General features: G+C 41.8%; 1 protein-coding gene across 1 annotated transcript; it reads left to right on the top strand.

The window, feature by feature from the left end:
• The first annotated feature begins 39,905 nt into the window (after nucleotides 1-39,905).
• On the top strand, nucleotides 39,906-117,385 carry LOC126252852 (uncharacterized). The gene is made up of 5 exons (XM_049953803.1): nucleotides 39,906-40,212; nucleotides 65,905-66,024; nucleotides 73,827-73,884; nucleotides 103,115-103,407; nucleotides 116,264-117,385. The coding sequence occupies exons 1-5, from the start codon at nucleotides 40,054-40,056 to the stop codon at nucleotides 117,062-117,064; spliced, it is 1,431 nt and encodes a 476-aa protein (XP_049809760.1). The 5' UTR covers nucleotides 39,906-40,053; the 3' UTR covers nucleotides 117,065-117,385.
• Nucleotides 117,386-144,179: the final 26,794 nt, after the last annotated feature.

Here is a 144,179-nt window from a genome sequence, read left to right as displayed (position 1 = left end):
GAATGGCGCTAGCTGCGCAGCATTTGTGCACCGCCGCCGTCAGTGTCAGCCAGTTTGCCGTGGCATACGGAGCTCCATCGCAGTTTTTAACACTGGTAGCATGCCGCGACAGCGTGGACGTGAACCGTATGTGCAGTTGACGGACTTTGAGCGAGGGCGTATAGTGGGCATGCGGGAGGCCGGGTGGACGTACCGCCGAATTGCTCAACACGTGGGGCGTGAGGTCTCCACAGTACATCGATGTTGTCGCCAGTGGTCGGCGGAAGGTGCACGTGCCCGTCGACCTGGGACCGGACCGCAGCGACGCACGGATGCACGCCAAGACCGTAGGATCCTACGCAGTGCCGTAGGGGACCGCACCGCCACTTCCCAGCAAATTAGGGACACTGTTGCTCCTGGGGTATCGGCGAGGACCATTCGCAACCGTCTCCATGAAGCTGGGCTACGGTCCCGCACACCGTTAGGCCGTCTTCCGCTCACGCCCCAACATCGTGCAGCCCGCCTCCAGTGGTGTCGCGACAGGCGTGAATGGAGGGACGAATGGAGATGTGTCGTCTTCAGCGATGAGAGTCGCTTCTGCCTTGGTGCCAATGATGGTCGTATGCGTGTTTGGCGCCGTGCAGGTGAGCGCCACAATCAGGATTGCATACGACCAAGGCACACAGGGCCAACACCCGGCATCATGGTATGGGGAGCGATCTCCTACACTTGCCGTACACCACTGGTGATCGTCGAGGGGACACTGAATAGTGCACGGTACATCCAAACCGTCATCGAACCCATCGTTCTACCATTCCTAGACCGGCAAGGGAACTTGCTGTTCCAACAGGACAATGCACGTCCGCATGTATCCCGTGCCACCCAAAGTGCTCTAGAAGGTGTAAGTCAACTACCCTGGCCAGCAAGATCTCCGGATCTGTCCCCCATTGAGCATGTTTGGGACTGGATGAAGCGTCGTCTCACGCGGTCTGCACGTCCAGCACGAACGCTGGTCCAACTGAGGCGCCAGGTGGAAATGGCATGGCAAGCCGTTCCACAGGACTACATCCAGCATCTCTACGATCGTCTCCATGGGAGAATAGCAGCCTGCATTGCTGCGAAAGGTGGATATACACTGTACTAGTGCCGACATTGTGCATGCTCTGTTGCCTGTGTCTATGTGCCTGTGGTTCTGTCAGTGTGATCATGTGATGTATCTGACCCCAGGAATGTGTCAATAAAGTTTCCCCTTCCTGGGACAATGAATTCACGGTGTTCTTATTTCAATTTCCAGGAGTGTATTTAGCTAGCGCAATTAGTTCGACTAGACCAGTGTTTTTCAACCTTTTTGAATACACGACACCTTTCCAAGTAAACCTGTTCTGGCGACCCCCAGAACCATAATAAAAGTTGAAAGGTCTCTGTTGGATTCCTTTCATGTTAATTCCTTAAATATGTTGTCATTTACGGCATAAATTCCTCTTCTAAATTTACTGTGGTGTTTCTATCTGGGAGGAGACTGAGCAGTGGAACACGTTACTTTTACACGTAAACAAGAACGATCTGTCACACTACTTCACTTTAAAACACAGTTTATATGTAGTTCATGTCACACAGTCTCATATGGAACCTACATCCGCTTTCTTTTATATACTGTATATGATAAGATACTGTCATCCTCCTTCCCTTCTGTGTGAGAGGATGAATGAGCAAATGTATTTCTAGTTGCATGCTTGATGGTAGCAGACAAGCCTGCCTGCTAAAGAACAGTAGGACCAACGTCGGAACAGGTAACTACGCTTTCTAAAAGCAAAGAGGTTTCTATTCTTAGTATGGTCCTGTCCGTCCCTTGTAATGTCGGTATAGGAAGCTGCCTCTCTGGTCACTTCCGTTTGTATTTGTGAGGCACCCCTCAGGAGGGACCCACGGCAGTCTGTCCGTGGCGAGCGTCTGAAGTGGTAAGATATCCAACTAAGCACGTGTCTGCTAAGTCCGTAGGACAATGGATTTCTTAAGTTCACCCCAACTGAAAATTTAATCATCTTTATTTCAGGTTTAGCTCTAAAATATCTAATGTTATCTTAAATGGCAACGCAGTGTAATTGGAGTGTGAAGTTCAGAATATCATCCGGTAGTTGCTTTGTCACTACTTTGTGAGTAAAGTGGAACCACGTGTTGATCAGTAACTCTAACTATGATCATCAATCTTAAATCCGAATGTGCGTGAGATTATAATGTCTCGTCTTGACAATATTTTTCAATATAGCAACTTTTCTTTATGTTCAACCCACGTGAGGTGTACTTTGTGAGACCAGTACCACGTGATTGTACAATTGTTTGACCCATCAGGTTAATAGTAAGACGATAGTAACCAGTTCGAGGTTTTTCTTTTGTAAATTGCGTTTCGATGTAATTTATTTTAATTATCAAAATTATTGTGGAGTTACACTCTTTGTGTAAACCAAGTTGACCACGTGAAGCATGTGGTGTAAGCATCAAAGTAGCCCTCAGCTATTCTTTTCGGGAACAGTTCACGGAGAGTTAGTATGCATTTAGTATACCAGTGTGTGGTAATTTCATGACGGACAGGATTATGCTACGAACTTCTTTGTGTGAAAATTTAATCGGTTGGTTGCGGTTAATTTCCTCTTGGATATGTTTCAATGTTCTTCATGTGTTATTTTATGAATGCAGTGTTGTATGTAGTTTCCCAATCTTGGCTCTCTATTTGATGTGTTCCGTAAGATTACAAACTCACATTTTCATAATCCTAAATAAGGCACCAGGTTTGTTATGAATCAAGTTTGATATGCTGAAATGTTAACGGAACAATGATCAATGTTAAAATAAATGTCCAAATATAAACTGATTTATTTATTTTTATTTAAATTGTCTTTTTATATATATATCACCGGTTATCGTAAGATGAGGACTAAAAGTTTATAATTAATGTTAGTCTGGTTGGGAATTTGGTAAGCTAGACTGGATACTTGGTGAAACAGTTGTGCAGTAATGCAAGGTTAACTTCCTCAGATAGCTCACAGCTTTTAACCCACTTTTATGGTCTTGCATATCAGCACCGCTTTCAGAACAAATTAATGCAACAACATTACAAAGTATGTCAGCGATTTCAAAGCCAACCTATTTAATTTTCTTTCTATTGATACTATACTTACAGAGAAATCATGCAACGCGAAATTGAAATCAATAATGCCAGATTTTTCGTGGACACACTGCTTTCTTCATTGACAAGCTGTGGCAGCCACGATTTTAACTTCTGATTTAAATGATGTGTTTAAAGAGGTGATCAAAGTTGTAAACTCTGTTAAAGGTAAAGCCTTGCAAACTCGACTACTTATCATTTGTGAAGACATGGGTTCGCTCCATCAAAGTCTCCTGTATCACACAGAGGTCAGGTGGCTTTCCAAAGGAAAGGTATTGATACGAACTAAAAGGTGAATTGAATTACAAGATTCTAAATTGAATTAAAAGATTCTATATCTGGATATGCGAAATATTTTTGTGGCCCTGTTTGGCTATTAAAATTAGCATTTCTCGCAGATCTTTTTAACCACCTAAATATTTTAAACAAGAGCCTCCAAGGGAAAGAAGAAAACATTACAACAGCTAAGGATAAAATCAAAGCATTCCTCGCAAAACTTAGTTGGTGGTAAGCGTTTTTACATGAGTCTTTCTATTGTATTCAGACGATTGTCGAAAAAATTCCAGTGAAGCAGTCGGTGGTACTAAGTTCTCACATTCCTTGCACGATACAGAGCTTGAATAATTTGGAATAGAAACTGTTAAGTTACTTTCCAGAGCTGAACTCTGACGTTGACAATGGTAGATGGATACTAAATCCTTTTTTAGATATTTCAGTACAACTGGCTGATCTGACCACAATGACGAAAGAAACACTTATAGATTTAGCAGCTGACGGGATGCTTAAAATGGAATTTAATCGCAAAAGATTGACGTCTTTTGGATGAAGAGGAAAGAAGGGTATCCACAGCTGGCAAAGAAAGCTTTGAAATTATTCTATTCGCCACTGTGAATTAGCGTTCTCTTCAATGGTGAACATAAAGACTAATACGAGAAATAGACTTCAATGAGAAAATGATTTGGTGCTTTGTGTCTCAAAAATAGAACCACAATTTGACAAATTATTAATAAACAAAAAGGCACAGCCTTCTCATTGAAACTGTTGTATTTTTATTGCAGTCTAGGACCTATAACCTTTGCTTAGTTTCATCTGGCTAAGTGGCACCCGTGGCAGATATTGCTGGTGTCGCCCTATGAATAAAAACTGTTCAAAACAATAAAATCTTAATAAATGTCAAGTATGCTTTTCAATAATACAAATGAGAGGCATTGTCATCAGGCATCAAATTGCAGTCGTACATTTGCGTATAATCGCTGCATCGTACCATTATTGTTATTGACTTTACTCTTGGCAGTGTGGCTTATACTCCGCGGGAAAGAAATGACAGTGAAATAACAGAAAACGCGGAGGAAAAAAGGGCGTAATGTTTTACATCAGTGTTATTATTACGATAAACAGAGTACATTAGACGCTCCGACAAAGGCAACGCCGCTGACAATGCAGTATTCAGCTGTACTGTTAGCGACACTCCTCGCGTCGCAATGATTATAATCGATACCTCCGCTCAGACAAACGTGTGGTTCCTTAGGGCCGGTATTACACTATCAAATTTCTTTGTCCAATATCTTTGTCCAATATCTTTGTCAAAGATATTTGATAGTGTAATAGGGATCTTTGACAAATGTCGTCCAATATTTGATCAAATCTAGGCCGAGGCCGTATATTTGATCAAAGAAATCGCTTGTCTTTTGTTCACTGCAATGCGATATGTTACCACGCGGAGCGCTAGCATCGCTGCAGCGTTCTGTCGTCTGTAGTGTTTTTATAACCATTGCCGGTAAATACAATTGGTGTGTGCCGACAACTACAGAATTAATAGAGATGTCTGAAGCTGATGAGGCGCTTTACAGCGTGAGGCACCCTGAATACAAAAATAGATTAAGAAGATTGGAGACCTAACCTAACCTAACATAACCCTCTCGTGTAGCAAGGAATCGGAGTGTTATAGTGAGCCTGTCTTCTGAAGATGTAGCAGTTCTTAAGTGAAAACTGTGCTTTGTGATATGAGGATACACTTCATTGAGCACATACAGAAATATATGCTCATCCATTCTTAAGTAATTGATGTACGACTTGACGTCTTCCACTGTAAGCTCACGTAACAAGTTTTGTTGAATGCTTTTATCGTGTCGTCGTAAAACCCACGGCTTCACCCAGATTAGATTAGTTTTTCGTTCCATAGATCCGTGCTGAGGAGATCCTCGTGGATGTGGAACATGTCGATTTTTTTTAAGCTGAAATAAAAATACTAATAGTATGAATAAATACAATACATCATTTGTTTCTATTAAAAATTTCGCCAATGGAGTAGAAGGAGTTGGCCAGTAGTAAGTCTTTCAGGCTCCTTTTAAACTGATCTCTATTTCTAACTAAATTTTTTATGTTTCCTGGCAAATTATTGAAGATGAGTGTTCCTGAGTAGTGGACCCCTTTTTGAACTAAAGTGCTTTTAAGTCTTTGTGCAGATCATTTTTGTTCCTGGTATTGTATGTATGAACTGAGTTGTTTGTTGGAAAAAGAGATATATTATTTACGACAAATTTTATTAAGAAGTAAATATACTTAGAGGCAGTAGTTAGTATACCCAGTTCTTTGAAGAGGTTTCTGCAGGGGGTCTGTGAATTTACTCCACAAATAATACGTATTACACGCTTTTGGACCTTGAAAACTTTTATTTGACTTCAAGATTTACCCCAAAATATTATCCCATATGACATTATGGAATGAAAGTATGCAAGCTTTTTAATTTTTATGTTGCCTATGTCTGCTAACCCTCGAATTGCAAATACAGATTTGTTAAGGCGTTTCTGCAGTTCTGTGGTGTGCTCCTCCCAACTGAATTTATTACGTTGTAATCCCAGGACTTTTTAAGACTGTCAACCTCGTATGTATGGTTCCATTTCCCCCCCCCCCCCCCCCCCACTTCTTTTCCGCATGTGCACACAATGCAATTGGAGTATGTAAAACTGCTGCGGTTAATAACAAGTTGTTGTCAGCCATCTTGAACTTTGACGAAAAATTTGATGACAGTGTAATACCCCTTGTAGCGCTACGTCAAAGATCTTTGTCAAATATATTGGACGGAATATTGGATCACATCTTTGATCAAATCTTTGACAAAGAAATTTGATAGTGTAATACGGGCCTAAGAGGGGCAGCAGCCTTTTCAGTAGTTGCAGGGGCGACAGTCTGGATGATTGACTGATCTGGCCCTGTAACACTAACCAAAACGGCCTTGCTGTTTTGGTACTGCAAACGGCTGAAAGTAAGGGGAAACTACAGCCGTAATTTTTCCCGAGGGCATGCAGTTTTACTGTATGATTAAATTATGATGGCGTCCTCTTGAGGACTACTGAAGAGGACGTCGTTATCATGAGAAAGAAAACTGGCGTTCTACGGATTGGAGCGTGGAATGTCAAATCCCTTAATCGGGAAGGTAGGTTAGAAAATATAAAAAGGGAATGGGACAGGTTAAAGTTAGATATAGTGGGAATTAGTGAAGTTCGGTGGCAGGAGGAACAACACTTTTGGTCAGGGGAATACAGGGTTATAAATACAAAATCAAATAGGGGTAATGCAGGAGTAGGTTTAATAATGAATTTAAAAAAATATAGGAGTGCAGATAACCTACTACAAACAGCATAGTGAACGCATTATTGTGGCCAAGATAGACACGAAGCCCACGCCTACTACAGTAGTACAGGTTTATATGCCAACTAGCTCTGCAGATGATGAAGAAATTGATGAAATGTATGATGAGATAAAAGAAATTATTCGGGTAGTGAAGGGAGACGAAAATTTAATAGTCATGGGTGACTGGAATTCGACAGTAGGAAAAGGAAGAGAAGGAAACGTAGTAGGTGAATATGGATTGGGGCGAAGAAATAATAGAGGAAGCCGCCTGGTAGAATTTTGCACAGAGCATAACTTAATCATAGCTAACATTTGGTTCAAGAATCATGAAAGAAGGTTGTATACATGGAAGAACCCTGGAGATACTAGAAGGTATCAGATAGATTATATAACGGTAAGACAGAGATTTAGGAACCAGATTTTAAATTGTAAGACATTTCCAGGGGCAGATGTGGACTCTGACCACAATCTATTGGTTATGAACTGTAGATTAAAACTGAAGAAACTGCAAAAAGGTGGGAATTGATGGGACCTGGATAAACTGAAAGAACCAGAGGTTGTAGAGAGTTTCAGGGAGAGCATAAGGGAACAATTGACAGGAATGGGGGAAAGAAATACAGTAGAAGAAGAATGGGTAGCTTTGAGGAATGAAATAGTGAAGGCAGCAGAGGATCTAGTAGGTAAAAAGACGAGGGCTAGTAGAAATCCTTGGGTAACAGAAGAGACACTGAATTTAATTGATGAAAGGAGAAAATACAAAAATGTAATAAGTGAAGCAGGCAAAAAGGAATACAAACGTCTCAAAAATGAGATCGACAGGAAGTGCATAATGGCTAAGCAGGGATGGCTAGAGGACAAATGTAAGGATGTAGAGGCTTATCTCACTGGGCATCATCATTTGTAGCAGGTCGTGGTTGACGTTTCACATGTGGCTGAACACTTTCTGTTTCCTTAAATAACGTAAGTATCCGGCGAACAGTCCGGACACTTGGATGATGTCGTCCTGGATACCGAGCAGCATACATAGCACGCTCCCGTTGGACATTTTGATCACAATAGACATACATCAACACGATATCGACATTTTCCGCAATTAGTAAACGGTCCATTTTAACACGGGTAATGTATCACGAAGCAAATACCGTCAGCACTGGCGGAATGTTACGTGACACCACGGACTTATACGTTTGTGACTATTACAGCGCCATCTATCTCAAAGCGAAAAAAGCGGTCCAACTAAAACATTCATATTTCTTTACGTACTACACGAATATGTAATAAAAAACGGGGGTTCCTATTTTTAAAAAACGCAGTTGATATCCGTTTGACCTGTGGCAGCGCCATCTAGAGGGCCAACATAGCGCCACCTGGTTTCCCCCTTCAAGCTAGACCAGTTTCGTTCTTTGTAGTTTTTTCGTATGACGCTTATTTCGTGAGATATTTGGCCCGGTCACAATCAGTGGACCACCCTGTATATAAATGACCTTGCGGATAACATCGGAAGTTCACTGAGGCTTTTTGCGGATGATGCTGTAGTATATCGAGAGGTTCTAACAATGGAAAATTGTACTGAAGTGCAGGAGGATCTGCAACGAATTGACGCATGGTGCAGGGAGTGGCAATTGAATCTCAATGTAGACAAGTATAATGTGCTGCGAATACTTAGAAAGAAAGATCCTTTATCATTTAGCTGCAATATACCAGGTCAGCAACTGGAAGCAGTTAATTCCATAAATTATCTGGGAGTAGGCAGTAGGAGTGATTTAAAATGGAATGACCATATAAGATTAATCGTCGGTAAAGCAGATGCCAGACTGAGATTCATTGGAAGAATCCAAAGGAAATGCAGTCCGAAAAGAAAGGAAGTAGGTTACAGTACACTTATTCGCCCACTGCTTGAATACTGCTCACCGGTGTGGGATCCGTACCTGATAGGGCTGATAGAAGAGACAGAGAAGATCTAACGGAGAGCAGCGCGCTTCGTTACAGGATCACTTAGTAATCGCGAAAGCGTTACGGAGATGATAAACTCCAGTGGAAGACTCTGCAAGAGAGACGCTCACTAGCTCGGTACGGGCTTTTGTTGAAGTTTCGAGTACATACCTACACTGAGGAGACAAGCAGTATATTGCTGCCTCCTACGTATATCTCGCGAAGAGACCATGAGGATAAAACCAGAGAGATTAGAGCCCACACAGAGGCATACCGACAATCTTTCTTTCCACGAACAATACGGGACTGAAATTGAACGGAGAACCGATAAAGGTACTCAAGGTACCCTCCACCACACACCGTCAGGTGGCTTGCGGAGTATGGATGTAGATGTAGATGCGTCTAGCTCCAAGTACCATTCGGCGTTCAAATTCTGTTAATTCGCGTCGTGCGGCCATAATCACATCGGAAGAATTTTCACATGAGTCACCTAAGCACAAATGACAGCTTGCCAGTGCACTGCCTTTTTATACTAGTGTACGCGATACTACCAGCATCTGTATATGTGCATGTCGCTGTCCCATGACTTTTGTCACCTCATTGAGAAGCGGCAACTGGAGAGCTTACAGAGAAGTCGAGTAGGCGGCCTGCTGACAGCACGTTACCAGAGCCCGCCAGACCAGCTGAGTGCACAAAGCACGCCTTGTGTGTTCACTGACGCGGCTGTCTCAGCTTATTCTACTTGATATGCCTTGGGCAGCATGCAGGTCTGTAGGAAGGCCCCTCCTCTCGTTGCTAAGACCCAGGGTGCGATTTGTGCTTTTACCAGTGGGGGGGATGTCTTAGGGGGTTAGTAGAATTATATATGTTACTAGCTTGGAACGTGGCGTTACGCATGGTTAAACAGCTACTTATAAATAGATGTTAATGCCGAAACTCACTATTGACTCGTATGCAGTATCAGAAAAGCCATCCCTTGTTATATCTTTTAAAAGTACATTATAGGTAAAACTTATTTACAAAATCATCTACATATGGGTACAGATATACGAGGGGAATTCAAAAAGTAGAGGCACATTTGTGAAAAGTTGTACTTATTCTGATGATGGTGGTGGTTGTTAGTGTTTAACGAAATGGTTCAAATGGCTCTGAGCACTATGGGACTCAACTGCTGTGGTCATCAGTCCCCTAGAACTTAGAACTACTTAAACCTAACTAACCTAAGGACATCACACACAGCCATGCCCGAGGCAGGATTCGAACCTGCGACCGTAGCAGTCGTACGGATCCGGACTGCGCGCCTAGAACCACGAGACCACCGCGGCCGGCAGTGTTTAACGTCCCGTCGACAACGAGTTCGGAGCGCAAGCTTGGGTTAGGGAAGGACGGGGAAGGAAATCGGCCATGCCCTTTCAAAGGAACCATCCCGGCATTTGCCTGAAACGATGTAGGGAAATCACGGAAAACCTAGATCAGAATGGCCGGAGACGGGATTGAACCGTCGTCCTCCCGAATGCGAGTCCAGTGTGCTAACCACTGCGCCACCTCGCTCGGTTTATTCTGATGATAGAAAACTGAAACATATTAATAGTGAGACTTATTAAAAATTTTCAGTGTTCGGCTACACAAATTTAAATTATTTATAAAGTTTTACTCCAGTGCGTGGGAAATAAACATCCCAGGTTGGGATGCATAAACTAAAACCAGAGGAGGGGATGGTCTGATGCAGAGGGGGGGAAATCCCCCCATCCACCCCTGCAAATCGCACACTGCTAAGACCCATATTACACTGTCAAAGATCTTTGACAAGGATCTTTGTCAAACATTTTGTCGAACTTGTGTGACAAAGCTACTTGAACAACTCTACTGTCGTAAAATTTTCCGTCATGGTTGCTCGGGATTGGAAGTCGATCAGTTAATCGTCTGTGCAGTAGCATTTAATATAATGTTGGTGGCGAATGCGTTGTTTGAAATGAAAGAGAACGGAAACGACTGTGGGTGAAAGCGTGTATAGCGAGAAGTTCGAAGTGTTCACCAGAATTTGCTCCGTGAGCTGCAATGCGAGGACACAAAGAGCTACGAAAATTATTTGAGAACAGATAAACGTTTTAATTCGTCCTGATGACAGTAGGTGTTCACATCTGCAAGCAAGGTACTCATTTAAGGCATACCATTTCTGTTAAAGATCTCATGGCTACGTTAAGATTTTTAGAAATAGGCGAAAGCTATTCTAGTCTGCAATATAGTACTCGCATCCCGCAGTGTTGTATTTCACGCGTTGTTCTACGATCTTGTGAAACAATACATAAACTACTTAAGGAGGATGGAACCGCGCGACCACTACGGTCTCAGGTTCGAATCCTGCCTCGGGCATGGGTGTGTGTGATGTCCTTAGGTTAGCTAGGTTTAAGTAGGTCTAAGTTCTAGGGGACTGATGACCTCAGAAGTTAAGTCCCATAGTGCTCAGAACCATTTTTGAACTTAAGGAGGAATTATGAAGCACAACATACCGGGTGATCAAAAAGTCAGTATAAATTTGAAAACTTAATAAACCACGGAATAATGTAGATAGAGAGGTAAAAATTGACACACATGCTTGGAATGACACGGGGTTTTATTAGAACCAGACGCTCCACCCCATATTGCTAGACGCGTGAAAGATCTCTTGCGCGCGTCGTTTGGTGACGATCGTGTGCTCAGCCACCACTTTCGTCATGCTTGGCCTCCCAGGTCCTCAGACCTCAGTCCGTGCGTTTATTGGCTTTGGGGTTACCTGAAGTCGCAAGTGAATCGTGATCGAGCGACATCTCTAGGGGTGCTGAAAGACAACATCCGACGCCAATGCCTCACCATAACTCCGGACATGCTTTACAGTGCTGTTCACAACATTATTTCTCGACTATAGCTATTGTTGAGGAATGATGGTGGACGAACTGAGCATTTCCTGTAAAGAACATCATCTTTGCTTTGTCTTACTTTGTTCAAAATGGTTCAAATGGCTCTGAGCACTATGGGACTCAACTGCTGTGGTCATTAGTCCCCTAGAACTTAGAACTAGTTAAACCTAACTAACCTAAGGACATCACAAACATCCATGCCCGAGGCAGGATTCGAACCTGCGACCGTAGCGGTCTCGCGGCCTTACTTTGTTATGCTAATTATTGCTATTCTGATCAGATGAAACGCCATCTGTCGGACATTTTTTGAACTTTTGTATTCTTTTGGTTCTAATAAAACCCCATGTCATTCCAAGCATGTGTGTCAATTTGTACCTCTCTATCTACATTATTCCGTGATTTATTCAGTTTTCAGCCGGCCAGTGTGGCCACGCGGTTAAAGGCGCTTCAGTCTGGAACCGCGCGACCGCTACGGTCGCAGGTTCTAATCCTGCCTCGGGCATGGATGTGTGTCATGTCCTTAGGTTAGTTAGGTTTAAGTAGTTCTAAGTTCTAGGGGACTGATGACCTTAGATGTTAAGTCCCATAGTGCTCAGAGCCGTTTGAACCATTTTATTCAGTTTTCAAATTTATGCTGACTTTTTGATCACCCGGTACTTCGAATAACAAATAAATGTATTCATTTCACTTACTTTCAGTCTATTAACAACATATGGAGTTACACATCATCTAAAAGAGTTAATAGTTTTCTTTTTCTTCCGCTTTGGCGAGTGTGAAACACGTGACGGTGTTCTTGAAGAACCTGATGGCGTATTTAATGAACTGTTATTATTCTGTGCTGTCTCATTCTATGAGCAGTAAAATGCACAACGTCAGGTTTATCACGCCTCTCACCGGCGTTTGCTGTTCTCACAAGGAAACTCGTTAATAGGTAACAGAAGATAATGAGTTTTAAAAATATCTTTTGCACTCGCATAGTTCTTGACACATGAATGTGTGTGAGCAATGTATTTTCACTTCGTAAAATAAATGTATTAATAATTAATGACAGTTGTGTGAACTGACTTTCAACATTTCCACCAACTGCTCACGACTTAGACCATTTAATTTCTTCCTTGCATATCCACAATGCCTCCACTTCGGATGCAACTGATCGCTGCAGCTATTTCCTTGTAAGATTCTAACCGCTTATTGTGGCTTTTGTGGTCAGCGTGCTTTTTGTTACGAAGAATTTCGTATTCTTCACGCTGTGCTACGATCGCTGTGGTGATAGCCACACATCCTATACACCTCGACGTCATTCTGTAAGGTAAGGAAGGGACAGAAAAAAAAAACAAAAAAAAAACAACAACAAAAAAATGATTCAAATGGCTCTGAGCAAAATGGCTCTGAGCACTATGGGACTCAACATCTTAGGTCATAAGTCCCCTAGAACTTAGAACTACTTAAACCTAACTAACCTAAGGACATCACACACACCCATGCCCGAGGCAGGATTCGAACCTGCGACCGTAGCGGTCGCTCGGTTCCAGACTGTAGCGCCTAGAACCGCACGGCCACTCCGGCCGGCAAAAGAAACAAACAAAGGGCCAAGTATACAATGACGAACTTTTACAAAAACTAGGATCTTGCTCTAACTTTCATCAACGAACTTTGATGAAAGAAATCTTGTATATAATTATACCCAGTAGACTACCAAAAGTGCATTTATAACAGATCTTTTACAATATAATTCAGGTCTAAAGGGGTATGCAAAGGGTCAGAGTGCGCGGGAGGGTGAGTGGGAGAGGCGGGGGGGGGGGGGGTAGGAAGAGGGAGTACCTGTATCCAGCTGCTGGAGTCTGGGGCACGGAGTTTTAATTTTTTACAGATTTCTCACAGATTTGAAGAATCAATTGTCTTTGGTCTGCTAATTAGCATTTTAGCATTATGGAGCGCTACAAATAATACTGGTGGCATTAGCAGTCACTATATAACTTAGGTCTGCTTTTATGGAGAGGAATTGTGCCTCGGCTGCAATTTCAGTTCAAAGTTCAAATGGCTCTGAGCACTATGGGACTCAACTGCTGTGGTCATTAGTCCCCTAGAACTTAGAACTACTTAAACCTAACTAACCTAAGGACATCACACACATCCATGCCCGAGGCAGGATTCGAACCTGCGACCGTAGCAGTCGCACGGTTCCTGACTGCGCGCCTAGAACCGCGAGACCACCGCGGCCGGCTTGCAATTTCAGTGCTTTGCTGCAGTCATGAATGGTGTTAACCTTATGAACCTCCAGGAAACGACCAGGTCAACACTCTAGCGTGCAGAGTTCTTTATAAAGATACTCAAATCCTCCCTCACCAGCGCAACATAAACAGGACTGTAACGTAATTCTGACAGGCATCTGTCTCCATTTGACCATTCCCACAGGGATACACACCTGCGTAACTTAATCGCAACAGCAATTAAACTTTTCTCCACACACGTACAAGATACATCAGGCTAGCTGAGATCACATTCTGTTTAGCGCTGCTAGTAGACCCTGAAGAATGCCGACACTTAGAACTGTGTAAATGTTCGCTCATGTGTGCTTTCTATGTGGGTGCAAATGCAACAGTCAGAACGAGGAAAAGTCACTGTCTGCGATTCAAAACAGAGAAAAAAAAAAACCTGTGAAATTTCGAAGTAGATGTCCGCTCCTGAAGTTTGGCATCTGCTCGAATCTATGGAGCGTAAAACAGCGAAACTTGCAGCTATATAGTTGTGACTTGTGCAGCTCATTTGGCATGGCTGCAGAATAACGGAACTTAGCTAACTTGGGAGGCAAGGGTCATCTTGAATCAGTCATCGGCAGTTAAGTCAGTTCTATTGGCCAATTTGAGTGTGTTTTTGGGAGGTTTCCCTCATCTATTTAGCTGACTGCTGGTCTTTGGTTATTCTTTACACAAACAACCCAAAAATGAAGTTTTCATTACATATTTTGTTCAGCTTTAGTTATTCCAGTGAACAATAAAAAAGTAGAGAGTTTGAAAATAATATAAGGTACGATCGAAAAGTTCGTATCTGAGGGCGTTGCGGTAGTGTATATGCAACGTAGCGCGACTCTGATGCGAGTATACAGGACGTTCATTTTAACTTAAGACATTGAAATATGCCTAAAACTACACACCGGATCAAAAAAAGTTATGAATCCAATTTGTTTGTCTCAGAGGGGTATATCCAATGATACCATATTCGATCCGCCACCCCACCCCGTGCGTGGGTGGCGGGGGGTCAACTTTGAAATCTTCGATGGGAACCCCCGTTTTTTATTGCAGATTACGCTTCTACGGCAAAATCTACATACGTTTTGTCTGAAGCATTTTCTTCGTTTCGCCACAGATGGCGTTGTAATCCGAGGACTAGAAATCGGTAGCAAGTCGTAATTTATGACGTGTACACAATGGCACTTGAATACTCAGTGGCACTTGGGACCCCACCTCCACTCTGCGAGGGCAGGTCAGCCCAGTATTTCATAACTTCTAATTGGCAACCCCATTCGCAACTTTGTATTCCTCCGACATATCGAACAGGGAACTGCACACGTGGCTCGAGGCGAACTATACTCTACTTTTCCAATTAGAGTAAGTGTTCAAAGGTAGTACCGCCAACTTCAGTACTCTTAGTGGTCCGGTTTTTAAATGACTGCACACAGGACAGAAGCTTATCTGTGAGAACGTCAACCCAGACGTTTCTAATGCCGTTAACCATGTCCTGACGGCCTATTGGCACTTGTTGGTACACTTTATCTTTTTATTTATCCCCACAGAATGAGATCCTGCGTCGTCAAATACGGCGACCTAGCTGGCCAATTAATAGGGACAACTCTGCCGATCCACCGACCAATGTGAACACGGTCTAATACCTTCCGTGCTTCTGTTGTGTAATGCTGAAGCCACATACGTTATCGAACGTCCAAGGCAACATACTGCAGTAGTACCGGTAGTTCCTGTTCCAAAAACGTTCGATATTTGCGTCCATTCAACGTGCTGGCCATAAAATATGGAGCAATGAATTTGTACCCCATGATGCCACACCATATGATATCGACTAAGGACGTTGATGGTCAACTTGCCGTAACCTGTGGGTATTGTCTACATTCCAATAATGCTTGTTTGCCGGTTAACGCTACCATGGGTTGTCAATGCGGACTCATCGGCAAGTAGTACCTCGGCAAAGAACTGGGGGGGGGGGGGGGGGTCGTTTGTGTTTGTTGACTTCCCCATTCACAAAACAATGCCAAATTATGGAAGTCGGTGCCATAAAGTTCTTGATGCAGTGACACGTGGTATGGATGATAATTATGATAATGCAACATTGTGGTAATACTACCTCCGGACGTACCGGAATCGCATTGTTATTGCTGGGCGCTTATCCGTGGGTTGGAAATGCACTGCCGCTAGTACAGCTATTTCATTAGGTCTAGCCGGCCGCGGTGGTCTAGCGGTTCTGGCGCTGCAGTCCGGAACCGCGGGACTGCTACGGTCGCAGGTTCGAATCCTGCCTCGGGCATGGGTGTGTGTGATGTCCTTAGGTTAGTTAGGTTTAAGTAGTTCTAAGTTCTAGGGGACTTATGACCTAAGATGTTGAGTCCCATAGTGCTCAGAGCCATTTGAACCATTTTTTCCTTAGGTCTCCTGTAACACGTTTGTTTCGTTTCCTTTTGCTGTTCTGTACGCTGCTGTCAGACATAAAGGCGTTCACAACATTGTAAAATAACGCTCAGTATACAAGGCAACAGCAGACTCAACGTTTCTACTACATTCTCCGTAAATCAGGATCATTTCAATTTTTTCTTCTGTGGTTGCAACATTCATCGACCTCTTACACGTGTGTTCTCCAACTGACAGGTACGTCATAAACACTAAGTAAGTAGGGGGCACAAACTTCCTATGAGTGCATTTTGCTAGTGTGGGTTGTCTACATCAGCGGCAGGTATGCACCCAGGGGCAAACCTATTGTTCTCCTTTGATTGATATGTCATTAACCTAATGTTCTCCTTTGATTGATAGGTCCTTAACCTATTGCTCCCCCAACCTCTTCCCGTCCCCCACCCCCACCTCACAGGAAACCTCCCCCCTCACTGCTACAGGTACACTTTCAGGTCTGCGTTATTGGAATAGCCCCTCTCACTCTTATCAATTTGATTGACTACTTAATTAAATTGATCAAATAATTAACCTCCCCCCTCTGGAAAACCCTCTCCCCTCTCACCCTCCCTCCTGCAAATTGGCGAGAAGAAGACTCAGTTGATCGGTCATTTCGAGGAAATTCGATTGTAGTGTATGGAACATTGTTTAAACAATTTAGACAATGTATGGAATATTGTTTAATTATTTATGACAGTGTATGGAATATAAACTCCTGGAAATGGAAAAAAGAACACATTGACACCGGTGTGTCAGACCCACCATACTTGCTCCGGACACTGCGAGAGGGCTGTACAAGCAATGATCACACGCACGGCACAGCGGACACACGAGGAACCGCGGTGTTGGCCGTCGAATGGCGCTAGCTGCGCAGCATTTGTGCACCGCCGCCGTCAGTGTCAGCCAGTTGCCGTGGCATACGGAGCTCCATCGCAGTCTTTAACACTGGTAGCATGCCGCGACAGCGTGGACGTGAACCGTATGTGCAGTTGACGGACTTGAGCGAGGGCGTATAGTGGGCATGCGGGAGGCCGGGTGGACGTACCGCCGAATTGCTCAACACGTGGGGCGTGAGGTCTCCACAGTACATCGATGTTGTCGCCAGTGGTCGGCGGAAGGTGCACGTGCCCGTCGACCTGGGACCGGACCGCAGCGACGCACGGATGCACGCCAAGACCGTAGGATCCTACGCAGTGCCGTAGGGGACCGCACCGCCACTTCCCAGCAAGTTAGGGACACTGTTGCTCCTGGGCTATCGGCGAGGACCATTCGCAACCGTCTCCATGAAGCTGGGCTACGGTCCCGCACACCGTTAGGCCGTCTTCCGCTCACGCCCCAACATCGTGCAGCCCGCCTCCAGTGGTGTCGCGACAGGCGTGAATGGAGGGACGAATGGAGACGTGTCGTCTTCAGCGATGAGAGTCGCTTCTGCCTTGGTGCCAATGATGGTCGTATGCGTGTTTGGCGCCGTGCAGGTGAGCGCCACAATCAGGACTGCATACGACCGAGGCACACAGGGCCAACACCCGGCATCATGGTGTGGGGAGCGATCTCCTACACTGGCCGTACACCACTGGTGATCGTCGAGGGGACACTGAATAGTGCACGGTACATCCAAACCGTCATCGAACCCATCGTTCTACCATTCCTAGACCGGCAAGGGAACTTGCTGTTCCAACAGGACAATGCACGTCCGCATGTATCCCGTGCCACCCAACGTGCTCTAGAAGGTGTAAGTCAACTACCCTGGCCAGCAAGATCTCCGGATCTGTCCCCCATTGAGCATGTTTGGGACTGGATGAAGCGTCGTCTCACGCGGTCTGCACGTCCAGCACGAACGCTGGTCCAACTGAGGCGCCAGGTGGAAATGGCATGGCAAGCCGTTCCACAGGACTACATCCAGCATCTCTACGATCGTCTCCATGGGAGAATAGCAGCCTGCATTGCTGCGAAAGGTGGATATACACTGTACTAGTGCCGACATTGTGCATGCTCTGTTGCCTGTGTCTATGTGCCTGTGGTTCTGTCAGTGTGATCATGTGATGTATCTGACCCCAGGAATGTGTCAATAAAGTTTCCCCTTCCTGGGACAATGAATTCACGGTGCTCTTATTTCAATTTCCATGAGTGTAGTTTAATTATTTAGTTAAAGAATTTGTCCAGAACTCGATTGCCATGTATGGAATACTGTTTAACCAATTTAGACAATGTGTGGAATATTGTTTATTTAAACAATTTAGGGGATTCAAGGCAGTGTATCGAATATAGTTTGTCTATTTATTTAAAGAATTTTTCAGGAAATCGATCAACACCCCCGCCACCCGCTTCCCGCCCCCGTCGCCCCCTCCCCATCCCCTCCTCTACCAGCAAATTGGCGGCTCTGTGGTGGAGAGAAAGGATCTCACATCGGGAAATTCAAGGGTATATTGTTTTTTATAAAAAGAAAATTAGTTTGCTGGGATAAGATTTCTCTTGCTCATCATTCTCTGCTGTTTGGATAGATGCAGGTGTTATGAGAAGTAATTACATTGATCACATTTCTTTTTTTATTCCGATTGCACAAGGAATACCATCATGCAACCCACATCACACGAAATTACACACAGTTAAAAATTTTTCGATCACGAAGCACGCACCACCCGCTGCCCCTGTCCACTTGACCATACACGCTCCCAGGAGTTGGGATGCACCGGCGGCTCCCGCTGCCATCAGCTGCCAAGCCATGCACAGGTGTCAGTTCGGGTCCCAGAAGCATGAGGTGGTGGCATCCCTTTCATACTTGACACCTGAGAAATTCATGTCGAAATACGTGTTCACCTAGGCACCATTGCTGGCATTACGACGCATATCCTTTGTACCTGCTGTTCAGAGAGGTGTTTGCATAGTGGATCAGCAAACTGTTCCAGTGCACGCACACACCGACACCGTGAACCACCGCCGGACAGAAGAATACAGGAGTGCGAGCAATTGCTCCCAGGCCACTGCCAATGGCAGCCAGCAGGTGAAAGTCGCATCTATTTTCGGGTTTACAGTTAGAGTTCTTCGAGTGTTATACTGACATCAAGCCCGCATCTCGTGGTCGTGCGGTAGCGTTCTCGCTTCCCACGCCCGGGTTCCCGGGTTCGATTCCCGGCGGGGTCAGTGCTTTTCTCTGCCTCGTGATGGCTGGGTGTTGTGTGCTGTCCTTAGGTTAGTTAGGTTTAAGTAGTTCTAAGTTCTAGGGGACTTATGACCACAGCAGTTGAGTCCCATAGTGCTCAGAGCCATTTGAACCATTTTTGAACTGACATCAAATGTCTATGTAAGTAAGACCCATGTCCCCCTCTGGGGCGCACGAACATTTTTACCGTTGCTGGCGCGATACCTCTCTACCTGTGGATACTGACGTCACAGGTCGCACTATAGAAGTCTCTTCCAATGCTTTCCAGAATAGCACAGAGTGCATTGTTCCTAGAGATCCTAACAGGACATGCGAGCTGCGTCTAGATGTGCATGTGTGTTTACCCACTCAGTGTGGCTGATGCATCGCCAAGAAATGTTTGGGTATCGACTCACCATCTAAAAGGTTCTCAAAGTTATATGGACGTCACATGGCTATGTAAATAAGCGCCAAATCGACCTCTCGGAAATTGTAATGTGTCACAGAAATAATTAATGATCGCATTTGTAGGAACTTTCGTGATGTCTCAGCTTGCATGCATGGAAATTCTTGTACTAACAGGACCTGTTTACGAAAATAGCCCGAATAACACCGAATGCATCTGCCTGATGATTCTAACGGACAGATCGCCATATTGCACTGACAATTAAACCCTGCAAAAAGTGGTCTACAGATGGTCAAATACATCTGACGTACTCACCGTGCCGCAGTGAGCGCCAACGGAGGAAACTGCCGCCACAAACACGGCCCATGACCGCAGCCACACAACCGAGCGAGGTGGCGCAGTGGTTAGCACACTGGACTCGCATTCGGGAGGATGACGGTTCAATCCCGTCTCCGGCCATCCTGATTTAGGTTTCCCGTGATTTCCCTAAATCGTATCAGGCAAATGCCGGGATAGTTCCTTTGAAAGGGCATGGCCAATTTCCTTCCTAATCCTTCCCTAACCCGAGCTTGCGCTCCGTCTCTAATGACCTCGTTGTCGACGGGTCGTTAAACACTAACCACCACCACCGCAGCCACAGAAGTGCATGTCAGCCAGAGAGAGGCCAGCCAGCCAGGGACTAGCGCCCACCCAGGAGGACCTAAGTGGTGGGAGTTCGAACGCTATCAATACTCGCAGTGCAAACAATCGTCAAATTGAATCTTCCAAATTTCTGCAGAGTAGACACGTTACACACGCGGTCCCGAAGGCAACCCAATGCAAACTGGATATTAGTTCACCATTTACCCACCCAGCAGGAGCTGTGAGCCAAATGGTCATAAGCTGGAAGCTTTCTCGGATTCTCTGAACTGGTGTACAAAGGATGGACAACCCCTTCTCGGAACAGAGGCGTCTGCTGAGATGCTGTCTCCGGCCCCAACCTGGTTGCTTGCTGCTTCGCTTTCTACGGCCGTCTTCAGACTCACAAGAATATTGGGAACCAGACACTTATTTACCAGTGTAACTACAATTAAATAGGATTGCTGCTACAGTACGACATCGAGCAATGTACTGGAAATGTCTCCTCTTGACAGCAGAGGTTCTGGAACGAATCCTAATATCTATAGCGCACATAATTTTCCACGTAAAAAAAAAAAAAAATTTTTTTTTCCCTGTTACAGCTATCGATGCGCTGAATCTATACCTCCCTCACCATAGGACACACAGTAATTTTCTCTGGACATCCTGGAACATAAGCCACAGTAACTTTATGCACTGCAACTTATACGCATTTCAGATAAACAGTGCAGCTATCGTTTATATGTGTACAGCACCCGAAAAAAATATATCATGCCCACATTCACACCAGCTACATGTTTCACTTCTCTTCAGTTCTAGGAAATTATTTGAAAGTCGGGGTCTATGTCAGTGCCTTCGATACATAGGTTCCACCACCCAGATCGCACAAGTATCCCCTGGCTAAGAAATTATTGTGAGTGCAAAATATACTAGAGTACGTTCATTCGGAGTTAATTTTCACGGGCAGTTGGGTGGAGAAACCACAAACCTGTTGTGTTCTAAGCGCATTTTGAAGTTCATGTTGCGAAGCACCGTACCTGTTTAACACTTTGGAGCAGGAGGAGGATCACCGTGAGATGGATCTGTTGTTTCATCTGGCGAAATTGAGTTTTTTATGAATAAACAAAAGAGCCTGTTAGAGCGTCATACAAAGATTTTGTTTGTTAATTGTGCGAGAAACGGTGACTTAGTGATACAGCCCTGTATAGATCGAGTAACGTGTGCGTGGGAGCTGAATTTTCAAAAAGGAATATCATGTTATGTATAAACCTCCTATAGGCCTGGATGCAAAGAATGCTTTATTACAAGCGTCCAATAGACTTTTGTTTATCTCTTTCAGCGCACTAGCTTTATGTAACTGAATAATCACTATGAATCCATCGTCATTCAGTTACACACCTTCAAGTGTCTGTGAATAAGATAATGCCATTGTTCTGAGGAGTGGTAGTGAGTGTATTGTGCAAAGTATGATCATGCTTTAGTTATTGCTATTAAAGGGGGATAGTGACTGCGCGACTCTGCTTGTTCAACAACAGAGCTGTAGCCACACATTAGGAAAAATTTTCGATAGGTCTTACTTCGACTACAGTTTTTGTTTGTTAAACAATGTCACCAAAACGAAGTCGTTCACCAAGGGACAATCCGTTGTGCTGTGGAGTGCCATTAAATAGTCAGGCTTTGGAATTGCTGTGGAGGATGCATGAGTTTTATGAGCAAGAAAAAGAATTTGTTTCTGTTCATGGGCATGCGTCGATTCCTGCCAATAAAGTTTTAGAGTGTTCCTCGAAAACTCTAGGACTCAGGGACAATTAACCTTGAGATCTACAGATTCAAGGAAAAAGAGAATATTACTGCTTACAGCGTGTTTGAGCTGGTGAAATCAAGAAATGCATGTAATGTGCTCATGGATATTTATATGAAACTGGTAAAGAGTTGTCGCCACGTGAACTCTTTTGATTATTACGTGTCCCCCACACAACGTGTACCATTACTCTTTGTTATATATTTTATATGCCTCCTGACGTATTTCCAATGTATGAGCCTCGCTTTAAGCACTATGACAGTAGTGGAACAAAGCAGGCACCACCCCACTCTCCATTGTTGCCAGATGTATCCTTATACCTGGACCGGTGAAACATGTGACTTGACAGCTCGCATGTGATTGGCTACACTGCAATTGCGAGGTTGTAGTAGCTGCCATGCACAGGACCACAACTCCGAAGTACGTTTTGTAAATGTAAGCTACAATCAACATTTATACGTAAGTGCAACAAAGTACGTTTTTGTAACAATGGAGAGAACGACGATGGAGACTAAGTGTTTGATACTATATGAAACTTGGAAATAAAAACACCCAAAGTTAATGACAATATCTATGAAAAGTCGTTCCAAATTGTTACAGTAATAGCTGCATGCAAAATGTCGTATAATAATGTAAATCTACGCATACCAAATAACATGCTATCCACACTCATAGAAAGAAATAAAGCAAAACATGCATAGCTTAGCCATTTGCAGAGAGAAAAAGAATTAATACTGTGTACATTTTCACTCACCAATTTATGATGTCAATGGCGCAGTTCCTTCCAGTTCTCCTTCACTATCATCGGAATCGGCGCCAAAACTGTTGTCTTCGTCATAATCATCATCATTTTCAAGAGAAATCATTAATAGTTCGTTTTCATTTATAACGCCATCTATAGTCTGTGCTTCTCTTATCAGTTTAGCAACATGGTCTACTTATTTTTCTCCATGAGGTAGCGTCTACAGTAGCAAGACCTTCATGTAGCAGTCTTTCCAACTGACCTATTACACAGTACTTCCACCAGAGGGCACTGTCATCTGTTCCATGACATAGTCCAAGATGGTGGTCTGGCGTGGGGCCTAGTACACAGTACCGCCACCAGAGGGTGCTGTCATCCCTTTCATGATATAATCCAAGTTGGTGGTCTGGTGGTGGAGAGAAGGGGTCTCATAACAGGAAATTCAAGGATATATTGTTTATTTGTAGAAACACCAGTTTATGGGGGTTGGATTTCTCTTGCTCATCATTCTCTGCTGTTTGGAAACGTGCAGGTCTTGTAAGAAGTAATTATATGGAGCAAACATGTTGCATAACCTAATGTTTGGCACTGTACTCTGGGTGCCTTATCCTAATGTGTGGCCCTTTGTTGGCACTTAACCTATTGTTCTGTTAAGTGGTTTTCCATGTCACCCCCATTTCCTTAAACTATTGTACCGAATTTGATACCAAATTAAGTAATTAGTTATGTCCTCCCACCATTTTATGGTACACTTGTCGAATTTCACACGATTTCAACGCCATTTTTGGTGCATTCTTCTTTGTAACCCACCCCCTTAAATTATTGTACTGTGTTTAAAAATTATGGAAATTAACCTTCACCTGCTGTTCTGCTCCATGTCACCCATTGACACACACCATCCCATTAACTATTGTACTATTCAAATTGAGCAACACGCTGTCACATCATTGGTTGGTGTTGAAATTACTGTGAAACTGGTAAAATTGTTCACACAATCAACTGTAATGCTTATTATTTCAGTACATCAGGGGTGTCTTTTCCATTCCATCAGTCCACAGGTGCACTGTTGGTTACCACATAATGACTGACTGACATTGCTTGTTTGAGATGGAGGGATTAGAGAATTTTGGTGGAGGAACAACACCTTCTGGGGACGAATAGCACCAAAATAGTGATTGCGAACATAACTACAATATGAGGAATCAGTCTAAACGGAATGCAGAGCCAGCAGCTATTCTGTCACTGTGACAGAGGAGTTTAAATGTAGAGGTCATCAATCACCTTTGGACAGCAGTCTGGAAACTCTCTACAACGCTGCCAAACTCTTCCAGTTCCCTTATGCTGTAACTGTCTTTTATTTAAAATCATCCAGTGTGTGTGTGGCATGTTATGGTAGGTGCAGTAACAACATGATTTACACCGTGTGATGTCTAGTTTTCTGAGAGAGGCAATGGATCAGAACGTGTTAATGTCAGTTTAGATCCTGATGCAGACCTTGAAGTCGTGACTATAAAACAAAATGTATGGCAGTGTACAAAGCGTGTTAATGCAGAAAAAAACAATGTTTTAAACAACGACACAAGGTCACAGGGAGCGTCTCTTGCGACTTACAGTATAGTGTGTGGGATACGGTCATCCTCCTACAGTATAGGTGATGAAACTTTAAACTGGTCTGTGCAATGGATCAAAACCTGTACATTTAATAGGATCGTCACATGTGCTCTAAGCCAGTAGGCATGCAGTATTTGTTTTCGATATATGGGAAGAGAGAGATGCGGTAAAAATCTTATCGAGTTCTCTATCTGATGAAGTTAGTGGAGCTCTTATAGTTAGTAATTTTTATCTGGTGGATGGAACAGAATAACGATGATAGAATGTTGGGGTGATAGACGTGAATGGACCCTGAGGGATGTGGATCTGTAGTACCTGCTTGTAATTTGGAGAAGCACCACAATGCAGTAGCAAAATCCACGTCCTTCCCCCTGTTCTCGTACTGTCTTCTATACTGCCTTGTGTTGCAGGAGCAGGCTTCGTTTCTGTCGATTGGTCAAAACATAGTTCTGTTGCAGTAACTCAGCTTTGCCTGTTTTTACACGGGTTGCAGAAGGTGGTAGATATAGCTTTCTCCGACTTCTGCTCAGTTCTGACTTACATTGGAACAATCACATGCGCAAAGCTGCAGGGACGGTAGTGCAGAGTCTGAGGGGTAGTTGCAAGATGCATAGGGGCTACCTAAAACCATGTTGGAATTTTACTGTAGCAGATAGGTTCGAGAAAGGGGGCTCATTTTGATATTTGAGAGTGCCAGAAATATGATACTTTAGTGGCTGTAATAATTAAAGGACTTCTCCATAGGCTCCAGCGCAGGTATGTGGTTGAATGGAAAGACTTGATTCCAAATCATAGACATCATTTCTACTGAAAGCGTAGCATTAGAGACCTGAAAAGCTAGTGTACATTTCTTACGACCTCAGTCATCACACCATCTACTACTATTTGTGATCCTTCTCAATCAATCATCGCCTGTAACTCAGTGGAATATCGCAGAACCTCTGACATGGCATCGAGACAAAGTGCGTTACAAATACTAGAGAAATATTTAGTGTCGGCGGCGTGAGGGAGTTGCAAATACCGGTTTCATACCACGCTCCTTACAAGGGAACCTCCCCATCGCACCCCCCTCAGATTTAGTTATAAGTTGGCACACTGGATAGCCTTGGTAAACTGAACACAGATCAATCGAGAAAACAGGAAGAACAAAGAAGCAATATATACAAACTGAGTAGTCCATGCGAAAGATATGCAACATCAAGGATAGTTAGACCTCAGGAGCGCCGTGGTCCCGTTGTTCGCGTGAGTAGCTGCGAAACGAGAGGTCCATGGTTCAGGTCTTCCCTCGACTGAAAATTTTACTTTCTTTATTTTCGCAAAGTTATGATCTGTCCGTTCGTTCATTGACGTCTCTGTTCACTGTAATAAGTTTAGTGTCTGTGCTTTGCGACCGCACCGCAAAACCGTGCAATTAGTAGACGAAAGGACGTGCCTCTCCAATGGGAACCGAAAACATTTGATCGCTAGGTCGTAGGTCAACCGATTCCTCCACAGGAAAACACATCTGCTATATTCTATACGACAGTGGTGACGGCATGTGCGTCACATGACAGGAATATGTTGACCCACCTAACTTGTACATTTAGCGAATGGGTAAAAAGATTCTTCTACCTTGCCCGATTTAGGTTTTCTTCTGGACGTGATAATCACTCCCAAAAAAGTAATGAAAACATAAGAGTTTGTCACATAAACTGAAAATAAAAAATTAAATTTTTCACTCGAGGGAAGACTTGAACTTAGGACCTCTCGTTCGGTGGCTGCTCTCGCTAACCACGGGACCACTTCGCTTCTTGACTCCCACTCTCCTTGATGTTGCCTATCTTCGCATGAACTACTCAGTTTGTATATTTTACTAATTTTTTTCATAGTTCCACACAACTTCTTCCTGTTTTCTCGATTGATCTGTGTTCAGTATTTCAAGGCCTATCCACTGTGCCAACATAACTAAATCTGAGGGGGGTGCGATGGGGAGGTTCCCTTGTTAGAGGAATCACCTTCAAAATACGGTAATTTTATCTCGAGGGTGCACTGTCGGCGACGCGTAACCGCACTGCTGATGTGATAATACACAGTCTGGCGTTCACCGTCTACACTCCTGGAAATTGAAATAAGAACACCGTGAATTCATTGTCCCAGGAAGGGGAAACTTTATTGACACATTCCTGGGGTCAGATACATCACATGATCACACTGACAGAACCACAGGCACATAGACACAGGCAACAGAGCATGCACAATGTCGGCACTAGTACAGTGTATATCCACCTTTCGCAGCAATGCAGGCTGCTATTCTCCCATGGAGACGATCGTAGAGATGCTGGATGTAGTCCTGTGGAACGGCTTGACATGCCATTTCCACCTGGCGCCTCAGTTGGACCAGCGTTCGTGCTGGACGTGCAGACCGCGTGAGACGACGCTTCATCCAGTCCCAAACATGCTCAATGGGGGACAGATCCGGAGATCTTGCTGGCCAGGGTAGTTGACTTACACCTTCTAGAGCACATTGGGTGGCACGGGATACTTGCGGACGTGCATTGTCCTGTTGGAACAGCAAGTTCCCTTGCCGGTCTAGGAATGGTAGAACGATGAGTTCGATGACGGTTTGGATGTACCGTGCACTATTCAGTGTCCCCTCGACGATCACCAGTGGTGTACGGCCAGTGTAGGAGATCGCTCCCCACACCATGATGCCGGGTGTTGGCCCTGTGTGCCTCGGTCGTATGCAGTCCTGATTGTGGCGCTCACCTGCACGGCGCCAAACACGCATACGACCATCATTGGCACCAAGGCAGAAGCGACTCTCATCGCTGAAGACGACACGTCTCCATTCGTCCCTCCATTCACGCCTGTCGCGACACCACTGGAGGCGGGCTGCACGATGTTGGGGCGTGAGCGGAAGACGGCCTAACGGTGTGCGGGACCGTAGCCCAGCTTCATGGAGACGGTTGCGAATGGTCCTCGCCGATACCCCAGGAGCAACAGTGTCCCTAATTTGCTGGGAAGTGGCGGTGCGGTCCCCTACGGCACTGCGTAGGATCCTACGGTCTTGGCGTGCATCCGTGCGTCGCTGCGGTCCGGTCCCAGGTCGACGGGCACGTGCACCTTCCGCCGACCACTGGCGACAACATCGATGTACTGTGGAGACCTCACGCCCCACGTGTTGAGCAATTCGGCGGTACGTCCACCCGGCCTCCCGCATGCCCACTATACGCCCTCGCTCAAAGTCCGTCAACTGCACATACGGTTCACGTCCACGCTGTCGCGGCATGCTACCAGTGTTAAAGACTGCGATGGAGCCTCGTATGCCACGGCAAACTAGCTGACACTGACGGCGGCGGTGCACAAATGCTGCGCAGCTAGCGCCATTCGACGGCCAACACCGCGGTTCCTCGTGTGTCCGCTGTGCCGTGCGTGTGATCATTGCTTGTACAGCCCTCTCGCAGTGTCCGGAGCAAGTATGGTGGGTCTGACACACCGGTGTCAATGTGTTCTTTTTTCCATTTCCAGGAGTGTATATTCAGTGTCACGGTATTTGTCTGGAAAAACTACTTCATTCATAGGTAATGCCATATGTGGATTTATAAAGCCAGTATAGCTTTTAACATGGATACTTATGTGCACCTGTAGAACCAAGACCACTTGTGATGGTAATATGGTTGTGTTTTTTAACATATAGCAGTTTGTAAGACGATTACGCCTCTCTTTCTAAGACACGGTCGAGGCACTCGCAAGAAAAACTTATGAGACATGTCCACCCATGGTTGATTTTAGGTCAGTATTATTTCGTATCGCCAGCAATCGGTTATTGACGAAGTATTATACTTAGTAGTAGGGGGTGCGTGATAGGTTCGCCTTGAGCATCAGGCTTATAAAGTATGTGTTTGTGTTCCGACATGTGCAAAGGAAATGACTATGTCCATTTGTAAGGAAGGTATGGATTTGACGTGGAGTACTGTGATAGCAAAGGGAATAGTACGTCATGTCATAAGAATGGTACTAATATTTCTATTTCCAGAGACACAACCATCAGCAGCGTGTATTTCCGATACTTCACTCATTGTCAAATGTCGTTCGACTGAGACTGCAATCCTAAAATTTAGCTGTAAGTACAGGGATAAAATATATAGGAGACTGGTTTTTTTCCTAGAACGATTGTGTCTATGCGTGCTTGGCGTGCAGCGCCGGTGGCCTGTGGCGGAAATGATTCACGTTTCCCATTAACTGTAGGAGCTGTCCAAATGCAGAGGCCTGTTGGAGAGTAGGAATGTAGCTGACTTAACCGTGTTGTCCTCTAGACAGTCGAATACCGAACTAATACTTAGTACGTGTTGGATAGCTTTCGTGGTTGCGCGGAAATTTTGAAAAGATTCAATAAGGACGTGTGTTCGCGCTGGACCGTTATTCCCTTCCGTGTAAATTGTCCGGTTGACTGCTTCTACGCATTTCGCGCCTTTATTTAGTTGAGGGAACATCGGTTGTGGTGTGTGCATCTAGCAGGTGAAAGATGTGTGGAAGACACGTTTTCTGGTTCTCTCTAGACATGAGAAACACCTTAGTTGACTTTGTAAATTATAGGGATGATTTGGAATCTGTTACATCACCGACATCGTTATTCGCTAGTGGAAATATCAGTTTCATCTATTTTTTTCGAGTTCTCATATAAAGGTCTTCGCAGACGGGATAAGTTTCTAGTTACTCAGTGATTTACAGCACACTCCACCTCGCTAATGTTTAGGGTCTGTACAGAAATAATTTCGGGTCTATATCTTCGGAATTATGTTGCGCGGGCGATTGGTAGGATACTGCCTGATATCGAGAAGTACAGCGAAAATGGTATAATATTATGGCAACCATGCGAAAATTAATGTGTTCTTGCAATCCCAGAGTCTGGAGATGGGTGTAGAAAAGCAAGCAAGCAAGCGGGACCAGACCAGAAACGGTAATGCGTGACGATCCTATTAAATATATAGTTATTGATCAACTGCACAGACCAATTTAAAGACTCATCACTTATACTGTAGGAGGATGACGGTATCCCACAAACTATACTGTAAGTCGCAAGAGACGCTCCCTGTGACCCAGTGTCGTTGTTTGAAACATCTGGCAACAATGGATGGAGAGTGGGGTGGCCCTGCTTTGTTCCACTACTTATGTCTCGAATGCGTGATGCCACACTGATGAGCCACTATCAGTTAAGATATATTGTATTGGGTGCACAGCTGAATACATCAATAATAATAATGTCTGTTCTGTAGCCAAGTAAAATGCTATTACTTTTTTAATGACCTATTTCTTTACTTCGTGGTTTCTATAATGATGAGCGCTGACAGATAACATTTAAAGATATGGTGTACAAAGAAGATGCAGAAATGCTAGAAACATTCTAAGCAAACATTGCATCACTGAAGTCTTTGAAGTATGTGAAGTGTGCTAAGACACAGAAGAGTGCAAAGTGGTTACCACATTTCTATCATGGAATTCACTGGGATGATCCCAGCATATGCTATAAAGATATGGTGACGTCGCTTCAATTATTCGACTACACGGATGACAGCATCTATGTGAAGGGGAAGGAGAAGATCTCATGGATGCATCGAATCTTTAAATTAGCTGCCATTCAAGACCTGAAATTCTACGGGTGTCCTTCTCTCCATCGACTCAAGAAGAAGAAGATATGTGAAAATAGTGCTTCTGTGTCTGCTTATGAAATCGTAAAACTACTTTTTTAGTTGGCTGAGAAATAAATTAATTTTTGCCTCACAACCTCCGAGTTATTTTTTTCCCACCCTATTCCCACTTTGACAGTGTACAGTTTTAGCCACATGCTATATCTGTGGTGTTCTTCAAGCACCGGAGATATAATTTTAGACATGTCTGATTACGTGCCTCCTGCTCCCATAAACGAATTTGTGCTGCACGGTATGCGTAATTTCATGTAACCATTCCATATATTTTGTTATCTTCCATCTTAAAATTCACCTCCTGAATAGCACTCATCTTCAGAAAAACTAATGTCATTTGTCAGCTGGACAGCCTTTCTATACATATACATATACATACAAAATGCAATAAGGGAAGGGGCTTTTTGTAAATAACAACAACAAAGACGTATGGTGAAGAATTTTTTTATTGGTTTATTCAGTTCACACAAATACAATACAATTCTTGAGGTACAATATAATTATTGAGGTACAATGCAGTTTTTTAGGTACAATATAGTATTCTTGAGGTTTGAATTGACTCTGCTATTCCAATGCAGAAATACTTTTAACTTACACGCTTCAACAGTAAACAATGGCCAGAAATTTTTTTTATAAATCTACACTAAAAGCTAATGAGGACATACTTTCTTTAATAAAACTTAATTCCACAGAACCATTAGCATAGTTTTTACAATAATTCTGATGGACTGTGTGTTGTGACTTGGGAAGACAGCCAAGCCACTAGGAGATAGCCGAAAGGCACGCGTTTAAGCTCACGCAGGCTGGCGTGAGGTCTGGAACAGTTAAAGGAATTGAGTCTAGTAAAAAAAGTACGGAGCTTCTGGAATACTTAACTTTAATCCATAATTGGTGAACATCGGTCTGACGGTACAGGCATCACAAGATAAACAGCAAATGATAATTGCGCCTTGCTAGGTCGTAGCAAATGACGTAGCTGAAGGCTATGCTAACTATCGTCTCGGCAAATGAGAGCGTAATTTTTCAGTGAACCATCGCTAACAAAGTCGGCTGTATTACTGGGACGAGTGCTAGGAAGTGTCTCTAGACCTGCCGTGTGGCGGCGCTCGGTCTGCAATCACTGATAGTGGCGACACGCGGGTCCGACGTATACTAACGGACCGCGGCCGATTTAAAGGCTACCACCTAGCAAGTGTGGTGTCTGGCGGTGACACCACACTGTGCATGCTTAGAAACTGATTTCAACAGTCCCCAATAGCAAAGGTTTCTTACAATAACAATTCTGATGGACTGTGAGCTATATACACTCCTGGAAATGGAAAAAAGAACACATTGACACCGGTGTGTCAGACCCACCATACTTGCTCCGGACACTGCGAGAGGGCTGTACAAGCAATGATCACACGCACGGCACAGCGGACACACCAGGAACCGCGGTGTTGGCCGTCGAATGGCGCTAGCTGCGCAGCATTTGTGCACCGCCGCCGTCAGTGTCAGCCAGTTTGCCGTGGCATACGGAGCTCCATCGCAGTCTTTAACACTGGTAGCATGCCGCGACAGCGTGGACGTGAACCGTATGTGCAGTTGACGGACTTTGAGCGAGGGCGTATAGTGGGCATGCGGGAGGCCGGGTGGACGTACCGCCGAATTGCTCAACACGTGGGGCGTGAGGTCTCCACAGTACATCGATGTTGTCGCCAGTGGTCGGCGGAAGGTGCACGTGCCCGTCGACCTGGGACCGGACCGCAGCGACGCACGGATGCACGCCAAGACCGTAGGATCCTACGCAGTGCCGTAGGGGACCGCACCGCCACTTCCCAGCAAATTAGGGACACTGTTGCTCCTGGGGTATCGGCGAGGACCATTCGCAACCGTCTCCATGAAGCTGGGCTACGGTCCCGCACACCGTTAGGCCGTCTTCCGCTCACGCCCCAACATCGTGCAGCCCGCCTCCAGTGGTGTCGCGACAGGCGTGAATGGAGGGACGAATGGAGACGTGTCGTCTTCAGCGATGAGAGTCGCTTCTGCCTTGGTGCCAATGATGGTCGTATGCGTGTTTGGCGCCGTGCAGGTGAGCGCCACAATCAGGACTGCATACGACCGAGGCACACAGGGCCAACACCCGGCATCATGGTGTGGGGAGCGATCTCCTACACTGGCCGTACACCACTGGTTATCGTCGAGGGGACACTGAATAGTGCACGGTACATCCAAACCGTCATCGAACCCATCGTTCTACCATTCCTAGACCGGCAAGGGAACTTGCTGTTCCAACAGGACAATGCACGTCCGCATGTATCCCGTGCCACCCAACGTGCTCTAGAAGGTGTAAGTCAACTACCCTGGCCAGCAAGATCTCCGGATCTGTCCCCCATTGAGCATGTTTGGGACTGGATGAAGCGTCGTCTCACGCGGTCTGCACGTCCAGCACGAACGCTGGTCCAACTGAGGCGCCAGGTGGAAATGGCATGGCAAGCCGTTCCACAGGACTACATCCAGCATCTCTACGATCGTCTCCATGGGAGAATAGCAGCCTGCATTGCTGCGAAAGGTGGATATACACTGTACTAGTGCCGACATTGTGCATGCTCTGTTGCCTGTGTCTATGTGCCTGTGGTTCTGTCAGTGTGATCATGTGATGTATCTGACCCCAGGAATGTGTCAATAAAGTTTCCCCTTCCTGGGACAATGAATTCACGGTGTTCTTATTTCAATTTCCAGGAGTGTATATATATATATATATATAAAGGTCTTTTTATCTACAATATATATATATATATATATATATATATATATATATATATATATATATTGTAGATAAAAAGACCTTTATATTACAAAGTTTACATTTCCTAAGTAAAATTACCAATCAACTGCCCAACTCTGACCCTTATTATGACTGTGCAATCTAATATCAATAACGTGAAATGACTGACATCATCTACGTATGTAGAAGAACTATGTAAAGGGACTGTGGCTTATGTTCCGACATGTCACCAGACGTTTATGGGACGTAATCAACCTACTATTCACGCAAAAAAGAAAATTACATATGTCTAACCGTAAGGGAAGGATACACTTAATGTGGTGAATTGTAATTTGAACGCATTGAGGAATATATCAGAATGTAAGGCATGAGAGATTCATTTCGTAAACGGCTGCACAATATAGCAGTGCAAGGGCTCAACTGTACCTGCTGTAGTTTGCAAACATGACGGGCAATACAGTTGAAAAAAAAACGTCCTATCGTTGGCACACATGAAGCCTATCCTCGCGTTTTCCTTGTCGTATAATCGACAATGATGTTGATTACAGTACACCAACCTGTATCAGAGATATCTTTCCAACCCTTTTGACCAAGGGGTGTTGTTGATTATCACATAGTGCAGGACGTCTGTGTTTTATAACACTTGTTTGAGAGTGTCTTGACAGGATGCAGTACCTTCCGGAAGAGCTGACTGGAAAACGTAACGTCAAATAATTTACTAGAACTGAAGAGAAGGGAAACATGTAGCTGGTGTGAATGTGGGCATGATATATTTTTTTCGGGTGCTGTACACATATAAACATTAACTGCACTATTCGTGTGAAATGTGTATAAGTTGCAGTGTAAAGTTACTGTGGCTTATGTTCCAATATGTACAGAGAAAATTACTGTGTGTCCTATCGTGAGGGAGGTATAGATTCAGCACTTCGATAGCTGTAAGGGGAATGAAGGATTTCTTTTTACATGGCAAATTATGTGCCCTATAGATATTGAGATTCGTTCCAGAACCATGGCCGTCGAGAAGAGACATTTCCAATACATTGCTCGATGTCAGACTGTGGCAGCAATCCTATTTAATTGTAGTTACACTGATAAATATTGCCTGGTTCCCAATATACTTGTGAGTCTGGGGAAGGCCGTAGAAAGTGTAGCAGCAGTCAAGCACGTCAGGGCAGGAAACAGCATCTCAGCAGACGCCTCTGTTCCGAGATTGGGCTTGCCGATCTGTGTACACCAGTTCAGAGAGTCCGAAAAAGCTTCCAGCTTATGGCCATTTGGCTTGCGGCTCCCACTGGATGGGTGAATACTGAACTAATAGACAGTTTGCATAGGGTTGCCTTCGGGACCCCTTGTGTCGCGTGTCTACTCTGCGGAAATTTGAAAGAATCAATATGATGAATGTTTTTGCGCTGGGAGTATTGATAGCGTTCGAACTCCTACCACTTAGGTCCTCCTGGGGTGGGCGTTAGTCCACGGCTGGCTGGCCTCTCTCTGGCTGACATGCACTTCTGTGGCTGCGGTCATGGGTCGTGTTTATGGTGGCAGCTTCCTCCGTTGGCGCTGCACTGCGGCACAGTGAGTATGTGGGATGTATTTGATCATCTGCAGACCACTTTTTGCAGGGTTTAATTGTCAGTGCAATATGGCGATCTGTACAAAATAATTTTTTGCCACTGAAAGTGTCATCTGCAGGAGAAAAAGGCGGACAGTGGTCCCACACTGGCAGCAGCAGAAGTTTGACAGGTAAATCCAGTAAGAGATGGGCTGTGCCATTAGGATCATCAGGAAGATGCATTCGGTGTTATTTGGGCTATTTTCGTAAACAGGTCCCGTTAGAACAAGAATTTCCACGCAGGCAAACTGAGACATCACGAAAGATCCTACAAAAGCGATCGTTAACTATTTCTGCGACATTTTCCTAGAGGTCGACTTGGCTGTTACTTACATAGCCATGTGACGTCTGTATAACATTGAGAACCTTTCAGATGGTGAGCTACTACCCGAACATTTCACGGCGATGTGTCAGCCACACTGGGCAGGTAAACACGCGTGCACGGCTAGATGCAGCTCACATGTCGTGTTAGGATCGCAAGGAACAATGCACCCTGCGCTATTCTGGGAAACATTGGAAGAGATTTCTATAGTGCGTCAGTATCCACAGTTAGAGAGGTGTCGCGCCAGCAACGCTAAACACGCAAGCGAGGCCCAGAGGGTGACTTGGGTTTTATTTAAATAGACATTTGATGTCAGTGTAACACTCGAAGAACTCTAAGTGTATACCTGCAAACAGACGCGACTTTCACCTGCTGGCTGCCGTCGGCAGCGGCCTGGGAGCCTCGCGCCCCTGTAATCATCTGTCTGTCAGTGGGTCATGGCGTCGGAGCAGGGGCGCTTTCGAAGAGTTCGCTGAGGGTGGTCCGCTATGCGAGCATCTCGCCGGTCCACAGGTACAAAGGACATGTGTCATCGCGCTGGCAACAGTGCCTAGCTGAACACGTATTTCGACAGGAATTTCTCAGGTGTCAAGTAAGAAAGGGATGCTGCCGCCTCATGCCTTCGGGACGCGAACTGACACCTGTGCGTGGCTCGGCAGCTGACGGCCGCGTCGTCACTTCGCAGGGGCCGCCAGTGCATCCCGACTCCTGGGAGCATGTGCAGTATCGTCCTGTGTGGTACAGTGGACATGGGACGGCGGGCGGTGCATACTTCGCGATCGATAGATTTTTAACTTTAGATTAGATTAGATTAGATTAGATTAATACTAGTTCCATGGATCATGAATACGATATTTCGTAATGATGTGGAACGAGTCGAATTTTCCAATACATGACATAATTAGGTTAATTTAACAACATACTTAAGTTAATATAACAACTTTATTTTATTGTGTTTTTTGTTTTTCTTTATTTTTTATTTTTATTTTTTTAATTTGTTTTCTTAATTTATGTCTAAAAATTCCTCTATGGAGTAGAAGGAGTTGTCATTCAGAAATTCTTTTAATTTCTTCTTAAATACTTGTTGGTTATCTGTCAGATTTTTGATACTATTTGGCAAGTGACCAAAGACTTTAGTGCCAGTATAATTCACCCCTTTCTGTGCCAAAGTTAGATTTAATCTTGAATAGTGAAGATCATCCTTTCTCCTAGTATTGTAGTTATGCACACTGCTATTACTTTTTAATTGGGTTTGGTTGTTAATAACAAATTTCATAAGAGAGTATATATACTGAGAAGCTACTGTGAATATCCCTAGATCCTTAAATAAATGTCTGCAGGATGATCTTGGGTGGACTCCAGCTATTATTCTGATTACACGCTTTTGTGCAACAAATACTTTATTCCTCAGTGATGAATTACCCCAAAATATGATGCCATATGAAAGCAATGAGTGAAAATAGGCGTAGTAAGCTAATTTACTAAGATGTTTATCACCAAAATTTGCAATGACCCTTATTGCATAAGTAGCTGAACTCAAACGTTTCAGCAGATCATCAATGTGTTTCTTCCAATTTAATCTCTCATCAATGGACACACCTAAAAATTTGCAATATTCTACCTTAGCTATATGCTTCTGATTAAGGTCTATATTTATTAATGGCGTCATACCATTCACTGTACGGAACTGTATGTACTGTGTCTTATCAAAATTCAGTGAGAGTCCGTTTACAAGGAACCACTTAGTAATTTTCTGAAAGACAGTATTGACAATTTCATCAGTTAATTCTTGTTTGTCAGGTGTGATTACTATACTTGTATCATCAGCAAAGAGAACTAACTTTGCCTCTTCATGAATATAGAATGGCAAGTCATTAATATATAATAAGAACAACAAAGGACCCAAGACTGACCCTTGTGGAACCCCAGTCTTGATAGTTCCCCAGTTTGAGGAATGTGCTGATCTTTGCATGTTACGAGAACTACTTATTTCTACTTTCTGCACTCTTCCAGTTAGGTACGAATTAAACCATTTGTGCACTGTCCCACTCATGCCACAATACTTGAGCTTGTCTAGCGGAATTTCATGATTTACACAATCAAAAGCCTTTGAGAGATCACAAAAAATCCCAATGGGTGGTGTTCGGTTATTCAGATCATTCAAAATTTGACTGGTGAAAGCAAATATGGCATTTTCTGTTGAAAAACCTTTCTGGAAACCAAACTGACATTTTGTTAGTACTTCATTTTTACAGATATGTGAAGCTACTCTTGAATACATTACTTTCTCAAAAAGTTTGGATAAAGCTGTTAGAAGGGAGATTGGACGGTAATTGTTGTCATCAGATCTATCCCCCTTTTTATGCGAAGGTATAACAATAGCATATTTCAGTCTATCAGGGAAAATGCCCTGTTCCAGAGAGCTATTACACAGGTGGCTGAGAATCTTACTTATCTGTTGAGAACAAGCTTTTAGTATTTTGCTGGAAATGCCATCAATTCCATGTGAGTTTTTGCTTTTAAGCAAGTTTATTATTTTCCTAATTTCAGAGGGAGAAGTGGGTGAGATTTCAATTGTATCAAATTGCATAGGTATGGCCTCTCCCATTAACAGCCTAGCATCTTCTAATGAACACCTGGATCCTACTATATCCACAACATTTATAAAATAATTATTAAAAATATTTTCAACTTCTGACTTTTTGTTCGTAAAGTTTTCATTCAATTTGATGGTAATACTGTCTTCCTCTGCTCTTGGTTGACCTGTTTCTCTTTTAATAATATTCCAAATTGTTTTAATTTTATTATCAGAGTTGCTGATTTCAGACATGATACACATACTCCTGGATTTTTTAATAACTTTTCTTAATATAACACAGTAGTTTTTATAATTTTTGATAGTTTCTGGGTCACTACTCTTTCTTGCTGTCAGATACATTTCCCTTTTCCGGTTACAAGATATTTTTATACCCTTAGTAAGCCATGGTTTGTTACAAGGTTTCTTACGAGTATATTTAACTATTTTCTTGGGGAAGCAGTTTTCAAATGCATTTACAAAAATGTCATGAAATAAATTATATTTTAAATTGGCATCAGGTTCACGGTACACCTCATCCCAGTCTAACTGCTGTAGGCTTTCCTTGAAATTTGCAATTGTTAAATCGTTGACTGAACGTACTACTTTGGAGGACTGTTTAGTATTGCTGAATGGAGCTATGTCATATATTGTAACTAGCTGTGCACCATGATCAGAAAGACCATTCTCAACAAGCTGAGCATTTGTCTGGTTAAACTTATTTTGGTCTATAAAGAAGTTATCTATCAGTGAGCTGCTATCCTTTACCACCCGAGTAGGAAAATCAATAACGGGTGTCAAATTGAAAGAACCGAGTAATACTTCAAGGTCATTTTTCCTATTACCCTCTTTCAGAGAATCTACATTGAAGTCCCCACAAATAATAATTTGCTTCCCCCTGTCTGACAGATAGCACAACAAGGAGTCCAAGTTTTTCAGAAATAGATGAAAATTTCCTGGCACACAGTTTTGATCTGCCAGGAAGTTTCATATCAGCACACACCACTGCAGAAAGAAAATTTCATTCTAGAAACATCCCCCAGGCTGTGGCAAAGCCATGTCTCTGTAATATCCTTTCTTCCAGGTGTGCTAGTTCTGCAATTTTCGCAGGAGAGCTTCTGTGAAGTTTGGAAGGTAGGAGACGAGGTACTGACGGAAATAAAGCTGTGTGGACGGGGCGTGAGTCGTGCTTGGGTGGCTCAGATGGTAGAGTACTGGCTTGCAAAAGGCAAAGGTCCCGAGTTCGAGTCTCAGTCCGGTACAAAGTTTTAATCTGCCAGGAAGTTTCAGCTTGATAAATTGCTGCAGAAGGTGTCATTTTATGAGGTAGTGGGGTCACCTTCACAGCCCACCTCAGGATGGAGAAGGCACTCAAAGTCCTTGCGCCGAAAATTCTTGAGCTTTAAGACCTTATTCATCTTATGAACATCTCTACGTGTACTGGGTACTGCATAGAGGAACCCAGCAGATGCTGTGTTAATAGCTTACTCGAAGTAAATAGGTTTTGGCATCTGGAGCAAAGATGCCATGGCCTGTTATGATTTTTTTTTCAAGATTCGTCTGTTAATGTTGACTCTAGGAATATAATACAATCCCATACTTATTGCTTCCGTCGGGATCGTGAGGACAAGGTTAGATTAATTACCTAACGCACAGATGCGTTTAAACAATCATTCTTCCTGCAGTCCATAAGTGAGTGGAACGGTAAACAGCTCAAATAATTGATGCAGTGGGCATTTCAGAGTGTTCCATAGAGTTTAGATGCAGATGTAAACGTGGACGTGACAGCCAGAGTGAATTGGCCTTTAGCTTCTCAATCCCGACACTATACTGCGACTTTTTATGTCACGCATGGTATGCCATGACCTCATTTTCACCGTTCGGTAATGGGCGTAATTCAATTCGCACCGTGGACAACGTCACGTCGACTGAAAGTTGAGTCACGTGACGTCAAAATATTCTCCTATGCTGTGAAATGGCGAATTATGATGTGATGTGAAATGACGACATGAAATCACAGTCTAACATTTTATGCTAGACTGTGGTGAAATGACGTCGATTATGAGCACACTCTGATGTCCTGATTTCCGTTCCGTTGACGTCCACTGTGAAACTTGCTTTATACATCGTCTGTAAAAACCACCTTAACATGCTTTGATAATGCCTCATTTTCTTGTGGAATTTGATTATTGTATTGTTCAATGGTGCAGCAGCTCCTAAAGCCCAAATACAATTTAGAAAAAAAAATCATGGAATAATCGATTTACATTCGGCTGTCCTGTCTATCAAAAGTATCGATAGTTCGACGATGGTGGAGCAGCTGGATTCAAGCTAGAACATGCGCAGACCGCAGACGGTTTTGTTGCATGACATCGTCTGCTTGTGTGTTTTGCGCAACTGTGTGCTATATTTGTGACGACATAAATGTTGTGTTTTTCATGCAGTTGCATGCGAATACTGTCAACAAGATAGTACAACGTTTCGAAGTTTTTGTGTGAGGAAATGTCTACCTGGACAAACGAATTTGACGTCTTCAGGGACCTCGATACACTGTCAGGACTTGGAAGAAGTAATGTAACGTATCCTTCTTTGAACGCCTTTGGTAGAGGAAAGCTGATAATCAAGGAAGATCGAAATGGAAGAAAAACGAGGGTTGCTCAGGTATTATATCGCGCGTGCAGCAAAATTACGAACTGTATTGCGCTAGGTTGACATTCTGTGTGTAACATTCAATGTGTACTTGAACGATAATATATGCTAACTATGAACTATCTAAAGACAACTGAAACGTTTGTGGGTGCGTTTCGAATAACTCCTCCTTCCAGTTGTAAACAATGTTATGTGTGATGGCAACCTAGTGTTTTCTTCGATACAGTGGAAGAGAAACTTTATGCATGCCATGAATTTAGGTGATGATACACTTTTCTGATACTTCAATCTTTTCAAATCTCTCTACACATTCCCACTTGTGTGTGTGTGTGTGTGTGTGTGTGTGTGTGTGTGTGTGTGTGTGTAAAAGAAATTCGTTTCTCATTTTGATTGTGACTACCTACACTAACCTTCCAAAGGGAAAGTTATCTTCAATGGAGTAAGAATTGCCAAATGAATTTTTTTTTTTTATATAACTGTTTTAGGCTCAAGACGTTAAGTGTGATTTGGTGATAAGTTGGGCACCTATGTATTCATCAGATTCCTATCCGTACTAACATTAAACCCATCATAGACATTGTATTTGGACCTAGTATGAAAACCGTAAATTTTCGAGAAAAAGTATTGATAACAAAAAAGATTGGTTAATATTTATATCGTGGGGGAATTATCACAATACCTAGTTTTCCAAGTGGTAGCTGTGGCATGTTCTGCAAAGGACACTGGATATAATTCTTATAACAGGATTGATGTTATTATTTTTAAAATGACTCTTAGCTGTAATCTTGTTCATGCAAATCTAGCTAAGCTATTGTGCCTTTTAATTCAGAGGCGTGACTTTTCCCAGTCTGGTTGTGAACTACCTTTGGTCTCAAAAAACTTACCATACTTGTTTTTGTGAACATATCCGATGTTGTGACAATTTGTGATAAGTGCCAATGCTGACTTTTATTCTTCCTTTTCGTGGCTTCTAAAGCAATTGAAGCTTATTTGCTTACTTCACATTTTGCCTCAAAATTCTTCTATCTTGCGCTACATCCTGCCAAGTATTTATGCCCAACCTGTCACATACTGTTTTAATTTCATTTTCCCATGTATTCCTGGGTCTCTGCTTTGGTCTCTTACAAAATGATTTCTCCATGAATATTCTTGAAACTGCTTGATCCTATTTCTTTCTGATCAGATGCCCTGTCCACTGGAGTCTTCTAGAATTTATTATTCTCATTGTTGTTGCTTATTGTGATGATGTGTGCGTCGTCTTTTTGAGCTTTGCAGTCCATCATCATAACAAGGACCAAAGATTTTCTTGTACTTTTTGTTTTCAAATACTGGTGTAATTGGTGTTCTCTTTTCGTTAAACTCTGTTTCTGCTCCATAGGTTAGGATTGGTCTGATGATTGTGTTATATAGCTTTGTTTTAGTTTTACTTGTCAGTAGTCTAGACATTAGAAGTTTTTAAGTAGAACAGTAGGCCTGTTAGCATTTTGTAGTATCATTTTCACTGCTAATTGTTTCTGATGTTGTTCGTGTATCATTGCTTGTGGAAATTTGAACTGTACAACATGTTTGAGTTTATGCTTTCTAATTATTTGTGTGATTGGTGGTCTTGTTCATCTCTACATCTTTTAACTGTCATATATTTTGTTTTCTGTTTGTTTGTCTTTAGGGCAAACTTGGAAGCTTCTTCTAAAAGCTCCACAAATAACTGTCTAATCTCCATTTCTCTTTTTCTGTATCATCTGCATATGCCAAAACCTTCGTTTTATTTCTGTGGGGGGATCCTAGTAGGTAATAGTTTTTAAAAATTCTCCAATGAACATTACAGATAGAAGGGGACAGAGCACAGTTTTATTATTAAAGTGGTCAGATTTTATTCAATTTAGCAAAACCATGCCTATATTATCATCAATGCATATTTTGCAGAGGTTTACAAGTTGAATTGGAAATCCCAAGTCCATCACTACATTCCACAGGCTTTGCCTGTGAATTGAGTTGTACAAATGTGTTGACTGTGTAAAGCCATTTTGATAATCCCTGTCTATATTTCCTGCATATGTTTTCATGCAGTTTACCAATAAGCAGGATAAAATTTTAAATGCTACGTTAGGTAATGATTTTCCCTTAGGGTTTCTGAAGTCTTCCCCTATCTCCTTTCGTATGTTTTAGGAATATTAATGGTTCTTTCCTTTGTGTTTTTAAATTCTCTTTTTTCCGGATTAGCTGTACTGGGTGAAACAAACATCTATGCTTCACTTCTTCATATTTTAGTATTTCAGCTTGAATTTCGTCACTCTCGGGTACCTTTCCATTTTTTATGTTTCTGATACTTCCGAGCACTACTTCATATGTTAATGCTGGAATCTGGTCTTCGTTAGGGCTGCTGGTGGAATTTGTAATTGGTGATTTGGGTCAGAATAATTCAGTAGATTGTCAAAATATTTATTGCCTGTTGATAAAATTCTGCATTTTTCAAAAACCATATTGCCATCCTTATCCTTAATCACCTGAGATTTGTAATCAAAACACCCTTTAATTTTGTGAACTGTGCCATACATTTTCTGAATGCTATTATATTGATTTTTAATAGATTAAGTCTGATTTGGATACTGTTTCTTTTTTGTATAGCTTGTTATAGGAACTTGCTTTTGCGTGTGCTGATAAGTAAATTATGTTTGAGGATTCCTGTTTGCTTGTAGCAATTTCCTGTGTAATCTCATAACCTTCTCTTCAGCTTCCTCACATTGTTCATCAAAGAGAAATATACATCATTCATTCACACAAGCAAGCTCATCTCATGCACACATGATCATTAGCTCCAGCAGCTGGGTCCAGAATGGAATGCAAGCTGCAATTTGTAGCAGAAGCGAAGGGGAAGGGATAGCAGTGTTTTGGTGGGGAAAGAGAGAAGTGCTGTCTGGGAGAGCGTGCAGGAACTAGAATGCCAACAGGCACAGCGTCGCCCCTAGGGGCTCCACAACTCTTTTGGGATATGTGCGTGGCGAGCACGGGACCCCGAGCTAGTGCGGCCCTCTTTCCTTTCCGGGCTGCATACCTTCCTTTTCCACTTCCTTCCCCATCCCCTATCCTCCCCCACACCCTCACCTCCGCCTTGTCCCTTCCCCTTCTCGCCCTCTGGAAGTATGTTTTGTGCCTACGTCCAGAGACGGACGCTTGTAACTGTAAGACAGTCTCTCTTCTTTACTTTCTATGCTGGAAAGTCTCTGTAGTTGCTTTGTGCTCTTCTCTTTACCCTCTTCTCCGCTGCGGCATTTGAGACCTCTCTTCTTTCCTTTTCTTTGTTCCTCCCTTTCTCGTTTTTCCTCTCTGTGCATGTCTGAAGGCCGACCCACGCATTCCTGCGCGTAGCTGGTGACGGGGTAACGTGTAATTCCCCGCCCCAGGTAGACAGGTAGCACACATACATACCCCCTGGTAACGGCTAGTCCCAGGGAGAGGTGATTACCTGAGCTGGTACCTTCCGAAAGTGCCGATTGGTCCCTTCGTCCGTTTCTCGGGAGGTGTGAACAATCACCTAAGGCTGGAGTGCCCTCAGAGAGGGCCCCTACAAGGAAGGAGCACGCCATCGGAGACGCCGGTAATCATGGGGGATACTTCCGCAATGGTTTCCTCATCATCTACTATGTCTGCTCACAAGTGAAAGTTAAATGAGTCTCAGCCAAGGACAATTCTTCCATCAGTGCCACAGTTCCTTGTTGTTTCTCGGTCGGACGAAGGTCAAAACTTCTCCACAGTCAACCCTTTCATTATTCAGAAAGGTGTTGACACAGTTGCAGGTCCTGTAAAGTCTTGTTCCCGATTACGAAATGGCACCTTGTTGTTAGAAGCAGTCAGTGCCCTCCAGGCACAAAAATTGCTGCGAACTTCACTGCTACACACCTTCCCTGTCCGGCTGGAAGCGCACCACACTTTAGTTTCATCAGGTGGGGTGGTTTATACAAGCTCCCTCGACGGATTGTCCGATGAGGAAATTCAAAACTACCTGTCTGACCAGGGCGTAACGGCTGTTCATCACGTCATGAAAAGTGTTGACAAGGACTTGGTTCCAACTTGTACTATCTTCTTGACATTTGACAGAGTTCAACTTCCATTGAACATAAAAACGGGCTATGAGATAATTTCAGTTCGCCCTTACATCCCCAACCCTACACGTTGCTATCGCTGTCGGCGGTTCAATCATACCAGCCAGTCGTGTTCCAATCCAGTCAAATGTGTTACTTGTGGCAAGGATGCCCATGAAGGTGCTTGACCACCTCCATCCCTTCGTTGCATGAACTATGACCACGCTGCTTTCTCTAGAGATTTTCAAAGATGAATGGCTTATTCAGGAAATCAGAGTGAAGGAAAAGGTGTCAACATTTGCTGCTTGTAAGTTATTCGCCAGTCAAAAGCCGACTGTGCCTCCCACAGGAAAATATAGCACTGTCCTTGCATCTCCTCCGCCTACTAAGGAGGCAGCCACGCAGACTTGTGATATCACCTTTAGTGCCAGGGTCGTCAAATCGGCCAGCGCAAAGATCGCCCGTTCAGCCTCCCCACTATCACCTGCTCACTCTGCGGCTCACCCTTCATCGGCTTCTGCTAAATCGCAATTGCCCCAAAATCAGACACCCGGACTTCCAAAAAAGACCCTACTCGCAAAGATTTTTTACATACCCCGACTTCACAACAATCAGTTTCTCCATCTCAGTGTCCTGTTTCCAAGAAGGCTCATAAGAAACCCAGTTCCTCTCCTTCTCCGCCACAGCGTGTCTCATCTACAGCGCCACCTGGCAGTAACCGCCCTCAGCCATCTTCCGTGTCACCAAGGCGCACTGTTGGTGGCCGATCAACCAGCCGATTGCTGATGGCAGGAACTGCTCCCGAACAACCTATGGATCAGAATCTCCGGCTGAATACCATTCCACGCTGTCGGCCACCGGCTCTCAGCAGTCGTTGAGTTGAGAGCAACAGTGTTAAGATTCTTCCCTTTTCTGTCCACCCTATGTCCATTATCCATTGGAATATCTGCAGCATTAGAGCCAATCGGGATGAATTCTCGATCCTCTTATGATCCTACTCGCCAGTCGTCTTCTGTCTTCAGGAAACAAACCTGTGTCACCACAATCGCTTTGTATTCCCTCATTTTCATTCAGTCTGGTTTGATCTCCCCTCTGTTGATGGCTCTCCAGCACATGGAGGACTCATGATTCTTCTCCATGATACTGTCCATTATCACCCAATCCCCTTAAACAGTTCCTTCCAAGCTGTTGCTGTCCGTCATTCCCTTTCTGGATACACCTTCTCTCTTTGTACTGTATACATTCAATCGTCCACAATGATGGCAAGCGCTGATCTCCTTCATCTCTTGGTCAGCTTCCGCCCCCCTATTTGCTGGTTGGGGACTTCAATGCCCACCACCCGCTTTGGGGATCTCCACATCCTTGTACGCGAGGCTCCCTATTGACTGATGTCTTCCAACAAGCGGATCTTGTTTGCCTCAACACTGGGGACCCTACATTTTTGTCTGCCTCCATGACAAATTTCTCTCATTTGGACCTTTCGGTTGGTACTGTTCAGCTAGCTTGCTGCTTTGAGTGGTTCGCTCATGCTGACACACACTCAAGTGAGCATTTCCCCGAGATGCTGGAAGTTTGCCTAAGCCAATTGGACACTTTTCTTGTCTCTAGCGACATTCGATGACCGTCACTTTCCTAGCATTGACGATCAGGTCACTCATATTACAGAAGTTATTCTTACAGCCGTGGAACATTCAATACCTCGCACCTCTGATTTCCCCCGGCGCCCCCCAGATCCTTGATGGAACAAAGAGTGCCCTTATGCAGTACGCGAGCGGTGACGCACTCTTCGCGTTTTCTGCCACCATCCTACTTTGGCCAACTGTATCCGCTATAAGCAGTTACGTGCGCGATGCAGTCACATCATCTGCAATAGCAAGAAGACAAGCTGGGACTTCTTTACTTGCTCTTTTAACACCTTCACTCCCTCCTCCGAAGTTCGGAGTCGAATTCGACGGTTATCTGGTGCGCCTGGTTTCTCCCCGATCTCTGGGCTCTTTGATACCTTAGTGGACACCGTTGCAATTTTGAACTCATTGGGTCAACACTTTGCTGAGATGTCGAGCTCTTCAAATTACCTGCCAGCCTTTCTCCCAAAGAAACATGCAGCGGTAGTGCAACCTCTTGCTTTCTCCTCTCCACATAGCGAAAGCTATAATACTGTTGTCTCCATGCGGGAACTCCAACACGCACTCTCTTCTTCTCGCTCTTCCAGATGGTATCCACATCCAAATGTTGCTGCATTTATCATACCATAGTCTGCGCTACCTCCTTCGCCTTTATAATCGAATTTGGATGGACAGTACTTTTCCCAGAAGATGGCGGGAAGCTATCGTCGTTCCTGTTCTGAAACCTGGAAAGGACAAACATCTCCCATCTAGCTATCACCCCATTTCTCTCTCAAGTAGTGTATGTAAGGTTTTGGAGCGTATGGTGAATTGCTGTTTAACCTGGTGGCTGGAGTCCCGAAGCCTTTTAACACCTGCCCGTTGCAGTTTCTGAAAGCATCGTTCTACAGTTGACCATCTTGTTTCTCTCTCTACTTATATCATCAACAATTTTCTAAGGAAACGCCAAACAGTAGCAATATTTTTTGATCTGGAGAGAGCTTACAATATCTGTTGGAGGACAGGCATCCTCCACACACTGTTCTCTTGGGGTTGTCGAGGTTGGCTGCCCCTTTTTTTCATTAATTTATGGCAGAGCGCACGTTTAAAGTGCGGGTGAACACTACTCTCTCCCATACTTTCTCCCAAGAAAACGGGGTACACCAGGGCTCTGTGCTAAGTGTTGTACTGTTTGCCATTGCCATAAATCCGATTATGAATTGTCTTCTTTGCGATGTCTCAGGCTCCCTCTTTGTGGATGATTTTGCAATCTACTACAGATCTCAACAGACCAGCTTTCTTGAACGTTGCCTTCAAGGATGTTTCGATCGCCTCCACTCTTGGAGCATCAAAACCGGCTTCCACTTTTCTCCCAGTAAGACCGTTTGTGTCAATTTTTGGCATAGTATGGAGTTTCTTCCGTCTTCCCTACATCTAGACCCTGTCAACCTTCCATTCACGGACGTCGCAAAATTCTTGGGTGTTATGTTTGACAGAAAACTGTGCTGGTCCTCCCACGTTTCCTATCGTTTGGTTCGCTGTCTGGGATCCCTCAACACCCTCTGTGTCCTGAATGGTACCTCTTGGGGAGCAGACCGAGTGGTCTTTCTCTGCCTCTATCGCATCTTAGTGCGCTCGAAATTGGACTATGGATGCATAGTTTACTCCTCTCCTCTTTGGCGTCTTGACTCTGTCCACCACTGTGGATTGTGTTTAGCATCTGTAACTTTTTACACCAGTCCTGTGGAAAGCCTTTATGCTGAGACTGCTGAATCTCTGCTGTCCAATCGGCGAGCTGTCCTTCTGAGTGGTTATGCTAGCCATCTGTCTTCCATGCCTGCTAATCCGGCCCATGACCTTTTTTTCGACGCCTTCCTGGATTTAGGGTATGCAGGCCACGCTTCCTCTCTGCTACCACTGGGAGTCCACTTCCATCAACTGCTACGTTCTCTTTCCTTCCACTTTCCTAAAACTTTCTGCCTGCTCCATGATCTTTGTCAGTTTCCCAAGGATGGTACCCCTTCTCTCGTTTATCGTCAGGCATTTGCTGCCCTATGCGCACAAATGAAGGATGCCACATTTATTGACATTGACGGCTCAAAAACATTTGGTGTTGGGAGTGCCTATATTGTTGGCGACACCCCTAATTGATTTTGGCTTCCCGACCAGTGTTCGGTTTTTACTGCGGAGCTTTATGCTGTTCTCCAGGCTGTCCAATACATCCGTCGCCATCAGTGGATACGGTATATTATATGCTCAGATTCACTCAGCTCTCTCCTCAGTCTCCAAGTGCTCTACCCTGTCCACCCTATGGTCCACAGGATTCAGGACTGCCCCCACTTGCTTCATTTGGGGGGCATCTCTGTGGCATTCCTCTGAATCCCTGGACACAGTATCCGTGGAAATGAGGCGGCCAATATAATGCCCAAGGCTGTAGTCTCTCTTCTTCAGCCTGCTGTTCGCATGGTTCCCTTCGCCAATCTACTGAGTGTTTTATGTCGTTGTGTTGCTCTTTTATGGCACGCACATTGGTCTACACTTCCCAATAATAAATTGCGGGACATGAAAGCTCTTCCTTGTGCTTGGACCTCTTCCTCCCACACTCATTGTCTGGAGGAGGTAATTTTAACTAGACTCCGGATAGGGCACTGCCTTTTTAGCCATCGACATCTTTTAATTGGTGATCCTCCCCCGCTTTGTCCAGACTGGTCTTAACTGTGGACGGTGAGACACCTTTTACTTGAGTGCCCCTATTTTACTCCGTTATGCGCCCATCTACAGCTGTTGCCTGATGTATCTTCCATTTTAGCAGATGACATGCGCTCAGCCGATTGCGTTCTCGAGTTTATTAGTGTCAGTGAGAGGACGTCAGTCATTTGAAGCTCTTTTTGGGGACAGACAACCCCCCCTTCTACAGTGGTTTTCTAAGCTTTGCTTCTGTTTTTTAGTTTCCCCACTTTTTGAGTTTCGCTCCCATTGCTGCTGATTTCCAATATGGTTTTTGTACCTTTCCCTCAGCCACACACCGGGCGCTAATTACCGTAGCAGTTTTGCACCCTAAAAAAAAAAAAAAAAAAAGGCACAGTGTCAGGGTTGTGTTGCAGGGAAGTGGGGAAAATAGGAAGCAAAAGGAGGGGGGTAGGGAAAGATGGGCAGGTGCAGTGGCAAAGGGCAGCAGCCAAAGAGGGTGGAGATGAGATTGGAGAGGAGGTGGTAGGACGTAGTGGGGCGGAACCTGTTGGTTGGTGAGTGTAGGGGCATTATGTTACCATAAGTTGAGATCATGATAATTATGGGAGTGGAGATGTGTTGTAAGGGTAACACCCATCTGTGCAGTTCAGAAAAGCTGGTGGTGGAGGAGAGGATCCAGATGGCTTGAGTAGAGAAGCAGCCATTGAAATCAGGCATATTATGTTCAGCTGCATGTTATGCCACAGGGTGGTCTACTTTGCTCTTTCCTGCAGTTTGGCAATGGCTGTTTATCCTGGTAGAGTTGAGGACCTGATAAGGTGTCTTGGCCCTGAATCCATATCATGATTATATAATCAGTGAATCTGAACCACACAAGGGATTTGGTGTTCTGGGAGGCTCGTAAGGCCTCCTCTAAATGGCCCATAAACAAGTTGGCGTAGGAGGGTGTCGTGTGGGTGCCATTGGCTGTGTGGTGGACTTGTTTCCATGTATTCCTTTCAAAGGACAAGTAGTCGTGGGTTAGGATAAAGTTACCGAGGTGAATGACAAGTGAGGTAGTGCGTTTGGAGTCTGAAGGACACTATTGAAAACTACCTTTCGGTAGACCATGAGCATGAGGGATGTTTGTGTATAGGGAACGGGCTTAAACAATGACGATAGGGATCCAGGAGGTAAAGGGGCAGGGATGGTACAGAGTCAGTGAAGGAAGTGGTTGCTATCTTTATTGTGGGAGGGTTGATTATGGACAATTGATTGGAGGTGTTAGTCATTGAGGGCCAAAATTCTTTCAGTGGGGACGTAATAACCAGCTACAAGGGGACGTTCAAGATTGTTGAATTTGAGGATTTTGTGGAGTGTAGAGAAGGTGGGTGTATGGGATGCCATGGGGATGAGGAGGGAAATGGATTCAGGGGAGATGTTGTGGGGAGGGTCTAAGGCTTTAAGTGAAGATTAGAGGTTGCGTCGGACTTCTGGGAAGGGATCACTCTGGTTCAGGTTCATAGACGATGCCATTGGGTTCAGACCCTAGACACCCTTATCTTCGTTCTTTCACAATCTTAACACTCTCTCTCCCATCCGCTTCACCAGGTCCTTCTCAACTGAGCGTGTCACATCCCTAGACATAGACCACCTCCTCTCTGATAACTCCATCTGCACCTCCAAGTGTCCCCTTCCTCACCCAATACCACCCCAGACTGGAACAGCTGAACCACATCCTTTGCCAGGGCTTTGGTTGTGTATCATCATGCCCTGAAACGAAGGACATCTTACCTGAGCTCCTTCTCAACCTCTCCTGAAGTGGTGTTCCATCAGCCACTCGACCTCCTCCATAACATCCTAGTCCATTCCTATGCCACTCCCAACCCCTTGCCACAAGATCATATCTTGTGGAAGACCCAGATGCAAGACCTGTACAATCCAGCCACCCAGCTCTTCCTATTCCAGTCTTGTCACTGATTTATCCTACCTCATCAGGGGCTGGGTCACCTGTGAAAGCAGCCTAGTTATTTACCAGCTCTGCTTCAGTCATTGCACAGATTTTTATATTGATATGATTACCAACCAGCTGTTCACCAGGATGAACAGCCACCACCAAGAGCAAAGTAGACCACCCTGTGGCACAACATGCAGCTGAACACAACATGCTTGATTTCAATGGGTGCTCTACTACCCAAGCCATCTGGAACCACCTCCTCACCACCGCCGCCACCACCACCACCACCACCACCACCACCACCAGCTTTTTCAAACTGTGGATGGGATTTATGTTTATGGTATATCTCTGTTCCTGTAATTATCCTGGCCTCAAACTAGGGTAACATACCATTCCCACACCCACCACCTAACAATTTCCATCCCCTCAGTACTTTCACTCATCAGCCTCGTCTCCAATCATCTTTGTTTGCTGCCTTCTGCCATTGCACACACCTGGCCTTACCTACTCCTCTCCTTTTTCTCCCAGTTTTCCCCACCTCCCTGCCCTATTATAGCCTCCTGATGCTGCACCAGTTGGCATTTTCCATGTGATAGTTAACATTCTGGTCTTGAGTTGCCAGAGTTGGCAGTCATGTGTGCATGACGTGTACTTGCTTGTGTGAATGAATGATCTGTGTTGTGTGTCTTTCTTTTTCGGTCAAAGGCTGTGGCTGAAGCCTTATGTGTAAAAGTCTTTTAATTGTGCTTGCCTGCAACTTAACATGTCATCTTTACAGTAAGTAGCAGTCTGTCTTTTCCTACAATATTGTTTAGAAACTCTACACTATGTATGGAGCTTTGTTGTAATCTGAATTATCTGCTAGACTTGGTGACAGAAAAATGTTGTTTTTAGGATTCACAATTTTTGGACTAACTGAAATAAGCTCCCTATTCACCTTTTAAATTAGTTTCCTCTTTTGCTTCATTTGCTATTCTTGTCTCTCTTTTTTTTTCTATGTTTCAAATAGTTCTAGGCAATCTTGTGGCTAAGTGAACACACTTTTTTCCTGGAAGTGTGTACACTTCAATGTTTTGATTATGTTAATTAGTATATAACAAATTGTAGTGTGATTTATCCCAACAATCAGTAGTTTCCCTTGATGTTAAGAATACTCTTATCTTAATTTTCCATGACATTCTGATCTTATTTGTAACTTAAGGATTATGAGCAGTTATTTTGCATTGGCATCTTAGACACTAAATCAAGGCTGAGGTGACACTAATTTGTAACTAGCCTCAGGTCTAGGTCAGGTCAGAACATGAGTCTTAGATTATTAGTGTCTGAAGCAAATGTCATCACAGCAACATGTTTTTCAGAAGTTAATGTTGTCAATCTCATCACTACCATATCCGGAGATCTAGGTGTGGTTTGAAGGTTGTGGTATGTTTGCGAGTTGGCAAAACCAACAAATGTATCAGAGCAACTTCTGATATATAAATCTTACATTCTGCAATTGTACTTACTCTCAGTGAATTTCCTATGGGCTGTTATTTTTGAGTTAGTAATGTGTTTGAGGGTGTAAATAATATCTTAACCAAAATCCCAGTATTACTGCTTGGGATGCTTTTGATAGATGAAATATGTATGTTTGTATGATGTTATAATTGCTACACTTATTGATAGAGCCATTCTTAAAGGCTAGCAGATTGTATCTTACTATTCAGTCGTTCATCTACTGACATACCAATTTTTGAAGGCAGCTGTTTCTGAAGTAACCTATGGTGATGTATATCTGTAGTGATGTAATGCATCTGTATACTGTGGTTAGTCTTATCTAGAGCTTGTAGGATACTCCTAGACTGGTCACTCAATAATGTTTCTTAGAACTCTGTAAGTTGGTCTTTGTGGGATAATTAATCTGTCTTAGAATCTGACATTTAAAGTTCATCAGCATACTGTCCTTTGAGTCAAACAAATCTGAGACCATTTGTGCTACCCTTCTTCTTCCCTTGTACCCCCTGTTCTATTTGCTCCTGTTCCCCAGTTCTATTTGCTACGGATCCCACAGACTTGAGCTATATTCTACAATGGGTCGAGTGAGTGTTGTATAAGCAGTTTTCTTTGTCGACTGACTGTATTTTTCCAGGCCAGGGTTACCACAAGTTCTGGAAATCATGGAATTTCAAGAGTGTCAGGCAAATTAGGGAAATTGGGAAAAAACACTGGAAAAATCTCATTTTTCTCTCAATAGATGAAATGGTTTGTTTACTGAGATGTCGTGCATTGTCGCTGGCTGGGTGCAGCTGAGTACATGAGCTGCTTCCAAACTCATTCTTATTGCTTCTCCCCTTTCTGCCACTCCCCTCAGCTTTCAGCCAGTGCTGTCACCACTTCTTGCTGCTAGCCTAGCAGCTGCCGACGAGAGGCAGGGAGGTGTGATGAGAGGTTTGTTTGGATCTGATTCTCAGAGGCTATTGATGCTGTGGCCAGAGACAGCTGTTGTGTGTGCACGACTTGTGTCGGAATGATTGTGTGAATGTGTATGTGCTCTCGTTTCCTGACAAAGGCTATGGCCAAAAAATTAGTTGTCAGTATGTGTGTGTTTTCTATGTGCCTGTCTGCAGCTCAGTGATTATCTTTATGGTGAGTTGCTACTTGTCATCATTAGTATTGATTTTCAGAGTATTCACACAAGTTGTGTGTTGCATGGATTGATCACTGCAGTCTCATTTCATCAACATGGTGTCTGTGACATATGTAAATAGGTGACCGCATCAGTGGACTTCCATGATGGGCCAAAACCGCAGGCCATTTCTGAAGCCCATCATTTCCCACTAATGTGCAGGCCCTGCCTGTTTGATCTAGTCTCACCGATCTGCCCACAGGCCAGGCCTGTTTGTGTGTGGTGTAATGAGGCTGATTTTCATGGTTTATCCATGGACTCAGGACTGTGGTGCTCCTCAGCAGCCCAGAGGCCACATGCAATCGATTTCAGGAATTGCGACTGTATCACCCCAAGAACATAGTACAGTGTGGCATTTTATAGACATTTTATTTATTCCATTGCATTTTGTCACTTTGAAAGTAGTTTATATATTAGGAAGTATGGCTGATAAGAGGAAGAAAATAGTGGCAGTCACTGGCAGTTTGTTCACCATGTACTCACATATTTCGTGAAAGAAAAACCACACAATACCTGTAAAATAATAGTCGTAAGACAGTAGGCAATAATCAACAATAACAAACATAGTAGAACAAACATTTTATTTGCAGTTGCCTATAGTGTTGGTTTACATAACTCTTCCCTGCCTAATCGACTTCTTCTAAGAGGTCTACTTTTTTCTGAAGTTATTTCTGAAATCATTGAAGATATTTTAAATCTGTCTTGCGATTACAATGAAATACATATCTTTGTCGCCAAATGTGTTTTGTTTTATTGAAATAAAATAACATCTGTGGTCTTAATGAAACATATATAACATTTTGACTTGCTTTCTCCATCTAAAACCAGTTCATTGCAAATATGTTGACGTTAGTATTTAAGATTTGTGCTCACATGTTTAGAAATACAGAAGTCCTTACATTTTTTTGTCAACTTATGTTATTACTTACCCTTGTGATCACAAAGTTTGTTTCCCCAATGGGCCAACAGCTCTTTGGTGGGTACTAGTGTGGTGTGCATGGGTCTCTGAGCTATTGCAGCCATTATTATTATTATTATTATTATTATTTTATGGGCTACTTTCCCTACCCCTTCCTTCTCCTTCCCTTTCCCTTTGCCCCTTCCATTCCTTCTTTTGGTGTTCTTCTTTGTGTTGGGCTTGCTATCCTCATGACTTTCCTTTGTCTTGCGGTTTTGGTTGGTTGCTTTTCCTCCTCCTCCCTTTTTTTTGCCCCCTCAGGCGTTTGAACTCAATTTCTAAATTTGAAATCTGCAGTGCGAGCCAGTTGGAGAACTCCCTCACCAGCATCTTTGGTGTGGATTCCTCTCCCTCTTCCCCCTTTTCCCCTTCCCCTCCCTCTCTGCCAAAGCCGTTTTGCCTCCTGGCTAGGTCACCAACTCAGTAGCCAGTCCGTGGTGGGGCTGTTATGTAGCCATCTGTCTGAGCCCCCTGATGCCACAGGGATCACGGATAACACTGCTGGTACCTGTGCTGCGAATGCCTTATGCAAACCAATGAGTGGTTGCCCATCTTTTCAGGGCATCTGAACTCCTGGCAATGACCATCCTGCCCAGCTGCCATTGCTGTGGCTGGGTGGTGCCCACAAGGCAGGCCCCTGTTCGGAGTGGGTGGTACCAGGGTGGACATTTGGCACATGAAATACGTTAATCTCTCTGGCCGCAGTACTATGGCTGTGTCTCTTCCTTAATGTAGTTCTGTCTCAGTTCCTGTTTCTGCCTTTCCAGCCTTACGCTCCTTGGATACACCCTTGGAGGAGGGCCACACATGCCGGCTAGGGGCAAGACCCTTTCCACAGTTCCTGGTCTGTACGAGGACTGACAGGGAGACTTTTGCCACCAGTAAACCTCTTTTCTCTGTGGAATGTACTGAAGACAAGTTCGGCAAAGATGAGTCATTAAACAAGATGAGCTCTGTCTCTCTCCTTATAAAGACAACTTCTACCAGTCAGCCAGCCTCCCTCTGTGCCTGCGACCGTTTAGGAAACCCCCCCCCCCCCTCCCATGGCTATTTATTCTCACAAATCACTCAGTATGACACAGGATGTAATTTTCCGTAGAAACCTTCTCATCGAGTTCAATGATGACCTTATGGCTAATCTAGAACAACATGGCGTTCATTTTCATAGTGTAGACACTGGCACTTTCATCATGGCATTTGAGGGTGATACCCTGCTTGAGAAGGTCAAGATAATGGCATAAAGACGTGATGTGAAACTGTACATTCCACCTCCCATGTGTTGCTGTCATTGCCTCAAGTTCGGTCACATGCCCTCGCGATACGATGCCATCCCATCTGTGGCGATTGTGGTCGCCCTCTTCACTGAGCCCTTGCACCCAACCACCTAACTGTGTAAACTGCTCGGGTCTCCATTCTCCTCACTCACTGGAGTGTCCAGTGTACATGAAGGAAAAAAGAATTCTGGAGATAAAGACCCTTGACTGTCTCAGCTACTTTGAAGCCCAGAAGAAATTTTACAGACTTCACCCTGTAAATCTCTCCTCTACCTTAGTTACGCTTTCCCCTCCTCACTCTTCCCCCTTACCCCCCTTCTGTTTCCTCACCTTCGGCAGCTCCCATCCCTTCCCCTCCAGGAACTGCTTCTCCTCCTCGGCCAGGGAAAACATTCTCTTCTGTGCCTCATGCTAGGGATGGGGCTCCATCTTGGAACACCCTTTCCCGGCATTCTCAGGACAGGAAGTTTGCACGCTTGGGCCGTAGGAGAGACCTGTGCTCTGAGGGCCCCAAAGCCACTCACTCTCTGTCTGATCCTGACATCACTGCCACCTGTTCCCTTGCTGATAACGCCGCCTCCTCCCTCCCTCTGAGGAAGAACAAGAAGCAGCACAAGCCAAAAGATGAGGCTTCCCTGGCTTCCTGGAGGGCTTCACCCCTCCACCTCATCCTGAATCATACCCAGTTTGTATGGATGTCACCCAATCCTCATTGGTGAAGACCACTGACCAAGTGACTTGACCTTCCCTCGGCTTCTTTGTGTCTCACCTGGACTCTGACCACATGATAATCCAGTGGAATTGAAAAGGATATTATTGTCACCTGCTCTTTGTTCTGTCTTGCTCTTCAAGAAACTCACTTTAGTAATGTCCACTGTTTCAAGTTTCGTGTTATTGAGCATTCTGTCAGAACTGTGCAGGCCCCGGGATAGTGTCTGGAGAGGTCTGTGCTTTTGTTCGCACCGATGTCTTTAGTGACTGGATCTCCCTTCATACCAGCCTGGAAGTGACAGCAGTTAGAGTGCAGAGGACTGTGGCAGTCACTGTTTGCAATGTCCACGTCCCTCCAGGTAGCCACTTCCTTATGTTGAACTGTCTCCTTTAATACAGCAACTCCCGCCCCCCAAATCTCCTCCTTGGGGACTTCAACATGCACCACCTGCTGTGCGGGAGTGCCACTTCATTGGGTAGGGCTCTTCTACTTGATCAACTTACTACAGACCGTCTCCTCAATGACGGTTGCCCTATCCACGTCGGTGCTGCTCATGGAACCTGTACTGCTTTCGATCTCACCATTTCCTCCCCTGCTCTCATGGCTTGGCTACATTGGTCGCCCTGTGATGATCTTTGTGACAGTGACCACTTTCCAGAGGTACTGTTATTCCCCTGCCGCCACCAGGCAGTCAGGCCCCCACATTGGGCATTCCGCAGGGTCAGCTGGCCTTTATATACGTCTGCCGTTGACTTAGACACCTCTCTCTCAGACTCCATTGATGTGGTCGCACAGGGTATTTCTGTCACTATTCTTAATGCTGCTCGCACCGCTGTCCCCCTATCCACAGATCCCCCTCGTCATTGACCAGTACCATGGTGGACCGAGGATGTAGCAGTTGCTGTCCAGGACTGCTGACGGGCACTGCAGCAATTTAAATGACACCCTTCACAGACCAATCTCCTCGCTTTTAAGCATCTCCGTGCTAAGGCTCATTACCTTATTAAGCAGGGAAAAAACAGAATGATTGGAGTACTATGTTTCTTCCTTGGGAACGTATGGGTCCTCATTGCAGGTTTGGTTCAAGCCCTGTAGCCTTCTGGTTGACAGTCAACTGTACAGGGGCTTGTCCTCCAAGGTGCTCTGACTACCATTGGTCCTTGCAGAACACACTTTGCGACAGCATCGGCGTTCTGTTCCCATCCTGCCACCTTTCTCCAGCAGAAACACGGAGTTGAACAGACCCACCTTCTGTTTCAACCCTCACCAAGCTGAGCCCTTTAATGGACCCTTCACTGAATGGGAATTCTTGCAGGCTCTTACCTCTTCACATGACACGGCTCCAGGCCCAGATTCCATCCACAACCAGATGATCCAACAGTTGGACATTACACAGAGGCAATATCTACTAAGGGTCTTCAACCACATTTGGCTCAGGGGTACCTTCCCCCCACAGTGGCAAGACAGTTTAATTATCCCTGTCCTTAAACTTGGGAAGAACCCAACATCTCTCAACAGCTACTGCCCAATTAGCATGACGATCGTACTTTATAAACTGCTGGAGAGAATGGTTAGCTTCTGATTTTGTTGGCTACTTGAATTTCAGGGCCTTTTGTCTTCGTGTCAGGTGGCTTAGGGGGAGGACAATCTCAAACTGACCATTTACTCATATTCGAAACTGCAATCTGACTGGCTTTTACTAACTGTTGGCACCTTGTCATGGTCTTCTTTGTCCTGCATAAGGCATATGACGTGGCTTGGCACCATTGCATTTTAGTTACCCTCTGTGAGCGGGGCTCTCACGGCCCCCTTCCAATTTTTATTCGTGATTTTTTTTTTTCATCCCACCGGCTCTTCTGGGTTCCAGTTGGCACTTCACTCACACCTCGGATTCAGGAAAATGGTATCCCACAGGGTTCTGTATTAAGTGTTACACTCTTCCTCATAGCCATGAATGGGCTTGTAATCTCGGTTGGCCCTCAGGTTACCCCAGCATTGTATGTCAATGATTTTTGTATCTGGTGCACCTCCCACTCGGTACCATCTGCTGAGTGCCGGCTCCCAGGGGCCACCCAACGGACCTCTGTGTGGGCTGTCTCCCAAGTCTTCCAATTTTCTCCCTCCAAAATGTGGGTTATTCATTTTTGTCATTTCATATTACACCCTGATCCAGAAATTTATTTAGGTGACCAGCTCCTAGATGTTACAGCACAGTCCCATTTCTTGCCCCCCCCCCCCCCCCCGCCCCCCCCCCAATCTCCTCCCAGAAGTTGGGATTCCCCTCTACAAATATGATGAAGCCAACTCCTGGTTTCTTATGCAATCACCATTCACAGATTCCCTGAACATCCCATGTACCGTGTCCTCTTTGCAAGCAAGGGATGTCTCCCTCCTGATCACGGCCCACGAGTGGGATTGCCGGTTGGAATGCATCGTACTTCCTCCTGTCAGGATCTCCATCTCCATTCACTGAAATGTGCTCCATGTATTTCCTCTGAGCCCCCCCCCTCCCCCCACCCTTTGTTGGTGCCTAGACCACGGATTAGGACCGACCTGTTCCAGAGTCCTAAGGTCTCTGTTGCCCTCTATGGTCTTCTGGCATCTTGTTCATCCCGTCCTTGCAGAGTTCCAGGGTGCTACCATCTATACTGATGGTTCTAAGACGATAGATAAAGGGAGATATGCTTTCACATCTCCTACTGGCTTAGAACGCAATGTATTGCCGGAATCATGTAGTGTGTTTACAGCAGAGCTGCTAGCTGTTACCACGGCCCCCATTTTGTTACTCAGGCAATCCTCCACACAGTGTGTACATAAAGTCTGGGAACAGATTCAATTATTTATTACACAAGAACTAAACATTGTATAGTTGTTGTTGTTGTGGTCTTCAGTCCTGAGACTGGTTTGATGCAGCTCTCCATGCTACTCTATCCTGTGCAAGCTTCTTCATCTCCCAGTACCTACTGCAACCTACATCCTTCTGAATCTGCTTAGTGTATTGATCTCTTGGTCTCCCTCTACGATTTTTACCCTCCACGCTGCCCTCCAATGCTAAATTTGTGATCCCTTGATGCCTCAAAACATGTCCTACCAACCGATCCCTTCTTCTAGTCAAGTTGTGCCACAAACTTCTCTTCTCTCCAATCCTATTCAATACCTCCTCATTAGTTACGTGATCTACCCACCTTATCTTCAGCATTCTTCTGTAGCACCACATTTCGAAAGCTTCTATTCTCTTCTTGTCCAAACTAGTTATCGTCCATGTCTCACTTCCATACATGGCTACACTCCATACAAATACTTTCAGAAACGACTTCCTGACACCTAAATCTATACTCGATGTTAACAAATTTCTCTTCTTGAGAAACGCTTTCCTTGCCATTGCCAGTCTACATTTTATATCCTCTCTACTTCGACCATCATCGGTTATTTTACTCCCTAAATAGCAAAACTCCTTTACTACTTTAAGTGTCTCATTTCCTAATCTAATTCCCTCAGCATCACCCGACTTAATTTGACTACATTCCATTATCCTCGTTTTGCTTTTGTTGATGTTCATCTTATATCCTCCTTTCAAGACACTGTCCATATTCCATTCAACTGCTCTTCCAAGTCCTTTGCTGTCTCTGACAGAATTACAATGTCATCGGCGAACCTCAAAGTTTTTACTTCTTCTCCATGAATTTTAATACCTACTCCGAATTTTTCTTTTGTTTCCTTTACTGCTTGCTCAATATACAGATTGAATAACATCGGGGAGAGGCTACAACCCTGTCTCACTCCTTTCCCAACCACTGCTTCCCTTTCGTGCCCCTCGACTCTTATAACTGCCATCTGGTTTCTGTACAAATTGTAAATAGCCTTTCGCTCCCTGTATTTTACCCCTGCCACCTTCAGAATTTGAAAGAGAGTATTCCAGTCAACATTGTCAAAAGCTTTCTCTAAGTCTACAAATGCTAGAAACGTAGGTTTGCCTTTTCTTAATCTTTCTTCCAAGATAAGTCGTAAGGTCAGTATTGCCTCACGTGTTCCAACATTCCTACGGAATCCAAACTGATCTTCCCCGAGGTCAGCTTCTACCAGTTTTTCCATTCGTCTGTAAAGAATTCGTGTTAGTATTTTGCAGCTGTGACTTATTAAACTGATAGTTCGGTAATTTTCACATCTGTCAACACCTGCTTTCTTTGGGATTGGAATTATTATATTCTTCTTGAAGTCTGAGGGTATTTCGCCCGTCTCATACATCGTGCTCACCAGATGGTAGAGTTTTGTCATGACTGGCTCTCCCGAGGCCATCAGTAGTTCTAGTGGAATGTTGTCTACTCCCGGGGCCTTGTTTCGACTCAGGTCTTTCAGTGCTCTGTCAAACTCTTCACGCAGTATCTTATCTCCCATTTCATCTTCATCTACATCCTCTTCCATTTCCATAATATTGTCCTCAAGAACATCTCCTTTGTATAAACCCTCTATATACTCCTTCCACCTTTCTACCTTCCCTTCTTTGCTTAGAACTGGGTTTCCATCTGAGCTCTTGATATTCATACAAGTGGTTCTCTTCTCTCCAAAGGTCTCTTTAATTTTCCTGTAGGCAGTATCTATCTTACCCCTAGTGAGACAAGCCTCTACATCCTTACATTTGTCCTCTAGCCATCCCTGCTTAGCCATTTTGCACTTCCTGTCGATCTCATTTTTGAGACGTTTGTATTCCCTTTTGCCTGCTTCATTTACTGCATTTTTATATTTTCTCCTTTCATCAATTAAATTCAATATTTCTTCTGTTACCCAAGGATTTCTATTAGCCCTCGTCTTTTTACCTACTTGATCGTCTGCTGCCTTCACCACTTCATCCCTCAGAGCTACCCATTCTTCTTCTACTGTATTTCTTTCCCCCATTCCTGTCAATTGTTCCCTTATGCTCTCCCTGAAACTCTCTACAACCTCTGGTTCTTTCAGTTTATCCAGGTCCCATTTCCTTAAATTCCCACCTTTTTGCAGTTTCTTCAGTTTCAATCTGCAGTTCATAACCAATAGATTGTGGTCAGAATCCACATCTGCCCCAGGAAATGTCTTACAATTTAAAACCTGGTTCCTAAATCTCTGTCTTACCATTATATAATCTATCTGAAACCTGTCAGTATCTCCTGGCTTCTTCCATGTATACAGCCTCCTTTCATGATTCTTGAACCAAGTGTTAGCTATGATTAAGTTATGCTCTGTGCAAAATTCTACAAGGCGGCTTCCTCTTTCATTCCTTCCCCCCAATCCATATTCACCTACTATGTTTCCTTCTCTCCCTTTTCCTACTGACGAATTCCAGTCACCCATGACTATTAAATTTTCGTCTCCCTTCACTACCTGAATAATTTCTTTTATCTCGTCATACATTTCATCTATTTCTTCATCATCTGCAGAGCTAGTTGGCATATATACTTGTACTACTGTAGTAGGCATGGGCTTTGTGTCTATCTTGGCCACAATAATGCGTTCACTATGCTGTTTGTAGTAGCTAACCCGCACTCCTATTTTTTTATTCATTATTAAACCTACTCCTGCATTACCCCTATTTGATTTTGTATTTATAACCCTGTAATCACCTGACCAAAAGTCTTGTTCCTCCTGCCACCGAACTTCACTAATTCCCACTATATCTAACTTTAACCTATCCATTTCCCTTTTTAAATTTTCTAACCTACCTGCCCGATTAAGGGATCTGACATTCCACGCTCCGATCCGTAGAACGCCAGTTTTCTTTCTCCTGATAACGACGTCCTCTTGAGTAGTCCCCGCCCGGAGATCCGAATGGGGGACTATTTTACCTCCGGAATATTTTACCCAAGAGGACGCCATCATCATTTAATCATACAGTAGAGCTGCATGTCCTCGGGAAAAATTACGGCTGTAGTTTCCCCTTGCTTTCAGCCGTTCGCAGTACCAGCACAGCAAGGCCGTTTTGGTTAATGTTACAAGGCCAGATCAGTCAATCATCCAGACTGTTGCCCCTGCAACTACTGAAAAGGCTGCTGCCCCTCTTCAGGAACCACATGTTTGTCTGGCCTCTCAACAGATACCCCTCCGTTGTGGTTGCACCTACGGTACGGCCATCTGTATCGCTGAGGCACGCAAGCCTCCCCACCAACGGCAAGGTCCATGGTTCATAGATGTCATACATATTACATTTTGAAGAGAAACTCTGAAAGTTTATTTACAAAAATTCGATATGCGAACAATGAATGACCCGGCAGATATCAATACGGTAATTGAATTCTTGCCATACCCATTCCAGCATGGCATTGTCGATTGTGGCAGTCGCTTTCCATATTCTATCCCGGAGCTCTGCTACATCACTTGGTAGAGGCGGTACATACACCAGATCTTTAATGTGTCCCCACAGAAAAAAATCACATGGAGTGAGAACTGGTGATCAGGGAGGCCATTTCATGAAACAGCTGTCCCCTTCTGTAGCACAGCTGATCCATCGATGCGGTAGCTCTGTGTTCAGGTACCCACAAACTTCACAATGAAAATAGGGTGGAGCCACATCCTGCTGAAAGATGAACGGGTAGTCCGATTGCATTTGAGGCATCAGCCATTGCTGCAACATGTCCAAGTAGGAATTTCCAGTGACAGGGTTCTCGGCAAAGAAGAATATCCCATACAGTTTTCGATGTGACAACGCACAAAAAACATTTACCTTTGGGGAATCGTGCTCAGATTCAGTGCATTCGTGTGGATGCTTTGTACCCCAGATTCAACAATTATGCCTGTTCTCTTCCCATTAGTGGCATCGACACTAAAAATTAAGCAATCAACAATGCCATCCCCATCCTCATTCATTTGTTGTAACTGAGAACAAAACTCAAAACGCTTGTCTTTGTCGTCATTGAGCTTCTGCACTAGCTCCAATTTGAATGGTTTCGTAGACAGCTTCCGTCACAGGACTTTCGACACTGTCATTGGAGCCATTTCGAGTTCACGGAATGCACAATGCACCAATTTCTTTGGACTCCTTATGAATGTCTCTCATACATGCTCCACATTCACTTCATGCACACTGGGACATCCGCTTCTCTTTGCTGGGCACAAGCAATCCGTCGTAATAAATTTGTTGTGCCAGTGGTAAATGCCTTTCTTGGTGGCTTCTTACTGTACTTAGTTGTAAACATCCATTGAACAGCTATAGCACACTTGTTTTTGTCAAACTCCAACACACAGAAAGCTTGCTCCGCGTCTGAACTCTCCTTGTTTATGACTAGAACTTTCAGGGTTTCATGTCAAAATGACATATGATATCTGTACAATGTTTTGTTCTTGTGCAATAAATAATTGAAAGTGTTTACGGACTTTATGTACATTCTGTATGTACCGACTCATTGAGCAGGCTGCTACTCTCGTCTTCTTTCTCTCCTTCCTTGGCTGTGCCGCCTGCTCAGTTTCTTTCTCTGAGTCCGAAGTCATGAGGGTATCCCAGGATAGGAACGGGCTGACTGTTTGGGTAGATAAGCTGATACTCACGCTCCATTCCCATTTGTGACTCCAGCTGCGGATATGCAGATGTAAGTCAAATCTCTCTTTGTTCGAAAGTGGAATGACATCTGGTGCACTACTGCTCTCAGTAATAAACTCCGCACAGTCAAGGAGACTGCTGCACTTTGATGCTCTTCCTTCCGCTCCTCTTAGGAGTCCACTGCTTTAAGCCATCTACACATTGGTAATACCAGGCTCACCCATTGTGTTCTCCTGTGTAACGAACCACTGCCACAATATGGTTGTGGAGTCAGACTGATGATATCCCACATATTGGTAGAATGTCCCCTCTGTGCTATGTATAGTCTTCCGTAATTTTAATACCAGCAGACAATTCATGGATGGTTGAACTGGTCCTCAGTTTCCTCTGTGAAAGTAGTTATTTCCAGATATAAGATTTTTCTTTACTCCTGAACAAAGGCAGGGTCATTGTGGTTGGTGCCTCTCTTCACATTTTCTCAGTCTGGGACCCCATGACCATTCCCCTATGGAAAGATCACTTTTATTTCCAGTTTTTAGATTGGTTGTAACCTTTTATTCCTTTTACTGTGTGTGTTTGACCCCCATAAACCCTCTCAATTAATCACTCAATCAATCAGTCTCAAAATTTGTCAGGGAAAAATGCTAAAACATGTCTGGAAATCAGGGAAAGATCAGAGAATTTCAATTGGGGAAACTTGTGGCAACACTGCAAGCTCTTGCAAGTGAATTTAAATCTCCCACCTACTTTACCCTTGACTTTGTCTATGTGATCATTCCACTTAATGTCCTAAGAATTGTTAGCCAGTATGTTATTCCATACTGTTGTGGTACATTCAAATTTTCTTGTATTCTTGTTCTGCATTGGCACAGGGGCAGCATGGTTATTAATGGATGTCGCATGGTTAATTTGAGGGTTGGCCAGATACCTTTCCTGTTACCACCCCATTACTTCCTGGGTCAGAATCTGTGTATCCCAGCTGCCTCAGAGAAGTGTTATCTGTGTGAAAGTGAATGAAAGTTTACTAAATGTTCGTGAGTTGTGTAACCGAGATGGGACTTGGGTACCAGCCCCATATTCACTTAGTGGGATGCATGGAAACAGCCTAAAAACCACATCCACCAAGCAACATTAATCCATTGATCCAGGGCCAGTGCATTTCCCTGGCCCGGAAGCGGAGATTTAACACATTAGGCTATGTATTGTTAATCCATTCATCCGGGGCCAATGCATTTCCCTGGCTCAGAAGCAGAGATTTAACACGTTAGGCTATCTGGGTGGGTGCAGTTGTGGCACAGTGATTTGAATTTACATGACAGCAACTGTTGACCAGGCATGTGACTACATGCAGTGTATTTGATGGTTTGTATTGTTTTACTCTGGTATTAATAATGGCCAAGAAGATCAAATAATATTGTGCTCCTATGGCGGCATTTTCAACTGTAATTTAATCTTTTTGTGTGAGAATGAAGTACATCTGGATAAAAAGTTAGTAGGGAGTTTTAAAATTGCCAATATGCCACGGAATATTGAGGTAGACTGAAACTATGCAGACTTGTGGCAGTCCATCATGTTACTATTTCAGTCAGTCCATGCAGAATGTGAGTTGTTCTGTGCATTGGCTCTTTAACATACACCCTCCCTGTCTGCCCACCCTCCTTAATCCCCACTCCCCAGTAGCACTTTTCAGAAGAAGGGTTGTAATGTTTATACAGGGACCTGTTTTGGACACTTCGTGACCTGATGCTGTGTGATGGAGCATTATTTAATTTGTCCAGTTGCAAGGAAAGCAATTGTGGCAGGACTGAATACCCCAAGGAGCAATTTTGTTGTTTAATTTGCAGTTCAGTTATGTTGTAAGTTTGTTGCTAGTCTTTACATCAAGTGATGATATAGCTTGTCTTCTTGCATGCTGTCACAGTTATATAACATGACTTTCCTGGATGCGATTTCGTAATCTGTGAATTCCAGGAGGGGGAGAAATGTGTGCTAGATTGTTTGTATAATACTGTGTGTGTGTGTGTGTGTGTGTGTGTGTGTGTAAATTCTTTGCTCTCAGTTCCCTCATGTAATTGATTTAACATGACTTTTGGTGAACATAGGATAATAATATATTTTTTCAGAAGAACATTTATTTTTGCTGGAAGCATTCGTCAATCTGCTAATTGAGAACAATGAATCTTGGTGAAAGTAAATGCATGGGAGGGAAAAAGGACTGTAATTCATTCCACAGACCTACTTATGTAAATGAAATTAAGTAACATGTCAATTTAATTTGCAGTTTTCACCGCCACCTAAAATCCCAGTGCCACAGAGTTGTCTGGAAGAACAACAACCCAGTAAGGTGCAAGATGAAACAACATGGGAAAGAGATAGAGACCTTTATTTGCAACTGAGAGAGGTAAATCTTTATTATATATATTTTTTAAGTGTTTTATATCTTACACAAAATACGAACGTGAAAAATTAAACCTTCACAGCAAGCTGTGTACAAAATTTATACCAGAATTGGAGTTTGAGAGAGTGAACTAGAGGTTTGCAAACTCGTTCATTTCTGGGAACTAGTTCACTTGTGATCCTTCTTGGGAACAATTCATTTTTACTCTTTCACCACTTCTTTTTATTTAATATTGTGCACACTATGTGGATTTTGGATACATTTCCAGAAAGAACATCACATATGCAAAATTATTACTTTTGCTTGATAAATTCATTGATTGCCTTATGTAGACATGTTGTTTACTTCAATTTCCTAAGCTGAATGTGTCCTTAGAAAGTATCTGACGGTCCAGTGACTCCAAGCCAATAGGGGCCAGAGCAGGCTGAACGGAAGAATGGATTATGTAACCTGTTTAAGACCCAGTGTGGACCAACACAGCCATCATTCACTTTTGAGGCAACCTTGTAATTGTAGCAAGTACTGTGTCTTCGTTTTCCATTTGTTAACGGAAAATAATGTACACTTGTGTCTGCTTTACTAGCATGAAGGAATTGAAAGTAAACCGTCACCTGTCAGCCCGACAGTAATAATTTTTTATAATGTGCGGATGCGTAAAAACTAAGACTTCTGACACAGGGGCAAAAGAATTGTTTTTTACAATTAGGAGGTATGTATCAGCAAGGGTGGCAACTACATAAAGATGTTCGGAGATCGGCGAAACTTCCTAAATGAAAAGGAACAATAGTCTCTTCCCACCCCCCCACCAAAAAAAAAAAAAACCTTTATGACATAGCACCCATTATTGCTTTCAAGAACTTTACAGTAAAAAATATTTTCGATCAGCTTCCAGTTGAAAGGGGCACCAAGGTTCTTGCATGGAATCAATCATCAGTTATTTGAGAAAGACAATGTCTGACCAAGGCAGGCAGCCATTAACAAATGAGAGTGAAATGCATATTGAATTCAACTTAAACGTATTCATGTAGCACAGAGGTAAAATTGAACTGGAGGAAGGACAAAGATGAATGACTCATACAATTCAAGTATTTTATACTAAGAACAAATTAATAATTGAGGACAAGCTATCATAAAGAACTGTGACACCATTATCACCAGCATTGTAAAATCATATAGTATGTTTGAGAAATGTGAAGCATACACACTATGATCAGTAAATGAAACACTCAAAGCATAAATAAAAATTTGGAACATTATTAAATGAAAATAGCAATTCAAATGAAATTGAGTTCTTAGAAAAAAGCCGTGGTGGGAACTGTGATTACTTCCTCACAGTAGCAGAAAGCATTACACCCACTAATAAACAACCAAAAACAGATGTATTAGATTTGCTTCTGCGGACACGGCGTGCATCACCAACAGATACTAGATTAAAAAACGTAATCCCTCGGCCGAAACCAAATTTATCAGGTAATTCGTATATTGTGGCCTTACCAAACCCTTGGATCGTGTGGACCGAGAGGCAAACTAAAATGTTATCACATTTATGACAACTCTCTTGCTTCGTTGGAGTCTGCTTTTCATAACAAAAAGCAGAGTGTCAAATTGTCAGAGTATCACGAAAAATAAAATGTCCTTGGAGTTGGAAACAAAAGAAGTGGGGTCCCACAAGGATCCGCACTTCAGTCAAATCTTGTTCTTAGCCTGCACGAGTGGTCTACCAATGACTTTGAAGTGCAGGTCAAAAATTGTAATGTTTACTGATCAGGAGTTCAAAGTCAGCCTTATGAGACACAGTTCTGATCATAATTGAGATTGCTTATGGCTGGTCAACAGCAAACAGTGAAAGATTAATCTTATAAATACTCATATTACACAATGTAAAGAAAGTAAAAATAACTTTCAGTCACCAGAAATAGATGTTAATGCTCACATGCTAACTGAAACAGTGTGTGTAAAATTCCATGGGATCCATTGGTAACAAGTTAAAATGGAGTCAACACACAGATAGTCTTAGAAGTGTACCTCATAATGTTGATTGAAAGACAACATAGGTGGCATATTTTAAATTTTTCACTGTATTTCCTTATGTAATTTTGCAGGAGTCACTAAAAGTGAATAAATTATTTATTCAACAGAAGAATTACTTGTAAGTATTCCAGGCATCTTTTTAAGGATCTTGATTTTCATATGCTTGCTTCTCAATGGGTTCCTTAATGGTGTTTGTTCCTGTGATTAGAACTCATCTTGGCTTAACTGTGACTTGTGCAAGCATAATGCAAGACGTGGTACTGATGTAGAATTCTTCTACTGGGGTTCAAAGGGGAGTTGCATACTGTACTGCAGCGTTATTCAATGATCACCCATCTAACACAAAGTAGTAAATTGACAATCTCAGCCAGTTCAAAAGAAGATTAGACATGTACTCATTAGTCTCTTGTTTCACAAATTACAAGAATATGTAGATTCAAGGATTGAAAATTTTTGTTAGCCACATGGCAAGTAGCAACTTTGTCAACCTGCATGAGTAATAGTAGTGTACTGTAAACGGTCCCCTGTTGTGACATGTTGTTACCTGTTTACTTTGTAAAACTCTATTGTAATCAAGAAAATATTATGCTGCCTGAAGAAGATAAACAGCAGCTATTTATATTACTAAATTTCTAATGAGGTTCCCAGTCCCAGTTGTAGGTTGCTTGTCTCACAGCTTCCAGAGGCAATGGAAATTGGATTTTGAGCATCTTGTATAATTATTGAGTGAATTTAAAAATTTTAAGTGCTATCATAACCTGCTTAATAAGAAGTATCACTTTGTGTTCAAAGTTTAACACTGTAAGACAACTATTACAGTTAGAAACTGTTTACATGCACTGAGGCAGCGTAACTTACAGTGCACAGTTACCCAGGCTATATTCGTCCAGTATTTGAGAATGAGAGCGTTTAGTGACTTCCAACAAGCTTTATACATAATTTAAAACATTTTCTAAATGTTTTCTTGCTTACTTGGTTAACATCAAATACTCAACACATTAAATCATTTGCAACCAGATGTTTGAAGCATCAGGACTCCTGGCAATAGTTGTCATACCAGTTGATCTTTGCTCTGGCTGGGAGGTGGCTGTGGGGATAACCCTTGATCAAAGTAGATGACATGAGGATGGACACTCTGAACATGAAATGTGTCGTATTGACACAATGTGCCCATTCTGATTCAGCCCTCTCAACAGACAGGTCTAGATATTTCAATGCAGACATTTACAATTACACTGCTTTTCCTACCTTGCCTACCCCACGGGGGGAGAGGGACAAACCAGACAACTGGGAGCGAAGCAGTTTACTAAATACCTGGTGTGTACGTGAACAGATGGAGATACTTTTACGGCAACAAAACCATTATTTTGTATGGAATACAGAGAAGACAGATTTGAAGAAGTTGACTTCAGGTATGAGAACTACTGGGTGACATACCAGTGACTGCTGCCCCACATAAAACTTTGAATGTGGTACAAGGAGTTAATTTTCCACAGAGGCCTTACACGACAGACAGATGAGGAACTACAAACCAATCTTGGATGGCGAGGTGAAATTTTGCCCAGCATGGACAAAAATGTCCCAGAATAATCAGAGATACAAGTACTTTCATCTTATCCTTTGAAGGAAATGTGCTCCCAGAAAAAGTTGGTTATTATCTGGAGCCTGAATTAGAACTGATCTATTCCAAGGACACAAAGTTTGTTGTGTCTCCTGTGTAAAGTTTTTCTTAGATGTATATCTGTTGAAGAACATTCTTCTTCCAGGGCAACAGTTGAAATATGTTGTGAATTTAGAAGAAGGGATGGGGCGGACTGTCTTATTAAGAAGATCAGGCCTGGCAAAGCATGGCTCACAAGACATTCTTCTCCAGCGAGTGTTTCCCCTCCAACTTGATTTGTACCCTCCTGTCTGCCACGGTTCCACCACAGCCTTACTGGCCAGTCTCAAGAATGACAAATCAGCTGGTGCCTGCCTAATCCCAATATGTAAATGTTAGCAGATTGCTAAAACTTTAGTTTTTATTTGGTTATTTATCTCAAATTTTTGTACTTACATTAATGTGACATTTAAATATTTAGTTTAGATTTATTTAACTTTATCTTTACAAGTTCTGAAATATCTACCGGTATTTTAGTTTTCATTGTAGCAAAACAAAGCTGATGTTTCAAAGACACATTGGTCACTGCATTATGCTGAGCAGATGTAATGTACTTCATTGAACAAAATATACTTGAACAAATGTATTGACCTGAAAAAAGACTTTATTTTAAGAGCAAAGTATGCGAGTTTTGGATACTGACCTTATGGCATGACCTCATAACTTGATGCATCTCTGTTTTGGATAGCATGAGTGAGTGGATAATTTTGTAAATTGTAGACTATTTCTTGAAGAACACGTTAACACTTTGTAGATTAATTTTCATTGTATTGTTAAAGAAAATGATAACCAGCTCCTGAAAATGAGTCACTCATTGGAGACTTCATCAGTAGTGGAAGTAAATCCTGAAAATTTTAGTTCTGTGTATTCTTGTTTCACTTCACAGAAACTTGTGAAATGACACAAACCTTCCATATTAAGTTCTTATATTGCAACATAAGTTTACACTGGAATCCACTAATATCCATAAACATATCAGAAGTAGTAAGTTCCTTTCCTTGCAGACATAAATTAAAATTATTTAAATGATCAGTAAAATCTGTTTAAATACTAGTTCTGATAAAAAAAGTGAATACTTCAGTTTATTTCCAAATTCTATAGTATGCAATTTTACTACTTCATTTGAAAACCTGAAAAGCTCTCTACTGAGTGCAAGAAAATGAGCTAAGCATTTCGATGCACTCAACCAATGAATTTCGGAATGAAGGCATTTATATCTGTATTCATTGTCAGTTCTTCCAAAATTTGTATAAATTTTTGATGAGACAGTGATGGGTTTCCTCCTCATATTACATTTGTAATTTTGTCACATCTTTCATTGCCGACTGCATTCTGACACTATTCCCACATAGTGCTTTCTGATGTATAATGCACTGAAAAGTTAAACAATTTATTCCATTTTTTCTTAAGTGATCAACGAAACTACTTTCGCTACCGACAATAGGTTGTGCACCATCAGTGCAGATTCCAGAGTACTTTTTAAAACTGCCATTTTGTTCAATACAATTTGTAACTGTGTTGAGAATATGCAAACCTGTTGTTCTGAGCAATGGAAATAAAGTGAGTAACTCTTCATGTACAGAAGAGTCATGTATTATTTGATGAATAAAAAATAGTTGTGGGCTGAGATCTGTTGGATCATTTCTCTTGTCCATAACAAAGAATAATGCTGACAGTTTGCACTAAATTATCTAGATTTTTTTATGCAATGCCCCATATCAAGAACTCAGTCTTTTACTGTGTTACTTGACAAAGCAACTGTTTTAAAGTGCTCAGCTGCATCATCATAACCAGATGCTTTCGCCATTTCTATTCCACATTGTATCACGAATATGCTGTTGCTGAAGCATTTTTGAGGTTTTACTAATTGTAAGGGCACCGCATGTGATGCAGTTAAACTATTTTCTTTAAGACTCGATCTTTCAGGCAATTTGTGTACCTCTTTCTTTAACTTATCTACTAAAGTGCAGTGTTCGTCATGAGAGTAATGTCCATGTGTTGTTTATGGAGTGAAGACAGCTGTTGAGCAAGATTACTACCTTTGTTTTGATTTAAGGTTTTTTTTATTTTGATTTTTTGCTTTACATATTAGTCCTTGGGTTTTTTGTTGGAGTTGTGTACAAAGAACTATATAATCTTCCACTCCTCATTGAAAACATAGTTTCTAGTATTCTTTCTTCTCAACATTCTTGATAATCATAATAGAAAAATAGCCACAGTAATAACTAGTCTCAAACAAAAATAATAACTATAGTAATAACCTAAAGGACAACCTGAGCAATAGGGCAGTATTAAGGAGAGGAAATCGGAACAATAGTGAGACCAAGTGGATGAACAAAATGTAAAGCTGAACAGCGAGTGAAGGTGCAAGAGCCTGTTTGTTAAGGAAATTGTAAAAAAGATGCTGCCACACTCAGTTGCTGATAAACAAGCAAACCATAGGCTGCGGCGAGGCCGTGTCTTCACCGTGAGAGTTGAGTTGAGGGGGAAGCAGTTACTGGAGGGAAATAGCTTGGAGACCATCTTGGCCTCGCCTGATTTAGATTTTCCTAAAACACCATTGGACAAAAAACAGCGATGGTACAGGTAAAAAATTGCTCACAAAAAGCCTTAATCTAATACTTAAAGTAAAAGCATTATGAAATGGGAACAAGTCTGTTGTTAGAAGTGCACACTTAATGGCAACCGATATATTACACATTAATTTCTCAAATCACTTTGTTTTGCATGGTGACAGTGCATCAAACTACAGAGCAGCAGATGCTGTTTGCGAACATGAATGCTGAGAGTGCTGCCACAGCCTTTCATTACCAGATCTGCCCCTCTTAGACTAAAAAGACAAGACAAGAACAAGTTTCTTCAAGTGAAGAGGCTACAGTAACCTGCATACCTATGTTAGATGGTGTTCTCATGTCATATGGATTAGTACCTTACACAAAATGTCCCTAAAAGTAAAAAAGTGCTCCACTTCTAGCAGTACTTCGTTGTAGGTTGCTGGAGCAACCAAGTGTGTCAAGCAACTGGAAAAAAATGCATGTAATTCCTATAGCCAAGAAGGGTCTTGAGGTAGATGTCATTGTTTATCTGCCTATATTGCTGACACAAACCTGTTGTAGAATTATATAACATTTTTATGCACATGCATTGACTTTTTTGGAGGGGGTGAGGGGTGGGGAGGAGAGACAATGAGTGAGTGGAGATAGGGAAGAGGGCATTAATGGAATACTCAGATATCTCAAAACACAGGACAATAAAAGTGCACTTATTCTTGTGAACATACTCCAGAGACAGCAGAAACCATTCCATTCGAAAAAGTTTTAGTGTTTCTTGGTATTTGCACAGTTCAATTTTTAAATGAAATTTATGAGTACACTATTGTACACTATATACTATTATACAGACTATAACTGTTGTTTGGCAACGGCCTTGCCGCAGTGGATACACTGCTTACCATGAGATCACCGAAGTTAAGCGCTGTTGGGCGTGGTTGGCACTTGGATGGGTGACCATCCAGGCTGCCATGCGCTGTTGCCATTTTTCGGGGTGCACTCAGCCTCGTGATGCCAGTTCAGGAGCTACTCGACCGAATAGTAGTGGTTTCGGTCAAGAATACCATCATAACAACCAGGAGAGCGGTGTGCTGACCCCACGCCCCTCATATCCACATCCTCCTCTGAGGATGACATGGCGGTCGGATGGTTCCGGTAGGCTACTCGTGGCCTGAAGACGGAGAGATAACTGTTAGTTTAAAATTGACAAGAAAGAGGTGGAAAAACTGATGTCGCAGCAACAGAGGTAAATTTTTACCAACGTGTGTCTGCTCAGCTATCTGCAATTACCATTTCTGAAGCTATAGGTAACACGAACAAAGACCTACAAAAGTCTTAAGTTAATTTTATTTTTACTTTTCCTGTTGTGCTTATTTATCAGTTGACAGTTTGAGAATAAAGATTTTTTTTCTGCTTTTATTTATGTTGCAGTCATTGTATTAAGATAAAGATAATGTAATAAAATATGCTGAATTTAACTTCTCATACATGGAAAAATTTAACGTCTCATTGCTTTCAGTTCAGAATTCATTATAGCTAAGAAAAATTGGTTTTTATATCCACAGATTTGTGGACGTGGCTACTCTAATGAATTGATAGAGGAGGAGTTTGGACAAACAGAGTGTAAGTTTAAACACTTTTTCTTGTAGTAGTTGATATTTAGTATACTGAAACTGAATTTAAACGTAAATGACCAGTATTTAAAATCATGTCACCAGAATTGTGAAACCATTGCAAATTATAAAGAAGCTTCTGAAATTTGTATCCCAAATTTTACTGTATGTATGAAGCATGGTATGCTTTTTGTTTTGCTCGATAACTGGACAATGCTTGGTATGTTGCAAAGATAGTTACAGTGTTTTCTGTACAAAAGTAGGTGTATTGAATGTATAGATTGAGGATGAATGTGAAGAGAGTAAGAGTTTGTGTGTAAATGAAGGAACTGTTGAATTGACTAGACTGTCTTCTCTATATAAAGATTAAACCCTTGAAATAAATCACTCAGTGTTCATACATTTTACATTACTCTTACATTGTACATTTTTAGTGTTCTTTGTGACAAAGGACAGATACCATAACACATGACTTAGTAAGGGTCACAACTGTTAGACAACTACCAAAGCTCAGTGTAGGAAAGCTTTAACATAAAAACAAGAGTTTGCAAAGGAAATGGTTTCTGAACAATTACGATCAGCTTGATGCTGGATGAAGGGTTCAAACAGAGGAAGCAGATGAGCAAAGCCATGGCTATTGAAGCTGTGCCAATTAGATACAAAATGAAGCATAAGACCACTGCAGATTTTCTAACCTTTACCAGTGATACAACATTACTACATGAGAATGAAGGAGATGCAAAAAAAAAAAATGCATTGGAAAATTTTGCTGGAATTGCATTGAAAGCTACCTACACAAAGACAAAGGGAGTCAATTGAGAGACTAACAGGATTGTTAGTGAATGGTGGAGAATGTGCACAGTTTTCTCTATCAGGGGAGGGAAAGGTGGGGGTCAAGCAATCTCCAGATGAGCAAGAGCACGATACAGGTATCAAAAATTGCAGAAATGACGGTATGTTGTAAAAAAAAAAAAAAAAAAAAAAAAAAAAAAACTTATGGGGAAATGACAGATTAAGACATTGTATTTCAAAAACCAGAAATATTGGTTTACATGCAACAGAAATGAGTATATCATGCAGGAGAGCTTGTATCTAGCTAGAGGTGGTTTATATACACTCCTGGAAATTGAAATAAGAACACTGTGAATTCATTGTCCCAGGAAGGGGAAACTTTATTGACACATTCCTGGGGTCAGATACATCACATGATCACACTGACAGAACCACAGGCACATAGACACAGGCAACAGAGCATGCACAATGTCGGCACTAGTACAGTGTATATCCACCTTTCGCAGCAATGCAGGCTGCTATTCTCCCATGGAGACGATCGTAGAGATGCTGGATGTAGTCCTGTGGAACGGCTTGCCATGCCATTTCCACCTGGCGCCTCAGTTGGACCAGCGTTCGTGCTGGACGTGCAGACCGCGTGAGACGACGCTTCATCCAGTCCCAAACATGCTCAATGGGGGACAGATCCGGAGATCTTGCTGGCCAGGGTAGTTGACTTACACCTTCTAGAGCACGTTGGGTGGCACGGGATACATGCGGGCGTGCATTGTCCTGTTGGAACAGCAAGTTCCCTTGCCGGTCTAGGAATGGTAGAACGATGGGTTCGATGACGGTTTGGATGTACCGTGCACTATTCAGTGTCCCCTCGACGATCACCAGTGGTGTACGGCCAGTGTAGGAGATCGCTCCCCACACCATGATGCCGGGTGTTGGCCCTGTGTGCCTCGGTCGTATGCAGTCCTGATTGTGGCGCTCACCTGCACGGCGCCAAACACGCATACGACCATCATTGGCACCAAGGCAGAAGCGACTCTCATCGCTGAAGACGACACGTCTCCATTCGTCCCTCCATTCACGCCTGTCGCGACACCACTGGAGGCGGGCTGCACGATGTTGGGGCGTGAGCGGAAGACGGCCTAACGGTGTGCGGGACCGTAGCCCAGCTTCATGGAGACGGTTGCGAATGGTCCTCGCCGATACCCCAGGAGCAACAGTGTCCCTAATTTGCTGGGAAGTGGCGGTGCGGTCCCCTACGGCACTGCGTAGGATCCTACGGTCTTGGCGTGCATCCGTGCGTCGCTGCGGTTCGGTCCCAGGTCGACGGGCACGTGCACCTTCCGCCGACCACTGGCGACAACATCGATGTACTGTGGAGACCTCACGCCCCACGTGTTGAGCAATTCGGCGGTACGTCCACCCGGCCTCCCGCATGCCCACTATACGCCCTCGCTCAAAGTCCGTCAACTGCACATACGGTTCACGTCCACGCTGTCGCGGCATGCTACCAGTGTTAAAGACTGCGATGGAGCTCCGTATGCCACAGCAAACTGGCTGACACTGACGGCGGCGGTGCACAAATGCTGCGCAGCTAGCGCCATTCGACGGCCAACACCGCGGTTCCTGGTGTGTCCGCTGTGCCGTGCGTGTGATCATTGCTTGTACAGCCCTCTCGCAGTGTCCGGAGCAAGTATGGTGGGTCTGACACACCGGTGTCAATGTGTTCTTTTTTCCATTTCCATGAGTGTATATATATATCACAACAAACTGTTGCCTCATCAGGAAAGAGGGAAGGAGAGGGAAAGACGAAAGGATGTGGGTTTTAAGGGAGAGGGTAAGGAGTCATTCCAATCCCGAGAGCGGAAAGACTTACCTTAGGGGGAAGGACGGGTATACACTCGCGCACTCACACACATATCCATCCACACATATACAGACACAAGCAGACATATTTAAAGACAAAGAGTTTGGGCATAGATGTCAGTCGAGGCAGAAGTGCAGAGGCAAAGATGTTGTTGAATGACAGGTGAGGTATGAGTGGCGGGACGGCGGAAAGACACTCTTGGTGTAGTGGGGACGATTTCATGAAGGATGGCTCTCATTTCAGGGCAGGATTTGAGGAAGTCGTATCCCTGCTGGAGAGCCACATTCAGAATCTGATCCAGTCCCGGAAAGTATCCTGTCACAAGTGGGGCACTTTTGTGGTTCTTCTGTGGGAGGTTCTGGGTTTGAGGGGATGAGGAAGTGGCTCTGGTAATTTGCTTCTGTACCAGGTCGAAGGAGGGTAGTTGCGGGATGCGAAAGCTGTTGTCAGGTTGTTGGTGTAATGGTTCAGCGATTCCGGACTGGAGCAGATTCGTTTGCCACGAAGTCCTAGGCTGTAGGGAAGGGACCGTTTGATATGGAATGGGTGGCAGCTGTCCCATGCACCCTCCCACCACCACCTACTCCAGTCCTGTAACCCGGAAGGTGTACACGATCAAAGGCAGAGCCACGTGTGAAAGCACCCACGTGATCTACCAACTGACCTGCCTACACTGTGATGCATTCTATGTGGGAATGACCAGCAACAAACTGTCCATTCGCATGAATGGACACAGGCAGACAGTGTTTGTTGGTAATGAGGATCACCCTGTGGCTAAACATGCCTTGGTGCACGGCCAGCACATCTTGGCACAGTGTTACACCATCCGGGTTATCTGGATACTTCCCACTAACACCAACCTATCCGAACTCCGGAGATGGGAACTTGCTCTTCAATATATCCTCTCTTCCCGTTATCCACCAGGCCTCAATCTCCGCTAATTTCAAGTTGCCGCCACTCATACCTCACCTGTCATTCAACAACATCTTTGCCTCTGCACTTCTGCCTCGACTGACACCTATGCCCAAACTCTTTGTCTTTAAATATGTCTGCTTGTGTCTGTATATGTGTGGATGGATATGTGTGTGTGTGCGAGTGTATACCCGTCCTTTTTTCCCCCTAAGGTAAGTCTTTCCGCTCCCGGGATTGGAATGACTCCTTACCCTCTCCCTTAAAACCCACATCCTTTCGTCTTTCCCTCTCCTTCCCTCTTTCCTGATGAGGCAACAGTTTGTTGCGAAAGCTTGAATTTTGTGTGTATGTTTGTGTTAGTTTGTGTGTCTGTCGACCTGCCAGCACTTTCATTTGGTAAATCACATCATCTTTGTTTTTAGATATATTTTTCCTACGTGGAATGTTTCCCTCTATTTTATATATATATATATATATATATATATATATATATATATATATATATATATATATATATATATATATATAAACAAAGATGATGTGACTCAAATGAAAGTGCTGGCAGGTCGACAGACACATAAACATACACACGAAATTCAAGCTTTCGCAACAAACGGTTGCTTTATCAGGAAAGAGGGAAGGAGAGGGAAAGATGAATGGATGTGGGTTTTAAGGGAGAGGGTAAGGAGTCATTCCAATCCCGGGAGCGGAAAGACTTACCTTAGGGGGGAAAAGGACGGGTATACACTCACCCACACACACACATCCATCCACACATATATAGACACTAGCAGACATATTTAAAGACAAAGAGGTTGGGCAGAGATGTCAGTCGAGGCGGAAGTGCAGAGGCAAAGATGTTGTTGAATGACAGGTGAGGTATGAGTGGCGGCAACTTGAAATTAGCGGAGATTGAGGCCTGCTGGGTAACGGGAAGAGAGGATATATTGAAGAGCAAGTTCCCATCTCCGGAGTTCGGATAGGTTGGTGTTGGTGGGAAGTATCCAGATAACCCGGACGGTGTAACACTGTGCCAAGATGTGCTGGCCGTGCACCAAGGCATTACCAACAAACACTGTCTGCCTGTGTCCATTCATGCGAATGGACGGTTTGTTGCTGGTCATTCCCACATAGAATGCATCACAGTGTAGGCAGGTCAGTTGGTAGATCACGTGGGTGCTTTCACATGTGGCTCTGCCTTTGATCGTGTACACCTTCCGGGTTACAGGACTGGAGTAGGTGGTGGTGGGAGGGTGCATGGGACAGGTTTTACACCGGGGGCGGTTACAAGGATAGGAGCCAGAGGGTAGGGAAGGTGGTTTGGGGATTTCATAGGGATGAACTAAGAGGTTACGAAGGTTAGGTGGACGGCGGAAAGACACTCTTGGTGGAGTGGGGAGGATTTCATGAAGTATGGATCTCATTTCAGGGCAGGATTTGAGGAAGTCGTATCCCTGCTGGAGAGCCACATTCAGAGTCTGGTCCAGTCCTGGAAAGTATCCTGTCACAAGTGGGGCACTTTTGTGGTTCGTGGGAGGTTCTGGGTTTGAGGGGATGAGGAAGTGGCTCTGGTAATTTGCTTCTGTACCAGGTCGGGAGGGTAGTTGCAGGATGCGAAAGCTGTTGTCAGGTTGTTGGTGTAATGGTTCAGGGATTCCGGACTGGAGCAGATTCGTTTGCCACGAAGACCTAGGCTGTAGGGAAGGGACCGTTTGATGTGGAATGGGTGGCAGCTGTCATAATGGAGGTACTGTTGCTTGTTGGTGGGTTTGATGTGGACGGACGTGTGAAGCTGGCCATTGGACAGATGGAGGTCAACGTCAAGGAAAGTGGCATGGGATTTGGAGTAGGACCAGGTGAATCTGATGGAACCAAAGGAGTTGAGGTTGGAGAGGAAATTCTGGAGTTCTTCTTCACTGTGAGTCCAGATCATGAAGATGTCATCAATAAATCTGTACCAAACTTTGGGTTGGCAGGCCTGGGTAACCAAGAAGGCTTCCTCTAAGCGACCCATGAATAGGTTGGCATACGAAGGGGCCATCCCGGTACCCATGGCTGTTCCCTTTAATTGTTGGTATGTCTGGCCTTCAAAAGTGAAGAAGTTGTGGGTCAGGATGAAGCTGGCTAAGGTAATGAGGAAAGAGGTTTTTGGTAGGGTGGCAGGTGATCGGCTTGAAAGGAAATGCTCCATCGCAGTGAGGCCCTGGACGTGTGGAATATTTGTGTATAAGGAAGTGGCATCAATGGTTACAAGGATGGTTTCCGGGGGTAACATATTGGGTAAGGATTCCAGGCATTCGAGAAAGTGGTTGGTGTCTTTGATGAAGGATGGGAGACTGCATGTAATGGGTTGAAGGTGTTGATCTACGTAGGCAGAGATACGTTCTGTGGGGGCTTGGTAACCAGCTACAATGGGGCGGCCGGGATGATTGGGTTTGTGAATTTTGGGAAGAAGGTAGAAGGTAGGGGTGCGGGGTGTCGGTGGGGTCAGGAGGTTGATGGAATCAGGTGAAAGGTTTTGCAGGGGGCGTAAGGTTCTGAGGATTCCTTGAAGCTCCACCTGGACATCGGGAATGGGATTACTGTGGCAAACTTTGTATGTGGTGTTGTCTGAAAGCTGACGCAGTCCCACAGCCACATACTCCCGACGATCAAGTACCACGGTCGTGGAACCCTTGTCCGCCGGAAGGATGACGATGGACCGGTCAGCCTTCAGATCGGATAGCCTGGGCTTCAGCAGTGGTGATGTTGGGAGTAGGATTAAGGTTTTTTAAGAAGGATTGAGATGCAAGGCTGGAAGTCAGAAATTCCTGGAAGGTTTGGAGAGGGTGATTTTGAGGAAGAGGAGGTGGGTCCCGCTGCGATGGAGGACGGAACTGTTCCAGGCAGGGTTCAATTTGGATAGTGTCTTGGGGAGTTGGATCATTAAGAGTAGGATTAGGATCATTTTTCTTCGTGGCAAAGTGATATTTCCAGCAGAGAGTACGAGTGTAGGACAGTAAATCTTTGACGAGGGCTGTTTGGTTGAATCTGGGAGTGGGGCTGAAGGTGAGGCCTTTGGATAGGACAGAGGTTTCGGATTGGGAGAGAGGTTTGGAGGAAAGGTTAACTACTGAATTAGGGTGTTGTGGTTCCAGATTGTGTTGATTGGAATTTTGAGGTTTTGGAGGGAGTGGAGCTGGAAGTGGGAGATTGAGTAGATGGGAGAGACTGGGTTTGTGTGCAATGAGAGGAGGTTGAGGTTTGCTGGAAAGGTTGTGAAGGGTGAGTGAGTTGCCTTTCCGGAGGTGGGAAACCAGGAGATTGGATAGTTTTTTGAGGTGGAGGGTGGCATGCTGTTCTAATTTGCGATTGGCCTGTAGGAGGATTCTCTGAACAGCCGGTGTGGATGTGGGAGAGGAAAGATAAAGTACTTTTATTAAGGATAGGAGTTGACGGGTGTGTTCATTGGCTGAGTTGATGTGTAGGTGAAGGATTAGGTGGGTGAGGGCAATGGATTGTTCAGTTTGGAACTGGTATAGGGACTGATGGAACGAAGGGTTGCAGCCAGAGATGGGAACTTTAAGTGTGAGGCCTTTGGGGGTAATGCCAAATGTCAGACAAGCCTGAGAAAGTAGAATATGGGAGCGTAATCTGGCTAGGGCGAAGGCATGTTTGCGGAGGGAATGTAAATAAAACTTAATGGGGTCGTTGTGGGGGTGTTGTGAGGGTGACATGGTATTAGAAGGTGGAAAGTGTAACATGAGGCTGAAATGAAAATGAAAATAAAAATATATGGGGAGAGATAAAGGTGAACTGGAAAGTAACTGGAGATCTGGTGTGAAAAAAGGCGAAAAGGTGTTGGTTACAGCTGGGCTATGTCTGACTTGGGTTGGTAGACAACGATGTGCACAAAGGTTAGGTGGTTGTGTTGCCGCCAAAACACGTTAAAGGACGGCTTTAGGCCACATCCTCCCCCCTTCCCTCTTCTGCCATTTCTTGCTATACTGCAAGGTAAGGAAAGTTGCTGATCTGGTGGATATGAGTACACTACTCCTTTCTCCTAGCTCCTTCCTGTTAATTTGGTGTAAAAGCTTTGTCCATGCGTGGAACTGGCTTCTTTGAAATTTGAAGAGACATGTATGACGTTCACTGCACATTTTGTACCCCAGTCTGATGATGTGACAGCACACCTTAAGTTAAATCGGTGATGAAAGTGGGTTAATGAGTCATATGTGGAATGGATAGCAGGGTTGAGTTAGAGGGTTTGCCTAGAGCTTGTTTGTTTGATGATAGTCAGTATGATGTATCTTACGCGGATTCCATTATTGGCGATTGGACCATCCTACATGCAAACAGCACAATGGCTGTCGCAATTCCTGGTCTGGTACAGCAGGCAGTTCCTTCCCCCTTCTGCCATTTCTTGCTATACTGCAAGGTAAGGAAAGTTGCTGATCTGGTGGATATGAGTACACTACTCCTTTCTCCTAGCTCCTTCCCGTTAATTTGGTGTAAAAGCTTTGTCCATGCGTGGAACTGGCTTCTTTGAAATTTGAAGAGACATGTGTGACGTTCACTGCACATTTTGTGCCCCAGTCTGATGATGTGGCAGCACACCTTAAGTTAAATCGGTGATGAAAGTGGGTTAATGAGTCACATGTGGAATGGATAGCAGGGTTGAGTTAGAGGGTTTGCCTAGAGCTTGTTTGTTTGATGATAGTCAGTGTGATGTATCTTACGCGGATTCCATTATTGGCGATTGGACCATCCCACATGCAAACAGCACAATGGCTGTCGCAATTCCTGGTCTGGTACAGCAGGCAGTTATGGCCATCCTCAGACCTAGGAATTTGAAAACAGTGTCGGTATCTATTGACTGGTTATTTATAGTGACAAATGGCTGAGAGGAATTTGCATTTTGTGTTGTGTGGAAGTTCATGGAAGCTGTCTTTTTGGTGTTGATAGTTAATCTGTTGATTTTTGCCCAGTTGCTGAGTTGATCAGTAGCCAAGTTCACAGCTTTTTGCACAGCCTCTGTATTCTCCCCTTTGAGGAGTACAGTTGTGTCATCAGCAAATATTATTGTTTTGTGTGCATCAACATTCAAGCTCAAGTCATTAATATACAGGAGGAAAAGAAGGGGTCCCAATACTGAGCCCTGTGGAACACCTTGCTTTACGGTTTTATTGCTTGATAGTATTTCGGTTATTTAGTTGCTGTGTCTATTAGTATATTTCATGCTGACTCTCTGCATCTGATTGGTTAGGAATGTAGCAATCCAGTTGTTTGCAATTCCTCTGATACCGTAGTGTTCTAATTTTTCCAGTAATATTTTGTGGTCAACAGTGTCAAAAGCCTTTGACAGATCGAGAAATATGCCTGTTATGGGTTGTTTTCTATCTAACAGTTCTAAAAGCGTATTTATGCAATCATATACTGCAGTTTCAGTAGATTTGTTGCTTCTGAACCCATGTTGAGCTAAACTTGGTAAACCTTTTTTTTTCAATGAAGTCCAACATTTTTTTGTACATTATTTTATCAAAAACTTCAGAAAAGCAGGATGAGATTGAGATGGGCCTGTAGTTATTCATATCTTTATTATCACCTTTTTTGAAGACAGGGATTACTTTAGAAAGTCCAATGGCCAGCTTCACACGTCCGTCCACATCAAACCCACCAACAAGCAACAGTACCTCCATTATGACAGCTGCCACCCATTCCACATCAAACGGTCCCTTCCCTTCAGCCTAGGTCTTCGTGGCAAACGAATCTGCTCCAGTCCGGAATCCCTGAACCATTACACCAACAACCTGACAACAGCTTTCGCATCCTGCAACTACCCTCCCGACCTGGTACAGAAGCAAATTACCAGAGCCACTTCCTCATCCCCTCAAACCCAGAACCTCCCACAGAAGAACCACAAAAGTGCCCCACTTGTGACAGGACACTTTCCAGGACTGGACCAGACTCTGAATGTGGCTCTCCAGCAGGGATACAACTTCCTCAAATCCTGCCCTGAAATGAGATCCATCCTTCATGAAATCCTCCCCACTCCACCAAGAGTGTCTTTCCGCCGTCCACCTAACCTTCGTAACCTCTTAGTTCATCCCTAAGAAATCCCCAAACCACCTTCCCTACCCTCTGGCTCCTATCCTTGTAACCGCCCCCGGTGTAAAACCTGTCCCATACACCCTCCCACCACCACCTACTCCAGTCCTGTAACCCGGAAGGTGTACACGATCAAAGGCAGAGCCACGTGTGAAAGCACCCACGTGATTTACCAACTGACCTGCCTACACTGTGAAGCTTTCTGTGTGGGAATGACCAGCAACAAATTGTCCAGTCGCATGAATGGACACAGGCAGACAGTGTTTGTTGGTAATGAGGATCACCCTGTGGCTAAACATGCCTTGGTGCACGGCCAGCACATCTTAGCACAGTGTTACACCGTCCGGGTTATCTGGATACTTCCCACTAACACCAACCTGTCAGAACTCCGGAGATGGGAACTTGCCCTTCAGTATATCCTCTCCTCTCGTTATCCGCCAGGCCTCAACCTCCGCTAATTTCAACTTACCACCGCTCATACCTCACCTGTCTTTCAACAACATCTTTGCCTCTGTACTTCCGCCTCGACTGACATCTCTGCCCAAACTCCTTGCCTTTACAAATGTCTGCTTGTGTCAGTGTATGTGCGGATGGATATGTGTGTGTGTGTGTGTGTGTGTGTGTGTGTGTGTGTACCTGTCCTTTTTTTCCCCTAAGGTAAGTGTTTCCACTCCCGGGATTGGAATGACTCCTTACCCTCTCCCTTAAAACCTACATCCTTTCGTCTTTCCCTCTCCTTCCCTCTTTCCTGACGAAACAACCGTTGGTTGCAAAAGCTTGAATTTTGCGTGTATGTTTGTGTTTGTTTGTGTGTCTATCGACCTGCCAGCACTTTCGTTTGGTAAGTCACATCATCTTTGTTTTTAGATATATTTTATAGTATTCTGTTAGTTGGGGGGAGTCACTACTTTCTTACTGGTTTTTGCGAAAAGGCCTCTTCAAAGTGGTGGATCATTTTGTCAAGAAATATGTTGAATTTCATGTTGACATTGGCTGTGTACATCTCTGTCCACTTTTCTTTACTAAGGAGGGCATTTAGCTGTTCAAGTTCTCTTTGGTGAAAAACCTTCATAAAGTTTTAGGTGGGACTGGGTTTGAGGTATCTTTGCTAACATCGACCTTTAGAATGACAGCTTGGTGGTCGCTGAATCCTGCATTGTATACTTCTAGAGTTGGGTTAAGTTTCTCTCTGTTTGCAAAAATTTGATCTAGAGCTGTATTGGATGTGGGTGTTATTCTAGTGGGCTCGTTTACAAGGCCATGCAGATTATAAGTTTTTGCAATGTTGATCAATGTTTCCCTGTTTCTGTTGTGAGTGAGAAAGTCTATATTAAAGTCACCACATATAATCACATCCTGTTTCCACTACTTATTTTGGATAGAAACAAGTCCATTTGTAACAGAAAATCATTAAAACTACTGGAGGGGGGTTGGTAAATTGTAGCTACAATTAGATTTAGATCTGTAAGCTTTATGGCTGCACATTCAAAGATCTTATCTGTTCCTATTTCCTTTAGGGTAGGAAGTGGGCTATATTCAGTGTGTTGTTTGATGAAGATGGCAACCCCACCATGTCCATCATTTGATCTGGAGTAGTGTTCACACAATTTGAAGTTGGGTAGTGAGATTAGCTTAACCACATCAGTGCAGAACCAGTGCTCTGCTAGGCATACTGCTGAGATATCACTGAGTTCACTGGTCAGCAAAATGCTTAAGTCATCAATTTTGTTGCTCAAGGATTGGACATTGTGATAATAGATTTTCAGGTCTGAGTGGGGTTTACTCAGGGGGCTCGAACTCGTATTTACTGTGTCACTGACCTTTAGTTTAAATTGTGCTGTATTCCAGATATGTTGACTTCTGAGCAGTTGTGCTGGTTCTGTTGGTTGTCCTTGACAGCCGTCTCATCTTCCAGGTGGGCCTGAAAAGTATCCACATGCACTTCACACTGTTGAGGCATCACATTGACGCTTTGGAGGGATGTCTCGATAATGTTCACCATCACATTATTGATCCTTTCAGGTTCCTGACCATTTTGAGGGGTCAGGGGGTTTGTGTTTCATCTCTGTGACTTCGTGACCCATTTGTCTAGTGTAGTTTGCACAGTATGGCCACTATTACTCTTTTTATTTCCCATCTTGTTTGTCTTTATCCAATTGCTTATTAGCGTCTGTTTATGGTTTCTGACTTTTGGTTTCTTATTGTCCCCCATAGTTGTCAGGAAGGCCAGTCTATTGCAGATAATCTCCTTGCCACATTTGTTTAGGTGTAAGCCATGTGTTGTGAAGTGGTTTCTGGCTAGTCTCTCTATTTCAAAGTTCACAGCAATTCTTTTTTTGTATACATGTTTAGCTAAATTCAGAGCCTGTATCAGGTGGAGGTTAGACCTTCTCATCTGCCCAGAAGAATTACTCCTAGAGAGAGAATGATGAATTGGCCATAATCTAGGTTTTTAAAAAGTTTCTTATTTTCCTGTATGGCTCCAAATTTCACTTGGCCAGTGATCATGAATGGTTGGTATTGCTGTTTAATTGTAAGGCTGGGCTCCATGATGAGGTGGCTCAGAGACTACAGTGTTGGGCATTATTTATTAGTAATTCTTTTTATAATATTCAGTTTTGGCCCACCACATAGCATGTGAATGCTGAGACATTGTCCAGGTTGCCCATGGGTCCGAATATGGAGTTTGACAAGGAGGAATCATTTTGTTTTGAGGTTGAAAGTGCACTAGGCACAACACTGCAAGACCTCCCCATCACAGCAAGAAAAGTAGCAGTGGCTGCCACAAGTCATGACCCATTGTTGCAGCGATTCAGTCGGAATGGCCTGCGTGCCTGTCTAAGAATGCCCATCCCAGTTTTTGACCTTATTTCAGTGTGAAAGAGGGACCCATTGTACATCAAGGAGAGTTGTTGCCTACAGCAGAGGGTGACAAGTGCCACATAGTAGTTTCGCCTTCATGCCATCTGCAAATCCTTCAGTTGTTGCATTCTTCTTATGGGAGATTTCTAGCATGAAATCTTTAGTTCAATGACTTGTATATTGGCCTGCATTAAGCACCCATATCAAACATGGAATGAGTCAATGTCATGCCTGTTCAAAGAACTAAGTGGCCCCTTCCTAGAAGTTTTCACTGTGGCCTCAACCATCTGAACTGTGGGACAGAGTACATGTGGATTTCACCAGCCCTTTTCTTGGGGAAATATGGGCCATACTGCTGCATACCCTGTCCAACTTCTGCTATACAGCACGGATGTCCTGTACAACAGTGAGGTCCACCATCATGGCACTCAAGACTATATTTGCAATGCAAGAGGCACCAGTCAAGCTGATCTCTGATAATGGTCTCCGGTTTTTGGTGTCAGAATTTCAGACAACGTCACCGGAATGGTATCCAGCACCTGACCACCCCTCCCTTGCATCCAGCTCAGAAGTGGAGCAGATGGTCAGAACATTTAAGACACAAATGAGGAATACAGTATAAACTGTGCTGGTAGATGAGGCTCTGTTGCACTTCTCAGCCACGTACTGCACTGCCCCAGTAAATGGGCATAGTCTGGCAGAGCTCCTGTACGGACAATAGCCCCCTATGTTGTTGGATCTCTCACGACCTACCATCTACCCCCTGCCCCCAGCATTCACATTCCACACCCTGTTTCTGGAAGTATGTGCTGGTTTGGGTCTGCACATTTGGGCATCAACTGGGGGGGGGGGGGGGGGGGACAGAATGGGAGATAAAACAGCACTGGAGTTGGCAACTTTCTGACATTGTGCTCAGAGACAATAGGTGCATAAAACACAGGAACCAAGTGACATGAGCATAGCCAGCTACTTCAAAAGCCAACTACACGGCCTTCAACTTGTATTGACGACGTCTGTATTTCCCCTCAGCATATAAGGCAGTGGGACTCCCCACCCCCGCACCGTGATTATTACTTACGGTCATGTCAGCGTTCATCTTCCGCAGCTTGGAGAGAGTGAGCAATGGTGGTTGAGCCACTCCTTCCAATGCCACCTCAGTGTCTCATTCAAAACAGTGAAGAACAGATGTATTTTGAGCCACACTTGGATCCAGCAGCCACACCTGTGGAGACTGGCGTCTGGATGGAACTGCTGGCTGTGTTTCTTGCATCCTCTCCCCCCCCCCCCTTTCCCCAGACATTAAAAACATAGACCTGGGCACTTTAGCCCTTACATAGAAATTAAAGGGGAGAGGGATTTTGTATCTGTGACTGCTGATAATCTGTCTTGGCAATGAAGGACGTGGAACCAATAGTGCAAGCAGCCAGCGAACCTGATACTATGGCCGCCAACAGTGTGTGCCCATGCTGTGGGTATTGGAGAGAGCCTCTGGTTTCTGAAGCACAAAGTTAAAGCAGCTGTTGAAGAGTGACCTGCTGTTATTCTGCTGCACTTAGATGGTTGCATCTTTCTCGGTTTGCTCTCTTGTCATATTAAGTGCGCTGTTGATATTTCTGGCTTGTGTATGGTATTGCTTGGTTTAGCTCTTCAAGCATTAGAACTCTTGCTGTTGACAGCTTGGTGCGGATCAACAACAGTGCAATGTTTTCCCCGCAGTTTCCTCAGGGATCTCACGGTTCTTTTGTGAATTCATGCTTGGCACCCGCAGGTTCAGGAGCTGTTGCAGCCCATTCTTTCTTTTTGAGCTGCATTTCCTTCCCCATACCCCTCCTTCCCCATCCTTGCTCCTTCCCCACTGCCCCCTCCTTTCCCTCTCACGGTGTTCTTACTTATGTCAACCTGGCAGTCCAGCTGGTTTCCTGTATTCCTTACGCTTATGTTCCCCTCGCTTTTTCTTTTACATCCATCCTTTTTGACATTTTTGGTCCCCCTTTGTGATTTGACCTCCACTTTTAAATTTTATCTCCATAGTGTGAGCTGTTGGGGGAAGAACTCCCTCTTTATTGTCTACGGTGCAGATTCCCCCCAACTCCCTCCGTAGTGTCTATGGTGTAGATTCCCCTCCCCCTTTCTTCTGTGCCTCCTTCTGCCCTTCTTTCCGCCCCTCCTTCTGCCCTTCCTTCCCCACTCTAACACCCCATCTGCCCCACTAGTTCACCAGTAATCGTAGCCAGTCCATGAGGTGAGGCTGGTGTGTATCCATCTGGCTGAGCCCCATGACAAACAGGGATCACAACATCTAATACCTAAGCTGTTGCCTCACCATGCATGCCTAGGTGTATGCTTGTCATTCTGGAGCATTGGAAATCTGGACAATGGACTCACTATCAGGTGGCCCTTTCTGTGGCTGGTTGGCACTCGGGGGGGGGGGGGGTGGGGGGGGGGAGTGGTATCAGTGCAGATACCTTGTGTATGAATCGTACCAAGCTCTGGAAATCTGACCGTTTTTCTAAGGCCGTCTCTTCAGTTGGTAACGGGTCATTGAATTCTGCTTCTTATGACCCTGCTGCCTTCCCTTCTCTGGCTGCACCCTGGAAGGAGGGCCAGGCTCGCTGGCTTGGAGTGAAACACTTTCCCCGCTTACCAAAATCCTGTCCCCCTCTCCTCTTCCCATCCCCTGCAGTTCCCATGATCTCCTCTACAGGTGCCCCTCCCACTCCATGGCCAAAGAAGTATCCTCCTTCTTTGGCACCCACCAGTGGTGGGTCTCCTTCTTGAGACCCCACCCCCTGGCATCTTTCAGGTCAAGAGACCTGCTGCCACAACTCTGCCCCAGGACACACAGTCTGTGCACCCCAAGGTCGGCTGATGTCTTGGCATTCCGGATCTTGCAGAAGCCTGCTCTCCCTCCATGTCCTACCCTCCTTAACTTATGAAAGAGAGGAAGAAGAAATGTAAGTCCCAGGACAACCCCCTCCCTCCCCCCTCTGGTGCTCATGGAAGTGTCATGTCCCCCCTCGCAATCTGAGTCTGACCTCTTAGTTATGGATGTCTCTCTCCCACACTTATGCTCACCACTCTCGCCCCCTCTGCACACACAGCCGCACCACTCCAATGATGTCACATTATCATTATTGTCATCTCATAAAGCACTGTTCAGCTGATTTTTGTGTACACAATTGTACTGGGGGGGGGGGGGAAACCAGCAGGGAAAATTCTTACATACAACATGGTTAACTAGAAAATAACCTTTCCAAGAAGTAACAGTCCAGTTTGTGTGTGGATACTTAATGCTGAAGAAACTGAAAGGTATTAATATACTTTCAGTTCTTTCTTCAATAAATTTTATTTCTACAGAAAATACAACGAACGTCAGTTTAAAAGCTGACATAGCATCCTTTCATGTACTAGCAGCACCAGGCCAGTACATCACTTGTGTGTTCATGTTATGAGCACATGAACACAAGTGAGTTACTTATTTAGATTTCTCTAATGCTTTTGTGACTTCCTTATGTGCTTATGTAACGTAGTTGTCCACTGTCTTTAATATGGATGGGGGCTACGAACACTGTCTTCAGATGCAAGGTGAGTTTGTGACCCTTCACTCACAACTTCGGGTGTTGCTGGATTCAGTCACACAGCTTGTGCCTGTTGTCAATGGTTGTAACTGTGAGGTGCTGAATGTGGGGACCAAAGGCACATCCATCATGTCCCATGTGTCCCGTGATTGGTCCACTACTGTGGATGTCCTGGTTACTGCTCATATTGAGGTTGACCCTTCACTTGTTTAAATTGGGAGGTCTTTTCAGGGTGTGGCAGGCATTGAAAAATGAGGGTGTGAATGAAAGACCTCTCTAGTTTGTATCCAGCACCTGACCACCCCTCCCTTGCATCCAGCTCAGAAGTGGAGCAGATGGTCAGAACATTTAAGACACAGCAGCTGATAAGGGTCGTGAGCCAGCTGCAGTCATTTGCCCTGTTTTGGAGGACACCTTTCGGCCTGCAAGGTCTGGGTATTCAGAGGGTGGGGTTATTTGTAGGTGGGAGATCTGGTTATGTCATAGAGTCACTTAGAAATAAGGCTGCCAAAGGGGAAGAATTGCAGGGTGCACTCAGTGTGCAGACTGGGGAAACCATTCCATTGCCCACAGAAGGTGGCTGCGTGGGTAGCAGGGACTATGTGGAGTGGACAAGCCAGTTTTTTAGGTTAGAGGGTCTCGGGAAAGAACAGTCAGTCTGAGTGCAGGTCAAACACAGGATGAAAATAGACCTAGGGACCATCAGTACTACAGTTACACATTGTTGTTGTGGTGGTATTGGAAAGATCCAGAGCTCTAGGCACTAATAGAAAACACTGACACTCGAATTGTTAAAAGTACTGAAAGCGGCCTAAAGTTGAAGGTAAGTTCAGCTGAAATTTTTATCAAGAGCTTAATGATGTTCAGAAAGGATAGATTAAATATGGTTGGTGGTGGTGTGTTTGTTGCTATTAGAAGTACTACATTCTAGTGAAAGTGAAATAGATAGTTGTTGTGAGCTAGTATGGGTAGAGCTTTTGCTTGGCAGCCAGAATAAATTAATAGATTATTTTTACCAACCTCCCTCCCAGATGATACAGTTGCTGAAAGGTTCAAAGAAAACTCGAGCTTCACTTCCAAGATGTACCCCACTCCTATAGTTTTAGCTGGTGTTGATTTGAATCTGTGCTTGATACATTGACAAAAATGCATATTTAAGGTTGGCGGTAGGCATAAAACATAGTCAAAAATTATACCAAATGCTTTCCCTGATAATTATTTTGACAGTTAGTCCAGAAATACACCTGAAGCGTAAACAGTTGCGATAACATACTTGACCTCTTAGCATCAAAAATCCTGAGCAAATAGGGAGCACCATGATGGATACAGGGATTAGTAACCTCAAGATTCTTGTAATGAAACTGAGTACCATAATGTCCAAAGCAACTAAAAATATACCTATTTAATAAAGGAGACTTGAACTGTTGCCTTTCTAAGAGACAATATCTCTTCCTTTTAAACAAACTTCACGAGAGTAGACCAGATGTGGATTAAGTAGAAGGAAATGCTATTGATATCAGATGAGAGATTTATAACAAATTAGTTGATAACAGATGGGAAAAGTGTGCCAGATTTAAAAGAACGTGAAATATCAGAGGTTGGCGATGTTTTACAGAAGCTTGAAGTTTAGCACGGAATTAAATGTGAGAAGCTTTTAATAGCTTCCACAACAAAACTCTGTCTCAAAATCTGACAGAAAATAGAGAGATTTTGGTTATATTGACAAGGGAACACATGAAAGAGGACTTAAAAGGTATTCAGTATGTCAGATCTTGCATAAAGAATTGAATTATGAATGAGGAAAAGTCATCACATGCAACAGCTGGCACTGAAAAACTGTGGTTGCAGAATGGAGTATGTGGAGTCAATTTTGGGTTGCCACAAATATTGGCACCAATTGTTTAATAACATCCTCTGGAGTAATGAGGCTGTATTCTATGTGGAAGCTTTTATCAACAGACACAATTGCCTTTATTGGTCAGAACAGAATTGTGGTGTTATGATGGAGAAGATGCATCCTTGCACAAAAGTGACCATATGGTGTGGAAGGACTGCCACAAGTTTTATCAAATGGTTTATCCTGCACAAAACAGTGAATGCAGCACGTTACCTGCAGATGTTTGAAAATTGTATTTGGCCCACAATATCTATATCAGATAAAACTGAAGACATTATTTTTATATAAGATGACACACCACCTCACTTTGCAAATGTTGTGTATGGGTGAGAATTTCCAAGAACATTGGCTTGGAAGATGCGGACCTCAAGAGTGGCCTGCAAGAAGTTCAGACCTGACTCCATATGTGACTACCTTTTATGGGGCTGGGGTAAATGTGATGTGTACCAGATGAAACTTGGCACAATGGAAGAATTGGAAGCACAGGTTCGGGACGTTATCACCAATACCCCATGCGATTTTCTCCAGAGGACTGGGGATTCCATTCACGGCCATTTGAAATGATTGATCGCTGTCATAGGCACCTACATTGAAGTTTAAAGTATGCATCCACATTCTTATACCTGTATAACAGTGTATGCATGATACTAATTTCAGTAAATTACAGTTCTAAATGTAGAATTTATTTGCCTTTTTCTGTACCTAGTTACTTTGCAGGCACCGTCTATATAAATGATTTACGAGACAATCTGAGCAACACTCATAGATTGTTTGCACATGATGCTGCTGTCATGTACTGCCTATTAAAGTCATCAGAAAACCAAAACCAATTGGAAAGTGAGTCTTGCTGGTACCATAGGTGTGTACGTTTGGGTATCTGCAGGGTTGTTTGTGTGAATGTGTGTACACGTTTCTAGAAAAAGTGTGCCAAGCACCAGTCCTCTATAGGCATTTGTACATATTTTTCCATCCTGGAAATTTCCGTTATTGTTATTGTTATGACGACGACGAATGAATAATCGCCAATGTGAATGACTGGTGGCCAATGCTAAATAGAAACATACAAATCTCTTCTTTGCATATACGGCAGGTTCGTCAGGGAAGTCGATAAGGAGTTGGCTGCATGGTCTGGGTCTACAATGACTAAAATAATTAGAAGTCGTTGGTAAAAAATAATATATAGTACGTAACTGGTGGTACAGGAGTCTTCATAGTCAGGAGGAATATAATTACAAACAGAGAGCTATAGAGGCATCACATAGGCCATACTTTAACTAAGTGCCTTGTTAGAGGTTGTTTCCTATCAGCTGAAGGTTATGTTACTTTCCTACTTGACGTCCCGAGCAAGAGTGGCTGAGTGCACGCTAGAGACTTGTTGCAAGCCGTGTAGCAGTGCTACTCTAGACTCACGGGTCCAGTGATACTAGTACGGACCGCGATCGATAACTGCAACCCCTAACAAGTGTGGTATCGAACGTTGATACCACAGTTACATAATTGCAAAATGATTTAGACAAGATATCTTATGCTGTAAAAAGTGGCAATTGATTCTAAACAATAAAAAAATGAGAAATCACCCTTGTGAGTACTAAAAGAATTCCATTAAATTTCAGCTACGTGATAAATAGCACAAATTTAAGGGGTGTTGATATGATTAAATTCCTAGGGATTGCAATTACACATGACTTAAATAGGAACATTTACATAAATCATGATGCAGGGAAGGTGAACCAAAGACTGTATTTTATTGGCTGTACACGTAGAAGATGCAACAGATCTATTATAGAGGCTACCTACAATATTCTTGTCTGTCCAATTCTGAAGTGTGTCATAGAATCTTTACCAAATAGGATTGACAGAAGTCATCAGAAAAGTTCAAAGAAGGGCAACATATTTTGTATTATTGGGAAACGGGGGATAAATGTTTTTATTCAAGACTGTGCCAGTTCCCAAACATACTTGAAGATAAATGGCTTAGGTACAACCAATCATAATGAAAGAGTGAAATATAGCCTCAAGTTTTAGTAGAACCAATAGAAGCCAAGGAGGCTCATGCATACTTGTAAATAATTTAGTAGAGTATAAAGTGTAAGATGATTTAAATTTTCTTAATTAAAGTGTATTTAAAAGCTGCTCAATTGCATCAGGAAAATGTAATATTGTTATTATGTCAATACACAGAATCCAAGATGTAGAGGTAACAAAATTACTTTTACCAAAGTTAATGGATCTTTTACAGAAAGTCAACAATGAGAAAAAAAGGGTTTTAATAGCTGCTGATTTAATATAAATTTATAAAATGAAACCAGTGGCTGAATGAAGTTTGTAGAGTTAATCCAAAAATTTGGTTTCAAGGTAAATTTCATGGAAGTCACAAGAGCAAATACATTGATAATATTTAACTAATTATAAATTTGATGACTTGAGGAAGCTATATGTAGACTTAGGACTTTTCAGACCACTGTGCTTTATTTATTGAAATAACTAATGCAAGGAAGGGCAACATACTGTAAAAGACATTTTACTTTTAAAAATTTAAAATTGTTCTGCTCTAAATTAGAAGAGATGGGGTGGCAAGTTCAAGATATTCCAATCTTTGTGCTTTTTAACACACTTTTAAATTTTTTTTACATGTATTTAAGGAAATATTTCCTCTTAGAATATGCCACACAGAATAAGCTAAATTGGCTGACTGCTTGAATAAAAACTTCCAGTGGGGAAAAAAGGCAACTTCACAAGGAAATGAAGTGCAACAAATACCCCATTTTCATTAATCATGTCAAACAGTATAAAAGCATATTTAAAAGGGTAATGGAAACAGCAAAATTAATGCTTAACAATAATTACATCTTGGCTCACGGACACAAATCAAAGGCAGTGTGGCCTGTTGTAAAATCAGCACAGGGAATTAGAACTGACAGTGAAGATAAATAATAAAATTGTAACAAGTTCTGATCAAATGTCAGAATCATTCAATAAACTTTTTATGAATGTTGCAAAATCAGATGTAGATGTCAATGCTTATATGGAAAAAGTACGTTTAGACCAGAAGGCAGAAAAATGCTTCAACAAATTTGAGACAATTTCACCCTTAAGATGTAGTGGAAACTGTGTTATGTCTAAAAAATAAAAATTATGTTGTTTGAAATGACATACTTAGCAAAGTCTTTAAAGCAGCTGCCAGGATAATAGCTCAGCCCTTTTACTCAATAATTAATAAGTTACTTGAAGAAGACCGCTTTACAGATGCTCTAAAGTATACAGAGGTAGAACCTTTGCTTAAAAAAGGCTCAAGAGAAGATGTGGGGAACTACCGTCCAATTTCTATTATCCAATATTTTCAGAAATATTTGAAAAGTGGTGGTAATGCAAATTTAAAAAAAATAGTGAAAAAGCAACATCAATTCAGATAATCAATATGGCTTTCATAAAGGCAAAAAGCACAGTAGATGCCATTAATGAGTTTGTGAAAGAAATAATTTCCACCGTAGACGTGTCGAGAAAAGTTACGGGATTATTCTGCAACCCCAAAAAACATTTGACTGTGTAAAGAATCACTTGCCCCTGTATAAAATGGAAAGATACGGAATTGGGGGTTGTGCTTCAAAGTGGTTTAAGTCATATCTCAAACAGAACACAAAAGGTAGTTATATCATCGAGCCAGGCAAGTTTATTTTCTGGATGTATGATTATTTCTCAAGGTATTTCACAAGGTTTGATTCTAGTTCCAATTTTATTTCTATATAAACAACTTACACCTTAACGTAAGTTCACACTCAGTCTTATTTGCCAATGACACTTCTGCCATTGTTGAAAACAAGTCACAAATCTACTAGATAGTTTAGAAAACCGATTCCAACTCAATGGACTGAAAATGAATGTTGTAAAAACACATTTATTGCAGCTCAAAACTAAAAACTCAAAAGTAAATGAAACCCACATTAATCATAGGAACCAAGAACTGGAAGAAGTGGGGTGTGTTAAAGTTTTAGCAATGCATCTAGACCCAATTTTATCCTGTTCTTTACATATAAAGTACTTAGCTAATAAATTAAACAGTCTGACCCTTGTGTTGAAGAATCTATCTTTTCAACTAGCATGGAGATGAGAAAAGTAGTTTATCACAGCTATTTTGAGTCATTTATAAGGTTTTATAGGGTTAACGGAAGCAAAATGATTAGAATATTAAAATTACAGACTAATAACCTCAGCAGTTGAGTCCCATAGTGCTCAGAGCCATTTGAACCATTTTTAAAATTACAAAAATCAATTATTAAAAATTTATGCAAAACCAAAGGAATCCTTTCACCCACTGCTTATAAATTTAAAAATATAGTAGAGACCTGGTATTTCAAAGTTCCATGTATTTTGAACTGGTCCTAAGAAAATTAAAATTTTACATAAAATTGGAGTAAAAACCCATTTTCATACATTGTGCTCATGTACATTTTACGCACTTTTGAATGTACTACATTTTGAAACTTCTTTCAATTTTCTGTATACAGTACAGTTAAAATTGTCCCGTGTGGGGGTTTTAGTTCATAATACACAAAAATAAATTTTGCCTCAGAGTGTTAATGCATTCCTATTACAGATGGACAGGTACTGTCAAACAGGGTGATATCGAATGGTTTTGTTGTTATTTTGATTGTAACTTTTGTATATATTGTTAGATTAAATTGATTGTTACGGAAGTGGTAGGGTATATGTGTAACGAATAAAATATCCCAAATCCAGAAAGTGTATGTGTAGGTATATTTACCTGAGGCAGTTAAATAAAGTATCCGAAGGCACCCCATGGATTGGGGTGATTTCGGACATGTGTGTTTTTTAAATCTCTGCCCAAAGTTACAGTATATAGAGGGCGTATTCAGACAGTTACACCCCCCCCCCCTTTCTTTTTTTAAATTCTACATGCTTCTTATTTGATTTTGGTGACATTTTACACATTTTAAGGTAGCCCTATGTTACGAATAAGCGATATAGAATGATATAATGAATTTTATATATTACAAATAAGTTTTTATTTTGCAAGAATTTAGATAAACAGTCTCTTTGTTCACTTCTGCATGAGCTTGTTTAGTATTTTTGCTTCAGTGAACGGAAAGATCTTCTGACTGTTGTTTGAGGAATAAATGCACCCATTCTTCTCCTGGCAAATTATTACAAAATTTCTTCTCTTTTCGGCCAGATTTATCAGGGTAGCCTTTAACTAAATACCTAATATCCGGTTTAGTGAAGGGAAATCCCAAATGTGCAGCCCTCAAGATACCTTGCTTCAACATTTCTTCTTCTTCTTCTTCTTCTTCTTCTTCTTTATTTAGCACTGGCTGTCCTCCCATTTTTTTCGGATGTGCTTCCTGCTCTTTATTTTGTAGGGTTGATTTAGGTATACCATACAAATCACATGCTTTCCGGTACGATAATTTACCACTCTGAATATCACGAACAGCTTTATCTAAAAGTTCCGGGTCATAATTACACCTCTCCTGCTCTTATACGTTCTTGGCATTGTCTGAAATCACCCCACACAGTACACAGTTTTACAAAAACCGTTGTTATTTTATAACCTTATATGAGAAACTCGACAAACTTGTACAGAAATTTTCTCAATGCTGTTAGCTACTGAGCGCGTCGACAATTATGGTTACAATAACTTCCCGCTTGGCGCAACAATAGAAAGTTTCCACTTTACGATAATGCATGGATTTTTAACACTGAGACTGTTCGTCAATTATTCACCTAGGGAAACAATTGATGCAAAATAAAAGTTGTGGAAAGTGATAAATGCAATCTTGCACTTAAAATAACTGGCGCACAGATGTTAAAGTAAGTAACTCTTTCTTTCTATGTAGTAGCAAAGAGCAAATAAGCCGTACTGTCCGAATCCGCCCCGGTGTCCGAAATCACCCCGTTTGACGATACCATTAGGCTTTGAAGAGTGTGCTTGCTCTTTCTTTATCGACCGTTAACTAGCTGGGACTGCCTGACAATCTGTTGTACAGTACATATTGTTACCCCTATCGCTGTGTCTACTCAGCAACAATGGTCATTTAGTAGAGTACACATTTTACAACGTTGGCTGACCATTGTTGTATCTGCTGTAGTTGGTTGTGTAGTAACGTGTACTGTAGTGAGCTACCTGTGTCACGTTAATTTTAGTGTGTTGTATGTATGCACTGTGTACTGTACATACACTGAAGCACCAAAGAAACTGGTATAGGCATGCATATTCAAATACAGAGATATGTAAACAGACAGAATACAGTGTTGTGGTCGGCAATGTCTATATGAGACCAAAAGTGTCTGGTGCAGTTGGTAGATTGGTTACTGCTGCTACAATGGCAGGTTATCAAGTTTTAAGTGATATTGAACATGGTGTTATAGTCGGTACATGATCAATGGGACACATCATCTCCAAGGTAGCAACGAAGGGGGGATTTTCCTGTATGATCCTTTGACGAGTGTACTGTGAATATCAGGAATCTGGTGAAACATAAAATCTTCGACATTGCTACAGCCAGAAAAAGATCCTGCAAGAACGGGATGAACGATGACTGAAGAGAATTGTTCACTGTGACAGAAGTGTAACCCTTCCGCAAATTGCTGCAGATTTCAATGCTAGGCCATCAACAAGGGTCAGCGTGTGAACCATTCAACGAAACATCATCGATATGGTGATTTTGGAGCCGAAGGTCCACTCATGTAGCCTTGATTACTGCACAACACAAAGCTTTACGCCTCGCCTGGGCCTGTCAACATTGACATTGGACTGTTGATGACTAGAAACACGTTGCCTGGTCGGATGAGTCTCATTTCATATTGTATCAAGCAAATGGGTGTGTACGGTTATGGAGATAACCTCATGAATCCGTGGACCCTGTATGTCAGCAGGGGACTGTTCAAGCTGGTGGAGGTCCTATAATGGTGTGGGTCATTTGCATTTGGAGTGATATGGGACTCCTGATGCATTCAGATATGACTCTGACAGGTGACACATGCATAAGCATCCTGTTGATCACTTGCATCCATTCATGTCCATTGTGCATTGGTCAATTCCAGCAGGACAATGTGACACCTCACACATCCAAAATTGCTACAGAGTGGCTCCAGTAAAACTCCACAGAGTTTAAACACTTCCGCTGGCTACCAAACTCCCCAGACATGAACATTATTGACCGTATCTGGGATGTCATGCAACATGCTATACAGAAGAAATCTCCACCGCCTCGTACTTTTATGGATTTATGGTCAGCCCTGCAGGATTCATGGAGTCAGTTCTCTCCAGCACTACTTCCGACATTAGTGGAGTCCGTGCCATGTCATTTTACGGCACTTTTGCGTGCTCACGGGGGCCTGCATGATATTAGGCAGGTGTTCCTGTTTCTTTGCTTCCTCATTGTATGTAACTGTGTGTTTTCTTAATGTTTTCATTCATACATTACAATGAGTGGTAGGAGTAAGAGAAAATTTGTGCCGTTGAATGTGAAACTGGAGGCTTTCAAAAGGCCAGACAAAGGAAAAAATTAAGAAACATTAAAAAAAACTACCTGCTGAGTGTGGAGTTGGTGAAGTGACAGTTGGAGACTGACATAGAAACAGAGACCAAATTGAAATTTTTATCAGACAAGTGTTCCGTTTCGTCATTTGAACTGAAAGTCAATTGAGAAATCGGAATATGAAAAAAACGAGTTAACCTTTGTTTGTTTGGTTTACTTAACAAAGACAAAAAGGAAATCAAACAATGAAAAATTTAGTATGGAATGTAACAATATTGTGAGAATCTGTTGTTGAAGAAGGCCTTAATGGCTGAAAGCTATAATTGTGTCTTTTTGTTGTGCCTATCTGCAACTCAGCATCTCAGCTATATGGTGACTAGCCACTTTCCTTCTCATAATATTGTTACAAGAAGGAAATCCATTTTCAGGGCCTATTCTACAAGAAAAAGTAGTATTTTTTAGGAATGAGTTTAAGGAAGGTGAGGACTATTTTACTAAAAGTTCAGGATGATGGGATAGGTGGAAGAAGCAATATGGCATAAGGCAGCTTGAAATTTGCAGTGAAGAACTTTCTGCAGCTTCTCAAACTGTTACACAGTTGGCGAGAAATTAATAAAAATTATACAAGAAGAAAGTCTCACTGCTGATCAACTGTAATGGCTAAGTTATTAAATGCTTCCTTCTAAAACTATAGCCTCAAAAGGAGAAAAGGCTGCCCTGGGCTACAAAAAAAATGTAAAGAGAGCTTAAGAGTTCATGCTGCATCGAATGCAAGTGGATACCATAAACTGAAGGTGTTGGTAATAGGGAAATCTGCTAAGCATAGAGCATTAAAAAATATCACTGCTTCTGCACTGCCTGTTACATATGTTCTCCAAAAATCTACTTGGATGGACAAAAATATTTCTAAGAAGTGGATTTTAGAAAAAGTGCCTGCTTTCTGAAGTAATCTTAATGCTTGACAATGCTGGTTCACACTATGATGAGGACAAATAGGACTAAGGCATTTTACAACGCTTGAAAAAAGAGGAGTCAACGTTTTTTGCTTCAGATGCTTCTACAAACAGAAGATGAAGGAATCATCAAAGAATTTCTAAAATTGGCAGAACTGATGAAAAGCTTGCTGGGTGTAAAAATGTGAATGCGAGTGATATTTGAGAATGTACGAACAGTGATGAACAGTTACAAGTTACAGATCTTGCAGTTGTTGAAACGGTTACTGAACCTGCTGAAGACAGCTATGACAAGGAATTTCCTGAAGAATTTGTACCAGTGATCACTTAAATCAAGGATTTGGCAGCACTAGATGTGGCATTGCATTATATCGAGTGGCAAGTGGAAGCTACTCCAACTGACATCATGCCTCATAGAAGATGACACAACATTGCTGCTAGAAAACTAAGTTCTATTTTGAAACAAGACTGTGGACAATTTCTTTAAAGTGTAACTTATAGTTTTGCAACTTTAAATGTGTGTCCATATATGTACATATAACATGGGTAAGCTCAATATTGGCTTTTTAGTTATTTTTAATAATTATTGTGCTTATTAACCATTCATTCATAATTTACCCATTGATTTAATGATATTACCATATTTCCCTTTTTTTTTTTTTTTTTTTTTTTTTTTTTAATTCGGGGTAGCCTCAGTCCCAACTAGCTTGAATTACTATGGCTCTACTGTATTAAGTGCCCTCTGTTTGTACATTTATGAACTGATAATTTTTGTATACAGTAACCGTAAGTTATTCATAGACAATAATTTTAAATATCAATACAGCACTGGGAACAAGGGAAATTTCAGGCTTCCCAGCTATATGCACAAATCCCAGAATACATGGCATGACAATTTACAATATTCTAAAAAAAATAAACAAATCCACAGCCTGGAGCTAGGGCAACTGAAACAAAAGCTATGAAAGTTGTTAACGCAGAAATGCTATTATTCCCTATAATAGTTTCTGAATGATGATGTGAAAGTCTAGGCAAAAAAGCAAATGATTGTTAATTAAGCTTAGCAGTTTTATTTCAAATAAATGACTGTAGTAGTTTTTTTTTTATATTAATGCTGTTGTTATATATTGTTCCTGTAATACATTTGAATTGTAATTACAGTGTTGACAAGTCCCTGTACATTAAATCTATGATCTGACTTTGTATGATATGCGAGTTGGAGTGGCAGTCATTAAAACAAAGGCATTTTTTGTTGCACTGAGATGTTTTCATGAAAATCCAATCACCAGCTTTCTGTTCCAAATACAAAAGTATTTTGAAGATGCCCACCTACAATGGAAAAAATGATTATTGTGATAAAATATGGAAAATCTGAGCTTGCATCAAAAGAAGAAAATGTTTATTTTTTTTCCATATGCTATTCTGGATTGGAGCAGTAGAGAAATATTCTGCCAAGCACTTACATATGAATAGCATTGTAATCTTGTAGATGCAGATAGCTACTCATTTCATAATGGAAATAATTTCCATTCCTCTTTCTGTAGTTAGGAACTTGGGTGCTTAATGCTGAAAATTGCCTGTGCACTTCCTGTAAGCAAACATTGATATACATATAACCCTCAAAGAGTCTTGATTTTAAATTCTGTAAATATGGTCACTCATCGTTTTGTATTCTTAACACCATTCGTTATCCTGTTCACTTATTTCTGAAGTATAAATGATTGTTTTCTTAAAACTGTGTGGCCCCTGAACATCAAACCAAATCATACAAGCCTTTTGATATCTGAACAGTATGCACATAATACTGTTCCACTATTCCAGCAACCCCAAAAAACTCTTAAATGTAGCATTTGCTTATTATTTTTTCAGTACTTCATGTACTTTTACCACTGTAAGATGTCTGATAATGCCATAGACTTGTAATTATAGCAGTATAATACTTACGGCTTTTGTTATGTCTCTGAAACTCACCCCTGCTATTTTTCTTGTTAGGTTCAATTATGTATTGATCCCTCAACTATCTTCCCACTTCTTATGCTGTAGTGTAAATCTTGTGCAGTAAACCAGCTTTGCAGTTCCTTGTAATAAGACTATTTCAGACACTGCATTTGCCACTGACAAATAGTGCACTGTATCTGTTACAAAAATTTAGAATAAAGGGTCTAATAAAAAGCCTTGGGGTGCTCCATTAGCAGCATCCATATACACTGAAAAAATATCTCTCTTCACGGCATTGTTATGCACCCTGTGGCTTGTGAGATGTATCTCCATGAACAACATAAAGATATAAATTATTTACAGATGAGGTTAAAGGAAATCCTCTAGATAAAAACAGAGAGACCAATTAATTTTACCACAGCGTGTAGCGTGGGGTACTTATTTCAAAAAGTTAAAGCTAGCTATTTAACTTCAATTGTTTTCCTTGAAACCATTTTAAGAATTAAAGTATTAAATAATTTAAAAAAGCAAGTTAACCTTCCCTGAATGACTAATTATTTTAAAAATCAGCATAATAAGAAGACAATTTTATTTAATAGAACAGCAAAATGTGTTGTTGTTTTTCAATTTGTGTTTTTACGTTCTTTAATGAGCTGTTTAGAAAAAGTTTTAGCTCGTATGGTTTTGCTTCCGGCAGATTTTGCTTTGTGTGTGTGTGTTTTCTTTTTTGGTGCTAAATATCTAACATTGGTCTTTACAGTTTACTGAAAATTCCCTGTGTGGCTCAAGTTGCCTACTCTAGTTGATCCCTGTCTTCCTGCCACATCCAATCCCTTATGTTTCATTTTTGTTATTTTTCAGGCCACAGCCAAGAACAATTGAATGGTATTTCTTGCGATACTGGTGTTGAAGATTTGCTGGAAGAAGCAAGCAACAAATTAATTCTCTCTGACAAAGAGCATACAACCTTGACATTAAATAAATCAGCATCTTCACAGCTTCAGGCTTCGAATACAGAATTAGTATTACCTGGTGCAAAGCATTCACGACCAAGACTTTTTGTGCATCCTCCAAAGCTGAAACCTAGCCGTAATGCTCTACTGAATAGCCTAGCCCGCAGGAAAATTTTGCAGCTGTCTGACGAACCAGAAATGGTATGTATGTGGAAGAAACTTCAGGTAGTTATTATTGAAGATCCTTTGTATATTCTGCATAAGAGGAGTCAGTACTAAGAGGTCAGTCTTCTTCTTCTTCTGTCTGTAACAGTTTAGGCCTAGAAACTTGTTCTCGCTTCAGTCCGGTCTTTTAACTGTCCGTCCTATGTTCTTTTTTCCTTTGGGTTGCTATAGTAAGCCCATCTTTGGAATCTTTATTTCTCCCATTCATTCCAGATGTTCCTTCCAGTTTTGTTTAGTTTTGGTGTCATAAATGGCTTATCATAGTTCACAAATAGAGCAATGAATGAGAAATAGTGCAGGCCACTTGACCTTATACCGTGCCTTCTACAATCTATAGCCCCCTTGTCTTGACACCTTCAATGCATTTCGTGTAGTTTCTTTTAACTTGTCTGACTCACAAGTAGGAAATGTGCCAGCTCTCTGTAGTAATGACAGATTTGTTAACTTCTATTTAAAAATAATGTTGGAGCTCTTTGGATAACTGCCCCAAAAGATGCTACAGTGCTTCTCTGATAAGTATGGAATAGGATATGGTTGCATGATACAAACATACAAAAATATGTGTATCATCATGTTTTTTATTGTCTTGTACAAACTAGGCATGTCTTGCAATACAGTGATACCATACTGGAGTACTGAATGTATAAATTTAGAGTAGAATTGGTGGTGACCCCCTATCAGCATTTTAAAACTTTTAGTGAGGCAGAAATTCAGTTTGTCATTTATGAGCAGTTCTGTGGTTATTTGAAAAACGAAATGATGGGAAAAATGTAGGCACTCTTCAGTGTAAGCAGTGTGTTTTGTACAGTTCCAGACATTCATTTATTTGGGCATTTGCTGGTGGATGATGTTTTGAACCCAGCCATTATGTAATTCTGAAACCAGGAATGGGTTACTAACTTTGGAGTCTCGCACAACTGTTCCCACTGCATTCCAACCCCCAATCCTGTCTCAACACCAGCCTTTCACTTCATCTGTCTTGTTTGTGTTCCATTCTAGCTTTTTCTTTGGAACTTATTCCATTTTATATCTTTTAAACTTATTTATCCTTCTCACTTACAGGCTTTTTTTTCCATTTAGCAAATCTTCTATTTGCTAAGCAACAATTGTCCTACACAGATATTGTATTATTGCAAGATACATGCTAAGATGTCTAATAAACAGTTATTCTGTGTTATTGACCCACTATGCTCAGGTACCATTGATAGCTTGAAGAGGGGAATGTAGGTAATCTGCATTTTTATAAAACACAAGTAACAGAAGAAGCAACATCCACACCATGTGCTCATTGATGGGATGGGCAGGTTGGCTGCCAAGTGGAGTATGTCCTAAAGTCGACTTTTTCTGGAGAGCAAATTTAAAGTTTGCAGCTCACTGTAAACCCATAATATTTCTTGAATAAATTATGGCACGGCAATAACTTTTAAATGTAAACTTTTAATCACAATGTATAAATATAGTGTTGAAATGTTTTAACTGAAAGCATCCTTTTAGGCAACATGAGTCTACCTGAATGACCCTTGTAAGATTTGCCACTGTTTCACAACCTTTTTGCAATATATTGATGTTCATCATATTTACTTACCTTTTTGGACTGGAGAACTGCAGCACTCGCATCCATATTGGTACTAGCACAAACAGGCAGCCTGGATGGCTGGCTAGAGGGATAAGAATATCTTGAAGAACAAAGTGGCAATTATATCAAAACGTTAGAAACAGTCAGAATCTAAATGCAGCAGCCCATTACAAACAGTATTGTAAGGTGCTTAAAAATGTTATTAGGAAGGCAAAAAATATGTGGTATGCAGATAGAATAGCTAAGTCTCAGGATAAAATTAAAACCATATGGTCAGTCGTAAAGGAAGTGGCTGGTCTGCAGAGACAGGTCGAGAATATAGAAGCAGTGCGTAGTGGGAATGTCCGTGTTACTGATAAGTCACATATATGTACAGTATTTAATAATCACTTTCTGAATATAGCAGGTGAACTAAATAGAAACCTAGTCCCAATGGGGAATCATATAGCACTCTTAGAAAAAAGTGTTCCGAGACTGTTACCTGAAATGCTCCTCCATGATACTGACAAGAGGGAGATTGAGTTAATAATTAAATCACTAAAGCCCAAGAACTCTCTTGAATATGACGGGGTATCTAGCAGAATACTGAAGTATTGTTCTATGTATGCTAGCCCAGTACTTAGCCATATCTGTAACTTTTCCTTTAGGAGTGGTCGGTTTCCTGACCGATTAAAGAACTCGGTAGTGAAGCCACTTCATAAAAAGGGAGACAGGGATAATATTGACAATTATAGACCTATTTCTATGCCATCGGTGTTTGCTAAAGTTATCGGGAAGGTTGTATATACAAGGTTACTGGAGCATTTAAATTCACATAATTTGCTGTCAAATGTTCAGTTTGGTTTTAGAAATAGTTTAACAACTGAAAATACTATATTCTCTTTTCTCTGTGAGGTTTTGGATGGATTAAATAAAAGGTTGCAAACACTACGTGTTTTCTTTGATTTAACGAAGGCTTTTGACTGTGTTGACCACAAAATATTACTGCAGAAGTTGGACCGTTATGGAGTAAGGGGAGTAGCTTACAATTGGTTCACCTCTTACTTTAAGAACAGAAAGCAGAAGGTAATTCTCCGCAATATTGAGAGTGGTAGTGATGTTCAGTCCCAATGGGGCACTGTTAAGTGGGGCGTTCCCCAAGGGTTAGCGCTGGGGCCACTGCTATTTCTTATTTATATAAATGATATGACTTCTAGTATTACAGGTGATTCAAAAATATTTCTGTTTGCTGATGACACCAGCTTGGTAGTGAAGGATCTTGTGTGTAATATTGAAACATTATCAAATAATGTAGTTCATGAAATAAGTTTGTGGCTTGTGGAAAATAATTTGATGCTAAATCACAGTAAGACTCAGTTTTTACAGTTTCTAACTCACAATTCAACAAGAACCGATATTTTGATCAGACAGAATGGGCATATAATAAGTGAGATGGAACAGTTCAAGTTCCTAGGCGTTCGGATAGATAGTAAGCTGTTGTGGAAAGCCCATGTCCAGGATCTTGTTCAGAAACTAAATGCTGCTTTATTTACCATTAGAACGGTATCTGAAATAAGTGACACTTCAACATGAAAAATAGTCTACTTTGCATATTTTCGTACACTTATGTCGTATGGTATTATTTTTTGGGGTAATTCTTCTGATTCAAAAAGGGTATTTTTGGCTCAAAAACGGGCTGTTCGAGCTATATGTGGTGTAAGTTCGAGAACCTCTTGTCGACCCCTATTCAACAGTCCGGGAATTCTGACATTGCCCTCACAGTATATATTTTCTTTAATGTCGTTTGTTGTTAGCAATATTAGCCTGTTCCCAAGAGTTGGCAGCTTTCACTCAGTTAATACTAGGCAGAAATCCAATCTGCATGTGGAATGAACTTCCTTGACTCTTGTGCAGAAAGAGAGTGCAGTATTCTGCTGCATCCATTTTCAATAAGCTACCACAAGAACTCAAAAATCTTAGCAGTAGCCCAAACTCTTTTAAGTCTTAACTAAATAGTTTCCTAATGGCTCACTCCTTCTATTCTGTCGAGGAGCTCCTGGAAGAGCTAAAAAATTAAGCAAATTCCAGTGTTACATTGTTGATTTTCGTTATTTAAACTTATGACTTGTCACCTGAATATGTTTTTTTATATTTCATTTTATCTATTTCTAATATCGTGTTATAATTTCATGTATTGACTCATTCCATGACCAAGGAGACTTCTCCTTAATTTGGTCCCACAGAACAATAAATAAATAAATAAATAAAACAGTCTTTAACACACAGGCCGTGTTACTTTTGTCTTCACACTACAAATTTGATAGTATGAATGTTTTTTATAAATGTACTGTCCCCGTTGACTTATATCAATGCCTATATGCAGCTAAGGGTATTCATTTCATTGTAATTTCATGAATGTTTGCACACAGCATATCACGGAGCACACAAGTAATCAGTGTTATCAGGTAGTGGTAGTGGCTTGACTGCTATAAGCAGTTGAACATAAACCACCTGATTACCGAGGTGCATAGCTGTTTTGTTTAGTGTAATAACATTTCGTTCTCTTTGTGCTGTGTAGTAGTGAACAGTGGAACTAGGACTCGTGCCACTTCTCAGATACAAATATCTACCTGTCTTAAGTGGTGTTTGGCCTTTTTTCAATTTTTATGACTTACACTGCTTGGCAGCCAACCTGCCCATATATGATAGGGTCCAATGATGTTTAGTAAGGGTAGTACTTGAAATTACAAGAATAATTTAGTAATTCACTCAAATATTTGACATGGAACAGCTTCAACATGCCATCCGAAAGGTTGCCCAACAATACCAAAATTCACTGTATTTTTAATTCTTTTAGTGCTAAGAAGCTAAAGTGGAAAATGTCTTCTTCTGTTAAGATCTTTGTAACTTCATTGTTTGTTTCTGGCGAGCCCTCACAGGCGAGGAAAAATTTGCTGGTACAGAACTGCAAGAATTAGCCAGGTGGCTTTGAAATATGATTATTTTACCTATTGAAAACTTTGAGAGATAAAACATATGTTTATGAACTTGATATTAAACAAACATGTAAACTTAAGTACCTTTCTAAGTATGTGCAAGTTAGATTTCTAGCATAATTAGTTAATTATCATTGGAATCTAAGTTTGGTTCCAGTTGCTGAGTGTATAAGATAAAATTTATCATGGCAGATTTCATTTCATAAATAAAAGTGCAATTAGTGACATTAAGTAGAGTCTTATTGTGCAATTAAAATAACTTGAGACTTTTGGCAGGTCTGAGTAGAGCAAGCAAAGGGGCACATTTTTGCCAGCATGTATGTCACTCACTTTTGATGCATGATCATTAGCTGGTCATCAGAGAAACATTGTTAAGTAATAAACAAATGACTGTGGGGAACAGGGCAATAACTTCAATGAATATTTTAGAAAAAATGCAACTGTGGTATAATCGGTGCAATGGAAGTCGCAGAATGTCTATCCTTTTCATCAGATCTTAAACTAGTGCTAGAGTTGACAGAAATGATCTTCTATTTGTTCTTACGGATTAAAGAAGACCACTCACTCAAAAGCAGATGTGTTGAGTTGTCTATAGGAAGACACAGAAGGAAGAAAACTTGCTAGCTTTCGGAGGTCTCTCTCTCTCTCTCTCTCTCTCTCTCTCTCTCTCTCTCTCTCTCTCTCTCACACACACACACACTATATGGTGCCAGCTAGTCTTAATGGCAGGTGGACTAGTTGTGGAGATAGTGTTGGGTGGTCTGGGTAGAGAGAGAGGAAGGCAGGAGGCAAGGAGAGGGCCTGGGGGTGTGGCTAACAGCTTGGAGGGATGCAGCCATCTTGCCAGCAGGGAATGTGGGAGGGAGGGAGGCATGGTTGGTATACGGACTTGTATGATTGTAGCAGCTGGCAGGAAGTAGCACATGCTGAAGGCAATGTGGGGATGTGAATTTGGAGGGGCAATAGGACAGACATAATGGAAAATGTTGGGTGAAAGGTGTATGGGTAGTGGGTCATCTGAGATTGAGACCAGGTTGACTATGGGAGCAGAGGATGTGTTGTAAGGATAAGTCACTTCTGTGTAGTTCAGAGAAACTGGTGACGGGGGGAAGGATCCAGGTGGCTCGGGCTGTGAAACAGCCATTGAAATTGAACATGTTGTGTTAAACTGCAAGTTGTGCCCCCAGATGTCAGTTTTGTTCTTAACAGCTTAACTGTGGCCGTTCATCCTGTTGGCCAGCTGGTTGGTAGTCATACCAGTGTAAAAGGCTGCACAGTGCTTGCAACAGAGTTAGTATATGACATGACTGCTTTCACAGATGGCCGAGCCTCTGGTGGGGTAGTATAGTCGTTTGACAGGACTGGAATAGGTGGTGAATTGGACAGGGTCTTGCACCTTGGTATGCCAAAAGGATTATAATCGCGTGACAAGAGGTTGGGAGTGGGAGTGGCATAGGGATGGACTACGATGTGATGTTGTTGGGTGGGTGATGAGACACAATTTTAGGAGGGGTGAGAAGAATGTTCAGTAGGAGGCCCTCCATTTCAGGGCAGAATGAGAGATTATCAAAATCCTGGTGAAGGCTATGGTTCAGTTGTTCCAGTCCAGGGTGATATTGAGCGAAGAGTGGGGTGCTGCTTTCTAGCTGATTCTGGAGGATGGTGGGAGAATTAGATTTATGTGAAAATATGGCATAGGAAATTTGTTTGTGGACTAGGTTTGGGTTGTATTGCCTGTCTTTGAAGGCCTTTGTTAGACCCTCAGCATACTAACAAGGTATTTCTCGTCACTGCAGATATATAGTCCACGGATGGATAGGTTGTATGGGAGAGGGTTTTTTTTTGTGTGTGTGTGGAAGGGTTGGCAGCTGTCCAAAATGCATGTGCTGTTGGTGATTGGTGAGTTCAATGTGGACGGAGGTGTGGATGGAGCCTTCAGAAAGGTGGAAGTCAATGTCCAAGAAGATGATGTGTTGTGTAGAGGAGAACCAGGTGAAGTGGATGGGAGAAAATGTGTAGAGGTTTTAAAGGAATGTGGATAGGGCCTTGGGCCTGAGTCCAGATATGAAGATGTCAATGAAGTGCCTTCCATTCAGCCTAGCTACCTATGGACAATGTGTCTGCAGTGAAAAGAACTCCCCCAAAAGAAACCTAGTCCCCAGTCAGATTCCTTGTGCCATTCCTCACACACCCTCTGATCCTCCCTTCAACCCCAAGAAACAGCTACTATATCCTTTGCCAGGGCTTTATCTCTCATTCTGCCCTGAAACAAGGGTCATCCTGGCCAAAATTGTTCCCATCCCTCCTAAACTGGCGTTCATTTGCTCACCAACCTACACAGCATCCTAATCCATTCTTATGCCACTCTCACACCCAAATCCTTGTTACAGGGATCACATTCCTGAGACAGACCAAGGTGCAAGACTTGTCCAATCCACCCACCCAGCACCTCCAGGCCTGCCAAAGGACTATCCTACCCCATCAGAGGCTGGGCCACCTTTTAAGGCAGTTGAGTCATACACCAATTCTTCTGCAAACACTGCACAATCCTTTCACATGGTATCGCTATAAGCCAACTGCCCACCAGGATGAATGGCCACCACCAAACTATTGTCACATCATGGAGCTGAACAGAACATGCTCAATTTCAATGGCTGTTTCACAGCTTGAGCCATCTGGATCCTTCTCTCCACCACCAGATTCTCTGAACTTACAACACATCATCTGCTTCTGTAATTGTCCTGGCCTCAATCTCAGATGACCCACTGTCTCCACACCCTCCACCCAATTGTTTCCCCTTCCTATGTCCTGCCACCCTCTTCTAATTCACATCCCCCACACTGCCTTGAACATGTACTGCTTCTCATTGGCTGCTATAGTCATGAAAGTCCATACACCCACCACTTCTTCCTCCTAAATCCCAGCCAGCAATCTGCATGCCTCCCTCCGAGCCATTAGCCAACTCTTTCTTTACCCACCCTACCCACCACAACCAGTCCACCACCTGCCATTATTGTAGCAGGCACCATATAGGTGCGCGCGTGTGTGTGTGTGTGGGGGGGGGGGGGGGGGGGGGGTTTGCAGTTCATCAAAGGATAATTCTGAAAGCTAGTAAGCATTGTTCATTATTTCTTTTGTGTGTACCTGTTGAGAACACTTTTGGATTTCTGTGAGTTGTCTCCTTTAATCCAAAAATATTTATATTCTACAAGAACTTTCCTACAACATCTATTTGATCTATTTTTCCAGCAACCGCGTAAGGACCAGACCTACGACAGTTTTGCAGTAGCTTCTTAGCCTGAATTCCGTAAGAGAAATTTTTTTTTTATTGTTTTTGGCCACATTATTTTTACCTGGGTGCATAGATGATGTTATATCGGGTGGAAGTGGGTATGGTATGGAGGAAGCCTGGTCCTACTTCAGTGATTGTCGAACTTTTTTGTTCAGGAGCTAGTACTGACGTTGTAGGGTGGCACCTCAAACCCTGTATGTACTGATCTTGTTATTAGTTGGTAACTGACATAAATTAGTGTGTTACTGATTGTTAAAAGGCAGCTTCACTTGGAACACTTCATGTCAACTGATCTCTGTTTCAAGTTGTTGCACCTCAGGGATACCAAAGATGACACTGTAATTGCTTGATGAAGTATTGTTTTGTGTATGTAGGTGGATGATTGATTAATAACAGTGACTGTAGTTCATATTTAAATGCATTATGCAATATGAGACATGATCATAAATGTTCACTAAATGTTTAGGATGTGTTTTTTTTCTACAGTCTGCCTTGTATTACAACAGCCTTAATTTAATTTAATTTCATATTCCTTTTACAAACATGTACCACATTTAAAGATGCACATTTCTGTAATGTGCGCACACAAATCCATGTTACTTATGGGTCAAAATTTGTACCATAACAGCTGATAGGTAGAGTCATACACACTCGTCAGTTGTCAGTACCGGAAGACATACAATGAAACATTACTCCCTCACATTCTCTAATTCCACAGTGGGTTCTCTTCTGTTTCTGAGGTAAGGGGCTAAGTTCACTTAACTCGTGGCCAAATTCGGTGATGACAATTAAAATTAAGCACATATTAAAATAGTACTGTCTCTGTAAATATGTTTGTCACTGAGCAAGAAAATTACACTCTTAGAACACTTAATGTTAGTCGACTTTTTTGGGTTTGGTTGTTAGTTGTTAGATGCATATTATTAAAAATACAGCTGAAATCTGTGGATCATATTTTTTTCGGACTGCATGTGCTTTCAGCAGAAAATTAGCAAACCATTCTGTGAGAACAATGGTGCTCAGTTCCTCATGATAGTTGCTTTGCTTCATGGAAGTAAACAGCAACAAGCAGTTTGGTATGAAGCTATGAGCTGAGACAATGTGAAGGATGATTATCCAGTAAAACTGACCTTTTGGTGCTTGTGTTATTACTTGTACTGTGTGATTCACCTAGGTTTTTGTTAATGTGTGACATACATTGACCCATGTCTCAACAAATCAGTGTCTCCAAACAAAATGTATCTAATGACATGCAAATACTGACATTTCTGAGACACTGTCACTTCTCTTGATAATAGATGTCAGAGATGAAAACCTCTCATGACAGAAACCAAACACAGTTTCTTTCAACCTGTAAAGAATTTTGTTGAAGTAGGGTATTCCTGGCATTGATGATAACCATATACTTGTCTGCATATTGTATACTGATGGAATGCATCCATCTTGGTTACTCATCTGTCATAACTACTTTTCTTGCCAACTTTTCCCAACCTACTTCCTTCCCATTTGCTTTAGTTCTCGGCATCATAGACAATAAATGTTCAGGCCTGTTCTGTCCTCCACTTATTTAACATCTAGAATGAGTCCCCAAATATTGCATCCCAGTTAAAAGTAATTGCACACACTGCTCACAAATTCACAGCTTTGGTCGTAGATTGTAATTCCACTTCCCATCCTCAATACTCTTGAAGCAGGTGACCGTATTCTTGGATGACTGCGTCTCACTACACACAGGAAGTGGCTACATGGGTAGTGGGGCCTGTGTGGAAGGGACTGGGCAGTTTTTTTTTTTTTTTTTTCTTTTTTTTTTTTTTTTTTTTTTTTTCTTCGAGGGTCTCAGGAAACTACAGAAAGGGCATCCATCTAAAAGGGGGCAGGTAAAACATAGTAAGGTAGTTGTAGAAATTCAGTGTTGTAGTTGTAGTTGTAAATTGTCGTACCTGTGTTGAGAAAGAACCAGAGCACCAAGCCCTGATAGAAAGCACTGAAGCTCAAAAAGTTACAGGTACAGAAATAAGCTCAGCCGAAATTTTTTCAAATGACCTAACAGTGTTCAGAAAGGATAGGTTAAATACATTTGGCGGGGGAGTATTGATGTCAGAAGTAGTTTACCTTGTAGTGAAATTGCAGTAGATAGTTCCTGCAAAATAGTATGGGTAGAGGTTATATCTGACAATCGGACTGAACTATTAATTGGATCATTTTACCAACCCCTGACTCAGAAGATATAGTTGCTCAACAGTTGAAAGAAAACTTGAGTCTCATTTCAAATAGATACCCCAATAAAATAATTATAGTCGGTGGTGACCTTAATCTACTCTCGATACGTTGTGAAAATTATATGTTTAAGCCGGCGGCAGGCATAAACCTTATCTGAAATTGTACTGAATGCTTTCTCAGAAAATTATTTTGAACAATTAGTTCATGAGCCCACTTGAAGCATAAATGGTTGCGAAAGCATACTTGACCTCTTAGCAACAAATAATCCTGGACAAATAGGGAGTATCATGATGGATACAGGGATTAGCGACCACAAGGGAATTGCTGCTAGGCTGAATGCCAAATTTAAAAGAACGCAAAATCCCCAAGATTGGCAAAGTTTTGCTGAAGTTCAAAAGACAGCGCATACTTGAGTGCGAGATGCTTATAATAATTTCCACAGCGAAACTCTGTCTTGGAATCGGGCAGAAAACCCAAAGAGAATCTGGTCATACATAAAGCACACAAGTGGCAAGATACAATCAGTACCTTCACCGTACAATAACAACGGTGAAGTCACTGATGACTGTGCTACTAAAGCAGAGTTATTTAACACGGTTTTCTGAAATTCCTTCACCAAAGAAGACAAAGTAAATATTCCCGAATTACGATCAAGAACAACTGCCAAAATGAGAAACATAGAAGTAGATATCCTCGGTGTAGCAAAGCAGCTTAAATCACTTAATAAAGGCAAGACCTCCGGCTCAGGTTGTATATTACTCTGGTTCCTTCCAGAGTATGCTGATACAATAGCTCCATATTTAACAGTTATTTACAAATGCTCGCTCACAGAGAGATCCATATTTAAAGACTGGGAAATTGCTCAAGTCACACCAACACCCAAAAAGGGAAACAGGAGTAATCTGCTGAACTACAGGCCCATATCACTAATGTCAATTTGCATTAGGGATTTGGAACATATACTGTGTTCAGACATTATGAATTACCTTGGAGAAAATGATTTATTGACGCATAGTCAGCACGGATGCAGAAAATATCATTCTTGTGAAACACAACTAGCTCTTTATAATCATGAAGTAATGATGTCAAATTGATTCCATATTTTTAGATTTCCAGAAGGCTTTGGACACCATTCCTCAAAAGCGTCTTCTAACCAAGCTGCGTGTCTGTGGAATATCACCTCAGTTGTGCAACTGGATTTGTGATTTTCTGTCAGAAAGGTCACAATTCATAGTAATAGACGGAAGGGCATCAAGCAAAACAAAAGTAATATCCGGCGTTCCCCAAGGAAGTGTTATAGGCCCTCTGTTGTTCCTTATCTATATTAATGATGTATGAGGCTATATGAGTAGCCCACATAGATTGTTTGCAGATGATACTGCCATTTATCATCTTGTAAAGTCATCAGATGATCAAATCGACTTGCAAAATGATTTAGATAAGATATAAATATGGTGCGAAAAGTGGCAATTTACCCTGAATAAAGAAAAGTGTGAAGTTACTCACATGAGTACTAAAAGAAATCTGCTAAATTTCGATTACACAATAGTTCACACAAACTTGAAGGCTGTAAATTTGACTAAATACTTAGGGATAACAAGTACAAATAACCTAAATTGGAACAGTCACATAGATAATGTTGTGAGTAGAGCAAACTGAAGACTGTGATTCATTGCAGAACACTTAAAAGGTGCAACAGGTGTACTAAAGTGACTGCTTACACCACACTTGTCCGCCCTGTTCTGCAGTATTGCCGTGCAGTGTGGGATATGCATCAGGTGGGACTGACGGATGGCATTGAAAAAGATAAAAGAAGGGCAGCTCGTTTTGTATTATCACAGAATAGGGGAGATAGTGCCACAGACATGATACATGAATTGGATTGGCAGTCATTAAAACAAAGGTGTTTTTTGTTGCGACGGGATCTTATCATGAAATTTCAATCACCAATTTTCTTCTCTGATTGTGAAAACATTCTGTTGGGACTCACCTACATAGGGAGAAATTGTCATCACGATAAAATAAGAGAAATCGGGGGCTCGCACAGAAAAATTTAAGTGCTCATTTTTCCCATGTGCCATTAGAGAGTGGAATGGTAGACAGACAGCTTGACAATGGTTCATTGAATGCTCTGCCAGGCACTTTATTGTGACTAGCAGAGTAATCGTGTAGATGTAGATGCAGATGCAGATGCAGATGTTTCAGGTGATCCTTGTGTTCAAATGTATGAAATAGCTACGAAAACAACATTATTACAAAATGATTAGTTCACAACAACAGCTGACGAACACAGGATACTTCAGTACTCGAGTACATTATAATTGTGTATGAGAGCTGAGAAAACCTGGAAGCAAATGATCAGCGCCACATGCTACTGTTCACTCGCAGCATGGTGTACTATACCTTCCCACCTTTTGGTGATTTGGTAAGGAAAGCTAGTTTGTCACTGTAGTTACCTGACTAATTGACTGTGTCCCCTACTTTGTCAAGTCGCAAGTTATTTTAATCACACAATAGTATTAGACATTTGACAATAATTGTAAACCAAGATGATGACATACGTGTGAGACTATCTAACTTATAAGAAATTGTGTATCCAACTATTAATAAAATATTTCATTCTGTTGCTGTCATGTGCCCATTTTTTATGCGCTGCCTTGTATGTTTCCTTAGACATTGGAAGTGATTGTCTTGAGGGCAAATATTAAGTAGATGATAGTGTCAACAGCTGTTTCAGTTTGATTTCTTGAAATTAATGTCTTGTTGCAGACTGATCCTCCCATCACTTGCCATGGAAGAGGAACTGGCTGTTTTGCAGAGGATGTCATTCCCAGTGATAAATGTCCACCAGGTGCAAAACTTTTAAAAACTGAGTTTGTTAATGGATTCTCTCACTCTGTCACTGAAGACAAACTGGCAATGCCAGATGTGGCTTCACAGAATATTGAGGTAGAATCTGCGGAGATATGTGATCAGGGACAGTCTTACAGGGAGTCTCAGAAGCAGTGCATTAATTGGTCAGATATTCGAAAACTGAAAGTCCCCAGTTACAGTCCTGTATCCATGTATCCTGGTGGCTCACAGAGTTCGCCTGCACATGCAGTCAACTCCTACACATCTCAGATGTCTAGACAAAACAGTAAAGTCAAATCTATTGCAGCTCCAAACATTTTTGATTTGCCAGGATTGTCAGCCTCACCAGACTTCTTATGTGAGGAGAGAGACACTTCAAGGTGGAAACAGGGTGATCAGAAAAAGCAAGATTCATCACGTAAGGCCTTAGGTGCGCAGTTTAAGTCGGGAACTAAGAGGACAAAAGAGTATTGGTGTAGTTTGCCATCCTCACCAACCAATTTTACCACTCCAAAGGAAAATCTTTCGTGGAGTTCTCTTAGAAAACACAATTCACATCCAAAACAAATTATGTTATCAGATTATATCAAACCAATGTGTAGCTTGGGATCAGTGCCAACACACAGTTTTTCAGAATCTTCCAGTCCACACGAAGAACTGAGAGACTGTGACTCATTACAGATTCATTCTGCAAAAGATTTTCCTCCATTAGAGTAATTTAAACATTTTACAAAGATTTATATATTTTATTTGTATTTACAATGAGATGTTGTATAATGAATTTTAATTTTCATATTGATTTCTTCATCTATACATTTTATACAGTTTTGAACAAAGCAAAGTGCCTGTTGTCATGTCCCAAATGTGGGTTTTTGCCTGTGATTGAGTGACACGGTTTGTAACAAAAGACTTAGCTGGTTGGCCATAGTGTGAGGGAGACTTTGACCTGGCTAAGATGTTGCAGTCTCCTTTGTGATAGGTAAAACGCTGGAGTTAATTGAATTTAACTCTTCAGAACATTCAACAATTTGAGATTTATTTAAATTTAAGCAAATCAACCCAGTTGCTCTAGATAAGATGTGTCCACAAAATGGTCAAGTCTGATACAGAGATGGTGACTGACTAACACCATTCCTTCTGCTTTAAGGAAACCCACACCACAAAATACAGTCCTTTGGCTGCTGCCTAACTGTGCATCTGATCCAGTTGCTAACTCTGCAGTGGACTCTCACTAAATCCACCTAGATGCCTGCCTGCCTGCCTGCCTGCAGCTCCTGCCAACAAGTTTTCTAAAGCTGCTCTGAGACAGGTCGCCAACACTATATGCTTGGAGCATCCTGCTTCCAAATTTTGTTACTCTTTTCCCTGCACTTGCTTGGCATGCCTTAGTGTGAAGCACTGGTTGCCACATTATGGGCTGTATTTGTGCATTATTGTTCAGCATTCTTCAGAGGCTGGATGGAGGGGTGGAGATGACTCTCTCAGTATGGTCATACACTGTGTCCTAAGCTTTCATTGGCTTGTCATGATTTAGTGCAGTCCCACCAGATGGCCCCCTCTCTTTCATCCCACACTGTCTCTCTAACTAGAAATGCTGTCCTCCTATTGTCTTTAATTAGTCTGTGCCAATGGCTCTGTTATCAGAATACACAAGGCCCTCTTTGTGTGTTGATATCTTATAGCTCTTTTGCTTGTTACTTTGCACAGCTGCCCATCTGCCTGGTGTCTCATGAGCTTGCTTCTGGATCTGTGGCTCGTCATGCTACATCCCGAGAGTTAATAGGTTACCACTGCTACTAACATTGTGCTTAATTTGGTATTATACATTGTACTTCAGACTTGACTTTCCTTATGGATATAACACCTCCCCTGTCACAGAAATGGCCATTATTTGCCTTTGGCATAGCTACATTAAAGATTTTTACATTCATTGATTTTGTTACACTAATTTTATTTAGTTTCTTCTATTACATTGAAACACATTTTATACATTGATATTTAATATTTCATTTCATGCATTACATTCAGTTATTCCACATTGTAAAAAGTGCATTTATTTCATATACTTTTCCTTCAGTGACAACAATTACATTTTACTGATGTAGTTTACAAAGTTCTTTTGATATTAGCGTTTATCTCTAAAGGATATTGACTCATTCATTAGCACTCCTTTCATAAATAACTATTTCAGTCTCTCGGTTGAGGGGTCTCTGAGCTATACTGATCTCGGGACGTTGATTTACAATAGTGGTTCGTACATGTATTTTCCCACAACAATCAGGATCATCAAAGTATTTCCATATACTTCTGGGATACTTCTTACAGAATTTTCAATGCTTACAACAACACATTACTGTAACTAATGTGATCAGTGTCTAATGAATAAGTCTAATCTTAACACAGAAATATTTTCCTTCCCTTCATTTACAATTCAGCAGTCTGATTCTAAACTGATTTGTGGTATTACGTCGTTCTTTGTGGTTTTAACTGAGAATCACATTATCTGTATGAATAATCTCATTCCGTAATCTTTGCACTTACTGTAAAAAATTATTTTACCAGTATCTTCCATTACTAGGTCCTTAGATGCTTCTTTCTCACATAAAACTCCTTTGCAGCTAAGTATAACCATTCATTACTGTTCAGATGTGTCCAGTGCTTTGATTCAGTGGGACTGTTTTGTCAAGGAATCTTCTGGGATTTCTCTCATTGGTTGCAATAATTTTGCTTCACACTCTTCTGGGTCAAAGATTGATATTAATGTGAAGAACTGTCTACACAGGGGTCTTATTTTTTTTTCTCTCTTCTTTACAGTTCAACTGCTCCATTGAAAGTTTCACTTATTGCTGTTTGGACTCTTCTGTCAGCAAGAACTCTAACTTTTTTTGTGAAAACGTATTTTCCTTCATTTGAGGAATTTCTGTAGATAATGGAAGTACTCTGTACAAATTAAAAGCATAGTTATCAGTAAACAAGATATTGATTACATATCCTAATATACAACCGAATGAAAACCATCTAACTCTGTTATTCTTAATAGTAAATAACCAGATGATTCAGCAAGAGGAACAGAAAACTTAATGTCTTTTAGTTCATTACATATCAAACTTAAATATTTCACAATCTGTACAGGATTCATTACTTGAGGCTGCAGTATCCTCTTTTGTGCATTTGCAATTGCGTTCATTTGCTCATATTCCTCCTATATCTGGCCAAATATCACTGACAGCTGCAATAACTGTTCTGTTATGGTTATGAATGGAGCTACCCTCTTAAACCCCACGTCTGTGTTTTCATGAAACACTCCACTGTTTCCACCCATCTTTGGGACATGCTCATTTGCTTCTAAAGCATAAACAATTCTATTTACTCCAGACAATGTGGTCCTCACCACTGCCACATTTTTTCATCAACCTTGGAGGTCCTTCCATTTCCATGGTATTTATATGTTCCTTGTTGTATGCTGCATCTGCTTCATCTAGTCTGCCGAAAAGTATTTTACTTAATCTCTCATGCTTTGTTAGCTGTTGTACTAATTGGTGCAGACTTGTAATTTTTTCTTCATCATGTGTTACCTGTTGATCTAATAACCGACACACTATTAATCCTACATTCAGTTGTTGTACATTCAGTTGTTGTAGTATGTCTCTCTGCACCTTTGTACTGCTGCATTACGTATCGTTCAGACTTTTTGAAATTGCTCTGCTTTAGAGTCCAGGTTTACATACATCACAGTTCTCCATGTGGTACGGTATATGTAGACTTGTCCTAAGTTATCATAGTGTAATGCTGAAGTTGGTGGAAACTGCATAACTTGAAAGTCATGTGGCAGGTGTGCTGATGTCAATTGTGTGTATGTTGCTACCATTATGAGAAGTTGGAATATTTTCCGTCGGATTAGCATACCTGAAATTTAAAAGAAATGTTTCAGTCTATTGGCAAGTAACTTTTGTTTCCTTATTTCTTTTAATTCTTATTATTACGTTAGTGCTTTCAGCTCTCAGTACTTCAAATGGACCTCGCCATTGTGAATATAACCTTCTAGATTTACCATGCCCATCGTAGAGCAACATCCTGTCACCTACTTTGGTATCTTCCAAATTTTGCTTCTTCTCGTACGTTTCCATACCGGTGCAATTGTGTATGCTTCCTGCATTCTCACTTTTAGCATGTCGACTTAAGATTCATAATAGTAACTTACCTGTGCTGAGTCTTGATGCAGTCTCCTGGTATATTAGTTTCCTTCCTATATGGTACTTTGGATGGTGTGTGCCCTGTGCTGCTGTGTAGTGTAGTATTAAACACAAAGACTGCATATGGTACCCATTTGCCCTGTGAAATTTGATTACCTGTTACGAAGTGACTTAGTATTTGGCAAGTGTTTGATGGCTTCTTCCCAAAGCAATATTAGATTTGGCATGGTAAGCTGAAGGTTGTATATGCTTCACGTTTAACAATTTACGCACTTCTCTGGGGGGGGGGGGGGGGGGGGGAATCTCTTTAGAATTTCAAACCTTCCCCTGTTAAAAGAACAGATGGAATTTTTTATCTGAGTATAATATGTTCCACAAATGAGGGGCTCAGGTGTGAAACGTGGTAACTGATATTTTAGTGGTTTAGAGATATTAGAATATGAAGTTCCACAAAAATATAACAACACATTTTACTATGTTATATCTTTTCTTAAAGTTTTAACTAAGTATTTGAACATTAAGGAATGCACTGGTAAGGTTCACAAAATGGAAATAAATTTTTTTTATTGGAAAAAAGAAGCAATACATAACACATTGACACAAATTATATGGTAGATGTCATGTTATTCGTGAATGTAAAATGTAGATAACATGTTATTCATTGCATTAAAAAATTTTCGTTTCCCACAGGAGAATCTGACATTATGAAGTTAGTTGATAATAATTTAAGCCAACATATTAATGACATAATGTAATTAAATTTAACAGTTTTAATAACTGAAAACACTAATAGTGGTTTTCAGATTTCACTGTCACTGTTCTCATCATTTGCCTTGGATTGCTCAGCTGTTTTTAATGTCTTGCAATAAGCATGATGTACTTCTGGTATGTAAGGTAAACAAGATAGAACATCATTCAGTTTGGTAGTGTCAGTGGGTTTTGGACCTCTGTGTACGATTGGTAGAGGACATTTGAAGCCTTCGAGGAGCTGTACTGGATGACCTCTTCGCTTTAGTAATACAGTATCCATATCACCATGGTATGAATTACATATTTCCATTTTTTTCGTGTTCCTGCCTTGACAATTCCGTCTTCACAACATTTCTAATTCCAAACTTTTCGCCAGAACCTTTTTTATAAGCCTGATTGAAGCTGTTGCGCAAGTTTGAAATCTTCACAAAATCACCTGTGGTCGTACAGTACACAATCATATGTTTCTTCTTTGGACACTTCTTCAATACCTGTATCCACTCGCGAGAATACACACTGGCAGTGATTCTGCATGTATTTCTCAACAAAGTCGAAGTCACAATCGGAAGGCAACATTGAATGCCCTATTTGCAGATATGTGTGAGTGACAATTTTGAATCTACCTTCTGCTATAAGCTTCGACCATACTGTAACAATGGTCCAGTTTTTGTTTTGGCCTCCACAGATGTCAGGTATGGCTATCAACTTGTCTCCCTGAATGTCATCCAGAGTGCTTCAGGAAATAACTGCCAATCTCATCAGCTCCTCTACCTGCATTTCCTTCATCTCACACATAGACATATCCTTGTTTTTTCTGGACAAGAATGGACACCATGATTGTAAAAGAAGAGTTTCTTTTTGTAGAAAGCAGGACCAGTTGAAAGTTTGGGAGTTGGTAGGGCCTGCTGCAAGTCAGTCGTAATGTTGTAAATACCTTTATCTTTCTCTGACTTTTTTGTAGCTAGCGTAATAACATCCTGTCCTGCTTTTGCTTTGCGCTAATGTAACTCAAGTTCAGCAGATAAGGATTTTGATAAGTTTTGGTCTTTCTCCTTTTTTGCATTTTCTATTTTAACATTTAGTCAATCGCATATGCTGTAAATGTCTGATTTAGGGTTTTCAAAGGCTATGTTGGGCTCTCCTACAAAAATCCATCGAAATTTATCACTGGATACAGGCAATTTTTGTTGTTGTTCACATTCTTCTTTGTATCGATCATAACAGATTTCTATTGTGTACCCCATGCTTATGAATTTCCTATTTGGACTATCAGCTCTTTTGTAATGACTGGTATTCGTTGGCAGTCTATTTATGAAAGTGTTGACAAATTCACTATCTGCACTCAAATACTTTTTGGAAAGATGCTGGTGTTCTCACCTTCCATCTCCTGAAGGGGTTTTACAACGTTCCTTTATTTTGGATGTTAAGTGTTCTAAATGCCCCTACTTCTTGCAGTCTACGAATATTAAAGAGTGCAGTCTCACAAACTTCAATGTGCTTTACACAAGATGACATCACAAAATACCTTATAATTGTGCTCTGTCTTGATGGACTGTCAGTTTTCTTTGTTGTTCTCTTTGTTTCGGTTGCTTGTATGCAACCATGAAGGTAAGCATTCTGAAAATCATAATTTCCCCTAGTCCAAAACTTCTGATAGATATCCATTCTCTCTCCCTCATTGAATAATTGGAAACACCTTTTTTTGCGGTTACAGTTAGGACCAGGCTTGCAGCTGTGACTCTCATTCCCTGACCCTCATTTCTGAAGATAAGGCAAACCTCTATTGCGAGCTTCTTGGCATTTTCGTTGTTGGCTCATACACCTCTTCCTTTTTCTTCCATGACTCTGTTCGCCTTTCTTAGGATCTGCATTATTCTAAAAGAAAAAAGAAAGAAATCCGTAGGCCTAATGTAATTTAAATACAAAGAGATTTGCTTCGAAAAACACCCTGAAATTCATTTACAATTTTAATTCTAACTACAGTTCTTATTAACAAATCTTAATCAAAAATACACTGAAAATTATTTTGTAGATACATTACATTACCTAACCAAGCAAGCTACATGGTTTAAAACATAATATGCTCACAAATGTTTGCACAGGAGAATTTTATAGCACAGTTGTAGTTCTCTGTATTAACACATAGCATGTATAACATGGTAACTACAACAAATAACATCTGCATTTCTCCATAGCATGTATAACATCATAACTACAGTAGATACCGTTGTTTACATGAAAAGAAAAATATGAGGTTAGTGTAAATACTTACTTTACTTTCTTCATTATTACTGCTGACATTACTTTCATAGTCTGTCTTGTGGTAGTCTAGATCTTTATCATTGTCATCACACTCAAAATCACCGTTTAATAGCTCTTCCAACATCGCAAAATTGTCCATTCTTCATGCCTCCAAACTTCAACTTCCTCACCGTAGCCATTTTCTCACAGTTATGTTATACATGCAGATGTCACAACTTACCAGGAAAAAACAAGCTGTATTCTGCTGCCATCTGTGAAGAATTTTTGGAAACTAACTCATCTATTTATTTCAACAAGCAAGATACTACATCATAAGTGGTGTAATTCATTTTTGGCTAAAATGTCAGTTGCCATGTTTTACGCCTGAGCCCCTCAAATGCTTCAGCGGCAGCATCTGTGTCTTGCCTTTCAATTGGAACTGCTACAGTAAATTTACTTAAATCGTCTTGAAATGTTAACGTATACCTGTTACTGTACTTTATATGTCTATAGGGCTTGCCATGTCCATTGAACATTTTTCAAACACTGTCTCAGCTGTATCAGTAATTTCTAAAGGCATTCTTGTTTTTGCTTGTGTGTGCCTATTTCTTTGACAGGGCGGACTCCTTTCTATGTAATCCTCAATGTCACGCTTCATTCTGCACAACTGCTTGTAAGCTGTTATTCTTTCTAATATCCTATGCATTCCTTGGTGCCCTCCCAAGGGGTTGTTCTCATCTTGGAGACTGATTCCCTTTGCGCTATCTGTATGCTTTCGTATTTCTGGAGTTACCTGCACCCTTCACACATTCACGGGTCGGTTTCTCCACTTGCTTTCACTACAGGGATTTTCACTGTGTCTGCCTTCTGTTTCACGTTAGTGTCTTCAGCTCTCTGGGCATTATTCTCCTCGGAGCATACACATTAGGGTAACCTTCCTGGTTTGTATATTACCAAATAATCATATTCTTTACCGAGCGAGGTGGCGCAGTATTTAGACACTGGACTCGCATTCGGGAGGACGACGGTTCAATCCCGCGTCCGGCCATCCAGATTTAGGTTTTCCGTGATTTCCCTAAATCACTCCAGGCAAATGCCGGGATGGTTCCTCTGAAAGGGCACGGCCGACTTCCTTCCCCATCCTTCCCTAATCCGATGAGACCGATGACCACGCTGTCTGGTCTCCTTCCCCACAACCAACCAACCAATCATATTCTTTGAGCTTCAGTCTCTACTTCAGCAGTCGCGAACTCGGATCCTTTACATTAAATATCCACTTTAATAGCTTATTGTTGGTTACAACTGTAAATTTTCCTCAGTATATGTACAGTCGGAACTGTTTCAGGTAATGTATTATAGCCAGCAATTCTTTCTCCATAGTGCTACAATTTAGTTCCGCCTTGTTCAATGCTCTGGATGCGTATGCAGTGGACAAGTAGTCACCAACTTGCTTTCCTTGTGACAAAACTGTCCCCAAGCCCGTGCTGCTAACATCAGTGGTGGAAAAAAAACAGTTTTGTAAAGTCTGGATACTGAAGTTGTGGAGGATTTATCAATTCCTCCTTCAGTTCTTTGACCGCATTATTTTGTTGTTAACCCCAGTTGTACTCCACTCCTTTCTTTAATAACTCACAGAGTGGTTTTTCAATTTTGCTGATGTGTACAGTGAACTGCCAGTAGTACCTTATTAATCCTAAGAACCTTTTCAATTCTTTTGTCGTTCTTGACCGTGGAAATAAATTTGTGTTTTCCACTTTTGCCATGTTCCGTGAGATTCCTTTTTCTGTAATACAATGGCCTATGAAGATCACTTCCTTTCTTCTCACTTTTATCTGGCTGCAACTTCAGGTTATATCAAAGATTTCATGAAGCTTCTCATTATGCCCGTGCAGGTTTCATCTGTAGACTGTCTAAATAAACAAAACATTATGCTCCTTGCAACTCTGCCAAAACTGAACTCACATGTCACTGGAAGCATCCTGGGGTTCCTTTCAGTCTCAGCATTATCTTATATTCATAATACTGATAATTTGAACTGAACACAGTTTTCTCTCTGTCCTCGTCTGTCAATATTCGATGGTATCTGCCTGCAAGATAAAGCATCGAGAAGTACTTTGCTACACATCACCTACAATATCATCATTTAATCCACTATGATTCTGCACTTCTGTTGGCCACTGGAATCTGTCTTTTTCAGTACTAATAATAATGACGTATACCAGCTACTCTTCGCTTTGACAGTTAAGTCATCTTTCAGCGTTTGCTCAATTTGCTCATTTAAAGCTTCTTTTAGTGCTCTGGGGATCTGGTATGGTCTAGCATTCACTACCTTCCCTGCATGATCCAGTGCTACCAATAGGTGTATGCCAATTTGTCACCTGGTAGATGGTATACATCTTCGTATTCAGTGCACACCAACAGTGATGCATTCTTTCCTCCCTCTTTTAAATGATAAACTCTCAGCTGTTTTTGTAAAGCGCTAACACAACTTTGCTTTGTTTGTGGCTTCCGTGCTGCCTTTTACTTGGTGTACTCTTTCTAATTGCTCTATTGCACTGTCAGTAACCTGACATTCTTCAATTGAATTTCAAGGCATTCTCTATGCATTTGCCACTTCAAACTCTCACTAATGATTCAGGCACAAGCACACTATGTGCAATCTCCTGTCTCAGGATAATTATTTCCCTTTCACTTCCTCATGGTACCTTGCCTTCCACTCTCAATAGCATTACTTTTTTTTCTTCTGTCAGAACCCTATTGCCCTGTTGAATTCTTGATCCCCTTCAAACCGATAACCTTTTGGTTTCTCCTCTGCTATCAAGGGTATATGTTGTCCTTCCAGTTTTAAGACTGCATAATGTAAGTTGACCTTATGCTCTGTTGGGAAAGTCTATTCATATCACCCCATCATATGGTATGTCTAATTCTGATACCCATACACATGGAACTTATGCCCGACTTTTTCAACACCATCCAGATTTGAGTGTATTTTCACAGCACGTGTATTGTTCTCACTGCCACTGCTTTGCTGATGACACCTTTCAGATCAAGCCATTCTGTTTTTTTTTTTTTTTTCTGGACAGTTTACAGTAATAGTCATTCTATTCCAAAGACAGAACTGTGCTCCTGTGTCTACTTACAATTTTAATTCCTTCCGTAACTCTACACAATATAACACTAAAATATCATTTTTTTGTTGCATAGTGTATCACCATAACTTTGGGTTTATTTAAAGTGACAGAGCCCAACTGCACGGCTTTGGCATTCCTTAGTTTCCCTGTGCCTTCCCCATTTTACCTGGTGTTGGCACTGTGCTCTTTCTCTATGCATGCCACATGACTTCATGGGCAGCCCTTGGCATAATGCACCAATCACTTGCACTTGAAACAATTCACATTTTTTTACCTCATAGATGGGATGCCACAATTACCTAGTAGGCTACTTTGCAGACATCTCCATTCGCATAAATCTCCATAGGTTTCTTTATGATTTCCCCTAAATTTGCTGACATCTATAGGAGTCACTTTTCTCTGTCTTGCTCAACTTTCTGCATTGGTGTCACTCTGGTTAGTGAACTCTTTACGTGTCATGACTCAGAACCTGCCTTCTGGATTATTCGTTCTGCATTTACTCACATTGTGCCCTTGCAAGCCAGATGTAAAACATTTTAAATCTTTTAACTTGTTTTGAGATCTTCACTGTGTCCATTCCACAATTAAAATTATCCTTTTGGCCTTCCCTTTTCTTTCATTGACAATATCATACTTTCCTCTTGGAGATCTATCTCCATTCCTGCTGCCAACCCAGTTTTGAATCTTCAGCTTCCTACTATTGTTTGTAATCATTACTTAGGTCCTGAATAAAACCAGTTCTTCCCAAGAAGTCCATCAACTCTATGGCACCTTTAACATTCTCTTGACTTGTAAGCCTAGTTACAGCTTTTCTAAAATACCTCTGCATGTGATTGATTCTACTTGCCCACAACAAAATTAGCTCTCCTTGCCCTTCCCTAGCTCAGAACACTTTGCAGCGGTAGTAGTCCATTGTCAGTTTAGATGGGTAACACTCTTCCAGAACACACTTTCTTTCTCCCGTGTACCCGTTCTTTCACGTGTTCGCAGTTGTGACCTTGCCTCACCAATTATTTTTGCTTTAATGATTTTCAGCAAGGTTTTGTGTTCCTCTGGCTTGACTAATTCAAAAGTGGCATTTATGTTCTCTATGAAGTCCCTACGGTGTCTCATATATTCCCCTCTAATACCTTGGAAGTAATACATATAGCCATCTTAACTGACAATCTAACAGCACTGGTAGATAAAGATGCTTTTACAGGAGCTATCTTAACAAACTTAACTATTGTAACACTTTAAAATTCAGGACAGTATGCTGTTACAATGTGAACTAAATATGACCCACTTTTCTTGTAGTGTATCGAGACGAGTTGAACTGCTCTGAGTTACCTGGTGCATGTGCACTTCCCAAGTGCCCATGATCTGCGATGTGTTGGCCGCTACCTGCTTGGCTGCGCCGACCCCATCGCCTTGGCTGCTGCTGCTGCTGCTGCTACAGCTGCTTCATCTGCTTCTGCTAAGTCTGCTGCTGCTACAGCTGCTTCATCTGCTTCTGCTAAGTCTGCTGCTGCTGCTGAACCCTGACCCTTGGTTTCAAACATGTGAAGTGCTGGCTGCTCGGGCACCTCTGTGCATTGTAGATCTGCACTGTGTGCTGCTGTAGCCCTGAGTTACCCTGCATCCGCCAGCACTCCCTTCGGACTCTGCTGTTGTGGGGTGAAACTCCTACTTATGGTGATAGTTGCCACAGCTTCTTGTAGTTTGCCACTGCCTAAATGCACATCTGATCTGGTGACTAACTCTGTGATGAACTGTTATTAGATCCAACCAGCTGCCTGCCAACAACTGCTGCCAACAACTTCTCTAAGACTTGTTGCCAACACTATCTGCTTGGTGTGTCCTGCTGCCAAGTTTTGTTACTCTTTTCCCTGCACGTGCTTGGCATGGCTTAGTGTTGAGGGCTGCTTGCCACATTATTGATGGTATTGTGCATTATTGTTAAGCATTCTTCAGAGCCTGGGTGGAGGGGTAGAGATGCCTCTCAGTATGGTCATACACTGCATCCTAAGCCATTCATTTGCTTCTCATGATGTAGGTCCGTCCCACCAGAAGGCCCTCTCTCTTTCTCCCTCTCGTCCCATGCTCTCTAACCAGAAGTGCTGCCCTCCTGTTATCTTTAATTAGTCCGTGTCAGTGGCTCTGTTAGAATACACAAGGCCCACTTTGTGTATTAATATCTTACAGCTTTTTAGCTCCTTCCCACGGACGGCTATCCATCCACCTGGTGTCTGACCAGCCTGCACTTCTAGTTCTGTGGCTCCTCACGCTAGTCGTAAGTGTGTGTGTGTGTGTGTGGGGGGGGGGGGGTGAAGTAAATCCCAAAAAATCACCCTATTTGCTTGGCTGTCTTCAATGCAGGTTTGTGACTGTATACAAAATAAAAAAGTTTGGCAGCTGCTCCTTGTTAATAATATAAACATTCACTCATTTCATATTGTTGAATGCTCCCCTTTGATTAGATTTATGGAATACTGTGGATGAATAAGTGAATAATAGGTAATTAAAGTTACCATGTGTTTTCTGTGTTTTGTTTAAATGATATTCTGTTAGTTTTTTATCATTTCAAAGAATTTTAAATTACTTGCTGCAGTAACAGCGTAGAGGGCCCTTCGGTTTACTTGCCCAGCACCTTCATGTGCAACAGTGTTGATAAGTGTTAATATATGAGACCTTGGAGAACAAAGACCATAAATTGGATATGTAACTGTCAGTAAGAGAGATTAGAGTGTTATCACTTTTTCTGATCACAGTTGTCCCTCTCTCTCTTCTGGGTACCTTGTCTTCCATTTATTGGGATTATTTCAAGCATTGAGCTTGAGTTGTCAACACACACATAAACATAAACCAGACTGAAAACTTTATGTGAATTTTTCAACCTTGTTTAAGTGCTTTAGATGACTCAGTGCCTCTACTATTCTGTGAGTTGTTACCTTTACTGCTAAGTTATTTACATTCTGCCAGAGTTTTACATACCATATGAACATTAAGCTTTTTTTTTAGTGATAAATGAAGTGAAATAAATAAACCATTCACAATCTTATTTTACCATTAACTAATTGTTCAGTGCAGGTGTTTCAATTGCTGTGTACCTCATGTAGTTTACAAATGAATTAGTTGTGGCTTAACTATGGGCAGTAACTGAAAGCTAGTCATTGCTTTCTATTTGTATGGTGTGCAGTATATACAACATTATTTTGGTATTGTATATTAATATCAAGACAATATCAAAATTATATTTTTCACAGTCATTAGAAATATTTAATTAACTTCACTGAAGATAAGCTACTGTAGAAGGAGTGTATGAGAATAACAGAAAAAATTCCTTTCGTTAAAATGAATGTTACTGCTTGTAATGTTCCACATTTATTGCAAGTAAATCCAGAAGTAATTCTCTGACCTAAGTTCAGACTAGGATAAAGACATAGTGATGTTGACTCGCAGACAGACACAACAAAAATACTAGCAAGCACATAAGCTTTCAGCCAAGATATTTTGACATTTGTCAGCATGATGGTCAGCATTTAACTAACTCATTTGGGAAGGTGTGTGGAAGTTAGCAACTGGAGATTTGCTCATGGAACTATCATAGTGTGTTTGCTGGGGAAAAAATTATGTAAAACGTAAACTGTACATTACTTCAAGTGGCTAATTAATCTGAACATTTTCATTTCTAATAAGAGGTTAGTTTCTAAACTACTGTGCCATTTCACTTAGTATAAATTAAGATACGAATTATGAGGTAGCAAAACTTTAGCTCCATAGCAGAAGTGCAAAATTGGTATTGCATTTTCTGTGCTAATGTGTTAGAAATCAATACTGAAAATAGCGATTCATGTCTTGTTTCCACTATAGTTGTTTGTTTGAAAACAATGTGAGTATATTAACTTGCATTTCAGTGTTTGCTTTACAAAGAAGCACTTATATGAATTAATTATTAAGAGTTAAAGTTTCTTTTCTATCTAATGAGTAAATAGAATTTCTAAAGTGCCTGTGTTATCTGCACGGCTTTGGTAATACAGTGTATGTTGAAGATGATGGGATGGCTGAAGCAGAATTGTGTTCAGAATTTCATCAGATTCCAAATTTCTTCCTAATGAGTGATTAACAATATTAATGCTAGCAATACAAAAGAAAAGGAAAAAAAGCAACTCTGGACTTTCATATGTTGTTATCTCCTGTAAAGAAGGATGTTATGTACTTCAGAGCAAATACCTGGAAAATGAAATAACAACCCATGGTCATTAACACCAGATAACCATCTGCGGTGACACTCCTTACAATCTTTTATGGGGAGAAGTTACCACCATATGATTCTTTTGGAACAGTGATGCAAAGTGTCACTTTTCTCCGTGGGTTGTTTTTTCATTGTTGAACTGTTTTGCCATATCTTTGTCACTCAGTATCTTAAGTGAATGTGTGTTAAATACATATTAGAAGCAGTGTTGCGTTTGAGACAGTTGGATAAATCAGTTGCTGGTAAATACTCATTTGCTTTGGTCTGCTTTTTTAAATATGTATTGTGTATATGGTTGAGAGGGGATGAGAGAGGATTTTATTTTACATTCTTGCATTTAAGAAGTTGAACCACATTTTCTGTGGTTAAAGAAATGTTTGTACCAATGATACTGTTACATTGTACCTGTAAACTTTTAATTAAAAAAAAAAAAATTCCATCACTGAGCACATAGTGCAATGATGTATTTTAAAAATTACTAACGAATAGAATGTTGTAATGTGTATTGTTTAGTTATATTGATGAGGAAGACAGATTAAGTGTTTCAAATGATATCCTGTGAATAAAGTATGTCTATAACTAGTGAAAAAGTGTTGATTTATAGTTTTTAATATATTTTTCTTATTTCTAAAATAAAGATTTTAATACACATTAATTTGAAATGATGTTCTCTAATAAAGCTCCTACCATATATGGATCCACTACAATTAGACTTTTTGATTAATGTAATTACATGATGTCAGCTCAAGTTTTATCCTGCAGGTAGCTGGTGCATTTTAAGTTGTCTCTTGAGTCTTTAATGTTAGATATTTCGTTTTGAGAAATAGGTGCAGCCTGACAAAAAAAGTGAAGCACCCAAAAGACAGTTGGATGTAAGTGTAAATTTGTATATGCAAATGGCATCGGCAAGGATGATTAGAGTTGAAATTTTTTTTCACACGTAGAGCAGGTACCAAAGTGCTTTAGTGTTCATGTTTAGTGATGTTGCCAGCCATGGTATGTTATATAAGAGGCGCGAACAGTGCTCGATGTTGAGTTGATCTCTGTGAAGGACATGAAGATGCCACATACTCGTTTGAGATGGAACTATTAGTACATGACGGGATTTATTGGGAGCATAATTATGAGTCTCCATTTGGCTGACTATTCAGATTGTGCAATATCCAAATGTGACAGTGGCGTGTTGTTGGACTGAAAGAGAACATGAGGGCAGGCATACTCATCGTGATGGTTCCAGGTGACCATGTCTGACCATGAGGTAGGATACCATATTGTGCACTGTCACCTGAACATCCAGATGTCAGGCACTCAGATCGATACCAAGCGTTGTGTGTAGGTAGAGTATCAACCAAAACACCAATTTAGTTAGTGATGTGTGCTGTTGTCTAGTAGAAAATGCGTAAATGGTAATTAAAAGTATGAGTTGGTACAGTGTCAGATTGTCATTCTAAAGGTTCCGAGTTTGAAACCCACTGACGGAGATCTTTTTTTAACAGATTACGTGTGAAATTGTTATATGGGAGAACGTTATCCCGCCATATAAAAGGACGTTTCGGAATTTGTAGCAATATTCTTTTAGTAGGCTATTTCACTTCATCAAAAGTTGCAAACCTATAGCATACATTTGTATAGATAACACCACACCTATCCAAGAGCAAGTGATAGACTCCTTGCAACATTGTGTCATCCAGCACCATGGTCTGGAGACTAGCAGCAGTGGAACTAGGGAATTATCATCACTTGCATAGGCTGCAATTAATACCTAAACACACAGCTGCATTTGGAGTGGTACTGGGACTGGGAAGCTTCTACTGCTAAAGAATGGTGTCTGTTCAGCAGTTAATCACAGTTCTGCACTTCTGGGTCACCATTTAATTCCAAGGAAATTTGGGAGTGGAGCACTGGGTTATTGAGGGTAGATCGAGCTGATTCAAGTTTCTTTTATTAATCTTGCTCCTTTATACTTATGCTTTCAAAATTCCAATTCCACAGAACTCCGAGCCATCTAGGCCCAGCGATATGTTGATGAAGGAGACAAAACGCCAGGCACCGTAGCTTCACACTGCTGGGGCACATGATGGTGATGGCAGAAGCAGCTTGTTTTTGGAGGGTCCCTATGTGGGAAGCAGTTGGGCTCAGGACATTGCTCTGTAACAGAAACCTGAAAAAAACTGATCACGAACCTTCAATTTGTGCACCCAGCCATCAGATCTGCTCTTTTAAAGCAATACAACCATAAAAACATCAAATAACCAAATGGAATGAATAAACAGTGACTCGAGCAAACTGTATAACTCCAAGCTATTTAATATTATAAATCTCTGGCAAAAGCTACAACTAGATAATTTTGACATTTGTAATACTAAAAATAGGGTTCTTTTAATACTGATTATAAAACTCTCTTAAACTTCAGTAATGCCTTGTTCGAAAACGTCTTACAGTAAGTGAACACCAAAATACCAGACTTAACTATACTAGGACATCATATTTCACAGGGTTGACGCACACAACACATGTAAGATTTTTAAGATGGTTACACAGAACATATACCAGCAAACCTTAAGTTAGTGACAGTAACTTCTAAGACTAAGTTTTTGAAACAGCCACAAGTTGCTCCTAGTATTTCGCAAGAGTCATTTGTGGCTGTATTCAAAAACTTAAGTTTTAATAGTTGCTCCCCCTGCAGGCAATACTTGTTCTTTCTAAACTTCTAAAGCTGCCAGTCTAGTGGCCTTCGATTTCAATATACGCAAACTACTGTCCTCTTACAACTGCTTAGTCTCAGTAACTATAATATCACTTCAAGTAAGGCATTAAGTTGACTTGGGTCTTCTAATTTACAAGTATGGGACTAACCCTTTATTTCTCCCGCCAGTTGGTGTGGGTTAATTTAGATCTTAGTAATTGGCAGGGTTTAGCCCCTTGTCACTAGGTGGGCAGTAGCCTAGTTAACACGTGTTAGCCAATGCTTAAAGTGATAACTTTCCTATATGCAGAACAAGACTAATTCATCACTTACTGCTAATCCACCACTAAGACACATGCCAGACAAGGCGGTGAAAACCATTATCATGTGTTGGCAGATCATACAACAGCAGCACTCAACTGCTGCGTTCCACTCGTGCAGTTATGGTTGAGTACGGAAAAACCCTTCTGTCAGTCATTGACAAGGAAACACAGACACCATGGCCGAGCGAGGTGGCGCAGTGGTTAGGACACTGGACCCACATTCTGGAGGGTGACGGTTCAATCCCACATCCGGCCATCCTGATTTAGGTTTTCCGTGATTTCCCTAAATCGCTCGAGGTAAATGCTGGGATGGTTCCTTCAGAAGGGCACGGCCAACTTCCTCCCCCATCCTTCCCTAATCCGATGAGACCGATGACCTCGCTGTTTGGTCTCTTCCCCCAAACAACCCAACTCCAACAGACATCATGGCACAATTTACAAAACAGTATCGCTAGGCACTCAGATAGCAAGTGCTTTCAAAATCATTCAAGTAATACAATATCAAACAACAATATTAATAAACTGACAGTGCCTCTGGAAGCTCGCTCAGATTCTGTATTGTCATAGGTCACACCATCACCCAATACAACCACGGACAACTTAATCTTACATGGGGCACTCGGCTTCAACCATCAGTCTTTTGCAACATCAATGACCTAGCCACTTAAAATACCTCTGTCCTTTCGACTTCACTTGCTGTCATTTGACTGTCTGGCCGAGTAGAGTCCTCCTCTTATGAGGAAGGCAACCCGTTTCTTGCCATAATTCAGTAAGACCAAAAGTGTCACTGACAGAACAGGGTATTAAACCAACAATCATAATTCATGGACTACACCATTATTTCACAAACCCAACAAACTCCCGTCTCCCAACTAGAAACAATGCATTAATGAGAAAACACACATGCAGGAGCAAAATTCCAATTCCCACCTGCATTGTCAATTGCTCAGGAGTGCAAAATACCAACATACAAAATTATGTGAAGTCTGAACAATAACCACCAAACACTTTTGAGCCAACAAACTAACCACATCCACCAATAACCAAGTATGCGATCGAAAGGCTGCCCCAATGACTCAACATGCAATAACCTCATGTCTTACATGCACCAGGAAGCAACAAATATCACCCCAAATACCAGCAGCCAGTACTTCCAGTAAGCTCTGCACCATTCGATACCACAAGCCAAAAATACCGGAACCATGTTGGCTGACCACAACCCATAATATTGAGCCACCACCAACCACACAAATTTGGCGAACACTTTTTATATGGAATACCCACGATACAGCAAGCACAAGTTCTGCAACCAACTATCGTTGTTGGTCACCACTTGTAGTAACATAATGCCTACTATAGAGTAGACCCGATTCTGCAACAAGCTGTCAGAACTACCCAACGTTGGTGAACAGTCATTTAAATCAACGGGTCTCCATGTGACTCCGAAATCACAGTCCACAATGTGCACACTACCATCGTGAATCAGCACAGGCAATATGCGTCTCTACTAGCCAGAGCTGCACTCTTCACAAGCAGGCCAAGCACTACACCTCACCTCAATCCACATGTCACAGCACCCCAGCACTGGTGCAAAGTGGCACCACCAGTGTAACGTGCTAAGAGCCAATGTGGCTGGAGTTCAAATCACTCCAGCACACTGCCAAATCAGCACATTACCCCAGATGATCACTGTCAGTGAGTATGGCAGCGACTTTGGGAGAACTCCAATTCTAATGTTTTGGAGAGGCAGAGTAGTGATACTTCTGGCACAATGGTGTGGCAAACTGTGGGGTATGGCTTCAGATCACAGATGGTAGTAATTGAGGGTACTCGGACAGCACAGCAGTACATCATGGACATCATGTGTCCTGTATAACCTCTTATGTGAAAGTATTGTGGTGCCATTTTTCAAGTGAACATTGCTTGTCCACATGTGGCATTCACAGAGATGAACTGTCTGCGTGATGTTGAGGTATTACAGTGACCATCAAGATACCCACATCTGTCCCCGATAGAACGTGTGGGACCAGTTCGGATGTAATCTTAATCCTAATGCTAGAATCCAGGATATCAAAAACCAGTTACAACAGTTGTGGGCCAATTTGCCTCAGGAGAGGGTACAACGGCTTTCAAACCCTACCCAACTGAAGCAGTGCGTGCATCCGGTCCGGAGGAGGTGCATCATCATTCTGATAAATGGGCTTATACTGCCAAGTTCTTTGTAAATTTGACTTGATTTTGTAATCACTGAAATACCATCACATGCCCTTTCATCTTGTGTAGTTTAATTTCATTTCCTCTTCTCTCTCTGGATGCTTCACTTCTTTTGTCAGGCAGTGTATTTTCTTAATTAGTGTTTAAATTAATGTTTCCATAACAATGAATCTGTGTTAGAAAATTAACTGAACCTCTGCCCCCCCCCCCCCCCCCACCCACACACACATTCCAGGAATTTTGAAGCAAATTTTCTGGGTGCCTAGTTCCCAATTTGTGTGTCTGTATAGTTGTAATGAATTTATGTAAAATTTATCCTTACCGTTATATTTTAGTTGCTACTGTAGCTTTCAAATTGTCAGCTTGTAAATTAATATTTTCTTTCATATTCCAAACAGACTGAATGTTTAACTTACTGGTAATATCAAAATGTTCAAAACTGTTATTAAAGATAATGGCACATTCAGATATATGTTTGTTAAGTAATATTTACATGTTTCTTCTCTGATCCTCCAAAATATCGTTGAGGTCAAATTATACAGGGTGGTTCCATGATGATGTAACAAACTTTTAGGAATGATGGAAAAGCCAAATGTCTGAAACTGAAGTGAGGAATGCTGGTCTGGAAGTGAAAGAGTCAAAAAGTGTTGTGAAAATCATTCTGATGAGCTGAGTGGAATATAAGTACTGGTACTGTTGTTGCTAAGATTGTATGGTAGGCAATTTTCACAGGTGGTAGTATGAACCAAAACAAGAATAAATGTGTAGTGAATGTGGAACCTTAAAATTCGTACTTTAAGTTCTAACACAACTTCTGCAGAAGAGATGTTTCACAGTGGTGAAGGTGAACAAGCGCTCATAGCACTTAAGGTATGCATTTTAGAGCCCCTGTTTACTAGACTTTTTTTCTTGTTTTGGTCTATACTACTAATTTTGAAAGTTGCCTACCCGACAATCGTAGCAACAGTAGTACCAGTACTTGTATTCTGCTTCAGATATATGAGAATGATTTCACTTATAACTTCAGACTTGGTCATTTCTGGGCCAGGGCACGAAACTTCAAACTGATACATGTAGAGTTTGTGCAGAATAAAGTGGCCGTTAGCTGCACAGTTGGCAGGGCATGCATGGGAGACTGGTAGTGGTGAGGGTTACGGGCAGGTGCTGGAGGTGAAGTGCATTCTAAACCAAAGTTTTTTTGTAAATTTTAAGTGGAGCACCTCCATGGCCACACTTACGTGTTGACCATTCAGAAAGATCTGTCTCCTCTGCTTTGGTTAGTGTCTACAAAGAATTATGCTGAAAATGTAGCAATTTATTTTTGCCTGCCTTGTTAAACATTTGTAACTTTTAGAGAAGCGTCATGAATAAAACCTACATCTCTCTTCTTGCCATGTTAAAAGTTGCTTCTTTTGCCAAAACACAGCAGTGTTTACACAGTGTCATCTCACTAAAATATTGTGCAGAGACAGTTGTGAGAGAATTCTGTAATATTTTGAGTGAGGAACTGAGGAAAATTAAGGTCAGTGACTTAAGAAAAAGCACATCCTCAGTACAAAATAAACATGTAGTGTCTTCACTTATGTTGTTCCAAAACCCACAACATTTCTTGTTTCACCAAGTTGATATCCGTTGAAAATTATGTTCTTTCATGGAAAAGGTCTGTAGTGAGTGGAATAACACAGTCAATAATGAAGTTTTGCATAATAATGACATAGTTAAATACTCTCCTCTTTGCATGCTATCATTTGCCAAAATGAGGAATATTGTGGATATTTTGCCCAGGCTTTGTTGTTTGCATGGGGAGATCGCAAATGAATGTGCTACGTCACATTAATTTCCTTGAGATTGGTCACAGATAGAGAGCTGCATGCAAGTCTAAAGAAAAATTCAATATGTCGGCTAAATTTCATATGCAGCAACATATTATGCAATATGCACCAAATGCAAAAACATAGCTACCCCTATTTTTCACTCCAGACTTTTTCTAATTTCATGCAGAGTCTTTATTCCATATGAATATCACAATAACTATGACCATTAACAAAGTGATGGGCACATCATCATGAGCCTGACACATAAAGCTATAAGTACTACAAAAATGAATTTTTTTTACCAGATAGTTTCTGTGAAATCATATGAGAAAGACTGCTTGCGTGCGCCTCGATTTTGTTATCGCTGACTGGGCAAAAGATGGCATACACTGTCATCCTCCCCTTCCGAACAAACGAATGAACTCACCCGGCACTTTGCACGAAAATTGATCACTGCACATCAGCCACCGTAACGTGTGTGGATTCTACCTTTCTCCATCATCCCTGAAAATTTGTAACATAATCATGGAATCACCCTCTATTTTGCTACTTGTTTGGCTGACAGGAAACACAATTGTGTTTCATATCTTTGTAGAAACTTCTGAAAGTTTCATAGAGGAGCTCTGAAAACTGTATTTATTAGGTACGTGTTAGTAGGCATCTGTACCTCACCTCATAGTCATATATATAGTTTTGAATTTGTGGTTACTTCACACATACATAACCTCTCCCATTTTTTACATGATGATGGGGTACTGATTTATTCTGTCGCACATGTACTCCTCTGTATTCCTTTGTTCACATGTTGTACAGTCAGCAACAGCCCAATAATTTCTAATTCATTGAAACAGAGTTGTAGTTTGAGATTTTAATCCTCTAATGTTTTGTTGTATAGTTGTAAGTGTTGCCATATCTTTTTTTTTTCTCTCTGTAAGGTGTTTGAAATTTATGAATTATTTATACAAAATTTATTTGTCTGCAAGGGAGTTTCACTATGCGTAATAGTGACACTCCCATCTCCCTTCTTAAAGTCTCAGTTGAAAAGAATCTTCTAATCTGTGAAGTTGCAAGCTATCATTTGAACAGTATGTCTGCAAAGATTCAATATGACCATTCTGCAATGTTCATGAGAAATGTCCACACCTTACTCGTTGTTGAATCACACTTTTCGTATTGCTTCAAAACCTCAATAAATGTGATTTTTGTGTCCACAGTTTCATTCCCTAACCCCTGTAATGGTAATCTGGCTCCCTTTTTCATCTTTTTAGTTGCTGTCTGTGAGGTGTGGCCCACCTCTGAGTGGTTGTTCCTTTTGTCTTTGTGTGCGATGTAATTCATTTTGTATGAATAAAAGCATTTTGAACAAAGTAATTGTTATTTATTTTTACTATAATGAACCACACACTACCAATAATCCCCCCAGAGGGCTCACAACTACTTCGTGATCACATGAATGGTGCATAGCTATAGCTAGGAGCCTTTGCAATGTATCTTCCTGCTGCAGTCCCCCTCTCTGCCTCCTTTCTGTCCTTCTCCTATGACCCAGAAAAAGAACAAGAAATTTAGCATAAACAGTAATGTGCCAAACAATGCAAAGTCATCAGTGTTTACAGCATGACACGAAATATGTGGCCTTTACTAAATATTGTGAACTTTGTCATTTTCCACATTCCCTTGAAAAACATGTAAATCTGAGGACAGTAGTGTATTAATATTGGTGACTGATATTTATTGTTGAAACTAGATCTTGACTTTTTCGAGGATTCATCCATCCAAACAACTGTGCCTTAGGTATGATTTCGGCTGATAAGTTGTATCTGCCGAAGTCACATTTCCTAAGTTTTCAGAATCAGCTGTTCCAGCATTGCCCCATGTGACATGGGAGCTGGGAAGTATGTATCAGCTTGCTAATGGGCAAAAATCAAAGAATGGAAAATCCAGGATGGAATGTAACAATACCAAAGAAGGAAAGTTGCTACTCACTAGATGGCGGAGATGCTGAGTCGCGATAGGCATGACAAAAATATTCACACAATTAAAGCTTTCGGCCATTAAGGCCTGTGTCAGCAGTACACACACACACACACACACACACACACACACACACACACACGTAATAGCAACTTGCACGCATGTCTGAAGTCTCAGAGAGTTGAAACCCTTGCTTATGGGCAGGCGCAGCTAGTGTATGTACCTGCCAGGTGGCCCTATAGGATGCCTTCTGTGCACCATTTGGTGATTCCTGCCTCCAGGCAATGAGGTCACAGCAGTATTGTTCTGTATGCTACTTCACCCATTTGCCAACTGCTGCCTGCAAGTGGGCTTTTGAACTGTAGCAGCCTACTTTATACCAAAATGATCCAATTTTAAAGGTGATTAGTGTGGGGTATCAACTAAGATGCATGTTTCATAGTGCTGAAGTATAAATCCAAATACAGTACTTTAACATTGCCAAATGTGCAAATTTGTATCAGTGACATTGGCTTGGTTTGCTTCTATCAGCCAAACAGGCTTTGCTGTAGATCTGGTTGTCACCACCAACTTAATTTCATAAAATAGTAAAAGCAATATTCAGTAAATACTGAAACTGTTGTGTCTTCATAGCAAGCCTAGATTTACCTCAGGAGAAAGACGAATGGGTACTAAAGTGCCCATAAAGTATTGACAGACTTTAAGACTTTAATATAGAATACTTAACTTGGATGCAGTCCACGTCCACAGAGCACAAGAATAGCTGTTCATAACACTGACTAGTACTGAATGAATGTCACATATTAATGTATGTTTAACTATAAACTTTGGTACGCAGTTCTGACTAACTATACAAGTGCTACCAGATCTGAGCTGTGATGATGCTGCTCTCATAGTTGGCTGTCATGGAGTGGGGTCAGTGGAGCTGCTCTCTGATGCAAGTAGACATCCAACGGCATAAAGAACTTCTTGAAGACTTGCCTTCGCTAAGGTCTCTCATTTGTGGATGCATCTGGCAGCAATTGTCCTCAGCTTGTGGCTCTATTGTGAGGTACCAACTGTAACCTACGACCTCACACGTTGGACGACACTACAGAAATGAAATTCTCAATGTTCTGTTGTGCCGCCACAAACCCATTTGTGTGACATCAGGGCCCTGGCTGTGAAACAAACCCAGTATGCACCATGTTGATTTATGTCTTTGCGAAACTAAAGTGACATATCTATTTTTGTATTTATGCTTGTGACTGTGGCCTGTTCAAGAACATTTTTCCACACAAGCAATTTATCATTTGGCGAAAATATTAAGAATTGATTTGGCTGCCCATGTCATTTCCTTTAGAATTGTTTTTATTAGTTTCATACTCCCAGGATGGATTCACTGATGACCCAAAAATCCAATCCATTCCAATCTTACCCTCTAATTTACCTGGGGTGCCCATGACACTGTTTCTTTAAGAATGGTCAGTCTTTAAAATGTCCTTGCAACTATTGATAGGTGATTATTTGGATCCATATTTAATGCTTTAATTTCTTCTGTCAGCTGACCTCAGTTGAAATTCTTCATCCTCTAGATCTACTGGGATGACACTTATATCTATTTCCTCTGATTCCTCGATCTGCGCAAAAGTTTGTCATGTACATGAGAGAACCTGAAGAACTATACAGCCAAATATACAGCCCCACAAAACACTTAATTGTTACTATCCTATTGTAACCCTCTATGTTTTCAGCCATGGCACCACTGTAGTTCAATTAAAGTAATTTAGGGAACATAGTAAAATCAATGAAAATGTAAATAAAGATAAATTGTAAACAACAGCAAAACTCAATAAAAATCTACACATAAATGACAAAAATGTGAAATTAATTGTTGTGACAGTTAAATTAATTCAAAAAGATATGACCAGTCTTAAATATAAGAGTTAGAGTGAGAACCAAAGAAAATTTCTAATTAATACAAATATTTGATGACACTGGTTAATAAACTTGAGCCACTGAAGAGGTGTTAAAATGGCTACAAGAAGTATCTGACACTACAGTTATTTCAATGGTTTATACCATTTCAACTCTCATTTTCCAGATTTGTAGTCTCCTTTATGATAAAAATTTAAATAACCAGAGCATTATATTGTTAACATTTGATGTTATGGCAGACAAGGAGTTGATCATCACATTTACATTTAAATTACTGTAGTTAGTGCTTAAAGACAAATTGCAGGTTGAAAACCTGGAATTCTCAGGGAATTACATACCACCTGAAAAAGGGGAAATCTCAGAGAATTTCATAAAACCTCAGGGAATTCTGTGTTTCTGACCTAACATTGAAATTGAATTTTACTGAGTTTTATAATTCACAAATTTTAAAATACTTAGTATCTTAAATTGTGTTAATTATAAGAATATTATTCCATATAAATTATTTATGTTTCAAAACTGTGGTTAAACTACCGCTTACGGCTGGTATATTGTTCAACTGAGAGGGTAGAAAAGTCATTACTGGGTATGCTGCCCCCCCCCCTCCCTCCACACACTATTAATTATTTATTAGGAACTTCTTGACACCATGTTCCTCCTCACAGCTGGAATTCTTGGTGAATTTGTTTTCCAAGTTTGAGTAGCTACCCTGAGTTGTCACTGGCTGTTGCACCATCCCCTGTGCAAATTATGTTCGGTACTTCACTGCATGAAATTATTGAAATCTGGAAATATATAAATGGAGCAAAGATGAATGGGGAATCATTCTAGTGATGATATGGGCCTCAAATGGGGAAAAGCACTAGCAAATGTGACTGTGACAAGGGACCATTGTTATGACCCAGCACCTGCGATGAGCACCTCAGAAATGGCAAAGCTTGTCAGATGTTCAATGCTGCTGCTGTGAGCGTATTTGGAAAGTGGTTGCAGAATGGTCATATCACGAAAGGTGACCAAGTGTTGTATGTCGTCCCTCATTAAAGAACATAGAGATTGAAGGCTTGCCTGCTTTATAAAACAGGATAGGTGGAAATCTGTGGCAGATACAACAATAAAGTTCTTTGTTGGTTCAGGTGCAAATGTTTAGCAGTGTACATTGTTGAATATGGGGCTCTGCAGCAGATGGCCCCCTATGTATTCTCATGTTCATCCAACAAACATTGTAAATTACAATACATTGGGCACAGGATTATCAAGATAGGACCATGGATCAATGGAACCTTGTCACCTGGTTCGATGAATCACATTTGTTGTTATACTAAGTCAAAGTCCGTGTCCAGATATGCTGTCACCCATGTGAAAGGCTGCTCAAAACATGCACTGTGCCACGAAGCACGTTGGTGGAGACACTGTCTGCTATGGGGAACGTTCACCTGAAATTATCGTGGAGCACTTGCATCTGTTTATGCTTGATGTCTTCCCTGACAATGATGGCATATTCCAGCAGGATAACAGTCCATGTCACAAGTCCAGAATAATGCTACAGTGGTTTGAGGAGCATTATAGTGAAATCACATTGACATACTGGTCACCATATTCTCCTGATCGAAACCCAATGGAACACAGTTGGGACACTGTTATGAGCAGATAAATCAATGGACCATAACTGACAGGAACAGCATGACATACGTAGACAAATTGTGCCACTTATGTCTGGGAATCTACCAAGGACTTGTAGAATTTATGCCATGTAAAATAACTGCTGTATTACATTCCATAGGTGAACCAACATGCTGTTAAGTAGGTGACCATAACAGTCTGGCTCATTAGTGTAATTGTTCCTCTCTGAATCTCTATCAAACCACTGAAATTGAAGATGTTTACTGACAGTGGGTTTTACTTACAATACCAGTACTACTAGCTTGTGTGGTGCAACATTCAAAAACGTGTTCAGTAAGATCTGTATTGCCTGGGATGTAAGTTTGATTTTTATGTGCATAGGCAGCTCCCCCCCCCCTCCCCCCCTTTCCTTTTATTGGTTCTACAACTTAATATTAATACAGCCATGGAAACATCAGAATGTAATATGATTATGTAGAGGTGCACTGAATAAATAATGCATTACATTTTTTCTTGGTCAATTTCAGTCCAAAAAAATGTTTAATTTGTTGTGAGACATCATGGAACATTCCTGCTTTGGCCCCTATAGTTTCATGAATATCCAATGGGTGGCAGCACTATATGTAGCCTTAGAAACGGTGTATGTAATGGAGATGTGCTCCAAGCAGAGAGCTATCATTGAATTTCTTTTGGTGGAAAACTAAGTGTCACAGATATTCATAGCCATTTGTAGAATAT

The sequence above is a fragment of the Schistocerca nitens genome, chromosome 4, assembly GCF_023898315.1.
Source record: "Schistocerca nitens isolate TAMUIC-IGC-003100 chromosome 4, iqSchNite1.1, whole genome shotgun sequence".
Taxonomy (NCBI): domain Eukaryota; kingdom Metazoa; phylum Arthropoda; class Insecta; order Orthoptera; family Acrididae; genus Schistocerca; species Schistocerca nitens.
Note: the sequence above shows the minus strand (reverse complement) of the source record. Positions and strands in the feature narration are given on the sequence as shown.

Bases quoted from the DNA above. Each gene is read 5' to 3' on its own strand.
- LOC126252852 (XM_049953803.1), top strand. From the start codon at position 40,054: ATGTCTACCTGGACAAACGAATTTGACGTCTTCAGGGACCTCGATACA. The intron at 73,885-103,114 runs GTAAGTTTAAAC...GTTATTTTTCAG, and splicing joins GGAGTTTGGACAAACAGAGT to GCCACAGCCAAGAACAATTG. The intron at 103,408-116,263 runs GTATGTATGTGG...GTCTTGTTGCAG, and splicing joins TGTCTGACGAACCAGAAATG to ACTGATCCTCCCATCACTTG.